This window comes from Amblyraja radiata, chromosome 9, assembly GCF_010909765.2.
Source record: "Amblyraja radiata isolate CabotCenter1 chromosome 9, sAmbRad1.1.pri, whole genome shotgun sequence".
Taxonomy (NCBI): Eukaryota; Metazoa; Chordata; class Chondrichthyes; order Rajiformes; family Rajidae; genus Amblyraja; species Amblyraja radiata.
The window spans coordinates 32,046,969-32,191,147 of NC_045964.1; the positions used below are offsets into that span (position 1 = coordinate 32,046,969).

General features: G+C 41.8%; 2 protein-coding genes across 11 annotated transcripts in view; both read right to left on the minus strand.

The window, feature by feature from the left end:
* Positions 1–472: 472 nt before the first annotated feature.
* Positions 473–85,661, minus strand: hectd1 (HECT domain E3 ubiquitin protein ligase 1). Of its 6 annotated transcripts, none has more exons than XM_033027003.1 (42): positions 85,479–85,661; positions 84,808–85,073; positions 59,916–60,150; positions 58,738–58,965; positions 57,927–58,211; positions 56,692–56,962; positions 56,524–56,600; positions 56,196–56,294; positions 52,931–53,045; positions 44,023–44,197; positions 41,027–41,165; positions 40,133–40,303; positions 37,704–37,926; positions 35,974–36,237; positions 35,776–35,852; positions 34,186–34,332; positions 32,601–32,747; positions 31,880–31,974; positions 31,698–31,803; positions 31,108–31,242; positions 30,855–30,994; positions 30,095–30,418; positions 26,862–27,028; positions 25,383–25,559; positions 21,736–22,578; positions 20,023–20,244; positions 19,019–19,152; positions 18,654–18,810; positions 17,764–17,986; positions 15,492–15,549; positions 15,086–15,268; positions 14,562–14,775; positions 14,375–14,460; positions 13,875–14,002; positions 13,309–13,510; positions 11,080–11,217; positions 9,786–10,399; positions 8,886–8,964; positions 8,581–8,674; positions 7,235–7,385; positions 4,410–4,554; positions 473–1,537 (listed from the first exon to the last, which is right to left on the minus strand). In XM_033027003.1, exons 2-42 carry the CDS (start codon positions 84,945–84,947, stop codon positions 1,400–1,402), a joined length of 7,746 nt encoding a protein of 2,581 aa, XP_032882894.1. In that variant the 5' UTR covers positions 84,948–85,073; positions 85,479–85,661; the 3' UTR covers positions 473–1,399. The 6 variants fall into 6 exon arrangements, with proteins under 6 accessions (XP_032882894.1, XP_032882898.1, XP_032882897.1 ...); XM_033027007.1 differs by having other exon boundaries at positions 21,736–22,437; positions 34,186–34,320; positions 85,479–85,660; XM_033027006.1 differs by having other exon boundaries at positions 21,736–22,437; positions 85,479–85,660.
* A 13,267-nt stretch (positions 85,662–98,928) lies between these two features.
* The window catches only part of heatr5a (HEAT repeat containing 5A), a 79,547-nt gene continuing 34,296 nt past the window's right edge, over positions 98,929–144,179 (minus strand). For 4 of the 5 annotated variants that reach the window (XM_033027010.1, XM_033027013.1, XM_033027012.1 and 1 more), the window contains exons 12-37: positions 144,176–144,179; positions 141,793–141,892; positions 140,791–140,900; positions 139,355–139,518; positions 138,291–138,466; positions 137,599–137,695; positions 135,969–136,159; positions 134,937–135,096; positions 131,952–132,141; positions 129,796–129,965; positions 128,205–128,231; positions 125,351–125,492; positions 123,861–124,040; positions 122,539–122,778; positions 121,187–121,368; positions 119,451–119,519; positions 118,378–118,557; positions 114,138–114,372; positions 113,067–113,315; positions 111,162–111,289; positions 110,495–110,642; positions 108,986–109,252; positions 107,205–107,429; positions 104,516–104,667; positions 101,552–101,765; positions 98,929–100,212 (exon numbers count right to left, since the gene is read on the minus strand). The exon at positions 144,176–144,179 is cut by the window's right edge and continues 149 nt beyond it. In XM_033027010.1, coding sequence (XP_032882901.1) covers positions 99,890–100,212; positions 101,552–101,765; positions 104,516–104,667; positions 107,205–107,429; positions 108,986–109,252; positions 110,495–110,642; positions 111,162–111,289; positions 113,067–113,315; positions 114,138–114,372; positions 118,378–118,557; positions 119,451–119,519; positions 121,187–121,368; positions 122,539–122,778; positions 123,861–124,040; positions 125,351–125,492; positions 128,205–128,231; positions 129,796–129,965; positions 131,952–132,141; positions 134,937–135,096; positions 135,969–136,159; positions 137,599–137,695; positions 138,291–138,466; positions 139,355–139,518; positions 140,791–140,900; positions 141,793–141,892; positions 144,176–144,179 — 4,323 coding nt within the window. In that variant the 3' untranslated portion in view covers positions 98,929–99,889. The remainder of the gene's footprint in view (positions 100,213–101,551; positions 101,766–104,515; positions 104,668–107,204; positions 107,430–108,985; positions 109,253–110,494; positions 110,643–111,161; positions 111,290–113,066; positions 113,316–114,137; positions 114,373–118,377; positions 118,558–119,450; positions 119,520–121,186; positions 121,369–122,538; positions 122,779–123,860; positions 124,041–125,350; positions 125,493–128,204; positions 128,232–129,795; positions 129,966–131,951; positions 132,142–134,936; positions 135,097–135,968; positions 136,160–137,598; positions 137,696–138,290; positions 138,467–139,354; positions 139,519–140,790; positions 140,901–141,792; positions 141,893–144,175) is intronic. The other variant, XM_033027014.1, reaches the window with a different exon arrangement.

The window sequence follows — 144,179 nt, forward strand, 5'->3', positions numbered from 1 at the left end:
CCTCCCTTCCATTGACTCCATCAACACATCACGCTGCCTCAGCAAGGCCACTGGCATAGTCAGGGACCAGTTTCACCCGTCACTCCCTCTTCTCCCCTCTCTCATCAGGCAAGAGATACAGAAGTATGAAAACACACACTTACCAGATTCAGGGATAGTTTCTTCACAGCTGTCATCAGTGAACGGAACTCTCAACAGCGAGAGAGCGGTTTCGGCCTTCCAGCTACCTCACTGGAGACCTTTGAACTGTCCTTAATTGAACTTTATCTTGCACTAAATGTAACTATCCTTTATGTTTAAGAAGGAACTGCAGATGCTGGAAAATCGAAGGTGTCTGTGCACTGTGGATGGGTTGATTGTAATCATGTATGGTGTAATCATGTATAGTCTTTTCGCTGACTGGATAGCATGCAATGAAAGGTTTTCACTGTACCTCAGTATACATAACAATAATAAACTAAACTATCCAAAGTATTTCTCCACCTCCAAGTTTAATTAAGATTGTCGCAAAAAGATTATTCACTTAAATACTTTGCAAACATTTTAATGATTATTTGAGCATACACATTTGAAAATAGTTTGTATGACTTGAAACTGCAACTCAAGTTAAATAAATGTGTATAATATACAAAGAAATACAGAGAAAAGCTTAGCTTGCTTCAACGTGTGCCTTGCACCTAGAACCAGTGTTTCTAGCTTTACTGTAAAATTGCACAAACGCATTCAAGGATTTAATCTTCAGAGCAGGGCATTCAAGAATGAAAACATACACCGAAGAAAAAGGGGGGTTGGGAGGGGGAGGGGGGGAAAAGAAAGCTTATTCATGATTGTATTACAAAACTGAGGGAAAATAAAACTTTAATACTCCAATGAACAGTGCAGGCACTAGTAAACAGGAAATGTTGTTGGGAGCAGTGCCCATTCACTCTCTACATTACAATTCTACTCAAGCATTTTGCTCACCAAGAGCTTTCAGCCAGCAAAGGGGATCAAAATGTGGCATTCTTAGTGAACCCAGGTACCAATTGCTATGAGTATTGAAAGAAAATATGACACAATGCATTGTCAAAAATTAAACACTGAAAACATGACAAAAGAAAACTGCCCTTGGGAACATAGAGAAACTGTTCCACCTTCAGCCTCTTAAGCCCTTGAGGCAGCACACAGTGCCCTGTGCCATTTTATCTGCTGGCTTTGTAATTATTAACAGGAGAATTTTGTTCCTGCCAAAACATTAGCAGCTAACAGTTACTCGTTATGCTTTTTATTTCTCTAAAGCCTCAAAAAGGCAGACTGCATCAGAGCACAGCTGGAGGTCAACATTTTTTTTCACACAAACACAAGAGGCTTTTTTTTAGTTTCAGATTTAGTGTCTGTTCACTATCCACCAATAATCAGCTCAATTAAGATGGAATCCTTTTTCCATGGTAGCAGCTAGCAAACGTTCTCTCATGATTTCTTCAGAGGAATATTCAGGCAATTTAAGGTAGTGCACGCATGTGTTCACCGATGGATAACTTGCATCTGTTGCATCAACCTAATAGGAAAGAATATGTTCAAATGAATTATTTAGGTTTAGAGTTGAGAGATACAGCATGCAAACAGGATCTTTGGCCCACCGACTCCACACTGACCATCGATCACCCGTTCACACTATTTCTATGTTATCCCACTTCCTACTCACGTAGGGGCAATTTTACAGAGGCCGCTTAACCTACAAACCTGCACTTATTTGGGATGTCGGAGAAAGCCAGAGCACCACGGACAGTACCAGAGATCAGGATTGAACCCGGGTCTCTGGCGCTGAGAAGCAGCAACTTCACAGGCAGCGTCATTGTGCAGCCCAGTAATTTAGTGTGGATCATTATTTTTAACTAGACCAAGTGGGACCTGTTGGGCCCCGTTCCCACAACGCAATATTCCACCTCTCACCCGTTTCCTCCAACGCAACCTGTTTTCCCAACGCAATATTCCACCACTCACCCACAGCCCCCAACTGGGCAGGTGCGGCTCATTTCCCTTCATCCCCAGCACTCTCCCCCCCTCCTCTTCACCCTCCCTCTTCTTTTCCTTCTCCTCCTACCCTCACCCACTCCCTCCCTCACCTCTCCCCCACTCTCCTATCCCCTACCAAAAATTGTATAGCGCTATCGTGTACCGTTTTGGCATAATTCAGGGCATGAATCGCAGGCACGCAAGCATGCACACACAAACACACAGACAAGATGAGAGTTATAGTAATATACTAGACCAAGTGGGGCCCGTTGGATCCCGGTTACACGGGAGGCCTGGTCCCCCGATGCAACCGTTCCCTCAACACAATATTCCACCATTCACCCATAGCCCCCAACTGTGCAGGCGCGGCTCCTTTCTCCTCATCCCCCAACACTCCCTCCCCCTCCTCTTCTCCCTGCCTCTTCTCTCCCCTCCCCTCCCGGGTGGAGGAGGAGGGAGAGATGGGGGGGAGGGGAGAATGGAGAGATGGGGGGGGGGGGGGGGGGGCGGGGTGACGTCACTCGCAGCGAGAGAAAGACGGCAGCAAGCAGACCCATTGTGACGTCATCAGCGAAAGACAGACGTTTTTATTTCAAAGTTTTGTCCGATTTTTGAACATTTTCAGTAATAACTCGAGAGATAAAGCATGACATTTTCAGAAAAGGCGATTTCGGACTCCACGGGAAAATCTCTACCAGAATATGTAAAAATTGTACCGTTAGCGCGTCGTTTTTTCACGAAGATATGATTATGCACAAACTAACACATCCAAGATCAGACTTTTAATAAGTACTGGACCAAGTGGGACCCGTTGGGTCCTGTCCCCGCAACGCGCAGTTGCAGGGAGAGGGGTCGGCCTGCGGCGTCACACACACACACTAACCAACCCCCCACACACACTAACCACCCCCATTGATATTATTCATTCACTCCTTTTACCCCATCCCTTGCCCTATTCACTCACGCATAGCCCCCAACTCGCAGGCGTGGCTAGAGAGGGAGGGGGGGTAGAGAGAGAGGGACACAGAGGTACAGAGAGAGGGACACAGAGGCACAGAGAGGGATGCAGAGGCACAGAGGCACAGAGTGGGACACAGAGGCACAGAGAGGGACACGGAGGGACAGAGAGGGACACGGAGGGACAGAGAGGGACACGGAGGGACAGAGAGGGACACATAAGCACAGAGAGGGACACAAAGGCACAGAGAGGGACACAAAGGCACAGAGAGGGACACAGAGAGCGAGAGAGGAGGAGGGGTGTGGGGAGCGGGCAGCGGGGTGAGCGTCAATCAAAGGACTGCGTGTTCAGCGGCTTCAATCCAGTGCCGGGGGGGGGGGGGGGGTGTCGTCACAGAGCAGGGCTTGTTTCCGAACGCAATACTCCGTTGCTCCAGGCTCCAGGGACAGGACAGAGACAGTGAGAGGGGAGTTTCCTGTCTTTTGCAGCCGGGGTTTCCAATTTGCAGCGTGTTTTTGAGACAGGGAGAGGGCAGAGACAGGGAGAGGGATGCGGGCGGACATGGACTCGAGGGAAGCCGCGGGCGGTCATGGATCCGAGGACCCCGAGCGAGGGGGGCGCTCGAGGGCAGAGACAGAGAGAGGGCTGCGGGCGGACATGGACTCGAGGGAGGCCATGGGCGGGCGTACGTGGACCCGAGGGAGGCCGCAGGCGGTCATGGACTCGAGGAACCCGAGCGCGGGGCGGGTGGCCGGCCGAGCGGGGCCGACTGTGAGCGGGCGGGGCCACGGCGTGCATGCGGGCCCACGGCGAGCATGGGCGGGCCCACGGCAAGCGTGCGGCGATAAAAGGACTGCGAGTCTAGGGGGGAGGTGACGTCACTCGCAACACGTGGAAAACAGTGCGGAGCAGGCCGCGCATGGAAAACAGCGCGGAGCAGACCCATTGTGATGTCATTAGCTCATTTATTTTCAAAGACATTTCAGATTTGTGAACATTTTCATAGTTAACTCAAAGAATAAAGCACAACATTTTCAGGTAAGCCGATTTCTGAATCCACGGGATAAAACTCTACAGGAATATGTAAAAATGTTACCATTAGAGCATCGTTTTTTTCGAGTAGATATGATTATACACACACACACATCCAAGATCAGAGTTTTAAGTATATAGGATATGATGATAGATAGATACAGATGTGACAGATTACATGTCAAATTCTATAGATCCAACAAGATCCATGGTGGCAAGCCAAAACTATTTGATGAGCACCTGGTGAATATTTTACAGACAAATACACACACTTGTGCACCATTAAAATTGATTTTCTTGTGTGGAGCAACCTTGCATCTTCCCATGCCAAATCAGATGCAATCATTTCCACTAAAGTTTCCCTAAATATTTCGGGCTTTCTGACGATTCATTCAGGTGACACTCTGAAGGCTATATTACATACCTTGCGTACAATAGTGAGGCGTGGGTGAAGATTGGCAAGTCCACCTGGTGGGAGAGTGGAACACCCTGTAGTAAATTGCAAAAATGCTTTCCTTTCATCAGATGACATCCCACAGAGCACCCTCACAAATCGGATAAATCCCGGACTGAGGGGAAAAATAGAAAGAGCACTTGAGTGTCACTGAAGTTGGTTCATTTACGATCATTTTGTTGTAACACTTACACTCAGTCCGCCTTGGCCTACGCGATCTCCCAATTGCCAAACATTTCCAACTCCCCTTCCCATACTGACCTTTCTGTCCTGGACCTCCTCCACTGTCAGAGTGAGGTCACATGCAAATTGGAGGAACATTTGCTTGGGCAGCTTACAACCCAGCAGTATGAACGTTGAATTCCATAATTTCATGTAACTCCCTCCCCTCTCTCCCTCCACACCCCTCCCTCCACCTGCCAGCCTAGTCATTCTACCAGTTCCACTGTTTGCATTGTATCCCTTGTATCCCTCTCGTTATTGCACCTTCCCCAGCCAATGATGGGCCATTATGGGCTCCTCTGTTGCAGGCCTTATTTGTTCTGGCCATTCCTCGCCTCCAGTTTGTTTTCCCTCAATACCCCTCCCCCTCCCTCACCACCACTACCATCCCCACCTCTTTCAGTCTGAAGAAAGGTACCGACCCGAAACTTCACCAATTATTTTTCTACAAAGATGTTGCCTGACCCGCTGAGTTACTCCAGCATTTTGTGTCTATTTTCTGGTTCATGTGCAACATATTTATAGATTGTAATATTATGTAAATATCAATATTTAAAACTATAGAATGCTGCAACCTTAAAAATAAGAAATTAAACTATTATTAACCAAGTGAACAACATTTTGTAAAACAGTCTTCAAGATATCTTGGAATCATAAACATGTCGTTGAAAATGGGAGTCCATTTTAGACCCATGGTATCCAATGGACACACTGTAGGAATTTTCAAGGGAGGAAATATTTATGGATTGTTTTCCAAAGCAGTCTCAGATTCCTCATGCATTGAGAGCAGCAGCAACAGAATTCTCAAATATATTACTTTTCAATTCCCACATAAGATTCATTGCAGAACATGCAAAGTTTCAGGGAAGGAAAGGAAATATTTAAATTTGCTTCACAGGTCACATTGTTTAACCAATCATGACACGTATCTGAAATGTCATTCCTGTTCATCTTGTATGTTTAGCTACAGCCCTTGAAAGTATATTCCACAGAAAATCCCACAAGTTAGGGTCATCGGCTGTATTGCCAACAGACAGTTCACACTTCCAAATGAAACCATCCATTTCACAATTAATTTGACCACTTTTGTTACCAGAAATGGCATGCAAATGTTGATGGAATGTTCTCGTCAAAATGCATCCGTTTGCTTCAACTATTCTGATGGATGGGGCAGCATCTTCCAATGTTTAATTTCTTAAGTCATTTTATACTGACAGCAGAGACAGAAGACAAAGAGACATATGCTGGAAACATGAGCAAAACACCGTGCTGAAGGAACTCAGGTGGTCAGGACTTATTATGATTCTGTCTTAAGCCAAATCTATAGTTTTCTTGGAAACAGAAAATTGCAATGTGCCTGTTTGTAAGTAATTGTAAGTAATATGCCTATTAAGAACAAATCAATTTTGGACTTTAATACCTTTTGAAAAATCAATCACAATTGGCATTGTCTATTAATCTTCAAAACGTTTCCTAACCAAAGGGTTGCTCCCAAAGTGCAAACAGTGAAAGGTTAACAGTGACTATTTTGCACACATGGGAAACAAACAAGGACGATTAAGTGGAACCAAGTACTTGGTTAGCTCATTATATTTTAGCATTAATAGCATACTCATTCAAACGGAAGGGTTAGATCCTTTACATATGTATTCGGCTATCTGAGTCATAGTGTCATGGGACAGTAAAGAATCTAATTACTGGTTGTCAGAAGGCTTGATCTTTTGTGCATTTCATCAGTGCCTGGAACATTTAGGTAGAGATTTGCTATAGGAATCTTCAAACAGGAACTAAATATGACCACCGCCAAAAATTACAATGTAAACTGTACTTTAATAAATCTATCTGAAGACTACTGGTCTCCTGAAACCTGTTTTAATTACCTTCAATGATAGGCAAAGTATTTCCTTTATCTTTTCTCTCCATAGCCTCTCCTATTGGTGATTGGGGGAACAACAGATCATGGTGCTCAACAAACTTCATGCAGGTGTGGATAGATGATGTTTTAGGTGCAGACCCGTCTTCAGACTTATTGAGGTGGGGTGCGGGGAGAAAGCTGGAAGAGAGGTGGGGCAGGACAAAGTCTGGCCTCGTATGCCCCTCCTCTCTTTCCACCTATTCACCAGGATTTGTCGGCCCTCATCTCTTCCAGCATTCTCTGCCCCCACCTCAAAACCATATTCAGTCTGAAGAAGGGTCCTGACCGGAAAGGTCACCTGTCCATATTCTATAGAGATGCTGCTTGACCACAGAGTTACTCCAGCACTTTGTCTTTATCTATAAACCAGCATCTGCAGTTCATCATATCTAAACTTCATTATATAGTCAATAAACCAACTGATCCAACCAATTTTAAGGTAGTGCCGTTAAAAGATTGGGTATTCATTCACAAAAAAAAAGGAAATATCCAGGTCACCCAAAATTACCCTTCGGAACAGGTTATTCTTTACCTCCCGTCACATATACTCAGTACAAATAAAACATACTTCTCACAATAATAAAAAGTTAATGGTGCTAAAATGAAAAGATCCACTGATTGTTAATTATTATTTGTGAACAAAACTGTTTATAAATACCTATCACGGGTGTAGCCCAACTTAGGTTCAGTATAGTTAATGATGTCCTCTGAAGCCCAAGATGGTGACTGGTTTCCACAAAGAATCATTTGAACTTCTTCATGGCTGAAAGAACTCAGCTTTTCCATAGGAAAGACACGGTTGAACCCATCTGGATAGGAAGAACAATTCTCAGTCATAGTCAGAGCGTGGAAACGTGCCCTTTGCCCCAACTTACCCACGCCGACCAACATACTCATCTACACTAAGTCTCACCTGCCCGCGTTCAGCTCATATCCCTCCAAACCTATCCTATCCATGTACCTGTCTATATGTTTATTAAATGTTGCATCAAATGTTTATATTTTCTAATTCCATCCTTTAATTTATACTGCTCATTTAACTTTGACAAAGTTTTTGTTTAAAAAGAGCTTTGCTTAGAGTTGACAAGACACTGTATCAAAATGCTAATATATCACCATTCATTTATTAAAATGTAAATACTTGAGTTTCTACTGTCCTCCAAAGTTCTGCCTTTACATAAAACTACATATAGCTTGTGTAACATTCAGAGAGCATGTTTTTTGTCACTTCTCCCAGTATTATTAACTACATTACAGAAGTTCACTGCATCTAGCAAAATGATAATTTCTCACGAGTATTCGAATGTTCACAGTCCAACGTTAACAACCATCTTTCCTTGGAATGCAACAAGACCCAGCCAGATCATTTCCCCAATGTAGCACACTTTACAGCTTGGATTAAAAAGAATCAAGAGCAGGAATTCTAACAAATCTACTGCATGGATTCCTTCTTTTCAGTCTTGTAGCATTAATTCAAAGGACGATAGTCGCCCAGCTGAGGTTAACTAACAGTGCAGAAGACAATCCTCATATCTTTGTACCATGTGGGGTAGTACATATCGGGGAAGTCGAAGTGTTCAATTATTCCAATTAGAAAATTATATTGAAATAGACTGATCAAATTGGACAACCAACTGGGCATTTTCATAGCAAGTAAGAAAAGGAAACTATTACAGCTAAATTACATAACGATATTATACAAGACTTTGCTGATGAAGCGTATGTGTGTTAACAGCGCACTCTGGTTATTAATGTGAAAACGTGCCAGCAAGTCTGGGGTATTAACAAAGATACCATGAGCTGCAAATTTGGATCAATTAATACAGCAACAAAACTTTTTATCCACAAAGGCAGTCTTCCCACATTGCATTTACTACACTTCTGTCAGCTAACAGGTAGGAAATTATGGCCGAGACATACTTAGAACGTTAAATAGAGCTTGTGCAAGATATCTTGCTCCACAGCAAAATGAGGGCCATTAAATTTACAAAGAAAATAAGATACCTCTGAAAGCATCCATCTGTTTTTGTATTCCGGTATGCATGCAGAAGTCAAACATCAATTCAACATACTCTTCAGCATTGTCTATCGTTACCATCTAAAACAAAATATTCATTTGATGAACTTGAAGTAATAGCAAAAATTAGACAAACAGTAACATTCTGACCACTTTGATAAACAGCATAAATCAGTGAAGAATCAAAGGGGTGCTGATACAAAGGAGAGCTGGGGGTGGGGGGAGGGGGTAAAGACCACATGGTAGTAAATAAAATCTAACCTCAATCCTTTCTGAAAATGTTACCACTCACCTCATCATCCCCATTAGGTTTTAGATCAACAGATGTAAATCCATGCACTTTGGATGAAGGACAAAACTGGAAGTTCAGCCTGCAAGATTTAAAATATATATTTAGGGCAGCAATTAAAAGTAGATTGTCAATTACCTTGTTTCTAAAGGACAACTGCTAGAAATATTTACAATATGCTCAGAATCACTGATATATCCTTGTGATTTTCCTCAAACATTTGCTTATCTACATTACTGAGTAGATGCAGCCATTGGCAAAGGCAACCAAAGCAATTTTCTGGCATGATTCAATCAACAGGAGATCATTTTGGTAGCAGTCAACAGACCTAACTTTTCAGAAGAGTGAATTATGATCCTAATCAGACATAACTTATGGGGAATAAAAAGACACAACAAGTTCTAGTAACTCAACAAGTCAGGCAGCATTTCTTGGAGATTATGGATAGGTGACGTTTCAGTTCAGAACTCTTACGGAGTTTGAAGAAGACCCTCACCCAAAAAAAATCACATTTTCATGTTCTCCAGAGATGCTGCCTGACATGTCTGTGGGATGTGGGCGGAAACCCACACACAGTCACAGAATGTGTAAACTTCAACACAGCACCCAAAGACAGACACGAACACTGGTGTCTGGAGCTCTGTTCTGGCAGCACTAACTGCTGCGCCACTTCCCACAAGTGTAATCCTCAGGTACACCGAGAGATTCCCCTACTTCCCGCATCCTGCTGGGTGAGCATACCAGTACCTTCATTGCCATCCCAATTGCATTAAGACCATGGACGAGTTACACCAAAACATCTTTATCATTTGACCACTCCATCCTTTACAAAATAATAACGCGAAACAAAAAGTGTACAGATAATAACCTCACGGTTATAATATATGATAACAAAATCCATACCCCAAATCCTCTATACCAAGCGGTGGTCCTGATCCCGATCGATTCTTCAGTGTAAGCTCCTGGAGCTGTGTGTTTTTCTCATCTTCTGAAAGCGCCCTGTTACTAAGTATTTGCCGTCTTTTCACAGAAAGCTCTTTTATTTCCTTCAAGAACCTAGCTCTATGTGGATTGACTAATTCAAAATCGTCCCAGGTTAAGATTCCATGGAACCATCCAGGAGGCTTGGGTTTGGGGGGATCAAGAATAAATTCTGATTTGGAGTCCTCATCAAAACTTCCAACAGATATAGAATCGTGACCCTCCTCCGTTGAAGCTTCAGATAGGCTTTCAGTATAACGTAATTCACCATCTACCCGGGTGCCGTATTCATGTAACAGTTTACTCATATTGCTTTTGATATCTCCCATACACATGAGTTTAAAGAAAGGCTTAGAAATCGGAATGTCCACCAATCTGTTGTCCTGAACACATTTGGCTAAGAAGATTCCAAGGAAATGGAAAAGTTTGGTTATTCTGTCCATTTCTTCACTGTCCTGTGGGAATGCTGCAGAAAAAAGACCACAGGATCGCTGTACATAGTATCCTGGCGGCTTAAGTCCTCCTCCCAAATCGACCTATTTCAAATAAGAAAAGTTACATGTAAAACAAAGTTAGATAAAACTTTTACTTTTAACTCTTTGCCTCATAAAAACAATGCATTCATGAAGTTGTTTTATAGAGTATTGTGTTCATTCTGGGCACCATGTTACAGATAAGATGTTGTTCAGCTGGAAAGGGTGCAGAGAAGATGTACAAGGATGTTGCCAGGACTCAAGGGCCTGAGCTATAGGGAGAGGTTGAGCAGGCTAGGACTTTATTCCTTGGAGCACAGGAGCATGAGGGGCGATCTTATAGAGGTGTACAAAATCATAAGGGGAATAGATCAGTTAGGCGCAAATAATATCTTGCCCAGAACAGGGGAAATGAGAACCAAAGGACATGGGTTTAAGATGAGGGGGGAGGATTAAAGAGGAATCTGAGGTATTTTATACAAAGGGTGGTGGGTGTATGGAACAAGTTGCTAGAGGAGATAGTTGACGCAAGTGTTATCACAAAGTTTAAGAAACATTTAGACAGGTACGTGGATAGGGTAGGTTTAGAAGGATGTGGGCCAAATACAGGCAGGTGGGATGATGCAGATGAGACAGGTTAGTCGGTGTGGGCAAGAAAGTGCCCTTTCTCCATGCTGAATAAATCTATGATAAAAATCATCACTGCTGCATAGCCAAGTTCTTTTCTATTTAAAATTAATTACCTGTCGTGACTCGTCATCGGGAAAATCATCATCGCACAGCCAAATTCCAAGTTCTTTCTTTTGAAACTCTGCCGCTACGAGTGCATAAAACTCTAAAGTGGGACCAAGACCAGTCCCTTCTTCACCTAAAAATTCAACCTAAAAACACCAGTAACAGATAGATCAGTGGAAAAATATCAGATTGACAACATGTAGAGGAGTCGTTAATATTAATCAGAAATAGTAAATATACCAAGATATACAGGACAAAAAAATATTGTAAATGTTTTATTTAATTACAAGCCGTTTCTGCCAAATCTCTCCTGAAAAAAATCTGGAAGGAGATAACAGTACACATGCACGAGCAGGGAGGCCAAAACCGGCCAAGGTCTGCAAAGTCAGCAGAAACCATGAATTGTGAGCGTGAAAGACTGAATCTTTTAGGTTACATACAATTCGATTAGTTTATTGTCATATGTACAAGGTTGTAATGAAATTCCTTGTTGACATGAAGCTCCCAGAGTAAACAGTATACCTACAATAATGATAAAGTACAAATCAGCAGAATGGTAGAAGACTGTAGTGCAACCCAAAGCAAAGCAAAAAATATTGAAGTACAATAACAGAATAACCAAATGAGGAATGTTAAGAGTAAAAGTGCATGGTAGCACCTCTGAGAAGGGAGTGTGAAAGAGCCGACTTGTTCCAGATTCTCACTGCAGTGAGGAAGCCGCAGTTAAGTCTGGACATCAGAGTTTCCAAGCTCCTCCACCTTCTCCCAGAAGATGGGAGAGAGAAAATGGAATTCCCAACGTGGCAGGAATCCTTGATACTTCCAGCCACCTTGATGCACGCACCACGAAGATGGTTGAATGGAAGGAAATGACGAGCTTGTGATGAACTGGGCTGTGTTCACCATTCTCTGCAAGTTTGTATGGTCAAGAGCAGAGTACTTGCTATATCGACCGGGCTGAGATGCAACCTGTCAGAATACTTTCTCTAGCGCACCTATAGCAGTTCAAGAGAATCCTCATAGACATGCCAAATAATTTCAAATGCCTAAGAAAAGAAATATACTGATACACTTTTTTGATCACTGCATTAGTGTGAGGGGCCCACATTAGGTGTAGTGGCCATTTGGTTTATTTTGTGTGTCATTAATTAGTGTTATTAATTATGGCATGTGTCTTTAAATTTTAGACTGCCCGTTATTATGTGGGGGGGATTTATGATGTATTCTAGGGCGTGTTTGGAGCTACGTTTCTTGCACAGAAGCTTAGCTTTGGACTTACATGAGGGAGGCATACCCTTCGACCATGTGAAGTGTAACGGAGACACAAGGAGTTTTTCTAACGTTTAAAAGGATATGCTGGAGTTTGACGAAGATTATAGTGTACGAGTCACAAGAAGGTCGGATGTATACCTTATTGTTTTTCTTCAACAATAAAGAATCTATTCATCAAAAGATTGTGTTATGAAGATTTATCTGTGAAGAAGCTCTGAAGGTCTCACGGAGAGCTCACATGCGTATTACGACATTCTCCTTAATCATGTAGTCTACTTTAGGCTAGAGGGAGTAATCTCTTGAACGATATAAAAATCTGCCGCTACATTAGGTTCCTGTAATAAGAATTTGAAGTTGTTGACCATCTCTACAGCAACTACAATGATGAGTACAGATATTTTGTTCACTCCTGTTTGAGCTAAATTGCTATCCTGACACAAGGTTCTCAATCTCTTTCCAATACTTCATCTAATTGCTGTGTTACTCCAGCCTACATCAGTAATATCAAGGACAAATATTGAGATTAGTTTGGAGATACAGCGTGGAAACAGGCCCTTAGAGACACCGAGTCCACGATGACCAGCGATCACTTCATACACTAGTTCTATCCTACATGCTAGGGACAATTTAGAGAAGCCTTAGAAACCTGCATGTCTTTGGCATGTGGCAGGAAACAGGAGCACCCAGAAAAAACCTATGCGATCACAGGAGGAACGGACAAACTCCATAGGCAGCACCCGTGGTCAGGATCGAATCTAGGTCTCTGATGCTGTAAGGCAGCAACTCTACGTGCCTAGTCACTGTGCTGTCGTCGAGTTGACGTTGTAGTTGGCCACAGTCTAAATTGTTCACCTTTGGCAATTTCAAGAATTACATATCTGCTCATTTAAAATTTTCTCTTGAATGTAATAATCCAGATATTATTCCAACTGAAATTATAACCATGTTTTTTTTCCATCACTTACCTCCAGAACCGATTTCCTGTCAGCATGAATTTGCATGACATTCTCTGCCCATTCCATTAATGTATCACCTCGAGGAACCTTAACCCGCTCATGTTTTAATCTTCCAACTCTAAACTCTCCAGGGTCATCACGTCTCACTGCAGTGGTTGTCCGGGTTCGTTCCATGGTGGCCTCGCGCCTATTCTGTAGCCAGACTATTGCTCTAAAACAAGTGGGAGTATGGAAATACAGATATCAAGCAAAGGTTGCAAATAACTATCTTCAGCAAAGCAGAGGTGAGAGTTAAGAGAAACAGAAAAAACAAACAACAGGCTTATGCAGCAACATTTTAAGCATTGTCATCTTTGCTATTGACTAGACTTTAGATACAGCCTCGTGCACTAGCACTATCCTACACCCTAAGGACAATTTACAATTCTTTTTTATCAAAGCCAATTAACCTACAATCCTGTACGTCTTTGGATTGTGGGAGGAAACCGGAATACCCAGAGAAAAACCATGTGGTCACAGGGAGAACGTACAAACTCCATACAGACAGCACCCGTAGTCAAGATCGAAAATTATACCTTGATGCACCAAATGCTGTGCATGTGAAGTATAGTTGTCTGGTTTCAAAGGGGATTAAGAATGGGCACTTGCTGGTCAGCTGCTCACACCAGTCTGGCAATGCACTACTAGCCAAAGCCAGAGGTTCCTGTAATAACAAACAGCAGAAGTAGAATAAATGAATAAGCAACTTATAAGTTTAAATGCCACCCCAAAAAAAATCAAATCTCATTTCCCTTACAAATAAATTCATATAACAATGCAAAACAATTTTACACTAGATAAAGGAAACAAAGGCTACACATACAGACAGTGCTAACACGGAAAAGGCTTATAATGCCTTAAAATGATAAAACAAGTTAAAAAAACACCCAACAAAAATCTTAAAAATTGCAAAATTATCGTTTCAATATTTGCCAAACAAACTAAACACAAATATGCATCATTGTATTGCTTCAGTATTAAATAATATTGGGGTGAAAATGTGCTTGAATTGTACATTGTATTAATTTAACATTACCTCAATTTGCTGCAAGATTTTTGTGGTAACTTTTTTGCTTGTGAATTCCTCTGCTGAAACATTGAACTCAAGTTGACCATCACCTTCTATCGGGGAACAAAAACATTGTCAACATTAAAGTTTGCAAAAACATCCCCTATTTTAATGTATTCATCTTTTGTTGTCTAGTGAGAAAAATTAGTCTAACCTTCCTGACTTCTCCACGTAGAGTATGGGTCACTGGCGACAATGTAGAGAATTCGAAGTAATTGTAGAACATCTTCCATACCACAAGCATTCTGCCCACTTCCAGCTTTTGCTTGCGGCTGTTCCCGTGTTCCACTAAGAATCTCGCAACTGTGCAAAGATGATATAGACCCATGGCTTAATCCAGAAGATTTTGTTCCATGCTCACAAAATTCCTGTAAAAAGGTCATTTAAACAGAAACACCTATTAACCCATTAAAATTATCATCTGTATGTATTTTCTGTTAAAAATCGCAACCACGTAAAATGTATATATATACACACATATGAAGGCGTAGAAATATTAAAATGTATATATACACATATGAAGGTGTAAAAATAGAATATTTCTACTATGAATGCATTTAGGTGCAAACTTACATTAAGCTCATTTCAAGCATTTACTTTTATAACGCAAGCATTGTTTTTGCTTATACAGATGCAGACACACATTATCCAGAAGAAACATGTTGCACAGTAATATACCTTGTATGCAGCTATGAGCTGAGAACAATTTCTGTTTTTCCTAATACTTTTATTAGTGCCGGTTAATTTCCAGTGCCGCAGGAAAGCTGAGTCTGCATTCTTCTGCAGGTAGGTTATCAAGTCATTCTTTGGTAATTCATCAGTGCCAAGGTATTGTTCCACATGCTCTACAGACCAGCAGCCCTACAACAGGAAGAACCATAGGTTGGTCTTTCCTGATTGTAAAGTCTTACAGGTTGTACATGCATTACACATATGAAATTTTTATTCATGCTTTTCAGTTTTGTCAGAATTATGTTAGTTAATCAGTTTAAAACAGTAAACACATCTTAGTTTAGCCTGTTATTCTTTGCAGCAAAACAAAATCTACTGACAATAGTGGAACACGAATAGAAACACAACTTACCATCTTTCCACTTTCCACTCTCTCTTTATCAGAATCTTTCATCTCTCTGTACATAATCCTGGAAATAATCACACAATCATTCATCATAGTGTTACAAACACAAAAAGATAGTAAGAGGTTATTTTCACCATTATGTATGTATAAAAGATCTACTCGGTCAAATGCCATCTTTCACCATGAACTCGGTATCTCTGCCAACCACAGCTCTTCAAATATACACCTAAGTAACAACTTTAAAACATCAGGGCTTCTGCCTCAATCAATCCCTCATGAGAGAGCCAGATCCTTACCACACTCAGGTTATAATTTATCTATCTCTGATCTTTCTATCCATTTAAAGCCGTACACACTGGGTTTTGACCCTCCGCCAAGTAAAAAAGATCCTTCTTATTTAAGGGCAGAGCTGCCAAATTTTGTCAGAGCATATCAGTATTCTAGTACCTGAAAATCAGTATTTTGCTGAGGAAATCAGTATTTTTACCGTGCCATAAGAGTACAAGAATGCATAACTTTGTTCCCAATTGGCATGTCTTCTACGCACCTTACTTGACAGTGCATTCATTGCCATCTCTTTGTATGCTTCTGTTTGAATAGCTGCTTCCTGCTTTTAGCACCAGATGATGATGTCGAAGGCATTTTGGAAGCCTCCCTCTCTCTCCCTCCTTCTTCTCTCTCTCTCCCTCTCTCCACCTTTCCCTCCCACCTCCCTCTCTTCCTCCCTCCTTTTTTTCTCCCTACCTCTCTTATTTCCATCCTCCCTCTCTCCCTCCTCTCCCTCTCTCCATCCTCTCCCTCTCTCCACCCCTCCCTCTCCCCACCCTTCCCTCTCTCCCCCTTGAGCCCACCCACCATTCTGTAAAATCAAGGTCAATCCCAATGTAACTGCAATCCCATTGGTAACCTTTCACCACTAGGCTTATCCATAATTCTACCACTGCCTGAAAAATAATCAAAGGCTCAACTACCACTGAGAAAGAGAATTGCAAAGACTCATTGTTATATGAGAATTTTCCTGAACAGTCTGTGACCCATAGCGCATATCTGTAAAGCCCATAGCGCTCCAGCTGGTAGAGCTATTTTTAGAACCCGTAGCGCTGTAGCCGACAGGCTCTTCATTTAAATTCCCATGCGATAAACTAACAGCGCTCTGTTTAAACCTGGAGCGGGACAGGCAGCGACTCTGGAGAGAAGGAATGGGTGACGTTTCTGGTCGAGACCCTTCTTGAGACTGAACTGAACTCCGTATTTAAAATCCATATTTAACAACACAAAATCGTACATCCATATTCTAATTGCATTTCCGTACAAAAAACGGAAAATCCGTACTACTTTGCAGCTCTGTAAGGGCCATCATTGCAAACAGGTCCCGTTTTCACAGACATCTATAACTCACAAAATACACAAAAACATCCCCCCACGGTATTGCAATGTATGGCATTAAAAGCACATGAGGTGACAAGACAGACAAATTATCAACTATGGAGGGGTGTGTGTGTGTGTGTGTGCGCGTGCGTGCGTGCGTGCGTGTGTGCGCGCGTGCATGTGTGCGTGTGTGCGTGTGTGGCCGGAGGGCCCTCCCCTGCAACTGCGCGTTGAGGGGACGGGACCCAACAGGTCCCCCTTGGTCTAGTAAGAATTAATGTATTATGTACATTGGATTTTTTAATATCCATAATATTGTGGGAGCTCGTTAATATATACGATGCCCATAAACCAGGAGTGGTAACTCAGGGATGGCCTGTACTCCATCCATGCCCTTCTTGCAATCAGATCTTCCCTCAATCTCTGCTGTTGCAAAGGAAACAAAGCTTGTTTATTCGATCTATCCATTTTTTTAAATTAAAGAGATGAACATTTTATGTAATTTTCATAGTTGACAATAACAAAATACAGCAACATATTCATGTCCAACTGAGAAGTTTAGGAAAACTAACACACCAAGCCAAACTTGTGGAAACCACCATTATTCATTTCACACTCAAACACCACTCGAAAAGTTATTAGAATTTAATAAGCATAGGGCTGCAAAGAGCATCCCAAAGAACCCACTTGCAGGTTTACATAGAGGCCTTGCTTGCACTGACTGTACTGCCATCAAACTTTTAGAGATCAATTATTGCTTTGTCCTAAAACAATTCTAAAATGGTAGCAAGAATTTTGAATATAAAATTCAAGAGCAAATAACACATTTTAGATAAACTCATAATTAATCATTTTAGGACTTCCAATGAAACAAGTTTGAGAAATAAAACATCATGACACGTTCACTTACGTGTACGTTGGTTCCCAAATGCGCCTAAGTTTATCGGATTTTATATTTCCATTGCAGGAGAACTGCAAAAGTTTCTGTACATAACAGAAAATGGTTGCTCTGTAGTTTGAGAGTGGCAACTCCACTTCACGAGAGGTTCCCAACCCTGCTACCTTAAGAGTGAGTGCCAATCGTGGCGAAGGAGCACACTCCACTTCCTCCAGAAGCTCAGATCGTGGAGTTCCTATATGTTTAAAAAAAATCAAATTCAATTCCCTAGGTTTTTGGTGAAAGACAGATCCAGAATGATTATGCAAAATCAATACACTGCTTGCTTTGAGAAAAATATTGCAGGAAAACCAAATTGTCATCTTTGTCTTTATAGCAACATTTCATGTCTCATTATGTTTAGTTTTGGTGACACAGCATGGAAACAAGCCCTTTGGCCCACTGAGCTCACGCTGACCATAGATCACCCATTCACACCAGTTCCTAGCCAATCCTCTACAAACTCGAGGCCGATTAACCCGAAAACATGCACATCTCTGAGATGTGGGAGGAAAGCAGAGCACCCGGAGGAAACCCACGTGGTCACAGGTCGAGACCCTTCTTCAGAGTGAGAGTCAGGGGAGAGGAACCGAGAGATGAAAAGATACGTAAAACAAATGAATGAAAGATATGCAAAAAGACAGATCAAAGCCACTCAGGTTGAAGAAGGACCTCGATCCGAAACGCCACCCATTCCTTCGTTCCTGAGATGCTGCCTGTCCCGCTGAGTTACTCTAACATTTTGTGTCTATCTTCTTCAAAATAAGTCTCAATTGGTTTGACATATGGGAGAATGCATCATTAACACAAATGAAAGATCTTCAAATTCCACCAGTTTATTTTTATTTGTTGAATAAATGTACCTGGGGGTGGGATCTCCAGGTCAGTTGTTTGCTGTACATTTGTACGGCCAGGGCGTGGATCGAAAGCAGGTACTAAGGCAGAGAACTGCCTTTTTAGAACAAAATCATCATCCCATGTTCTACGACGCCCTCCTTTAGTTTCATATTCCTCTTCTTCCTGCATTCCAGGGATAAAATCAAGGAAATCAAGGTGATTTTATTCTTAAAAGCACAATAAACTCTAAACTTAATAGAATACAAGACATCAAGCAAAGGCAATAACCAGCACTATGATTTCAATTAGTTAAAAAATATTTTTGGTCTTAATATGAACACACTGCAAGAAATAAAAGACACTCAATTTAAATATCATCTGCAAAACATACCATTACTTCTTCATATTCTTGATCTTCTTGATTGTCATCCTCATTTTCATCATCTTCCTCATCTGGTTCAGGCAAATCTTCATCATCTTCCAGTTCTGCTAGTAAAGTACTAGCTCGGCAGCTGTCCAGAAAATCTATACCACATCATAAAAATCATTGGTTTGAAATAGTCTACAATCAGTCCAAAATTAATCTTATGTAGAAAACAAAATCAATATCCCCAATAAATATGAAACATATTCACATGACAATTGCTGAATAATTTAGGTTAAGATTGTGGAGAACTAAATATTTTTAACTTCAAGCTACAAACATGAGTCAAATTGGTACAGCTTTATGAATCATCTGATTTACTGAGTTATAAAAACTCAATTCTCTCTATACACTGTCAAAGTTGGCAGATAAACTTATGAGATGGTGGGTGTGTGAAGGGACACATGGAAAAATAGCATTCATGATGCTATCAAAATGACAAATAAGACATCCAAATTTGACCAAAAGGAGAAATTGCAGTTTACTTTCACGTTTGACATATTGTTCAGTGGGACCACACTGATACCATTCTGACATGAAGAAAGAGTTTAAAGTCTTGGACAGGAGGATGAGGAATTTCAAAGCAGTGTTGGATCAAAGGGGAAGAAGATGCAATTAGAACCATAATGGCCAATGGAGTTGTATCTTAAACGTATGCTTTGTCAGCTACAAGGATACTGTGGTCAAGGGAGGGTGATCTAGTGGAGTAACCAGGTTTTATTCCCCACAGGTGGACCCCCCAATACAGAGGCTGCATGCAGGGAAGGCGACCAGGTCTGCGTGCTTCATGTGCTGATATATTAGTACTAATGGAACAATCATATCAATGAACACGATTAATGATAGATTATTTAATGATAATGCCTGCACAAATGGAAAGATTGAAAATAAATTTGATTATATACAGATCATGTTCAACAAAATGAACACTGAAATATAACAATCATTCTCTCAATCAGAAAATAACTCACCATATAAAGAAAATTCTGCCTCTTGACCAGTATCACTTTCGCTGGAAGTGGATGTCAGGCTGGTTGTCAAAGTATTACTAAGTGACTGACCAACAGTCAAACCTGTGGTTGCTGTGGCTACATTGTTGCTGCTGGTGACGCTGGAAGTAGACATGGTGACAGTCGATGTGGTACCGGTAGTTGTAAGATTTGGGAAACTTTGGGCACCCATAAGAGGAGATGCTGTAACATTCAGGAAGTAAAATACTGGATCACTGGCATCTCACAAAAATACAAATTCCTATCCATGAAAATCAACAGCTATATAAAAACAAATCAGTATTAATAAAACTCTAATATATGTTTGCAAAGTACTGGAAATCAAGATGAAAGTAAATTGTCTGAAGGATCCCGACCCGAAACATCACCTATTCATGTTCTCCAGAAAAGCTGCTGACTTACTCCAGCACTATGTGTCCCTTTGTGCTTGAAGTTTGTGCCATCTAACAAATCAAGGATTAGCTGATACGTAAAAAATAAGCAAACCATAAAATGAGTATTCAGTGCTTTTAACCTAATTATTTACAATTTTACTTACCTGATGCATCGAGTATTGTTAATACTATTGCTGGATATTAAAAAGTAATCTCAAAAAAGGCGATGTAATTGCAAAGGGAAGCACGGTGAAAGTGAACTACAGCCATTTCTAGTTGCTAGCACATCTCATTAAAATTATTTTAAAGTGGCTTTTTAAACAGGAATGTTCAAGGAAGAAAGTAGATAACGGGATGATAACTTTCTACAGTACAGAAACAGGACCTGCAGTTCAAGTCTTCACCAATCATCACTAAGCTCTTGTTTTCACTAATCCTACACTAAATCCCCCTTTACTCTCCCCACATTCTTTTATGGCGTTTCCCCTCCTCAAGATTCTACCATCGATCTATATACACAGGGCTACTTAAAGTGGTTAATAACGCAACCAACAAGCAGCTTTATAGGACTTTGGTGAGGCTGCATTTGGAGTATTGTGTGCAATTCTGGTCGCCTCAATACAGGAAGGATGTGGAGGATTTGAAAAGGGTGCAAACAAGGTTTACCAGAATGCTCTGAATACCAGAATAGGGAGTATTAGCTAAAGGGAGAGGTTGGAAAGACTTGGATTGTTTTCTCTAGAATGCCAAAGGTTGTGGGGAGACAATAAAATTATATAAAATTATGAGGGGCATAGATAGGGTAGACAATCAAATTCCCAGGATGAAAAAAATAAAATACTAGAGGGCATAACCTTAAAGTGAGAGGGGCAAAGATTAAAGGAGATCTGCAGGATTATTCTCTTTAAAACACAGAGGGTGGCGAGTGCCTGGAACACACTACTGGGGTTGGTGGTTGAAGGTGGTTGTAAGTGGCATTTAAAAACTTTTCGATGGGTGTATATATCACTAAAGCAGTGATGCATTCAATAAATCGCACAACTATGCTGCCCATGGATTCAGTTAAGAAATCAGTTTCCAAGGTCGGGAGTTCTCAAAACTTAAACCCAAACTCTCAATGAGATGATGCCAACAGGTTAGGAAGGACGTTGGCATAAAACTGTGTATCAATGAAACAAAATCATAACTGTGAAAATTCCTCAAGGTAGAAAACATTGAAAAATTAGCAGTTTCTCAATGCATTATTTTGCAGCATATTAAATTCTACGTCAATGCAAAAATAGAAAAATAAATGACTTACTTGCAGTACTCATTACGTTTCGTCCCAAGGTGTTAGTGTTGTTATCACTGCTACTGCGGCTTAAATTCATGTTGTTGGTGGCATTGGTGCGTGCAATGTTTGCAACCCGCCGTACAAAGGACTCCATAAGACTGGAGGCTTCCCGCGAGGATAGATTAGGTACACTGGCACTTGAGCTCATGGGCGCTCCAGCAGCCAACAGGGAGCTCACTGAAAGTCTATTACTGGCTGAAGAGCTCAGAGGCCGTTGCGATGCTACTTCTTTGTTTGACGACTCGGCTACCAAACTCACATCGGGGGAGCTCACACTAACAATACCCATTGATATTGCTCCCGATTCTCCAGAGTTACGCATTGAAGCCTCGGGACCAGACTTCCTGTCTGCATTTTCACTCGCTGTGTCTGCAGTCAAGGTGCTGGTACTGGCACTCGATGTCGATCCTGCTCCACCCTGGGGCAAAATATCAGAAGCAGAAATCACAACAATGGGTTCATGACTGTCTGTACCAGTCCCTGTAGTCTGTTCCAATACGCTTTCAGATCTGCGATCCATTTTAGATGAACTCAAGCTTATATCGCTGCTACTAGCCACGCTACACACAGAACTGCTGCTTCCTTTTCGACTGGAGGAGCCCGGTGCAGTGGCCACCATCTTGTCTGGGCAGTTGTTTTTCACCAAGCTGCTCCATGCCTGCGCGGTGCCTGAAACAGTGGATGAAACAGGTTTGGGTGATGGCGCTGAATCAGGGTCGTACCCTGGTGCAAGCTTGAGGTCAAACTTTCCTTCTGCGCCCATACGGTAAGAGTTAGAGCCACCAGCATCCCAGGTGACATCAATCCAGCCTGGAAAGGGACAGGAGTTTATCAGACCCAGCAGAAAGCAGACAGCAGCAATATGGACAGCAGCTTCACCCAGTGGGACCAGACTATTACATACATAGAGAGCAGTTTACCATTACTTCATTTGAAATAGCCACATCATTTTAAATAGAATAACTATGTTTAATAGTAAACCACACTTACTCTCCAATGTATGAAGTTGAGATAAATTACATGAAGATTTCTTGCCAAGGGCATATCATTATATTCAACTAGTAGCCTCATTAAGCACAAAATGTTCTGTGCATTTTACGCAACTATGATTTACAGTTTATCAGATTACAGATGTCACTGCAGTTTAATGTACATATTGGAATTTATAATAAAACTGCAGTCTGGTCCCAGTGATGTAACATGAGGAGGAAAATTGAGGAACAGAGAGATAAAGAAATGTTTTGCAAATGCCAAGCCAAAAGCAACATAGAAAAGTGTAGTACCCGGCAGAAAATCTAACTTTATGCATACAATGAATCTTGATGCACCGTTAAACAGTTACACTGTTGAATTATAACTTAGTTAAATAAAGTAATTCTTAAAGAACTGTTATGTTTTGAGACAATAATTTAACGCACATCCAAATGGTAGCATCGCACCTGGTAACTAGCGCATGTCTGTTAGTTTCAACTCAACAAGTACAAATTAAAACTGTTTTCTGTTGGCTATGGAATAGGTTTAAGTAGCCTTCATTCCGTTTCTATTGGACATCAGGCTGAAACATTGAACTGAACCTAATTCAGTAGCATTTAGCGTTCCTTTGAGATAGATTGCAGAATTACTTATTTGGCCTGGGGCCAAAGTACAATGCTGAGAAAGAACTGAGGCATCTTCATACTATACCTGAACTGTGTGTGTTCTTGTGTTTGATGCTTACATGCTAAAAGCATGCACATGGAGATGTCCTGCTCCCTGGTATCAACATGTTTTACATTCAGAATCACAGAATTGCAAGCAGAGACCAACCTAATCCCCTTTCTCATATCACTTGCTGTGTTAGCTCGAATAATGATGTACATGCGTGATTTTCCAAACAATTCCATTGAAAAATCTCAATTCACGTCTTTGTTGTTCATTTTGAAGATACACCCTTACCATTTAGCCAAAAAATTCAATTAAGTTGGTCAATCATTACCCATCCGATAGATTTATCCTGACTGGCATAAATAGCACGTTTTAATGTTGGCCAAGAACCCCAACTCTGGCCAAGAACCCCAACTGTCTGAAAAGATGAGAAATTTCTGACAAAACCCTTTCCACAATGACAACATAAGCAAATTAAAATTATAACTGGTGTCTCTGAAACTTAAACACTTCTTGAAAACGTGGTCGTATTCCAGTTATGGTTTATGCACGTCTTCCTCATTGCTCCTGCAATTCACCCCCACTTTATTAACCAAAATGGAAACTTTTATCATCCTAAATATTTTCTCTCTCTCTCAGCAACAAATTCAATTACCCAAAACCAGCCTATTAATTCCAAAAGGTCACGAAGCTGAACAAAACAGATCCATGACACTGGAAATCTTGGCATCAAATGACAACCCCCAAAAAAATGCAGTCAGAAAGCCTCTAATAAATAAACTAGCCAAATGGGTTTAATATTACTGGCTGGACTATGGTGCCTTCCTCACCTTGGTGCCATTGTGTTATGTTGTGTCGTGGACTTCTGTGTTTGTGCTTTTTTTTTAAATTCTATTTTATTTTTAATATGGTTTATTATTTATTATTTACTTATTTTTATGATACTGACTGTAAAGGGAAATTCATTTCGTTGTCTCTAATTGAGACAATGACAATAAATTTGAATACAATACAATACAATACAATACAATATTAGTTTTGATACTTGCTTTTCAACAAGCCAGCTGACAGGGTCCGTATACAGTGGAGAATGAAAGAATAATAACTTAATGCATAACAAGGAACTGCAGTTGCTGGTTTATACTGGAGAAAGATACAAAATGCTGGAGTAACTCGAGGGACATCACCTATTCCTTTTGTACAGAAATACTGCGCCTGACCTGCTCAGTTACTCCAGCACTGTGTGTTTATCTTGAGTAATAACCTAATACCAGTAGGCTAAAAGAAATGAACTCTAGACATTAAAAAAACTGTAATAAAATAGAAAATATTGGAAATATTCTGCAGGTAATGTAGCATCTGTGGAGAGGGATGTTTCAATTCAAAATTAATTGACCATCAAATGAAATGCTACATAACCTGCCCATTATAACCACAATTTCTGTTCTGGTTTCTTAATGTTAATGATCCCAGATGTTAATGAACACAGATAATTTGTTTTCAGCAGGCTTGTATTGTGATTTGAGGCATACATTAATTAAAGTTGCATCTAAATATTTAGTTTGTATTCAATTAATCGATCAAAATGAAATCAGTCAAAAAGGCAGCACAATTTTTCTTCTATATAATGCATGACATTTATGACACTTTTCATGTATATCGCAAATGTTATAATTGCATATTAATAAAGCTATTAATAATTCAGGTGGGAATGAATATTGCAACTAGTAATATCAATTTAATTACAAAAGAGCAAGATCATGAAATCTCATGTTAGAGTAGATACAAGTCAGACCAAGAGCACTGGATTTACATTTTACATCAACCTGTTCTTGCTTTACTCAAACAACAATAACTCCAAAAATGGTGAAGCCATGTTTTTAAATTAGCATTCGCTGTACATGAGTTAGCACTCCTTTTTAACACCACATTCAGTGCTGCAAGGATAGAAACAAATCTTACTAGTTTACCATTATGCAGTTCTCCTGTGATAGTGCCCTCGCCTGGTGGGTTGCCATCCTGATCTCTCCATTTCCAATCAATGCCTCTCACTACACGTGCTCCTGGGACCATATACTTCAGAACCTGGGAACGCACTAGGCGCCTCTGCCTCCTTAGGTTGGCTTCCGCTTCCTTAGCTGCTTTACCTAATATGAAAACAAACTTAAAATTGCAGTACTCCTCCTTTGGAGATGGAGATACAGAGAAAGAGATAGAGAGGGATACAGAGAGAGAGAGAGAGAGAGAGAGAGAACGAGATAGAGAGGGATACAGAGAGAGAGGGGGAGAGGGAGAGGGAGAGAGGGAGAGAGAGACTCACAGAGAGAGACAGAGAGAGAGAGATGGAGAGAGAGAGAGAGACAGAGAGAGAGAGAGACAGAGAGAGAGACAGAGACAGAGAGAGAGAGACAGAGAGACAGAGAGAGAGACACAGAGAGAGAGAGAGAGAGAGAGAGAGAGAGAGAGAGAGAGAGAGAGAGAGAGAGAGAGAGAGAGAGAGAGAGACAGACAGACAGAGAGAGAGACAGACAGACAGAGACAGACAGACAGACAGACAGACAGACAGAGAGAGACAGACAGACAGAGAGAGAGAGAGGGACACAGGGAGAGAGGGACAGGGAGAGAGGGACAGAGAGAGGGACAGAGAGAGAGAGGGACAGAGAGATAGAGGGACAGAGAGATAGAGGGACAGAGAGAGAGAGAGAGAGAGACAAAGAGAGAGATAGAGAGAGGGACAGAGAGAGGGACAGAGAGAGGGACAGAGAGATGGATAGAGAGAGGGACAGAGAGGCACAGAGACAGAGAGAGAAACAGAGAGAGAGAGACAGACAGAGAGAGACAGAGAAGGAGAGAGGGACGGAGAGAGAGAGCGAGGCAGAGGGAGAGAATCATAGTCATATAGCATGGAAACAGACCCTTTTGGCCCAACTTGCCCACACCAACCAACATGCCCCATCTACACTAGCCCCACCAGCCTGTGTTTTGCCCATATCCCTCTAAACCTATTTTATCCATGTACCTGTCCAAATGTTTTTTAATTGTTGTACCTGCCTCCTCTGACAGCTCATTCCATAAACCTAACACCCTTTGTGTAAAAAGGTTAGAGAAATAGAGAGAGCGTGAGAAATATGGACAGAGAGAAAGAGATACAGACAGAGAAAGGAGAGAGAGAGAGAGAGAGAGACAAAGAAGGGGAGAGAGAATTCAATTAATAATACATTTTCTCTAAATTATATACAGCATTTGGATTATGATCACTTAAGAGCAAAGACATTGAGTTATGATTTTTTTTAACGTTTAATTGTCTATTAATCTTTAGGATTCTGTCCCAGTTTTGATTAAGTGAATTAGAGGAGAAAATGAGTTTGAAAATACCAGTGTTAATTTAGCAAATTTAAACCAGTATCTAAAACCATTATTTTCTTTTTCTTTTTTAATTACTTTCTTACCAAGTTGGTCTTCACACACACCGGACACTGTCCCGTATAATTCAAAACCAGACAGGGAAAGGTAATGGGTCTGTCCACTAGCATTTTTACCCATCTGCTTGATGCGAATATGTCGCCACCCTTGTTTCTCATCCTTTGGAAGATCTAGCGGCCACGTTGCTGTGGAACTAAAGAATAATTTTTAGTGTGCATTCAAACTTATTCAACCAGCCGAAACCTTAACGACAACTCTTTACAAATAATAATCTTTCAATCACATTTTGAATCTAAATGTCCACTGCAAATTCACATCAGTCATCCAACCAGTGCTTCCACACCTCAAAAAAAATTCCCTTCAATAGAATCCCAAATTTCCTGGAATTGAATGGTATTTCCTGAAATTCCCCGACTGTGCATATGTGACTGCCGGCCCACTGTGCATTTGTGACTGCCGGCCCACTGTGCATGTGTGACTGCCGGCCCACTGTGCATGTGTGACTGCCGGCCCACTGCGCACGCATGCGTGGGGAGACTGCGTCATTTTGCATCCCTACCGCGCCACCGCTGACATTTTCAATTGTGACGCGGCTGACGGGCCTCCCCCAACTGCACAGGTGCAGAGGGCTCTAAATATACTTTTATTTCCCCCAAATCACCCCGCGGGCTGGATTGGGCCCCTTCGCGGGCCGGATGCGGACATTTCCCGAAATTATTTCATTTCTGTAAAATTACCCGAAGACAACCAAAATGTCCTGAATTTCGGGTAATTTCTTTCAAAGTGGAAACACTGCATCCAAGTGGCAAAAATAAAGTCAAAGTGACCTTCTCTCCCACCTACTTGTCCTTCACTTTGTTCTCTCCCCACTCTTCCAGGCCTCACACCCCACTCCTCCAGCCTTCTTCCCCCCCCCCCCGACTAAGGCTTCTCAATTAAGGGAATTATATAACATACGTTTGTAAATTATAATATGGAAACTTGAGAAAATAGATGTACTTTGATTTCATGCTGGAAATCAATTGGGACAGATTGCTATTAGAAAATGTCAGTCTCCAGCTTGCTGAAATCACAAACAAATTACATTGTATTGTAAATGGTAGGAAGCTAGGGATATTAAGAAAATCATAAACTACCAGTAAGACAGTTTGCCAAAATAATTGTCAAGTTGCAGGAATTAAAAACTTGAGAATTGTGGTTATAAAGCACAAATGGAAACAATGGAAGTTAGAGTGGAAGCAATGATTGTAGGTTTTGCAATAAAGGCCCACAAACAGAAGACACTTATTTAATAAATAAGTTATTTAATACCCAGGAAGGTGGAGAATAGTGGAGTGCACCAACATAATCAATGAAGCAAAGTCAAGATTCAACAATAGATAGGTAAAAGGAAAATAGACAATAGACAATAGGTGCAGGAGTAGGCCATTCGGCCCCTCGAGCCAGCACCGCCATTCAATGTGATCATGGCTGATTATCCACAATCAGTACCCCATTTCTGCCTTCTCCCCATATCCCTTGACCGCTATCTTTAAGAGATCTGTCTAGCAGGTTCTCTCATCCTTCTAAATTCCAGTGTATACAAGCCCAGCCGCTCCATTCTATCAACATATGACAGTCCCGCCATCCCGGGAATTAACCTGGTGAACCTACGCTGCACTCACTGAATAGCAAGAATGTCCTTCCACAAATTGCGAGACCAAAACTGCACACAATACTCCAGGTGTGGTCTCACTAGGGCCCTATACAACTGCAGAAGGACCTCTTTGCTCCTAAATTCAACTCCTCTTGTTATTAAGGCCAACATGCCATTTGCTTTCTTCACTGCCTGCTGTACCTGCATGCTTACTTTCAGTGACTGATGAACAAGGACCCCCCAGATCCCGTTGTACTTCCCCTTTTCCCCAACTTGACTCCATTTAGATAATAATCTGCCTTCCTGTTTTTGCCACCAAATCGGATCTCACATTTATCCTCATTAAACTGCATCTGCCCACTCACCCAACCTGTCCAAGTCACCCTGCATTCTCATAGCATCCTCTTCATCGTTCACACTGCCACCCAGCTTTGTGTCACCTGCAAATTTGCTAATGTTACTTTTAATCCCTTCATCTAAATCATTAATGTATATTGTTAATGTATATTGTAAATAGTCTGAAGAAAGGTCTCGACCCGAAACGTCACCTATTCCTTCACCTATAGATACTGCCTCACCCACTGAGTTTCTCCAGCATTTTTGTCTACACGTAAATCGCTACGGTGCCCCACCAGTCACTGCCAGCCATTCTGAAAGGGACCCGTTAATCCCTACTTTTGTTTCCTGTCTGCCAACCAATTTTCTATCCATGTCAGCACCCTACCCCCAATACCAAGTGCTCTAATTTTTGCCCACTAATCTCCTATGTGGGACCTTATCAAATGCTTTCTGAAAGTCCAGGTACACTACATCCATTGGCTCTCCCTTATCCATTTTCCTAGTTACATCTTAAAAAAATTCCAGAAGATTAGTCAAGCATGATTCCCCTTCGTAAATCCATGCTGACTCGGACCGATCCTGTTACTGCTATCCAAATGTGCCGCTATTTCATCTTTTATAATTTACTCCAGCATCTTCCCCAACACCGATGTCAGGCTAACTGGTCTATAATTCAGTTTTCTCTCTCCCGCCTTTCTTAAAAAGTGGGATAACATTAACTACTCTCCAATCCACAGGAACAGACCCTGAATCTATAGAACTTTGGGAAATGGTCACCAATGCGTCTACAATTTCCGGACCCACTTCCTTAAGTACTCTGGGATCCAGACCATCTAAATCATTGGTGATTTATCTGCCTTCAGTCCCATCAGTCAACCCAACACCATTTCCTGTCCAAAGTGAATTTTCTTCAGTTCCTCCGTCACCCTAGATCCTCTGGCCACTAGTACATCGGGGAGATTGTTTGTGTCCTCCTTAGTGAAGATGGATCCAAAGTACCTGTTCAACTTGTCTGCCATTTCCTTGTTCCCCATAATAAATTCACCTTTTTCAGTCTTCAATGATCCAACTTTGGTCCTAACTAATTTTTTTCCTGATTGTAGCCCTGATAAGATATATCAGGACTACAATTAGCATGGAAAACAAATAATATTGAAAGTTGAGATGATTCACTTCTCTATTTTTATTTTAATGTCATTCCTTAAAATTTGTAAATGGAAATGTCACAATGCACATGACTTATATATTGCTATTGGTTACTTGCCCCCAATTTTGGTGACTCACCCTGGCTCATTCAAGCTGCAGTCATCCACATGGGTATACAGGGTTGTCCAGTTTTGTCCATCTTTGGATACTTGAAAAACCCAATTCCTCAGAGCAGACCGACCATAACCACGTGCATGTCGCAAAGTGTAGGCTGAAGGTATCACCCAAAGCCCAAGGTCAATGGCAAACCAAGCATTCTTATCATCATTCGTGTGACAATTAAGGGCTGAGCTGTCACGGCTTAAAATGTCTTCCAATCGCCCGTATGGCAAATTCCTGCCTTCTGAGGATGTCACAACTACCAAGCCATAAGCTGCAGGATTCACCCACTCGTACGCTGTTCTGAAATGCAATATTGGATATAATGATGAAGAAACAAGGAATGGCAGATGCTGGTTTACAAAAAATGGACACAAAGTGCTGGAGTAACGCAGCACATCAAGCAGCATCTCTGGAGAACATGGATAGGGACTTTTCTTCAGACTCAACCAAAACATTACGATTCCACATTCTCCAGAAATGCTGCCTGTCCCGCTGATAACACAAATATGAAGGAAGTCTTAGACTTCGGTAGGTATCAGTTAACTTTAAACCCTGGTGCAAATCATGTGGAAGACCTCAAGGAGTTCCAAGATGACTCAAATCAGAAATGACTACTGCACACAAGAATATTCACTTGTTCAACTTTGGTACAACCATCATAAATAACCACCAACCTTTACCAAAATATATCTACAACTCATCATCAAAATATTTAAATAGTAGTTTTGAATCTTACTTTGCATTTGTCCCAATCCAGTATATTATTCCATTTTCATCAAAATTATGTTGGTGTCGGAAAAAGAATGTCTGTCCTTCACGCAATTTACGTACAAATACAAAAGTCGATCTGTCAAAGTCGTACCACTGTTTTGCCACCTGAACCAAAAAAAGCTACAATTTGTAACATGCACTTAAATATCACTCAATCTTCCATAAATGTATGAAATTTAAACTGTTCATTGTTGGAAATGTTTCATCACTTTGTTTACCATTTTAAGAAGATACTGCTCTAAGGATTCGACTGTAGCCAAAGGTTCCATTTTGAGCATTCTTCCAGTTCTATCTATCAAAGATGTTTCCCCAGGAGCTCGTTCTAACCTAAACCTTAGCCTTCTTGTAAGTATCTTGAAAGGAGGAAAAACAGTCTGTAAATAGATTGGTAGAATTTCATCTGAATCTCAGTTATCTACAATAACTTTTAAAAATATATTTAAAGTACATGATTTATTTTAACAACAATCACCAAGACAAATGTGAGATGGCAGACAATTGGGAAAAGTGCTGAGTGGGGAAATCAATTTTTTAATGGTTACATGCTGCTTTAACTTCTTCATTATGTTTTTATCAAGCTACTTTACATTAAGAACATGTCCTGCAACATAGGACAGGTTTGCACAGAATAAAGCTAACAAAATAATTTCTCAGTATTACAAATAGAGCTGAACAATGTCACTATATATAAAGTAAAAATATACAGAGCAATAGATAGCAAATTATTACATCTACCAACTAACTAAATGAACTCATAACCACAGGAAAAGAAGATCAAACCATGAACATCAAGCAATAGCCTTCATACCTGCAAATTGTACGAGGAACCAGGGGTATCATACAAATGAAGAGGAAGCCTCTCAATTGATTCCAACACTGCTATCAGCTTTCGAACCAGAGCAACAGCTGGACGACTATGAAGAAATACATCTGTTAAAAAGCTGAAAATGTTAAAAAATAAATTTAAAAATGCAAGATAACACGACATACCTTTCTTCATCTTCATTTTCACTGAATGCAGTTTTGAAGACATTTATTCGTTCAATTAGTTGGCTACAATCTTGTTTCACATCCAAGTCCATATTCTACATCACAGGAGAAAATTAGTTAATACTAGACCAAGGGAGGGGGGTGTGGGGGCGGGAGGAAGGGATAACTTTATGGCTTTGCAATTTTGGTCCTTCTCTTGCTCAGAGCATATTTCAGAACTATGTGCATTGAAGTCTCGGTGGTTTCTGAGCTGTTGTCAGGAATGTGAAGTTGGAGAAGGACCTTGAATAACTTTATCAGCAGCTGGTCTGTAAGTGGGATTTAATTCCTTTACCACGGTGTTGAGAGTTGGCCATATTACTTTTAAAGCATATTTGGTTCGCGATGGGAAGTGGGATGGAGGGAGGAGCGGTGAGGAGGGAGCACCGCACTGCGGGAGGGAGGGATGGCCGTTGAGGAGGGGGAGGAGGGGAGAGGGGAAATAAAGCACAAATTTTGCAGGTAAGCCGATTTCGGACTCCAGGGGGTAAATCTCTACCGGAATATGTAAAAATGTTACCGTTACCGCGTCGTTTTTTCGAGAACACATAAACAAATAAATACACAAATACACACACACATCCAAGATCAGAGTTTTATAATTATAATAAGGATATATATAGATTCCAAACGACACAGGTCAGAAAAGAAACAAGTATTCTTTTGCAAAAATCATACTAACATTATTGAGGACAGTAAGTAGTGCTTGCACCAAACCACTGCTGCACATCTCATAAGGTGAAATTGTGTTTTCATCCTTCAATAGTACAATCAAATTCTCCAGAGCTGTTTTCATCAAATCTCTCCATGTCGCCTCTCCATCCACACCCTGCAACATAAAACAGAACTTATTTGAAAGAGTAAGCAATGCAACACAACAATTGGAACATCCAATTCTGTAATCTTCACTAAATGAGTACCATTTTGGAAATATCATCTCGAGTATTAATGACTTCCAAGATTTCGATTGAATCAATCTCCCCACAATTATAAAAGATACAGCAAATTCCTGTGAAAAACTTACAAATGGAGCTTGAGAGCGGAAATTAACTTCAAAATTCACAGAAACATCTGATGTTTGTGACAATGATCACTGGTTGATTGTCAGAGAGAGGTATGTGTACGCATGCACTCTCCTTTATATGTACCCATGTGTGAGGAGTGCAAAAGCCTGCATGCTGCTCCAGCAACTGAATATTGCGGCAGCTTAGTTCACTATATAAGTAGCAACTCTGTAAACGTATTTACTGAAAGAAGGACGAGGCACAGAACACATGGGTGCAATGAAGTTGGCCAAAAGAGAAATATCGCATGCACTTGCTGCGCTGTTGCAGAAGCAGACCTATACAGCAGTGAGCAGGTAACCATTACTCACTTACTCTGCAGTCGAGTTCTATTTGAGTTCTGATCAACGGTCTCCGACTTGAAACATTGGCTCTGTTTCTCCTCTCACAAATGTGGCCTAACCTGCTGAGCATTTCCAGCATTTTCTGTTTCAGCAGTTAACTATGCCAAGGCAGTAACTTAACGTGGCCTAGCTATGCTTTCTAAATGGGCAACAATTCACAGAGCATCACCACCTCTATGGACTTCAGGCACCATAACTTCATTTTAAAATAAAGCTTCACAAACACCCTTGCAAGCCTTTGCTTTACTGTTTAAGTTCTCGCACAGTAACTAATCCAGCTGTTGCTACACATCAGTTTACCTCGTTGCAATCAGTGGTCAATCCCACATTCATCAAATGCGGTTTCATTCATCTCTGATGTAAATATCAAGCTTATTGTCCTTTACACACAGGTTTGGTGACATGCACGTACAATGAAAATACTGCTTGTAGTACGATCACAGTGCATATACTCAGGCAAGACAAAAAAATAAATTAAATGTAAGTTACACAAATTCTACAAGATAGTGAAAGGGAAGAAGAAAAAGACAAAGACATTAAAAAAAGAACAACGCAAAGCTAATTAAAAAACAAGTCTATGGTAGTGCAGAAAGCAATTAGTAGTGATCCCTTGCCAAGGTAGGATTAGGATAGTGCAGGTCGATTCAAGAACCTGATAGTTGCAAGTAGCTAATCCTGAATGTTGTAGTGCTTCAGAGAAAGGTGTCAATAACATGGATTGGAGGTGGAAAAGCCCACATCGTTAAATTCAGGTTCCTCATCCTATGACCTCCCACAACACCTCCTTTTGCATGGGACAGATAACATAGCTCCTCGATGTTCCTTTTCACAGATACACATGTTGTTTTTTTACACCTACCTGTCTGTTAGCATGAAGCTCCCAAGCCGACTCAAGCTGCGTAGCAATGTTTCGCAGTGTGACCACCACTCCTCGAGGCATACTTTCTACAGCCTTAAAATGATCATCATACAAGTCTCTGGCCATGGTTCGTACCTGCAAATAAAACTATTTTATGTTTTCAGAGAAAGTAATTGTGGTTCCCTGCTCTGAATAACTTTATCTCAATTGTTAGTGACTACAACATTTGTTAACCAACTGTGCTTTGGATACCCATTCTTGTTGGATCTGCTCTAAGTTTACCCATAGAAGTGAAGAATTTCTGTAGTGCACTATGACTAGACCTGGCACTTCATTATTATTTTTTTTAAACAGGTTCTGCCTCTCAAGTATAGGACATATGTTAGATTAGGAGAGAAAATCAGAAATAGTTTCAAAAATTTATAACTACGCAAAAGATTCTATTATCTAGTGCAGCAATTTTAATTGGATGGAGACAACATGTTGGAGAATCTATTTATCAAGCACCCAAAGGAAAAACTCATGAAATTTAATGATTCATTACTGAAAATATTTTGTAATGGGTACTATCTCTCATACCACTTATGCTGTATGAAATTGTAACGGTTTAGTTTTTTTCTTTCAACTGTGCCGCAAAATGCATTCGAAAAAAGCCAAGTAGCGCATATTGAACATAAGCTTCTTACAACATCCTGAAGAATTCAATAGTATTAAATATTTTGAGTTCAGTAACTCAACTCTCAAAATACAATGCATTGAAAAAATTCTCATGAGAAACGTATTAAGTAGACACCAGTGAAGAAAAGGTTTCATGGAGCTTTCATATTCTCCAATGATAAACTGCAAGTTCATGCGCAGATATGATAGTCAATGTAAGCAAATAGATTGGCTCACATTTGTCAACCTAGTGGGGGAAGGTGCCTTAAGGAATAATATAAAAATAAAAACAAATGGTTCTCCATTACTAGATTCTTCTAACCAATTTCATTATCCCACATGGTAAACCAGAGTCAATCTGCATAATTCTAAAAACGATTGGGGAAAAAAGGGCACAATAAAATGCTCGAGTAATTCAGCGGGTCAGGCAGCATCTCTGGAGAACATGAATAGGCGACGCTTCGGGTCGAGACACTTTTCAGACTCCTTAGAGAGGGGGAGCAGTGAGTTAGGGTCTCACAGAACTCCCGTTAGAGGAGGAAAACTCCTTCAAAGTAGGCATACCTTGAGGAGATTTCGCAGTTAAAATGTAGAAAATCCATCAATTGCGTTGCTGAATACGTACCCATTCATTCCACAATAAACTAGTTTTGACCTTACTGTGTGCTGCAATGCACTCATGTCAGGCACACTGCAGACATTCACCCCCAGTTTCTAATCCTCAATTACAGCAAGCGAACAGCCAAACCTTGTGATAATTCTACAATTCTAGTACATTGAAATATAATCTTCCCATCAACGACTCAACACTATTTGCTTTATTATCCAAGGCTTAACATCAAGAGGCTAAGAGCAAATTATAAACTTTGATGTTAACATGTATATAAAATCTATTTTACTAGAAAAGTATTTAACTCCCCGAGAATAACTCACTTTTTGCTTAGTTTTCTCTAGTTTTGATTTCAGCTTTCTTCCTCTTTTGCCAGTCCAGCCAGCAACAAATTCTGATCCTGCAATCCAAGAAACTAATTAAATCCAAAATATGCTTGCTTCAGGAAAAAATATTTTGTGAGCACAATGACTTGAAATAGTACCACAAAAAAAAAAGAAAGAGTTTAAGTGCACCCTTACCGAGTGATGTCTCTGCAGTAAATGAATGTTTTGTCCCTCGATTTGACTCGAACACAAATCCAGGCAGATCCTCTTTCAATATAGTGGCCTGTTGACCATCAGAATTGTGTATTGCAATTTCCCCTTCTTTCAAACAAGTAAGAGACCAGTTGCCTACTGTAAGCTTTGTTTGCCCCGGTGCAGTGAGAATTGGTTGGCTACTCGTAGCTGGTTTGACTTGACTTCGCGCTCGTTGCAACTTTTCCAGGAACTCACTTCTGCTTTCTATCAATATAGAGACAAAATTAATTTACATACCTATTGCAAGTTACAAAGAAAAAATTATTGTTTTAGAACAAGTCTGGTAATCAAAACCAAATATTATTCTATAGATTCTTCCAGCAAAGACAACCCAACATACAATGATATTTTCCACTGGCACTTGGCTCAAGGTGGGCAAATAAACCATTTGGTGCATTTTCAGGATTAAAAAAAAATCACTAAACAATCAATCAAGCCAAGTTAAAACGCGTCAAAGTTTTTAAAATACTCTTCGAAAGAGTGGAAAGACATCCTTACACCCAAAATTATATGCAATTGCAGGGGTTAGAGATCTATAAAATCACGAAGAGCAGAGGTAAGATAGATTGTCACAATCTTTTTTGCATGATAGTGTAGTCTAAAACTAGAGGACATAGGTTGAAGGTGAGAGGGGAAAGATTTATAGGAGACCCGATGGGCACCTTTTTCCACACAGTGGATGGTAGATTGATGGAATAAGCTGCTGGTGGAAATGATAGAGGCAAGTACAATTACAACATTTAAAACATTACAACATTTATGGGCAGCACAGTGGCGCAGCGGTACAGTTACTGCCTTACAGCGCCGGAGACCCGGGTTCGATCCTGACTATGGATGCTGTCTGTACGGAGTTTGTACGCTCTCCCTGTGACCGCATAGGTTTTCTCCGAGATCTTCGGTTTCCTCCCACACTCCAAAGACGCACAGGTTTGTAGATAAATTGGCTTGGTAAATGTAAAAATTGTCCCTAGTGGGTGTAGGATAGTGTTAATATGCGGGGATCTCTGGTCAGGGCGAACCTAGTGGGCTGAAGGGCCTGTTCCTCGCTGTATCTCTAAACTAAACTAAAAAGACATTAGGGTAGGTAGATGAATAGAAATATTTGGAAGGATATTGGCCAAATGCAGGCTTATGGGACTAGCTCAGGAAGACAGTGGTCGGCATGGGTGAGTTGGGCCGAAGGACTTGTCACGGTACTGCATAATATTATGACTTTCAAATTCAGGACTTCATCCAGACACTTTCCCACAGAAAGGGCAAGAAAAATAAAATTCACTTCTTGCTGCAAAGATTGAAGGCTTTTTGATTGCATATACACACACACACACAAACAGTGTCAATGTTTCTTAGGGAGTCAATGATATGCTAGGATACCCTTTGAATAACAATAATCCTTTCACATTTTACCACATTTAAACGTAAACATTTAGCATTTCTATGACATGAGCCTCAAGCAAGAATAATTCTATGCAAGTGCTTCTCCAACAGCTTTTTCTTTCTTCCCCAATCCTACAAACAGTTTGGTCAAAAAAAACCAACACACACTTCCAGTGCCAAAATCAACAGCAGAAACAAGGTCTGATTTATGGCTTACTTAACCTACATGGATCAGCACAATACCATTTGATGCACCTGCACATTTCAAAATGTATTGGTCAAACATACGTTACCTGAGCTGTCTGAACCACCTTCTGGGCTTCCACTTGAATACATAGTAGCTAATTTCCCATCCAAGATGAATCGAAACCATCCATTACTGCCATTCGACAACTCTAAGGCAGCTGCATCACTCCAGATGTATAAACAATCCCTTCCCCTGATGACAGACCAATCCCTCCAATGGTATGGCCTGCCCTGCTGCATTTCTTTGGCATCTTCTTGAGGCTCATCATCCTGAATAGAAAACATAGTTAGCTAAAAGAACACAACAGACCTCCTGCCCTGAGACCACTTCCACCATGGAACCAGGTGGAAAAATCCCACTGGAAGCCCAGATCTCAGCTCATTCGCAAAGTCCAACACGGCAGAATGCAATACTGAGCTTCTCCGTTCCCAAGTGTTCTGAGAGGAAGACTCATGAAGACTCGCGAGTACTAAAAGGTAGAAGTTTTAGACATTTGAACACGTACACCCAAAATTATCATTCAAGGTCTGGTTTTGAAAATTAAACGCTAGACCAAAAATAGTGCCTCACACACATAAACATGTATAATTAAAGACAATTAAACAAATCTAACTCAAATAGATAGGGTAGACAGTCAGAAACCTTTTCCTCCGGGGTGGAAATATTCAACACTAGGGGGCATAGGGGGACAAGATATTGGAGATATGCGGTGCAATCGTTTTACACAGACAGTGGTGGGGGACTGTAACACATTGCCAGTGATGGTAGTGGAGGCAGATATGATACTCGCAATTAAGAGGCTTTTAGATGGCACACGGAAAAGCAGGGAATAGAGGGATATGGTTCATGTACAGGCAGGTCTCCCATTCACTTGAATGGGATTGCTGTATTTACATTGATTGAACTTAATACATTCTCAAGCAGTTTGAGAAATCGGTAGATGCTGAATCAGTTCATTAGCACAGGTTTCCCTCAGCTGCCATCCTGTTAATGGCCACACTACACCTTCCTCTTGGGTAATGCCCTTAAACTGGTTTTATCTGCAGACCTCTGCAAATAAATAAATAGTCCTTTACAAAAATAGCAGCCCCACTGAATATTCATTTCATTGCATCCAGACATTTTGTTCTTTAAACAGCCCTTGATATTAAAAAAAACTGTCAAATTGCCCATTCAGTTACCACTTGCCACATTTTAAATACGTTTGTCTACTCTTTTTCTTTGGTCTAATACCAAGCTTCATTATATTGTCCTCGAGGTATGACATTGTTCACATCTTTACCATTCATTGCTGGGCTTTCAAGTACCCAATGTCAATGAAAGTAAGGCATGAAGGCACAAGAGACTGTAGATGTTGGAATCTGTTGCAAAAGAAGGGGAGCTGCCGGATGACCTCAGCACATCAGCCATCATCTGTTCAGGGAAATGGATAGTTTACCTTTCAGGTCAAGACCCTTCATCATGAAAAATAAGGCAAACCAACCTCCCTGTTATCACCAACTAAACAGTGGACCTGACCTCCCATCGAACTATCTTTAGTTGGACAATACCTTGCACTAAATCTTATACCCTTTATCCTGTATCTGTACACTGTGGACAGCTTGATTGTAATTATGTAGTCTTTCCGCTGACTGGATAGCACACAACAAAGCGCTTTTCACTGTACCTCGGTACGTGGGACAATAATGGTCAAAATGATATTACTTTTTAATATCAGGTCAAAAGGTTTGGTGAACAACTGTAGTTTCCTCATCTTGCTCAATATCAAAACTTGTCAATGGAGTTTTCAGTTATCCAATATTGTTTTTGAATTTCCAAATTAGAAAATAAGTCACCCCACTGAGGGATGCTGAGTGTAGGTTGAGCGGATTTTTCAAATCAACCGCTCGGCCAAATAATGAACACTACATTAAAAAAAACAGCCTCTTCATCTACAGCACTATTCCTACTCCAGATGGAAAGTGTCCCAGAATCCAAATGTATGGCAATATAAAAAGATGAGTGGTATAAAAAGATATTATTTATCTTATTATATTTACACATTATATGGTGGAGTGAATTCAAGGCTTCAATTCTGATTTCAATATGTACGGAGCTATGCGAGTTTATAACCTTAGCTCAGGAGGAGGATCATTTCATATGCAACATTTATGGAATTAAGCAACTTTCGATCAACCTCTAGCCAAATAATGAACACCCACAACAAATTTCATGGCCTTGAAAAGTTACCAGAAATTATATTCATGGTGTTCCAAGTCAGACATTACTTGCATGCAGAAACAAAGAACAGCAGATGCTGGTTTACACCAAAGATAGACACAAAATGCTAGTGCAACTCAGCAAGTCAGGCAGCATGATGCACTGTCTATCTTACATTACTTACATGCATTTTAACTGTTTGCTCGGAATTGTTAAACTGCAATTGTAAGCTGGTTTTCTGTATGAAAATCTATCAAATAAAATAAAGATGATCACCTTATCAGGCTTGCAATCCTCTTCATTTTCATCATCTGAAGATGGCCCTGCCAAGGTGGACACTTTATTGATTACACCAAGCCTCGCAAGTTGATCCAGAAATAGGTCACCTCCTTTGTCTACAAGATCTCTAATGATCTGCAGAGCTAGCAAATGGCCGTCATCATCATCCTAAAACACAAACATCACACTGCTGTATCATCAATGAAACTTTGTTGTTAAGAGATCAATTTATGTTTCGTATGTATATTTTTCATTGCGGACATGGCAAAAAAATCACCAACTATTCAGCTGGTGAAGATAAAGGCTCTACTTCAACAACCTAAAAGACTTAAAAACTGGAAGATTATCACAACAAAAGGAAGATTTTCATGCATTAAATTTCACCTACCCAGGGGGTAAATTTGTTGATTCTGGATTTGTACATATTTTTTCTCATTGACTGACTGTGTTTGGTTCTGGTTAAGAAGGAACTGCAGATGTTGGAGCAATCGAAGGTAGACAAAAATGCTGGATAAACTCAGCAGGTGAGGCAGCATCTATGGAGCGAAGGAATGGGTGACGTTTAGGGTCGAGACCCTTCTGTTGGGTTCTGGTATCTGTTCATCATCAGTTGTTCATAAATAAGTGAAATAACATTGTATGTGCTATCAAAGTTGCCAGGGGTAAACGGGCGAAAAAGATTGGGAACCCCTGGTTTAAGGGATCCGGGCCAAACGTGGGCAGATGGGACGAGCGTTTATAGGGCACTTAGGTCAGCATAGGCAAATTGGGCCGAAGGGCCTGTTTCCGTGCTGTATGATTGACTTTATGACTATGACAATCTCATGTTATCGAACCCCCAAATGTTCAATTTGGAGACAGCAATTTACTTATATTAGAAGGCAGTCTAACCTCTTGATCCAGGACTGTGGCTGTAATTTCTACCAGCACTGTCGGCAAATTATGGCCAGCGTCAGAATCACACACTTCCTTCAGAAGAGCCTCAGAACAATAATGTACCATCTTTCGAACAAGAGCAAGACTTGCTTTCCTAAAAATAGAAAGAGGACAATGAACATTGGTGATTAAAATATAAGTAATGAGCTAAATAATTGACAAAAGTCAACTAAAATTATGCATATTTCAAAGTACTGATGGCAATCATGAAAATGTTTCTCACAAATTAGAATGCATTGTTCAGTGAAGTCTCCTCTGATCAAACTTTCTATATATTAAAAAAAAGTGCTGAAGTAATGCAGTGGGTCAGGCAGATCTGTGGAGAACGTGGATTGGTGACATTTCATGTCGGGAAAAGTGTTGACCCGTGTTACCAACCCATGCTCTCCGGAGATGCTGCCTGACCCAATGCATTACTCCAACACTTTGTAACTTATTTTGTAAACTAGCATCCGCAGTACCTAGTTTCTAAATATATATGTATTCCTGTTTATCATACCAAACCCCATTGTCAATAGCTTTTCTTAAAAATTACAATATTTGTGAGCAGACAGCTGTTCTTCGCAAACGAGTTGCTTTTCTTCATGAAGAGAGAGATGTCATGTGAGAAATTGTCTTTCCCCCTAATGGAGCAGAGGCTGGATCTCACCACCCACCCACACTACTCTTCACAAGGAGAAGAATCCTGTTCAGAACATGCAAAGAGCTGACCTCAAGGAGTGAAATGGAGGCAGCAGGGAACCTGTAAGTCGAGGTTAGTCACCCAGCTGGATTGGAAAGCTGAAACATCGGCAGAACAGGATGTGCCAGCCTACAGCTGTGCTATTGTCAAACCAGTCCTTCGAGAGGTCACGCAAAATGCACATTCAGGCATCTCCTCTTACCTCATCCCTCACAAGGCACTTTATATCTCTCCTCACCAGATCTAGCTATTCTAAATGGCTCTTTCAATTTGTTTAGGCCAGCCTATTTAAGCCATGGGTGTCTCTTGGGTTATCGTGGATTTGTATAAATCAAAATAGAGCAGGCAGACTGCAACCAGAAGAGACATTGATACATCATATGAGTGGATCTAAACGTGCATTTAAAGTTCAGATCCAAACACAATAACATCCGAATATTGTAACAGTTGACATTTTTATCTTATCACAAGCAATTCTGAACATATTAGTTCTAATTACGTTGGAGAAACGGTATCATTTATTATGCAAAGACAAATAACAACAGTGTAGTATGTTTAAAAAGGAACTGCAGATGCTGGAAAATCAAAGGTAGACAGAAATGCTGGAGAAACTCAGTGGGTGAGACAGCATCTATGGAGCGATGGAAATAGGCGACGTTTCGGGTCGAGACCCTTCTTCAGACTGATGTGGGGGTGGGGGAAGATGAAAGGAGGAGGTGGAGACAGTGAGCTGTGGGAGAGCTGGGAAGGGGAGGGGAAAGAGGGAGAAAGCAGGGACTACCTGAAATTGGAGGTCAATGTTCATACCGCTGGGGTGTAAACTACCCAAGCGAAATATGAGGTGCTGCTCCTCCAATTTATGGTGGGCCTCGCTCTGGCCATGGAGGAGGCCCAGGACAGAAAAGTCGGATTCGGAATGGGAGGGGGAGTTGAAGTGCTGAGCCACCAGGAGATGAGGTTGGTTATTGCGACCCGAGCGGAGGTGTTGGGCGAAGCGATCGCCAAGCCTATGCTTGGTCTCACCGATGTAGAGTAGCTGACACCTAGAGCAGCGGATGCAATAGATGAGATTGGAGGAGGTGCAGGTGAACCTCTGCCGCACCTGGAAAGACTGCTTGGGTCCTTGAATGGAGTCAAGGGGGGAGGTAAACCGACAAGTGTAGCACTTCCTGCGGTTGCAAGAGAAAGTACCAGGAGAGGGGGTGGTTTGAGTGGGAAGAGACGAATTGACCAGGGAGTAACGGAGGGAGCGGCCTCTGCGGAAAGGAGAGGAGATGGGAAAATGTGGCCAGTGGTGGGATCCCGTTGGAGGTGGCAAAAATGTTGGAGTATGTTGTATGTGACGGCTGGTAGGGTGGAAGGTGAGGACAAGAGGGGTGTGGGGGGGAGATGGGGAGTGAGAGCAGAATTACAGGGTTTAGAAGAGGCATCGGAGATGTCCTCATTCTTTAGGGAATGGGGGTTCCCCTCTTCAACCTATAGATTAGGCTCTCACCAGGGTCTCTTCTATACCCCGTAACTCTGCTCTCACTCCCCATCCCCCCCAACACTTCAACTCCCCCTTCCATTCCAAATCAGATCTCTCAGCCTTGGGCCTCCTACATGGCCGGAGTGAGGCCCACCGTAAATTGGAGGAGCAGCACCTCATATTTCGCTTGAGTGGTTTACACCCCAACGGTATGAGCATTGACTTCTCCAATTTCAGGTAGTCCCTGCTTTCTCCCTCTTTCCTCTCCCCTTTCCTGCTCTCCCACTGCCCACTGTCTCCGCCTCTTCCTTTCTTCTTCCCGCCCACCCCATCAGTCTGAAGAAGGGTCTCGACCCGAAACGCCACCTGTTTCCTTCGCTCCAAAGATGCTGCCCCACCTGCTGAGTTTCTCCAGCATTTTTGTCTACAGTGTGGTAGATATTGGCTTTGATGCAAACCTTGTCCCTCAGAAAGCATGTTAGTGGAGTGGTCCCAACAATGATACCACTTAGGTACCCATTTAAAGAATGTCATCTTCTAAATCCTGAAGAAATCACCCTGTTAGTTTTAGCGCACACTATGAACTTTGGAAAATTTCAGAGAACCCTCAATTCGGAGGCTGTCCAGGCAAAATTCATGACATCAACAGTGGGTTCCTTAAACTTCAACAAAAGCTATACTTGTATGCTCCTAATTAATATGTATATTAAAAACACTTTTCATTATTGCTGTTTTTTCTTAGTTTTTTCCCCCTAATATAAGCCCTATTTTAAGAAACATATCCAATCTGAAAATATACACCTGATGGATGGTAGCATAGTTTGTTGAAATGTCTGTGCAAAAACTGGCAACAATCTCTTCAAGTATTGTGGGGCCATTTCAGGGTCTCCTTTTGGTTCATTTCCATCTTCATCTTCTCTGTTAGCATCTTTCTTCTTCTTATCCTCTCCTTTATTTACAGGACACATCCAATCTCCTAAAACCAAAACAATTAAAATACATTTTATGCACATTTCTTTCTATTACGAATGTTTGTAGATGTTTAATGGGTGAAACATTAATGTCTGCAAAAGAGAATGACATACAAGCAGCTCGTATCAACCACAATTTGCTATAGAAATTAAGTGTCTGAAGTCGTATCTAGACTCGAAATGTAACCTATAACCTTTCTCCAGAGATGCTACCTGACCCGCTGAGTTATTCCAGCATTTTGACAGCCTCTCTTGTCAATCCCTCATTCCTCTAAATTCCAATAACTACAACTCCTATGGTAATATAGAGATCAAGTTGCTGAACTAACAGCTAGAATTCTAGGACATTGAATCACAAGATCAAATCCCACTACTGCAGCTATGGAATTTAAAATCAAGTAATTAGGTAAATCTGGAATTTTAAAATAAGCTAGTCTCAGTATTTTTAACCACGAAAGGAAGTTCTTCAATGCTCTAGAGAAAGATATGTGTCATTGGTGTATATAAATAAAAAGGTCAATTTGAAACCAACATTCCAGATTACTAAGGAGTTTCAGTGTCTAAGATTCCATCCCAAATATTGGCCTGAAGATTCCCACTTTCACACCTTACTTCTAGGAATGACAACAAAACGACAACACTGACATTCACAGAAATAAAAGCTGAATATATAGTTACATGTTGCTATTAGATAGCATCTGCAATGGCTTTCTCTCCCTTTGACTGCCCTACTAACCCCGATGTTCTCCTCAACCCCAACAGATCTATTGTTGATCTCCTCCTACTTCTCAACATCCGCATCCATGCTTCTGACATCAGATTCTACCTCTCCACCTTTCATGCCCCTTCATTTTACCTGTCGGATTACTTGCCCAACATCCTGTACCAGATAAGCAGACATTGCTTTCAATTAAATCATAACTAAATCCATTTCATCTCCTCTGCTCCAAAATAATCACCCATGCGTTTGTTATCTGAAGGCACAAGTACTTTAGGCCAGCCTCCATAGAAATATGGTCATCCAAACCACTGGTGCCCATCATCAAATGCAGCGTCAGGTTTAGCATTCTGATGAAGGGACTTCAACCCGAAAAGTTAACTGGTTTCTCTTTCCACTGATGCTGCTTAACTGCCTGAGTTTTTCCAGTATTTCCGTTTACGTATACATCCATCTTGTGCTAAAGTATGTATATTGGCATCAATTAAACATGGATGCAATTTTAAAATTCTCATCGCCTCCATGGCCTCACCCCTGTTCATTTTTCTAATCTCTTCCAACTCAACAACTCCCAATCATATTCATGATTTTTGCCTTAAACTAATCTCATCACAAGTGCAGAACACATATTTGAACCCACCCCAAGCTCCTGAAATTTCGACATAAATATCTCCTCCTTCATTTAAGATGTTCCTTAAAAGCTTTACATGTACGTTTCTTGATATTGCTCCGTGTCATATTTTGCACGACAATATTCCTTTGAAACATTCTCGCAAGTGTTACTACTTTAAGCTGCTACACCACGTTCATTATTTAGTTGAAGTAGTTGGAAAGAATAGGCTTATGTTCTTTGTAATATTTTTCAAATAAGTTGTCAAACATTTGTTGGGTTGATTCTGATGGTCCGTTTCTTCTGCCTGATAAACTGCACAATGAGTCATTATCTCAAGATAAAAGAGTTGGCCCCTTAGGACAAATGGGAAGCAAAATATTTTATATTCATGGAACTATAAATCTTAAGAATTCTCTTCCCCAGATGGCTGTTGATACACAATGAGCACATTTGAGAATTTGTTCCAGTTTTGGACTGAAGAGATGAAAGTTAAAAGAAAGAAAATAGACTGAAGCAAAAGATCAGCCATGACATTGGTGAAGGTCGGATATTATGGGTTGCATGGCTATTTCATCTTTGTGATGCAAAGAAATAGTTTAATCTCCAAATGAACTCACATTTTTACACATCCAGAAACAGGGTCTTCAAGCACATTTTGTTTTCAATGCACTGATAAGGCCGATTAGACACCCAACCATCATTCCGATCTCGTACAGACATTAAAATCACACTCAACATATTACAGCTCTTGCAGTGTAACTGCTGCTGGTGCCATCGATGGCTGCCAGGGTGTACTGCTCCTTGCTGTTTTGTATGTGTTTGCTCGTTTGTGTCGTCTGTGTAAACCCTACAAAGATTACTTTCACGAGAGAGGTACTCATTAACATCGGATATACAGTACCTCCAAACATCGTTCTGGATTTCTCTCACTCGCTGGATTATTTGGATATACTTGTCAGCGGGGCTGTGGCTGTGTTCAAGGTCTTGACAATAGACAATAGGTGCAGGAATAGGCCATTCGGCCCTTCAAGCCATTCAATGTGATCATGGCTGATCATCCCCAATCAGTACGCCGTTCCTGCCCTCTCCCCATATCCCGCGACTCCGCTATTTTTAGGAGCCCTATCTAGCTCTCTCTTGAAAGCATCCAGAGAACCTGCCTCCACCACCCTCTGAGGCAGAGAATTCCACAGACTCACCACTCTCAGTGAGAAAAAGTGTTTCCTCGTCTCCGTTCTAAATGGCTTACTCCTTATTCTTAAACTGTGGCCCCTGGTTCTGGAATCCCCGAACATCGGGAACATGTTTCCTGCCTCTAGCGTGTCCAAACCCTTAACAATCTTATATGTTTCAATGAGATCCCCTCTCATCATTCTAAACTCCAGAGTTTACAAGCCCAGCTGCTCCATTCCCTCAGAGTATGACAGTCCCGCCATCCCGGGAATTAACCTTGTAAACCTACGCCGCACTCCCTCAATAGCAAGAATGTCCTTCCTCAAATTAGGGGACCAAAATTGCACACAATACTCCAGGTGTGGTCTCACTAGGGCTCTGAACAACTGCAGAAGGACAGGTATTTTACCTGGTGAGATGCAGGAGGAGCCGGGCCCGGAATCACCCCATAGAGCCCGAAGCCTCCAAGTGGCGCAACTAGTCCCTCGGAACAGTTCTCCGGAGAAGGTTCGAGTCAAATGACCTCAGGCCTGCAAGACGGCAGTCTGGCATCAGTTCGACGAGGACGTCGACAAGATGCTATAAGCAACTGCGAAGGGAGACGTGGACCGAAGGCTGCGGACGATGACGACAATCATCATCAGCCTAGCAGTGGAAAGGTTTGGAGAAGTGGAGAAGAAGCCGGCCAGAACACCTTTCACCATGAACCAACGAGCAACGAAGATCCACAAGATCCGGCAGGAGCTGAAGTCCCTCAAGAAGCAATATAAAGAGGCCAGGGAAGAGCAACGTCCCCCCTTGGCTGAGCTGAGAACCATCCTGAGGAAGAAGCTGATGACCCTCCGTAGAGCTGAGTGGCACCGAAGACGCCGGAAGGAAAGAGCCAGGAAGCGAGCATCCGTCATAGCCAACCCCTTCGGCTTCACCAAACAACTACTCGGGCAGAAGCGCAGTGGGAGTTTGGCTTGCTCTAAGGAGGAGATCGACCGGCACATCCAGACGACCTACAGTGACCCCGTCAGGCAGCAGGAGCTGGGCCAGTGCAACATCCTGATAAAACCACCTCCACCTATCAAGGAGTTTGATAGTAGAGAGCCACTCCTGAAAGAGGTCCAGGACGTTGTGAAGAGAGCAAGAGCTGGCTCAGCCCCTGGCCCGAGCGGAGTCCCATACAGGGTCTACAAGAACTGCCCCTTGTTACTGATCCTGAAAGTCATCTGGAGGAGAGGAAAAGTGGCGCAGCAGTGGCGATTCGCTGAAGGAGTCTGGATCCCAAAGGAGGAAGATTCCAAGAAGATCGATCAGTTCAGAATCATCTCCTTGCTAAGCGTTGAAGGCAAGATTTTCTTCAGCATAGTGGCGAGGCGGCTGACCAACTTCCTCTCCAGCAATGGTTACATCGACAGCTCAATGCAAAAGGGAGGCTTATCTGGAGTGCCGGGGTGTCTAGAGCACACAGGAGTGGTGACCCAGCTCATCAGAGAAGCCAGGGTGAACAAGGGTGACCTGACAGTGCTCTGGCTTGACCTGGCCAACGCCTACGGCTCCATCACGCACAAGCTGATCCAGACAGTCATGGCCAAGCATCATGTGCCGGGCCAAATGGCAGATCTCATCCTGGACTATTACAACCAGTTCAGCATGAGAGTCTCATCAGGGTCAGTAACATCAGAGTGGCACAGACTGGAGGTTGGGATCATCACAGGTTGTACCATCTCTGTGATCCTTTTTGCCTTGGCGATGAACATGATCGTCAAGTCTGCTGAGCCAGAGTGCCGGGGCCCTCGGACCAAGTAAGGAATGCGCCAACCACCAATCAGAGCCTTCATGGACGACCTGACTGTCACCACTGAGTCAGTGCCAGGAGGCAGGTGGATCCTGCAGGGGTTGGCAAAACTGATTGGATGGGCAAGGATGAGGTTTATGCCAGGAAAATCAAGGTCACTGGTGCTGAAGAAGGGCAAAGTCATGGACAGGTTCCGCTTCAGCATCGAAGGGACACCAATCCCAACTGTCTCCATAAGGCCAGTGAAGAGTCTTGGCAAGGTGTTTAACAGCAGCCTGAAGGATACAGCATCTGTCCAGGCAACCTGTCAGGAGATGGAGAGCTGGTTGAGAGCAGTGGACCGGTCGGGGCTTCCCGGCAAGTTCAAGGCATGGATTTACCAGCATGGTATCCTGCCAAGGATACTCTGGCCACTGCTTGTCTACGAAGTCCCAATATCCATCGTAGAGAGATTGGAGAGGAAAGTCAGCAGTTTTCTCAGAAGGTGGCTGGGACTGCCCAGGAGCCTTAGCAGCATTGCCCTTTACGGAAATAATATCAAGCTCCAGTTGCCCCTGAAGTCCCTGGAGGAGGAGTTCAAGGTGACTCGGGCCAGAGAGGTGATGATGTACTGGGACTCCAGCGACCCCAAGGTGGCTCAAGCAGGGGTGGAGGTGAAAACTGGGAGGAAATGGAGAGCCGGCGAAGCCGTGCTGCAAGCAGAGTCCCGGATATGCCACAGAGTCCTGGTGGGAGCAGTGACTCGAGGAAGAGCAGGCCTGGGAATCTTCCCATCTCCCCAGCTTGACAAGGCCAAGGGGAAGGAGAGGCGCAGGCTGGTCCAGGAGGAAGTGAGGGCAGTGGTGGAGGAGGAGAGGTGTACCAGAGCAGTTGGACTGAGGCAGCAGGGAGCCTGGACAAGGTGGGAGCAGGCCATGGACCGAAAAGTCACATGGACTAAGCTCTGGCAGGCTGAACCACAGCGCATCAAGTTCCTGGTCCAGGCTGTGTATAATGTCCTGCCCAGCCCATCGAACCTCTTCATCTGGGGCAAAGCGGAATCTCCAGATTACCCGCAATGCTCAGGCAAGGGGACGTTGGAACACATCCTGAGCTGTTGCCCAAAGGCTCTTGGCGTTGCGACCAGGTTCTCAAACCCATTGCAGCAGCCATCAGCATGGGAATCAGCAGCTGCAGACGAGAACGCCCCACCACCCAGATGATCACCTTCGTGAAGGCCGGAGTGCAGCTGCCAAGAACCACAGCAGCCAGGAATCCATCAGGAATCCTGGCGACTGCGGAGGACTGGCAGCTTTCCGTAGACCTGGTGAAACAGCTGAAGTTCCCACAGCATATTGCCACGACCACCCTGAGGCCAGATATCCTCCTGGTCTCAGATACGACCAAAAACATCGTCTTGTTGGAACTGACAGTGCCATGGGAGGACCGTCTGGAGGAGGCCCATGAGAGGAAGATGGCCAAATATGAAGAACTGGTCATAGACTGCCGCAAGCAGGGCTGGAAGGCAAGGTGTATGCCCATCGAGGTTGGCTGCAGAGGTTTTGCAGGGCAATCGCTGTACAAAGCCTAGAGTGCACTGGGCATCAACGGAGTGGCGAGGGGAAAGGCCATCAAGAACACCACAGAGGCAGCGGAGAAGGCCTCGAGATGGCTCTGGATCAGGAGAGGAGGTCCATGGGGAGGAGCGAATGCCACCTGAACACAAGTCGTGGTCTGATCAACCACGGCTGGGTCGCCTGGGTGAGGGTGTCTGATGTTGAAAGACCCGAAACACCCAATGACCCCAGGTTACATCACTGATGATGTGTTCAGGAGCATCTTTCGATGTATTTGTATCAAATTTGCTCCTATATTCGATTCCTCTTGTTATAAAGGCCAATATGCATTCACTTTCTTCACTGCCTGCTGTACCTGCATGCTTACTTTCATAGACTGATGAACAAGGACCCCCCAGATCCCGTTGCACTTCCTCTTTTCCCAACTTGACGCCATTTAGATAATAAACCGCCTTCCTGTTTTTGCTACCAAAGAGGATAACCTCACATTTATCCGCATTAAACTTCATCTGCCATGCATCTGCCCACTCCCCCAACCTGTCCAAGTCGCCCTGCATTCTCATAGCATCCTCCTCATAGTTCACACTGCCACCCAGCTTTGTGTCATCTGCAAATTTGCTAATGTTACTTTGTATCCCTTCATCCAAATCATTGATGTATATTCTAAATAGCTGCGGTCCCAGCACCGAGCCTTGCGGTACCCCACTAGTCACTGCCTGCCATTCTGAAAGGGGCCCGCTAATACCTACTCTTTGTTTCCTGTCTGCCAACCACTTCTCTATCCATGTCAGCACTCTACCCCCAATACCATGTGCCTTAAGGTATACAAAAAAGCTGGAGAAACTCAGCGGGTGCAGCAGCATCTAAGGAGTGAAAGAAATAGGCAACGTTTCGGGCCGAAGCCCTTCTTTCGGCCCGAAACGTTGCCTATTTCCTTCGCTCCATAGATGCTGCAGCACCCGCTGAGTTTCTCCAGCTTTTTTGTGTACCTTCGATTTTCCAGCGTCTGCAGTTCCTTCTTAAACACCATGTGCCTTAATTTTGCCCACTAATCACCTATGTGGGACCTTATCAAATGCTTTCTGAAAGTCCAGGTAAACTACATCCACTGGCTCTCCCATGTCCATTTTCCTAGTTACATCTTCAAAAAATTCCAGAAAATTAGTCAAGCATGATTTCCCCTTCGTAAATCCATGCTGACTCGGATCGATCATGTTACTGCTATCCAAATGTTCGGCTATGTCAGGCTAACTGGTCTATAATTCTCTGTTTTCTCTCTCCCGCCTTTCTTAAAAAGTAAGCTGCTTCTCCAGTGCCCCAACACGGTCCTATAGGAGCTGAAGCTGGACGCACTTGCCAGTTGTAGCAGCCAGAGGCTCCATCTGTGTCCCTGGGCTCCCACATTCTGCAAGCCTCACACTGTCTCATCTGCCACGACATGTGTTCACCGCGCTCCTTCCTCTCGAGCTTTACGAGTAGCCTCCTCTCCTCAGTCTCCTCGCCGAAGACTCTCGAGCCAAAGACTCTCGAGCCAAAGACTCTCGAGCCAAAGACTCTCGAGCCAAAGACTCACACTTTTCTCACAAGGCTGCTCCCTCATTGCCGCTCCCTAAGAGCCGTCTTGCTTATATTGACTAATAAATTGCCTAATTTAACAATTTACAAATTTACAAACCAAATTCCTCAGTCTTAAACTGTTTTCCCCCTCTGACACTTCGAACTCTCCTCCCACTCGGGCTAGAGCCAATCACTGCTTTTTCCTGCTTCTCTTTGCTGCTGTTTCTTCAAAATCCACGGGAGCTCTGAGACGGAGGCGGAGGAGGACCCGTGGGGAGCTCTCTGGGGCACTCACTCGACTCCGGCGACGAGGATCACACACACCACTCCCGAGCAAATTCCTGGCAAACGTACGTTCTCTCAATAACAAAGTGGATGAACTGCAACTCCTTCGCTGGACAAACAAGGATTTCTCTCGAGCTGCTGCCCTGTGCTTCACCGAGACCTGGCTGTGTGAGTCGACCCCGGACAGCGCGCTGCAACTGGCTGGCTTCCAACTTCACAGAGCGGACTGCGAAGTGGAGGCAGCGGGGAAATCAAGAGACGGTGGAATATGCTTCTATACCAACCAGGACTGGTGCAGCGACATTACGGTACTGTCAAACATCTGCTCTCCCAACCTAGAATCCCTCTTTATAAACTGCAAACACTTCTACTCTCCGAGGGAATTTAACTCCTTTATTCTCGCTGGAGTTTACATCCCCCCCCCATGCCAGCGTACATGAGGCGCAAACGCGACTCGCTCTGTGCCGAACAACTGCCACCGGTCTACACAGACATTTGCAACCAGTTCCTGCAAAGCTGTACTGTTCCTGCCTGCTTCAAAGTCTCCATTATTGTCCCTGTACCCAAAAAGGCAAGGATTACTGGTCTTAATGACTACAGGCCTGTCGCACTGTCCACTGTAGTCATGAGGACCCTTGAAAGGCTTGTGCTGGCCAAGCTGAAAAATATAAAACCCCCGGCTGGACCCTCTGCAGTTTGCATATCGGGCCAGGATGACGCAGTCAACCTGGGCCTGTACTTCATCCTCCAGCATCTAGACCACCAGGGGACCTATGCGAGGATTTTGTTTGTTGATTTTAGCTCTGCATTCAACACTATTCATTCATTGATTCATTGATTCATTCAACTCTTAGAACAACTATGTATCCAATTCTATAAATATATCAGCCACTATATTTCCATATAATCTCTTCAAAATGCAGCTGAAGACTTAGGCGTAGTAGTTCAATTAAATCAAAAACGCAAACATTGTATTATCTTAAACATATTAAATTAAAATCATCAATAAATTTATATTTTGATTTTGATCTGCTGAATAAAAATTCAAACCTGGAGACTGTAATATGGCCACAACCTCACTGTGACCTCTCTCTCTTGCTTTATCCAGAGGTGTTTTACCATCTTCGTCACGGAGATCTGGATTTGCTCCATGCCTTAACAAAGTCTAGGAAAAACAAAGAACAAGCTTTTAACTTAAAGATATCATTAGTGAAAATCAGGTAATATGCAAATCATATCTTTGTTTAAATATTAATAATCATAAAAACATAATAGTTGGTCTGGTATACTTGAATGAACACACCATTTGAGAGCCCCATTAACAATTTTAAATATTCTCTTCATTTTTCAATAAAAAAAGCTCTTCATTTTTTATAATGTACTATCTTTCACCATTCGCCTACATTATACTGAGCAAGGACAAGTTTCCAGTTGAATTATTTCTCGATTCTAACTCCCAGGTGGCAATGCCGCAGTAAATTTCACCTTCCACTGCGTGGCAAATCCCTCACCACATCAAAACACAATGGCTTTTAACTATCCATTGAATTATCATTTCAAAATATGATCGTCATTCTCAGCAAGGGAACAAATAAATGTCAGGTACCTCTGATTAACCTTCCATTTTTAATAACAGATTTTTTTTGAAAAGGTTGTCAACAAATTGGTCCACAGTTCCTCAAATTATTTGAGCCCTTCATCAGAGTCATGCTACGAAATGGGCACAACAATCAGTCAAATCTCAATTAAATCTCGAAATATAAATGAATACGATGAGGCAATCTTCAATAATTGCCACATATAACTTCAGTTTTTTTTCTCCCAACTGCCCCCAATTTCTTTTGCTGGGAATCATATGTCTTGGAAGCCAGCAATGTTTAAGAAGCTCATCTAAGCTATTGCCCTGCTTGTGTGCAATTGTTAGTGTGATGTTGCAGCCATTTAATTGAACTCAACCATTGCACACACAAATATAACTCCAACGAGACACTACAAACAGCAATCAAGACAAGCTATGTTTAATTTTGACCATAAGCCAAGCCCTTCTTTGCTCAACTATTATCCTTCATAAGAACATACAGTGCCCTCCATAATGTTTGGGACAAAGACCCATCATTTATTTATTTGTCTCTATACTCAATTTTGGTCCCATAATTGGAGGAAGGACATTCTTGCTATTGAGGGAGTGCAGCATAGGTTTACAAGGTTAATTCCCAGGATGGCGGGACTGTCATACGCTGAGAGAATGGAGCGGCTGGGCTTGTATACTCTGGAGTTTAGAAGGATGAGAGGGCATCTAATTGAAACATATAAGATTATTAAGGGTTTGGACACGCTAGAGGCAGGAAACATGTTCCCGATGTTGGGGGAGTCCAGAACCAGGGGCCACAGTTTAACAATAAGGGGTACGCCATTTAGAACGGAGACTAGGAAACACTTTTTCTCACAGAGAGTTGTGAGTGTGGAATTCTCTGCCTCAAGGGCCGTGGAGGCCAGTTCTCTGGATACTTTCAAGAGAGAGCTAGATAGGGCTCTTAAAGATGGCGGAGTCAGGGGATATGGGGGGAAGGCAGGAACGGGCTACTGCTTGGGGATGATCAGCCATGATAACATTGAATGGTGGTGCTGGCTCGAAGGGCCGAATGGCCTACTCCTGCACCTATTGTCTATTGTCTACTCCACAATTTGAGATTGGTAATAGAAAAAAAATCACATGTCATTAAAGTGCATTGTCATATTTTAATAAAGGCCATTTTTGGTTTCACCATGTAGAAATTACAGCAGTGTTTATACATAGTCCCCCCATTTCAGAGCACCATAATGAATGGGACACAGCAATGTCATGTAAATTAAAGTAGTCATGTTAAGTATTTTGTTGCAAATCCTTTGCATGCAATGACTGCTTGAATGTCTGTGATTCATAGACATCACCAGTTGCTCTGCCAGGCCTGTATTACAGCCATCTTTAGCTTATGCTTGTTTTGGGGGCTAGTCCCCTTCCGTTTTCTCTTCAGCATATAAAAGGCATGCTCAATTGGGTTCAGATCGGGTGATTGACTTGACAAGACATCATTTTTTTGGTTTGAAAAACTCCTTTGGTGCTATGTTTGGGATCATTGTCTTGCTGTAGAATGAACTGCCGGCCAATGAGTTTTGAGGCATTTGTTTGAACTTGAGCAGATAGGATGTGTCTATACACTTCAGAATTCATTATGCTACTATCATCAGCAGTTGTGTCATCAATGAAGATAAGCGAGCCAGTACATTCGGAAGCCATACACGCCCAGGCCATAACACCCCCACCATCGTGTTTCACAGATAACATGGTATGCTTTGGATCTTGGGCAGTTCCTTCTCTCCTCCATACTTTGCTCTTGCCATCACCCTGATACAAGTTAATCTTCGTCTCATCTGTCCACAAAACCCTTTTCCAGAACTGTGGTTGCTCTTTTAAGTACTTCTTGGCAAACTGTAACCTGGCCATCTATTTTTGCAGCTCACCAGTGGTTTCCATCTTGCAGTGTAGCCTCTGTATATCTGTTCTGCGGACAGTGGTCATTGACAAATCCACACCTGACTTCTGAAGTGTTTTTGATCTGTCAGATAGGTGTTTGGGAATCTTTCTTTATTATTGAGAGAATTCTTCTGTCATCAGTGGTGGAGGTCTTCCTTGGCTGGCCTTTGCGATTGGTAAGCTCTTTCTTCTTAATGATGTTCCAAACAGTTGATTTTGGAAAGCCTAAGGTTTGGCTGGTGTCTCTAACAGTTTTATTCATGTTTCTCAGTCTCATAAGGCTTCTTTGACTTTCATTGGCACAACTTTGGTCCGCATGTTGATAAACAACAATAAAAGTATCCAGAGGTGACGGAAAGACTGGAGGAACGACTAGGTGCTGAGAACTCTTATACCTGCATTAAAGAGGCATTTAAACACACCTGAGCAATTACAAAGACCTGTGAACCCATGTGTCCCAAACATTATGGTGCCCTGAAATGGTGGGACTATGTAAAAAGACAGATGTAATTTTTACATGGTGAATCCAAAATGTATAAAATGGCCTTTATTAAAATCTGACAATGTGCACTTTAACCACATGTGATTTTTTTTTCTATTACAAATCTCAAGTTGTGGAGTACAGAGGCAAATAAATAAATGATGGGTCTTTGTCCCAAATATTATGGAGGGCACTGTGTGAACCAACAAATCAATAAATATATCCAGATTGGCTGCAATAACTTTGTATCACATTGCCCGTTACCTAGTAATTAAACTCTTTTCCGCAATAGTTAATTCAAAGAGAAGAATCGATCAAACCTTTGCAACTTGTGGTCTTCCAAAACAAGCTGCATAATGCAACGATGAGGATCTCTGACCTCTGTTGACATCAGCACCCCTCTCACATAGAAATTCCACCTGAAAAGATCGTTTGATGAGATATTTCTGTTTTAAGTAACCATTAAATTTTCCAATCTATACTCGGTGCAAATTTTAATTTTTTTGTTCTTAACATTACTAATTTGACACCTGACTGAAAAGAATGGCAGGTGGCTTCTACTCTACTGGAGATTATTATTTTACGGCTCGCATCAATATTTAAGCTTGAACAATGGACCAGCTCAAAAAAGTGGAAGGATTTGCTTACCATTTCCTGAGTTCCAAAAGCTGAAGCCCAATTCAAAAGGGTTTGGCCCACATCATCCATGAAGTTCACTTCAAAAGCTAATGCAACAAAATTTTAAAAAATCAGACTGAGGGAAGACACAGTTTAAGAAAATAGATGTAGTTTTTCCACATGCAGACATTAACCTACCTCCAGTATCAATGGCATCAATCAGTGCGTCGGTGTCTTTACTACGAATGCAATCAATAAGCTGACGATGAGAACGCTCTCCAGAACTGTCCAGCCTCCTAAGGCCAGGGATCCTGCCCGTGGAGCCAGCACTAGACTTTGGTAAAGCTTTACGTCCTTCAAAAAGTAATACCAGAAGTAGATCCACCAGCCGCATAGTGTCAAGCACACACCTTTCATCACCCTGCAGTGCACTTTCTATCGAGTCAGGTAGTGCGGATCTTAATAAATCCTAAGGGGAAAACATCTATTAACAATACAATGATGAAATCAAACAACAAATGTTAGAACGGGACAAAAAGCATGATAACCTCATTATCTATGGATTTCTGTAGTCAATGAATAGAGCCAACTGCTTTAATTTGAACTACAAAAAACAAAATTGTACAAAACTAGAGTACTTTAATGAGTTTGCTTGCAGATATCCAATTCACTGAATTGGATATCTAAAAAACTAGTCAAAGATTTTTCTAGTTCTCATTTTAGTAAATTTATAACAAAGTGACCCAAAGTTGAATATGAATTGTGCTATCAGGAGAGTATAGAGATAATGCATAGTTTAAATACAAATATAAAGGCCAAAATATTTAAAATTATAACATATGAAAATCTTCACAGGAATTAAGTATTGACATCGGGGGTCGGCAACCTAAGGCCCCCGGGCCGAATGCGGCCCGCAACCCAAAATCATCCGAGCACGGCCGAGCTCTGGCTGTACCGCATCCTGCGCAAAGCCGCCGGCAGGGCCGCGCACCTTCTGTGAACACGTTTAAGAAAGAGCTGCAGATGCTGGAAAAATCTAAGGCAGACAAAAATGCTGGAGAAACTCAGCAGGTGAGACATTCAAGGATTGCATGAAGCTGCCTCACACGCTGAGTTTCTCCAGCATTTTTGTCTACCTTCTGTGAACGCATGATTTGATGCGTGATTTGATGCATCCGGGGCGGGAACCATGTGTACACGTGATAGATGTGGCCCACCATCCGCTCACAGACATGCGTCTCAGCCCCTATGCCGAACAAGGTTGCCAATCCCTGGTTTACATTTTTCATATCTACTATCTATAACATTCTTCAATTAAAATAATAATTGTTTTCCCCAAAAAAGTCATATTCAAATCTTGAACCACCCTTTGTTTTTCCTTTGCTACTGTAGAATCATGCCCAAGTAGGGAGTTAAAAGAGTTGAATCCTTACATGTGTCACAACAGGTGAGCCTCTGCAAAGTGTGGAAAGTAGACTAACAATTGTTGAGACTTGGTTACTAAGTTTAGAATCAGCTGCATTGGGAGTTGCTCCTGTGGACGTACGGCCAGGTTTGCAAGCAGATGAAGACCCTCCTGCCACCAAACCACCCGCTGCTGCCATACGAGAAAGCAGTTCTTCAGTCAATCCATGTTTTGCCAAAGGAGCAGGATCAACTCCACGACGGGTGAATCTATCCGCTAATGAAGCAAAACAACGCAGAGCTCCATCCGATACCTGAAATAAGAAAAGACGCATCCAATATCTGAATTAAATCTATGCCGTGCAGAAGTGAAAATAGTTTATCTCATGCGAGGTGCAGTGAAAAGCTATTTTGTTGCGTGCTATCTAGTCAGCGGAAAGATTATAGATGATTACAATTAACCACAGTGTACAGATATAGCTTAAACGGAATAACGTTTAGTGCAAGATAAAGTGCAATAAAGTCTGTTAAAGATAGCAATCAAAAGATAATTCAGTTTTCTTTTGCTGTTGAACATTTGAAACAACTATTGTTGAAGTGAACTGAAGGCTAAATTAATGTAATGTTAGTTTAAAAATGACCCTCCTTCCTCCCAATAATAAAATTTAAATATATTAATTTCAGGCCAACTCATATCTTTGGAAGATGTGAAAAGAACTTTGACATCGCAAAAGCATATTTGCAAAGGAAAATAAGGTAATAACTTAAGTTGTTAAAATAATTCCAGATAAGAAAATATTATCAACTAGCCACTTGCGGTTGGTTCCTAGTTGTACTTACTTGTGGATCTTCGTGTTTCAATAAACTGGACAAGGACTCCACACATGTTTCAAGAGATGAATCCTGAGGCTCCATTTTCCCACAAAGTCTGGAAACTACAGCCATTGCAGAATGTAATGTGTCTTTATGCACAAGGTGACCACTATCTCGTATAAAGGTTAACACACAATTCAAGCCTCCTGCTTCAAATACTGCTCCTGATTCTCGAGTACAGATAAGTTCAAGTACCTGTAAAATTAGATCATATTCATTGTCATTTAACAGTTTTCTGAGATTAATGACAAACATAGAATAGAATAGAATAGAATAGCCTTTTATTGTCATCCAGACCGAAGTCTGAACGAAATTTAGAATGTAAACTCAGAGGGCCAAAGGGCCTGTTTTCAAAGGGTACCTCTACCTAAACAGCGCAGGGAAAAGAAAAATTGTTTACAATATTGCAAACTCATTGGTTTTCCACAGTTTCTTCCCACATTCCAAAGGTGCGCATGTTCGAAGGTTAAGTAGCTTCTGTACAAAGTGTCCATGTGTAGGATAGCACTAATGTATGGGCGATCGCTGGTCAGCAGGGACTCAGAGGGCCAAAGGGCCTGTTTTCAAAGGGTACCTCTACCTAAACTATATTCTGAACTAGTTCTATCCCAAATTGTGATTTGCAAATAGCACCAAGGTAGATAAGTCCTTAGGGTCTGGTAGATCTATTCCATGTTATTGAGTGAGGCCAGGGACGAGCTAGCTGGGGCCTTGACAAAGATCTTTGTATCCTTTCTAGCCACAGGCGAGGTCCCGAGAGACTGGCGCGTAGTCAATATTGTTCCTTTAAGACGGGAAATAGATATAATCCAGGAAATTATAGGGTGGCAAACCTCACATCAGTGATAGGGAAGCTGTGGGAGATTTACACACATTTGAAAGAGAATGAGTTAATTAGGGACAGTCTGCATGGCATTGTCCAGGGTATGTCATGCCTTACGAAGAAGGGTCCCAACCCAAAATGTCACCTATCCATTTTCTCCAGTGGTGCTGCCTGACCCGCTGAGTTACTCCAGCATTTTTGTGTTTATCTTCAGATCTAAAGCTATACCACATTTCACAAAATCAGTTCCTTATAAATAATAGCAAAGACAAAACAGTCTTTATTAAAATATTAGATTAATTGCAGAAAAGATGGTCATTACCTTAACACACTGTTCAGCAAGATCTCTACTAGTCCTATTATTGAGCTCAACTACAACCAAACGATTACAAAGTGCTTTGATTGCTCCATCCACTCCAACTATCCTTCGTGTACATTCAGCAGACACATCCAAGTAGTATGTGATGGCACGGGCCGTCACTTCCAATACATTATCGGGCGCACTTTCATCCAGAAAAATTTTGCATAGAGCTGGAAGAAAAGTACGAGGAGGGCACCTACAAAGGGCAAACAAAATATACAATTAAAAGTACGGTATTTATAGAAACGTATTGCATAAATATAACCACTTTATATTTTATTAATTATATTTATTATTATATTTATACTGATTATATTATATATGTATTTAATGGGCAAAATTCATTTGTCAATAAGATAATATACATAAGAAAATATCACATTAGTTTATGTTAAGGAACAATCACATTTTTTGCACTTTGAGTGAAAATTAACAGAAGGCTGATGGTACGCTGCACACACCACTCTACAAAGCAAGACTTTACAATGCATCTTTTTAAAGATTAACATATTAAAAATTATTCATTTCATCAACAACATAGATTCATACAGATTCATGGGCGAATTTCAAGGTCGAGACCCTTCTTTCGTCTGAGAGTCAGGGGAGTGGAAGACTAGAGATATGGACAGGCAAGGTGTGAAAATGACAGATCAAAGCAGACGTTGATCAAGGAAACGTAGAATGGTTCATTGTTAGCTGAGGGGAAGGTGACAATAAGGCAGACAATCAGTAAAATTAATCAGGAGGACAGTAAAATTAGTTGGAGAACTAGTGTGGGGGAATGACAGAGAGGGAAAGCAAAGGGTTACTTGAAGTTAGAGAAATCAATATTCATACCGATGGGTTGTAACCTGCCCAAACAAAATACGAGGTGCTGTTCCTCCAAGTTGTGAAATAGATAGATTTGCACAAAGATTTAGGTGGGCTAATTAATCAGTTTGCAGACAATACAATATTTCAAGTCAAGAGTGCTTGATTGTCAAATGTCCCATATAGAACAATGAGATTCTTACATGCAGCAGCACAACTGAATGTATAATAAACAAGAGAAAAAAGGTCACACACACACACACACACACACACACACACACACACACACACACACACTTATAGATCATGGGGTAAGCCATGTAGAACGGAGATTAGGAGACACGTTTTCACACAGTGTCTGTGGAATTCTCTGCCTCGGAGGGCAGTGGAGACAGGTTCTCTGGATATTTTCAAGAGAGAGCTAGATAGGGCTCCTAAAGATAGAGGAGTCAGGGGATATGGGGAGAAGGCAGGAACGGGGTACCGATTGGGGATGATCAGTCATGATCACATTGAATGGCAGTGCTGGCTCAAAGGGCCTACTCCTGCGCCTATTGTCTATTTTATATATATATAATATATATATATATTAGGCCAAATGCAGACCTGTTGGGTCTGCTCCCCCAAAGCACCCGTTCCCTACCCCCACGTAGCCCCCACGGGAGGCATGATCCTCCAACTCAAGCCGTTACTGAACGTAAGATTCCAGCACTCCCCTTGCCTACCTCAGCAGTGATCTTTAAAAAAAATGTCAATTGCAATTGCCCTGCGTGTAGCAATTACAATTCACTCTTCCCCCTCTAGTCGAGCTATCGTGACATCATCGTTTGAAGCTGGTTAGTTTGAAAATCAAAGAAGTCATAATTTGAAGCTGGTGGTTTTAATTTCAAAGTCTTTTTCACTTTTTTAGACTTTAATCAGTAATAAGTTGAGAAATAAAGCATGAAATGTTCAGATAAGGTGTCCTGGCCTCAACGGGAAAAAATGTCAACCGGAATATATAAAATGTTATCGTTACCGCGTAGTTTTTTCGCAAAGATGTAAAGACAACCACATATACACACACGCGCGCACACAAAACAAAACTCCAATAATAGTGCAATAATAGTCTATGTAGTTCAGAGCTTATTTGAGGTTGTAGTGTTTAATAGCTGAATGGCTACAGGGAAGAAGCTGTTCCTGGACCCGGACGTTAATTTTCAGGCTCCTGTACCTTCTTCTTGATGGCAGGGGTGAAATGAGTGTGTCCAGGATGATGTAGGTCTAAAATTATGCTGGCTGCCTTTTAGAGGCAGCGATTCCGGTAAATCCCTTCAATGGTGTGGAGGTCAGAGCCAGTGATGAACTGGGCAGTGTTCACAATGATTTGCAATCTTCTTCGCTCCTGGACATTCAAGTTGCCGAACCAGGCTGTGATGCATTCAGTCAATATGCTCTCTAATGTACACCTGCAGTTCAAGAGAATCCTCTCTGATATACCAAATCTCCGTAATCTTCTCAGGAAGTCTGATGTGCCTTCTTTATAATTGCGTCAGTGTGCTGGGTCCAGGAAAGATCTTCGGAAATATGCACGCCCAGGAATTAGAAGTTTTTGACTCTTGATATAAAGATTGTGGGTCCTCTTCCTTACTCTTCCAAAGTCCACAATCAGTTCATTAGTCTAAGTGATATTGAGCCAGATTGTTGAGCTGGCACCATTTGGTCAATCGATCAATCTCACTTGTAGATGGAGTTCACACCAACTTTGGTTCGCACTGTGTCCAGCTATACAGTCATGAGCAGAGCGAGTAGAGCAGGGAGCTGAGCACACAGCCTTGAGGTGCTCCTGTACTACTTGCTATTGAGTAAGAAGTGTGTCTGCCAATTCGAACAGACTGTGGTCTGTTGATGAGGAAGTCGACGATCCAATTGCAGAGAGATGTGCAGAGACCCAGTTCTGTGAGCTTGGTAACCAGCTTTTTTTGTATCAAAAACTATTTATTTAATTACTATCACGATACAAAACAAAACCGCGGTGACACACCCACCACCATATTACAAAATCACCAAATTATTCAGACACTAAATTTCCAAACAATTATGTTACAATCCTTACAAATATACTAAATAACTATTAAACAACTATGTCCCTCTCTAACACTACCCGGGCGCAGATGTAACCCCGGTAAAGGGGCAAGCATCTGACTCGGGCAAAGCCCTCTTCCGCCTGGTGCCGTGACTCAATAGACAATAGGTGCAGGAGTAGGCCATTCGGCCCTTCGAGCCAGCACCGCCATTCACTGTGTTCATGGCTGATCATCCACAACCACTATCCCGTTCCTGCCTTCTCCCCATATCCGTTGACTTTGCTATCTTTACGAACTCTATCTAACTCTCTCTTGAAAGCATCCAGAGAATTGGCCTCCACTGCCTTCTGAAGCAGAGAATTCCACAGATTCACAACTCTCTGGGTGAAAAAGTTTTTCCGCATCTCCGTTCTAAATGGCCTACCCCTTATTCTTAAACTGTGGCCCCTGGTTCTGGACTCCCCCAACACCGGGAACACGTTTCCTGCCTCTAGCGTGTCCAATCCCTTAATTATCTTATATGTTTCAATTAGATTCCCTCTCATCCTTCTAAATTCCAGTGTATACAAACCCAGTCGCTCCATTCTATCAACATATGACAGTCCCGCTATCCCGGAAATTAACCTTTTGAACCTACGCTGCACTCCCTCAATAGCAAGAATGTCCTTCCTCAAATTTGGAGACCAAACTGCACACAATACTCCAAGTGTGGTCTCACTAGGGTCCAACTACAGTAGGATCTCCTTGCTCCTAAACTCAACTCCTCTTGCTATGAAGGCCAACATGCCTTTAGTTTTCTTCGCTGCCTGCTGTGCCCGCATGCTTACTTTCAGTGACTGATGAACAAGGACCCCCAGATCTCATTGCACTTACTCTTTTCCCAACTTGACACCATTCAGATAACAATCTGCCTTCATGTTTTTGCCGCTAAGTGGATAACCTCACATTTATCCACATTAAACTGCATCTGCCATGCATCTGCCCACTCACCCAACCTGTACAAGTCACCCTTCATCCTCATGGCATTCTCTTCACAGTTCACACTGACACCCAGCTTTGTGTCATCTGCAAATTTGCTAATGTTACTTTTAATCCCTTCATCTAAATCATTAATGTATATTGTAAATAGCACCGAGCCTTGCGGTACCCCACTAGTCACTGCCTGTCATTCTGAAAGGGACCCGTCAATCCCTACTCTTTGTTACCTGTCTGCCAAGCAATTTTCTATCCATGTCAGTACCTATTCCCAATACCATGTGCTCTAATTTTGAGCACTAATCTCCTATGTGGGACCTTATCGAAGGCTTTCTGAAAGTCCAGGTACACTACATCCACTGGCTCTCCCTTGTCCATTTTCCTAGTTACATCCCCCTAGTTACATCCCCCAAAAATTCCAGAAGATTAGTCAAGCAAGATTTGGGCCGATGTTGGCTCCTTGGGTGGCCGTGACGAACTCGCGGATTTCCTCCGAATGAGTGGAGTGGCGTCGGGGGGGGACGGGGACGAGAACATCCATTGACTCATTGTCCGAGGAGTCCCCTTCCACCCTCTCACTGCAGATGGAGTCACCATCCCCATCCCTGGACACACCCTTAGTGCTCGATACTCCCGCCCCACTCTGTGCAGTGTTTGCCTCTGCCCCACCCGCTGGTCTCTCCTCCACCTCAGTCTCACCCCTGGGGCTAGTGGCAGAGGGGTCTTCCCCAGATGTCTCCGGGGAGTCAAGACCACCGACGGTAGGGGCGTCTATCCCTCCACCAGTTGGGCCCAGAGTGGTCTCTGGTGCACCAGACTCAGGGAGCCAGGTCCTGAGGGAGAGAAGGGTTGGTTTCCCCACCTACAGTCTCTACCTCCAGAGGCGTGCTCTGCGCCCCGTCCTGGGTGGGTTGCTCCTGGGCTTCCTCGGGTGCCTAATGCGGAACCCCCTCCCTAACAGGAAGCTCCCCCTGCTCCATATCACCCGAGTGGTCTCTATCGCCACCCTCCCCAGAAACCCCTCCAGAACATATGACCGGGGCCCGAACCAAAGGGCAGGAGTCTTCCCCACCACAGTACTCCTCTCTCCCATGGAGCATTCCTGTTCGTCCCCCTTCCGCTCCTCCCTAGAGAGATTCCTCCTTTTTTTCAAGGGGGAGGAACTCAGACGCTGGGGTCGCATGAGCAACCTTTGTCTGCGGCCCCCCACGCCTCGTGCACGATCCCCTCTGCCCTCGGTTGGAATATGGGGCTTGCGAACTCCCTAACGGGAGGTGACAGGTTGGGTGGAACGTTCTTGTCTCCGGAGGTTTTGTTCCACAGGTGTTTCATCTTCTTTGCAGCCTTGCCGCTCTTCTTTTGACCCTCCTCACCCCCACCCCCACTCTGCGCAACCCCAGGGTTCCCTGACTCAACTACAGGGGTTAGTGGCACCGGAGGCGGAGGCCTCTGCCCGGGATTTGGGCCAATTCCTCCGAATATGCCCCACTTCTTTACAGGCATGCCACCTTGGACACTCCGATGTCCAGAAGACGGTAAAATCACGCCCATCCTGCTGGACACAGAAGTTCCCGTCAACTACCTCTTCCAGCAACATCGTCAGCTGGTGCCGGAGAGAAAGAACGTGCCGCAGCTCCTTCCTGCCGAACCCCTGGGATATCAGGGTGATGTCCGTGAGTACCTTCCCCAGAGTGTGAAGGTAGGGAAGGAATGTCTCATTTGTGATGCAGCTGAAGTTCCTGTTGGCCTTGTTGATGGCGTTGTCAAGGTCATACCTGGACTTCTTATACACCTCTGCGAGTATTTCGTGGAGTTGTCGATAGTAAGGAAGATGGTCAAAGAATTGAACAAGCATTAGACCGGTTGGAAATATGGACATGGAAATGGCAGATGGAACTTAATCCAAATGTGAAATTTTTGACTTTGTTTAGGGGAGGAGTATGCTGTGAATGGCAGGAACCCCAGGAGCACTGATGTCCAGAGGGCTTTCCAGCACAAAGTCTAGCTCTTTGAATGTAACAACATAAATAGATAGTATGGTACAAGAGGCATACAGCATGATTGCCCTTCAGTCTTTGTTAAATTAGAGAGGCTTGCGATACAAGCCACTATAAATGGCTTTGTGCTATTTCAGTATCCAATCATTTGAGCACCTGACAAACTCAAATTGCCCAAGGTCCAATTCCTTACCTGCGTGCGGGGGTGTTTAGGAAAGGAGAAAGACATCAAATGCCACAAGTTGAAATGTTAACCAACACCCTCACAGAATCCCCATCAAGACTTGGGTTGAAAAGTGAAATAAATGCAAGGAATCTTATATTCCTGGATTACAATTTAAATTTTAACTGCTGGACTATACTTTGAAGCGCTTGCAATACCCAACGTTCTTTCAATATTCTCTTTTTGGGGGTGCTATAGAAATATTTGATTCTAACTCAGTTTATATGTCACTTTTTAATAGTGGTTGAGACTTTAAGAAGGGTGACCTTTAAGCCATAAAATCTAATTAGCTAGACCATAAGACATAGATGAGCCGAATAAAGCCATTCAGCTCATCGAGTTTGCTCCGCCATTTCATCATGGCTGATCTATTTTCCCCCTTAGCCCCATTGTCCTGCCTTCTCCCCGTAATCTTTGACACCCTTCCTAATCAAGAACCTATCAATCTCCACTTTAAAACCAAATAAATAACATGCCTTATCAGTAGATAGCTTAAACCTCATTTCTCTCATATACAAAAAGCAAAACTGACAACTTCTTGCAACTGTTCATTTTTATGTAAGCTAGTTTTGCACACAGTGGCTGAAAGGAAACCTAGGTACTGAACTTAATCTAATGCATTATTTCTAATACTATAAAAAATAAACAATTGGCAAAACTTCCAAGATCAGTATGGTTACCACAGAAATACTGGTCTTATTTAAACATATACATCATTGTATCGTGAAAAAATTGAGAGTATTTTTATAGTACACCCAAAACTGTTTGTGATATCAATACACCAGCAGTCAAAGGAAATCAGCTTTTTATTGCGTACATAATAGAGGAACCACCCTTCCCTTTGTGTCCAAATACTGCAGGCATAAATACTTGACATTGCTGAATTATTTTTAGCTTACGTGTCAAGTATAATTGAGAATTTCGGAAGGACATTATATCTCCAAACTCCTCTGTATACGACCCCTTTACACTCTTTGTAAATTGATTATCCTTCTAAAAATGTTTATTTGCTATTTCTCTAATGCCATTGCAATCATATGTATAAAATGCCACACCGTTTCTTCAATAGTTATGAGCAATAATATTCAACAACTGGGTCGCTGAATAGCATTTTCCTTCAAATGTGGATTACTACTGCATCTAATCAATCAAATCAAAAGTTTGGAATTAATAAGTACAATATCAGGATGAAAAATAAATCAACATGACGTGAAGACTGAACCACAGAGTGCCAATGCATAATAGCCAACACAGAAGGAAGTACTGGTAAAATCATGCGGGAATGCATCAGAATCATTTCACAACAACTTACAAATTGATTCCGACCACCTTGCTTCAACCAGGATAAGTGCAGATCATTACAGCAAAAAACTGTCACTAAAGCAAAAAAGCAGGGCAAATATCTATATGCATCAAAATAAAACTTAGAAAATTGGACATCCAATCTAAAATGCCAAATTAAATCACCATGAAGAGAATTTGGCAAAAGATGCATTCTTCAGACTTCAGAGATACAGCGTGAAAACAGGCCCTTCGGCCCATCGAGTCCGCGCTGACCAGCGATGACACTGTACATTAGCACTATCCTCCACACAAGGGACAAGTTACAATTTTACCACGCTAATTAACCTACACACCTGCATGTCTTTGGAGTGTGGGAGGAAACCGAAGCACCCAGATGAACACACATGGTCACAGGGAGAATATACAAACTCCGCACAGACAGAATCCGTAGTCAGGATCAAACGCAGGTTTCCGGCACTGTGAGGCAGCAATTCTACTGCTGCGCCACTATGCCGCCCTTAAGGCCACCTTGTTTCAACCAGGATAAATGCCAACCACCCAGTCAAAACAGTTTTAGATGCATTTACAAGAATACATTCATTGAATTAAAACTTAAAAAAAAGGAATTACAACTAAATCATCTCAGAAAAAAGAAATACTTCTGCTGGTAGACACAAAATGCTGGAGTAACTCAGCGGGATAGGCAGCATCTCTGGAGATAAGGAATGGGTGACGCTTCGGGTCGAGACCCTTCTTCAGACTGATGTCAGGGGAGTGGGCGGGACAAAGATAGAATGTAGTCGGAGACAGTAAGACTGGTGGGAGAACTGGGAAGGGGGAGGGGATAGAGAGGGAAAGCAAGGGCTATTTGAAGTTAGAGAAGTCAATGTTCATACTGCTGGGGTGTAAACTACCCAAGCAAAATACGAGGTGCTGTTCCTCCAATTTGCACTGGACCTCACTCTAACAATGGAGGAGGCCCAGGACAGGATTGTCAGATTGGGACTGGGAGCTGAAGTGCTGAGCAAGCGGGCGATCAGGTAGGTTAAGACGGACTGAGTGGAGGTGTTCAGCGAAACGATCACCGAGCCTGCGCTTGGTCTCGCCGATGTATAGAAGTTGACACCCGGAACAGCGGATACAGGAGATGAGATTTGAGGAGGTGCAAGTAAACCTCTGCCACACCTGGAAAGACTGTTTGGGTCCTTGGATGGAGTCGAGGGGGGAGGTAAAGGGACAGGTGTTGCATCTGATTCTGCTGCTTCTGAATACAATCAATGATTTTGGCTGATCAACTGGGAGGCACTACTCATTCACTACTCACAACCTGGTTAATCAGGATTGACCGCAGGATAATTGCTGGCCTACCCTAACTTAGGGAACCCATTTACTGACATTATCAGTTTCAGTATTCCTCCAAGTCAGTTCACCTTTTGCCATCTAAACAAATAATCATTCTTTAGGCAATTGAGCCACATGAAAAACCCCACATGACAGCAACATATTTGTAGGACTATTAATTATCCGATATATTTAACACATTCATGCAAAACTTTCAGGCACCTGTAAGGGTTATCAGTCCAATCTTAATTAAGCTTTTTTTATATTTTTTTTTATCACAAATGGTACTCATTTCTGTCTAATAAATTTCAGGGCATTTTAATGCACCATAACATTTCCCCATAATTTCCAATCTTGATATCAAGCCAATTTGTGCACTATGTCTTTGAGTGCTCCTGTATGATGACTCCCATGTACACAGTCAATTTGCATGATTTTTGTTTCCATGGTTGTTACTGGACAAACATAGTCATGTATTTAATTATTTGAATACGTCCATAATTATTTTGTATTGTGCAGCAAGTATCTGCACAGGCCATGGTTGTGCTAATGCAAATGCTATTAAACATTTTAATCCATCAAATTCACTACAACATTTTGATAACAGATCATTCTACAAACTTCACATGAACCAGAACCTATATTTGTCACCTGAAAAGTCAAGGAGATTTCTATCTGGATGCAACAAAGAAGAATAGATGTATTGGTATTTTCACACTAGTATGTTCTACTCTATTTATATGACAATGAATCCCATTATTTATGATTCATGCACATTTTAATTGAATAATTCTTTACTTACTTGCATTTTAATAAAAACTAGGCATCGTATATTAATAAACTTTAAACACGCTAACATAAATGAGGAAACAGAACAAACAGCATTAGTGATAATTTTTCAAAACTCTTTAGATTCTGGAGTAGTTCCTGAGGATTGGAGTGGTAGCTAATGTAACCCCACTTTTTAAAAAGGGGAGAGAGAAAACGGGGAATTACAGACCAGTTAGTCTAACATCGGTAGTGGGGAAACTGCTAGAATCAGTTATTAAAGATGGGATAGCAGCACATTTGGAAAGTGGTGAAATCATTGGACAAAGTCAGCATGGATTTATGAAAGGTAAATCATGTCTGACGAATCTTATAGAATTTTTCGAGGATGTAACTAGTAGAGTGGATAAGGGAGAACCAGTGGATGTGTTATAGGGGGCGCTGCTCTGGCAGCAGCCATGTCATGCAGCTCGTCAGTTTTTCAACTTTTTTTATTTTTTTAGTATGTTTTAAAGTCTGTATTTAATGTTTCTTTGTGTGCTTTGTGTGGGGGGTGGTGTGGGGGGGTAAGGGGGAAACCGCTTCGGTCGCCTCCTCCATGGAGAGGCGAGTTTTTCCAGGTCGCCTCCCCCGTGGCCTAACATCAAGGATCGACGCGGCCTTTCCCGGAGACGCGCCCGGGGCTTCAGCGGCGGGCGCAGCGTGGACTCTCGGCATGGAGCGGGTGAGCCCTCGCTGGAGGGGAGCGCTCCGTTTCGCTGACCCGGGGCAGCCAGCAGCCTGAAGCCGCGGTCTGCAGAGCTCCAGCTGGTGCGGCGTCTACAGCCCGGCATCCCTCGTGGGGGACCCGGGGGAAGAAGTAGCCATCACTGCCGGCCCGCGGCCGACTTCTACCGCGGGTCCGGCATGGACTTACCATCACCCCTGGAGGGGAGCTTCGACCGCCGGCCCTGCAGTCTACGGTGCTTCTGGCTGCGGCGGGGACTTTAAATCTTGACCGCCGGCCTGCGGCCTACAACAACTTAAAGCCGCGGTCTCCGGTGAGGAAGAGCCGATCCTGGACTGACTCTGGACTCTGGTCCTGACCACGGGGGGGAAATGGAGGAGGACTGGCCAAATTTTGTGCCTTCCACCACAGTGATGAATGCTGTGGTGGATGTTTGTGTTACAGTTTTATTGTGGTTGTGTGTTCTTTATTATTGTATCGCTGCAGACAACCCAAATTTCCACCAGCCTGGCTGTGTGGCAATAAATTATATCTATCTAATCTAATCTAATATCTGGACTTTCAGAAGGCTTTCGACAAGGTCCCACATAAGAGATTAGTATACAAACTTAAAGCACACGGTATTGGGGGTTCAATATTGATGTGGATAGAGAACTGGCTGGCAGACAGGAAGCAAAGAGTAGGAGTAAACGGGTCCTTTTCACAATGGCAGGCAGTGACTAGTGGGGTACCGCAAGGTTCAGTGCTGGGACCCCAGCTATTTACAATATATATTAATGATTTGGACAAGGGAATTGAATGCAACATCTCCAAGTTTGCGGATGACACGAAGCTGGGGGGCAGTGTTAGCTGTGAGGAGGATGCTAGGTGGCTGCAAGGTGACTTGGATAGGCTGGGTGAGTGGGCAAATGCATGGCAGATGCAGTATAATGTGGATAAATGTGAGGTTATCCACTTTGGCGGCAAAAACAGGAAAGTAGACTATTATCTGAATGGTGGCTGATTAGGAAAAGGGGAGATGCAACGAGACCTGGGTGTCATGGTACACCAGTCATTAAAAGTAGGCATGCAGGTGCAGCAGGCAGTGAAGAAAGCGAATGGTATGTTAGCATTCATAGCAAAAGGATTTGGGTATAGGAGCAGGGAGGTTCTACTGCAGTTGTACAGGGTCTTGGTGAGACCACACCTGGAGTATTGCGTACAGTTTTGGTCTCCTAATCTGAGGAAAGACATTCTTGCCATAGAGGGAGTACAGAGAAGGTTCACCAGACTGATTCCTGGGATGTCAGGACTTTCATATGAAGAAAGACTGGATAGACTCGGCTTGTACTCGCTAGAATTTAGAAGATTGAGGGGGGATCTTATAGAAACTTACAAAATTCTTAAGAGGTTGGACAGGCTAGATGCAGGAAGATTGTTCCCAATGTTGGGGAAGTCCAGAACAAGGGGTCACAGTTTAAGGATAAGGGAGAAATCTTTTAGGACCGAGATGAGGAAAACATTTTTAACACAGAGAGTGGTGAATCTCTGGAATTCTCTGCCACAGAAGGTAGTTGAGGCCAGTTCATTGGCTATATTTAAGAGGGAGTTAGATGTGGCCCTTGTGGCTAAAGGGATCAGGGGGTATGGAGAGAAGGCAGGTACAGGATACTGAGTTGGATGATCAGCCATGATTATATTGAATGGCGGTGCAGGCTCGAAGGGCCGAATGGCCTACTCCTGCACCTATTTTCTATGTTTCTAAAACAAATAAAAAATAGCAGGCACTTAATGCAAAATGTGTTCTTCCTTTGGTGCCCACAGGATTCTATTAACATGGATTTTCCAGTTCCTCAAACAGTATACATTTGAATCTACCAATTCTTGAAATTAAAATTAAAATGTAATGTCTGAATAATATTAGTGAACATCACAAACATGCTTTTTTCTGATAGAACTGTCACGAAATTAAAATAGGAAGTTGGAAACTGAAATGTGGGGTGGCAGAAGATCGAGTTTGTAGCTGATCGGAAGAGCATGGTGTGGAAACAAACAGTGTGCTAAACAATTTATTTATTCTTTCTATAATATATATATATATATACTAGACCAAGTGCAGGCCCGTTGGGTCTGTTCCTTCAACGCCCGGTTGCGGTGGGGTGGGGTGGGCGGCATGCGGCGTCACATGCACTAACCACCCCCACACACATGCTAACTACCCCCCCCCTTGATATTATATTAATATTATTAAGAGAGGGGGGGGGGGGTAGAGAGTGAGGGCAGAGAGAGAGTGGGGAGAGAGAGAATGGGGGGAGACAGAGAGAGAGGGGCAGAGACAGAAGGGCAAGACAGAGGAAGAGGGGGGTGGAGGGGAGGGTGGGGAGAGAGAGAGATGGGAGGAGAGAGGGGTGGAGGGAGCTGAGAGGGGGGGTTAGGGGAGGGGTGGGGGGTTTAGGGAGATGGGAGGAGAGAGGGGTGGAGGGAGAGAGAGGGGGAGAGAGGGGGAGATAGGTCCATGCCCTTATTAAATGAAGCACATTAAGCTTCTTCCTTTTTTGTTGTTGCTAAAATGACCAATTTCACATTCTCCCACATTATACTTGATTTGCTAAGTCTCTGTCCATTCATTTAAAGTACCTGTATCACTTTGTAGTCTCATGCCCTCCACAATCACTATACTACATTATCAATGAGAAAACAAATTCAATTTATAAAAGCCTTTCAGATCCTTTTCAGATCATCCCAAAGTACTTCACCACCAATGAATTTTTTAAAATGTAACTGCTAAAACAACAGCAAATGCTGACAGAGCAAACTCCACAATGAGCAATATGGTAATGGCCAGACAATCTCTTTTAGAAATGTGGAGCCAGGGAAAAATGCGAAGAAATTACAATAATTCAACTGCTCTACAGAACTATACCATGCAATTTTTTATATTTATCCAAGAAAGTAAACAGGGTGCCAAAGTTCAATATCTTTTGCAAAGTCTGCACTTCCAATAGTACTTGACACACTATGAACTGCAGTAAAGTCTTGACCCGATTCAAATCATGGGAAGGGAACTCAGAGGGAACTCTCTGACTCAGAATCAAGAGTGGTGTTGAGCTAAGTCAGAGATCTTTCCACTAAACAGTACAATATTGTGAGAGGCTGGTGAATCTGTGGAATTCACTGCAAGAGACGGCTGTGGAGGCCAAGTCATTGGGTATTTTTGAGGCGGAGATTGACAGATTCCTGATTAGTAAGGGTGTCAAGGATTATGGGGAGAAGGCAAAAGAATGGGGTTGAGAGGGAAAGATAGATCGGATTGACTGGCAGAGTAGAATCGATGGGCCGACTGGCCAAATTCTGCTCCTGTGGCTTATCAGCATATGATTGTGAACAATACAAAATCCTTCCAATGTCCAAAACAAGACCTGTTCTCAAGCAAAGGTCAGTCAGTATGACATTGGGTTATTTTCACAATCATATGTCGCAGGTGCTGCGACTGACGAGTCAACATGGGTCGGAAGGCAATTCAGACCTACGGGCAGATCCATTCCTGCCCCAGCAGGAAGTTGCTCAGTCAACAAGACCTGCCAACTTACACAATTGATGAACTAGGTCAAGCTTTTTTATAATTAGAAATTAGTTACCTTGCCCACTCGTAGCAACATACATAAAATAAGATTTCGAATGAAATACAAGCTGTGGAAAGAAAAATTAGACAGTAACCTATTAGATAAGTAGCCTGAAAACTAATGTCCAGATTCAAGGACATCTGCTTCCCAACAGCCATCAGGCTTATTAAACACTACAACCTCCAAATAAACTCTGAACAGTGTTTCCAATTTGAAGGAAATTACCCGAAATTCGGAAAATTATGATTGTCTTTGGGTAATTTTAGGGAAATTAAATAATTTCGGGAAATCTGGCCCGCGGGATGATTTGGGGGGAAATATATATTTGCGACCATCCGCGCCTGCGCAGTTGGGGAGGCCGGTGACGCGGTAGGGATGCAAAATGGCGCCGTCTCCCCGCGCGTGCGCAATGGGCCTGGGCGGGATCAGATCACCACCATTTTCACTACACACAATCATACATCGCCTCGACGCCTCGTTTGGGTGAGTGGAGCCGTAGAATATTGCGTTGGGGGAGGGGGAGTCTGTTTTTTAACAGGGGTATCTGCCCGCCCGGTCCATCACCTCTATCCGTGGCGTCGGAGCCTCGCCGCCGGTCAGCCTGGCGTCCAGGGAGCGGGTCCATCGGTAGAGGGGAGACCGTCCTCCCGTCGCCAGGCGGGAGTGGGAACGACCGACTCTGAACCTAGTCCTGGCAGCAGCCGTGACCAGACACCAGGCACCGCTCCGGCCGGGCCCTCGCCTCTCCCCCCCGCCACGGGCCCTCCAACGCTGCGAGGGAGGGAGGTGAGAGGAGGGGAAGGGGGGTGGGAGAGAGAGAGGGGGGAAGGGGGTGGGAGATAAAGAGGGGGAGGGGAGAGAGAGGGGGAGGGGAGAGAGGGGAAGAGAGAGGGGGACAGAGAGGGGGGAGAGAGAGGGGGAGGGGGGAGAGAGAGGGGGAGGGAGAGAGAGAGAGGGGAGGGGAGGTGGAGAGAGGGGCATAGGGGGGAGAGAGAGGGGGAGAGAGGGGAGAGAGGAGGGGGGAGAGTGGAGGGGAGGGGAGAGAGAGGGGGAGGGCAGGGGAGAGAGAGGGGGAGGGGAGGGGAGAGGGAGGGGAGAGAGAGGGGAGAGAGAGGGGGAGGGGAGGGGAGAGAGAGAGGGGGAGGAAAGAAGGAGGGGAGGGAGTGAGGGGTAGGGGAGGAGAGAGGGAACAGAGGGAGAGATGGTGGAGGGAGAGGGAGGGAGTGGGAAGGAGGATGTGGAAGAGGGAAAGAGCCGTCACAACCCAATAGTTTAGTTTGAGGCTGATTAGAGGCTGTATGGTAACTCACATTTCACTGTACCTTAATTGTTGCATGTGACAAATAAATAATTTGATTGATTGTTGTATTAAGTTCTTTGTGACACTGTTTTCCAGGCACACACTGCACTGAACACACAATATGCATACCATGCAGGCTAGGCTACATCATATATGCGTACAGTGCATAACGCCTTGCATAACATTGTACAAGTGAGTAACAGAAGCAGGTAGATGCGGTGTCGTTACATAGATCTGTTTTGCCCTGTTCTTCTTTGTGTAGTTAATGTGTGCCCGCGAAAGAAAAACAACAACAAATAGTACGCAGGAAGCATTTTTGAAAATTTCAGGAAATACCATCAAATTCCAGGAAATCTGGGATTCTATTTCAGGAAAAAAATTTTTTTAGGTGGAAGCACTAGCTCTGAACTACATCGGCTTGGGGGCATTGTGGGAGTGTGTGCGTGTACACTGGATTTTTGACGATTGTAAATAAAGCTATTTACATTGCAAATAAAGTTGCCATCCTGGTGTATTTTGTTTGCAGGTTCTTCTGGGAGCACCAGTGAGAAATTAGTAACTAAACTGATTACAAACAATGCTGAAAAATCAACAATTGGGCAAAAGACAAGAAGGCAAAGTTCAATTATAATAATCTCTGACCAAATGCTAAATAATCTATGTTTATTTAAAGTATGAGTGCAAGAAGATATCAGTGGAATCTGTTCTGGAATTGGCCAGGCAAGAACGTTACACCTGTGGGGTCAGGCACAGTAGGGCCTGTCACGTCGCCGGCAGTCGCCTGAAAGCAACGTTACTGGAACAGCGACTCTCCGAACGGACACAAACACAAATACACACACACACACCTTCCTTCACCAGGCCGTTATGCAGGCGGGGGACAGGGCAAGCAGGGGGAGCACTGTCCGAGTGAAATTCACACGGTGCAAAGCCAATGTGATACAGACACACACACTATGATGAACAGGAAGTTTGGCGCTGTAATTAAGACGGTGAACGGGAAGGGTCATGTATGTCCTTTAAAAGAGGCGGGAGAGAAGGAGTGGAGACAATTTTTAAGAAGCCAGAGATACATGGCTGTGAAGCTCGGCGGACATTAACATTACCGGTCGGTCCTTGGTTCTGAAAACTACTGCTTACGTTTTTTTTCCCCCCCAATGAGCCAATGAAATTCACCGGTCAGCACCAGCTACAACCTACGACAACCTTCGACCTTCTGGCGACCCACTACCACTGTACCTACAGCATGAGAATTCTCGCTGCTCTCCATGGCGACTTCATTCTGGTTGCCGCTAATTTTTCAACATGCTGAGAAATTTGCGGCGACCATAATGAGGCCGCGACTAGTTCCCAGAATGCGGAACTCCTCATGACCATGAAGACGACTACCCGGCAACCACCCCCGAACAGGTGGTGACTGCATAGTCTCCTGCAGTCGCCTAAAAAGTCACCTAAGTAGGACAGGCCCATAAGAATCCTCTGTCCAGGGGATAAGCCTGAGTTTGTTTGTTTGTTCTGGTTAAGGCGCTGTGCACACAGCAGCCAGCCAACAGACGCTTGTCTTTTTCTTTTTGTTTTCACATTTTCTATACCTTGTTGTGTGTAGCGACTGTTGTCAGACCAATTTACCAATTTACCTCCGGGGATGAATAGAGTTCTATAGTATCGTATTTATGCATACATTGAGGATTAACGAGTTGCATGTAATGTCTGTGATTTTCAACTTTGCTTTTTTCAGCAACAATGCAAGTTTCTTCTGATGCTCATATCTTTGATGTGAATTCTCAATTCCTATTGCACCTCTTCCAACCTCATCCACTGTATCTGCTGTTCCAGGTGTGGACTCCTATATATCGGTGAGACCAAGCTCAGGCACGGCGATCGATTCACTGAACACCTCCGCTCAGTCTGCCTAAATCAACCTGATCTCCCGGTTGCTAAACACTAACTCCCCCTCCCATTCCTACCTTTATGTACTGGGCCTCTTCCATTGTCAGAGTGAGGCCCAATGAAAATTGGAGGAACAACGCCTCATATTTCGCTTGGGCAGCTTACACCCCAGCAGTATGAACATTGACCTCTAACTTCAAGTAACCCTTGCTTTCCCTCCCTCTCCATCCCTCCCCCTTCCCAGTTTTCCGACCCGTCTTACTATAAGACTACATTTTATCTGTTTGCCTTGTTGTTACCTTCTCCCAACCAACAATGATCTTCTACATTTTCCTTGATCTGCATTCCTTTGGTCCTGTTTTCACACCCTTATCTGTGTACCACCCTCTCCCCTGACATCGGTCAGAAGGGTCTCGACCCGAAACATCACCCATACCTTCTCTCTAGAGATGCTGCCTGTCCTGCTGAGATACTCCAGCATTTTTTGTCTATTCTCAATTCCCATCCTATCTATAACTTTCTCCATTTGAATACAACTTACAATTCACACTTTTCCTTACAAAGTATTATTTTTATATTTCAGTTACTTCCACAACCATAGGATCCTTAATAGGCCCAACTTTTTAATTTGGCTAACCTCTTACAACTTGTTTAAAATATTTCCTGTGGTCATATCCTCCCTAACAATTAAAAATAAATGTTTTAAAAATTTATTCATAGTTCCATGCTATGCATTTTCAACATTATATAATTCTGCATTGCCATGAAATCGCAATAAACAAGTTAATGACATTTTGCTTTCTCAAAGAGGACGTAGATGGGATTTTAAATCAAGGTCCTATCTGTACTCTCAGGAGAATGTGAACAATCCCTCAGTGATTTCCAAAGAACAGGAATGCTTACAATGCTGTCTCTTGACAAGCAACTAAAAAACCTGGTTGATTAACATTATATTTTTCTCTTGTTGGAATTGCATGCTGCACTTTCCAGATGTTAACAGCGAAGTAATTTTTGGGCTAGAAAGCAGTTTTGAGGGATCTTAAGATCGTGAGAGGTGCTCTATAATGTGAATCTCCCCAAAATAAAAAAATGTACCCTTGAGCTCAGTCAGCCAAGCCCTGCTGGATATCCTGGTTGTCAATCATTTTAACTCCCATTTCCACACTGACCTTGTGTGCAGGAAGGAACTGCAGATAGACACAAAATGCTGGAATAACTCAGCGGGTCAGGCAGCATCTCTGGAGATGCTGCCTGACCCGCTGAGTTAATCCAGCATTTTGTGTCTACCCAGGCTGACCTCTCTGACCTGGGCCTCCTCCGCTACAAGCCCTTATCTCCTCTTGTTTTCTTCACATCTCTGACCTTTGTCCATCCTTTGCCAATCAAAACCCCACTCACCTCAACGCACCCATTACTTGTTTGCCTTTGTCCCCCGTTTCACCCCGTTTCACCCCCCCCTTCCAGCTTTCTCTCCCCCACTTCAATCAATCTAAAGGATCCCAATCTGAAAAGTCACTATCGATATTCTTCGATGCTGCCTAACCCACTGAGTTACTCCAGCATTTTGTGTCTTTATTTGTAAGCCAGCATCAGCAGTTCCTTGCGTTTTAAAAAGTACCCAAATTTGGAATTGTGATGTTCTACATAATAATTTGAATTTCAAAAAATCCAACAAAATTGAAGGGTAACATATACAGTGTTAATTATAATATGACTGTCTTCAACTTTTTTATCATTACTAGATTGTTAAATAAAATTCGAGCTATCACAACTGAATTAGATCCTTTTTTACAGCTGCATCTTTATTCTGCAATAACGAGTTATACCACCTCTGGAATCATCTTTTGTTTATCAAATTCCTTTGTCGTGAACTCATATTTGAATTATATTAATCACTATTGACCTCAATTTTTTTCACCTGGCTTTGTATTTGCTTTAAATTTGTTCCTCGTCACTACTTATCAGTTCAAAGGTTTTGTTCACATTTGTTTAGTTGTATCCAGTATTTTCAATTTAGTCTCAGATTTGCAATTCCCACAGCATTTTGATTGTGAGTATAAATTCTATTGTAAAATTGTGCGACTTGCCCAAGGAAATGTTCTACTACTCAAACATAATTGCCCTTCAAGTGTTAAACAGCAATTACCTTCAGAATACCCGTGTACCAAAATCCTTTTTGGGTAGTGCTAGTCTAGTTTGGAATGAGAAGTATTTTGCAATGGATTCTAAATCATTGTGCATAGCTTGCTACATTCCTGCCAACTCTAGAAATATTTATCTAGTTCTCGGGAAATAAGTTGCTCATCTATTTTTGAAGAGGCCAAACAAGGAGTCAAATGGAATAAGCAAATAGACCACTCCCTCAAGGCAACCAATGTAATAAACATGGTAATAATCTCCACTCGATTGTCATTGTTCTTTTAACGCTAAAAGTTAGAAAACGTTTTTAAAATGATTACCAACTCATTACAATTATTTTTATAGTCTTGAAGCCATTGGTGAAATGCTGAGCAAAAAAAAGTGATTAGTCAATACTGATTATTATTTGGAGATCTAAATGGATGAAACAATTCAGTAAAACTGTTGGCTCTCCAATGCAAAGACGTACTAATAGCATATTCAAATATGGAACAATACACTTCAGAGATATGGGGCCCAAGAAAGAAATTCCCAAAACTTTTCATAATAGTCTTAAAAAGGAGAGGTAGAGCAAAATACAGTGGAGATGGCAGGGGCAGCTCTGAATTAACAAAGCATGAACTATCTAGATGAAATTGTATACTTATGAGATTTCATCAATGTTTGTTTTATCAACAACCAATAGTCTGTATACTCCAACCCAAATCCTGGAGGATACAAAAGAATTTTCTAATTATCAGGCGAATTCCATCCGACATAAAAATACTAAAAGGAAAGAACAAATGCCTATTTATACAGTAGCTCTCGAGTCCTCAGGGCATTTAGGCCTCACCAAAAAGTTTAAATAAGAAACCAAAGCAGCCACCTCATAACAAGATATAATATTTAAAAAAAGTAAGAATTGAGTGAGTTTGTTTTTGTGGTTTTGGTAGAGGGAAAAGTACTCGAGTATCATACCATCTACATGTTATATCCACACCAGTACCAAAGAAGTCTGGGTTTCATTTACCCATCTGCAGAATGACATTTCAGAAGAACAGCTCTGCACTGTCATATTGGTATAGACATCCACTGTATGCTCAAGTCTCTGGAGCGAGGTACAAATTCAGAGTTCTTTTTAAGTTAATTACGTTTACTGCCAACTCTTCTTAATAACCATTTTCTCCAGAGATCCCTTCATACCATACGTCAGAAAAAAGTATATTCTGGGGAATGCTAAACAGTACAAATGACCCATTTCAGAAAAAAAAATGCATGAATGGTACAGAAGGCAACCATCATACACCAATTTTGCAGGGCTTTGAGATAGCACAGAAAAAAAAACCTTTAGATTCATGCTAACCAGTATGTACACATCTCTACTAATTACATTAATTAATGGTCCATAGCCATCAATACCTTGGAAATCATGTGCTTATATCAATGCTACTTAACTGTTGTGAGTGTACCTCCACCATCTGCTCAGGCAGAATATTTCAGATTCCAACCGCCATGAGGTGAAAATGTTCTTCCTCAGATCTCCTCTATAAATCTTCTTACCCCAAACCTATGCCCTCTCGTTTTAGGCACCTCTGCAATGGGATACAGCATTTTCTTCCTCTCATCTTCACCAGTCTCTTTATATGATAGATAGCTTGCTTACACTCCAGCAGGCACGTGCCGACCCTGACTAAAATTATAAAATGGTCATTATTTTATATATATAAAATATATATAAAATATATATAACATATATAAAATGGTCATAAATAGTAAAGGCACGGCAGAATTATGCTTCCGTAAGAGATCAATCTCTTAGGGAGGCATAATTCTCCCGTGCCTTTCATCCGCAGTACATTTAAAACGCGGAAGTATGCGCGGTTTTCAAGATTTTTAAAAGCCACTGCCTACCCTGACTAATTACTCACGGCACGTGCCTGCACTCCAGTTCTATGGTGGCTTATGAGGTCAACACAGGAACTGCAGACTCTTCCACGGATCAGGTGTTGGTGCCAATTCAATGGACAGGAGAGTTAAGGGCCTGTCCCACTTACATGTCCTTGGCACGCAAATTACGCGACCTCAGCGATGTCACGCACAACTACATCCCCTCCGCGCTTCTCAGTGGGACCGGCCCCGCGCGGCCGACCTGGCAACTGCAGCCATTCCCAGGGCACGCAGCCGACACCATACGATGCCCGTGCGCCTCAACGCGACCACGAGGTCGCGTAATTTGCGTGCCAAGGACACGTAAGTGGGACAGGGCCTTTAGTAACTGATGGAGGTGATGTTCTCTTTCCACCAATTTGCTGGACCTAATGCAACGATTGAAAATTTTTGCTGCTCTCCTGAATATTCCTCCTCCACTTGAGCAGTCATAGATTACGAAGTACCAGAAATCATTAGCGGTTTTGCCAATGTTTTAAATAAGCTTTGTGCACACCCTCCGGCGTTTTCTCCTGTCCTCCACTGTCTCACCATCCTTATTTCAGCCTAAAACGCATTGGTTAATATCCTGCGGCCGTTTCCCCTGGATATTGAAAACTCCTCCACCAAAATTGTAGGAAATATTCGTTCCATAACCAACCTGTCGTCCCATATCAATTTTGAAATAAAAAAAGACAATGCTGAAAACACTCAGCAGGTCAGACACCATATGTGGAAGAAAAATATTTACTCTTCCAGGTTGAAATCCATAAACAACTCAACAAAATCCTTGAATTCCACTGGAAGGCCAAAAGAACAAAAGAGATGAACAGGTTTGAGGAAGGATGTCAATGTCCGAACTACTTTTGTCTCCTTCCCAGTTCTGACAAAAGATCTTCAACCTAAATCATTAACTCAGTTTCTCTTTCCACAGATGCTGCTTGAACTGCTCAATATTTATTTTTTACTTTCAATACAGCACAGGAACAGGCCCTTTGGCCCCCAATATCTCTGTCGAACATGATACCAAGACCATCACTTATCTACCAGCACATAACCAATATCCCTCCATTACCTCCATAAATCTATCCAATAGTCTTTTAAATGTCACTAACGTATCTGCTTCAACCACCATCCCCAGAAGCACACTCCAGGCACTTGCTACTCTGCGTGCCACAGGACTAGCTGTAGCGCCCAGGTCGGCTCGCTTGTCCCAGGTCTGGCTGCAGTTCCCAGGTCGCCTGCGTGCCCAGGGAATGGCTGCAGTTGCCAGGTCGGCTCGCTTGCCCCAGGTCTGGCTGTTGCGCCCAGATTACCTCGCTTGCCCCAGGTCTGCTGCAGTTCCCAGGTCGCCTGCGTATATTTTTGGGGCTTATTTTAGGGGGAAAAATAGCGTCTTCATTGCCGGGAAATACGGTAAATCTAATTAGAATCACAACTCGAGATGTTGACCTCGAAGGGGACAGTGATCTTGGTTTGCTTAACTTACGATGGATTGGAGGATTGCCTTAATGTACCTAGTTTCAGTGGGATCATCCCCCCCTCCTCCCTCCCCTCCACCAACCCCTTCCCCCTTCCCCTCCACCAACCCCTTCCCCTTCCCCCCTCCTCCACCATGAAATTTGTGCCAGGCCCAAGATCTTGATCTCTAAGTTTGCTAGATGACACAAAGCTGTGAGGAGGATGCTATGAGGCTGCAGGGTGACTCGGATAGGTTGGGCGAGAGGGCATAAAGCATGGCAGATGCAGTATAATGTGGATAAATGTGAGATTATCCAATTTGGTGGCAAGAACAGGAAGGCAAATTATTATCTGAATAGTGTCAGATTAGGGGAAGGGGAGGTGCAACAAGACCTGGGTGTGCTTGTACACCGGCCACTAAAAGTAAGCATGCAGGTAGAGCAGGCAGTGAAGAATGCGAGAGGATTTGGGTTTAGGAGAAAGGAGGTCCTACTGCAGTTGTACTGGGCCCTGGTGAGACCGCACCTGGAGTATTGTGTGCAAATTTGGTCTCCTCATTTGAGGAAGGGCATTATTGCTATTGAGTGAGTGCAGCGTAGGTTCACCAGGTTAATTCCCGGTATGACGGGACTGACGTATGATGAAAGAATGGGTCGACTGGGCTTGTATTCGCTGGAATTTAGAAGGATGAGAGGATATCTTAAAGAAACATTTAAAATTCTTAGAGGATTGGACAGGGTAGATGCAGGAAAAACATTTCCGATGTTGGGGGGAGTCCACAACCAGGGGTCACAGTTTAAGAAAAGGGGATTGGCCATTTAGGACTGAGACGAGGAAAAACGTTTTCACCCAGATAGTTGTGAATCTGTGGAATTCTCTGCCACAAAAGGCAGTGGAGGCCAATTCACTGGATGTGTTCAAGAGTTAGATTTAGCTTAGGGCCAAGGGAATCAAGGGATATGGGGATAAGCCAGAACGGGATACTGATTTTGGATGATCAGTCATGATCATATTGAATGGCGGTGCTGGCTCGAAGGGCCGAATGGCCTACTCCTGCACCTATTTTCTATGTTTCGATGTTAAATATCCTTTTTCTCAATGGGCTAAAGGAAGTGGAGGCATACTTAAGGCAATGATAAAGTTCATGAAATTCAAAGCTTTTCAACTTTACGACTGGGTGCTGCTGCTCTCTGTATTTACATAATATATTCCTATAAATCTTAATTTAATAAAGATTTCCCAGACTACATGAACATGGTTCAACAGCAATGAAAACAATACCTGAAGCTACATTTTGTGAACATCTATACTGTTGAAAGTTGAATATCCCATGCAAGACTTGTTCAAAACAATGTGTAAGAAGGTTGTTTAAACTGATGACAGACCCAGCATCTCTGGGTCTTGACCCAAAACGTCACCCATTCCTTCTCTCCAGAGATGCTGCTTGTCCCACTGAATTTCTCCAGCTTTTTGTGTCTATCTTTTGTTTAAAACAATGCCATTTAACATTCAATTAGTTTTATTTTAATGTTTTTACACCAAAAAATTCACCAACTTCAAAATTTTAATGAGACCAGATAAATTCATAATTTCAGGCAATGCTGTGTTTTGGTTATTCTTACAGTGCTTTTAACATTCCCACACCAACCAAATCATGCACAACAAAGTATCAGTATTTTTTTAACATAAAAACATTAGGAAGACTTCCTTCGACACAGAATTCTGATAGCTTTAATCGTCTTGTTTTCTCTTCTTTGAGAGAATCATACAGCATGGAAACAGGCCTTTTGATCCATCAAGCCCACGTCAACCATCAAACATCCACTCGGTACTACTATATTAATCCTATATTTTTTATTTTCCAACCTTCCCAATAACTCCCACATAATGTTACTGCTCATGAACACATCAGGGGCATTTGAGCGACCCATCCATCTTTAGGATGTGGGAAGAAACTGGAACACACAGACGAAACCACATGGTCACAGGGAGAATATGTAAAACTCCACACATACAACACAACACTGGTGGTTAGGAAAGAAGCCAGGTCTCGGGAACACTGAGTCAGCAGCGCTACTGACCGCACCATGTTTCTCTGAACTTTTACTCTGGAAGAAAAGAGACTTTGGAACTCTGCTTCCATCAACCTTTGAGGGGAAAAAAGTATTTTAAAGCAAGGCTAAATAGATTTTTGATATTCCCAGGTGCAAAACTACCCTGAAATAACCTTCAAATACGATTTTAAAAAAATACTGAAATAAATGTTGAAGTTTGAGTGAATTATAAACAAAAACAACTTTGAAGTTTGGCGTATAGTAAAAGTGAATTATAAACAAAAACAAACAGCCAGTCAGATTTCACTTACGTTTCAAAACAACGGTCCACATTATCGGACATAAGAAGGAGCATACACAGCTGCTCCAAGGCTATCAGCTGCATGTCCCTCTCGTCGCCCTGGCCCATCTGCAGCCATTCCAACAACGTATCGGGATCCACATCGGCCATGCTGAGGCCGCTTCAATATGTAGTTATATTCCCCCTTCACACTGTTCTTCTCGAAGTTAAAAGTACTGGCGGAGATGTAGTATCACGGGAGAGATGGCCGACAACTCACGATTAGTCCATAAAAACCTTAATGGAAAGCAAAGCAAATGTTAGCATGGAGTGTTCAGCTGCTTCAAACACCCACAGCCCGATGTTCCTCTCCCACCCTCCTGGGTCGCGGCCGCCATTTAACCACCAGCCCGGGGCTCGGCTCGGCTCGGCTGTGTCTGCTGCCCCGGCCTCCCGCCCCGGCCTCCCGCTGACATTGGGCCCGGACTCAGGCTCCGGCGCTGGGCCGAAGGTCGTGACCGTGTGTCGGCTCCAAACGCCTGATGTACCGGGGCCCACGGGGTGGGCGGCCTCCCGTCGCCTCCGAGGCCGGACAGGAAGCCGGCTGAGGCCGAGGCCGCCGCCGCCGCGCTAGGCCCCTGGAGCCGCGGCCGAGTGGAGCGAGAGGCCTCGCGTTCGCCTCACATCCCCCACCGCACTCACCAGGCCTTGTCCCGGCTCGCCGCCTTCCCTTCGCCGGGATCAAGCGGAAGAGGCTGTGGCGGCGCCCGATCGGAGTAGCGGTCGCTCACGTCCCGTCCTCTCCCGTCCCGGCCCGGCCCGGCCCTCGGGCACGTAATGCGGCGCAAGGCGCAGCCTCGGCTCCTTCCTCTCCCTTCAGGGAGCGTCGCTAAAATGCCGCGGTCGACTTCAAGCGTTGAGCATCGGTCGCCTTCCTGGGGAGTTTAATTTCTGATACACTTAGTAACCTTGCCAGTCATTAACCTTTTGATAAACCTTGCAAGTTATTAACCTCAGATAAACATTGTAAGCCTTGCAATATATTAATTGGAAAATATCTAATTTATGAATTGCTGGAATTCCTGATTTACATCTTGGTGCAATCTACTATTCTTACACTCTTATGTATGATTGGGTCTAGTATAGTAAAATTCTTACTGAACTGTATGCAAAAAAGGAATTTCCAAAGTACATGTGACAATAAAGTGTAATTGAACCATTAATTGCTGCCAATTTCAGTGGTGTTTGATACATCGCACTCTTTCCTTTCTCAAGTTCTCGATCCCTCTTCAGGGATCAGTTTATTAGCCAGTCAAAACTATAAGCCCAATAATTATCATCACTGCAAGCCTGACCATACTCTTCCCCTCCTCCACTTTGACGTCAGCAAGAACACAGAGTCATCCAGCACTGAAACATGCCCTTTGGCAAAACATGTCTGTGCTGGCCAAGATGCCCTACCGCCACTAGTCCCACTTGTCTGTGTTTGGCGCACATCTCTCTAAACCTTTCCTATAATGGGCGGAAATCACTTTTAAAACATGGGGGGGTTGGACACAATGAGGCCTAACATCTAGGACAGGGGTCGGCAACCTACGGCCCACGGGCTGGATCTGGCCCTTGACCAAAAATCATCCGGCCCGCAGGCGTTTTTTTTTTTCAAATAGTTTTCGGGACCTGGGAACTGAAGCCAGTCCCGGGGCAGGTGAGCCCACCTGAGAGCCTCAGTCATTCCCGGAATCCCGGGCGGTTTTGCTGCAACATGTTTCACAAAACATGGGGGGGATGGGTCCCCCCCCCCCCCCCCCCAGGATTTCCACCCATTATCTGTCCATATGTCATTTAAATGTTGTTTATAGTACCTGCCTCAATTGCCTCCTCTGGCGGCTTGTTCCATGTACCCACCACCCAATGATTCTGTGATTCAGTTTCTGTTTGCCTTCCAACTACAATGGTTTATTTCTATTCCTCTATTCACACGAGTACTTCTGCAATGTTTCCCTTTTCCCTCAACCACAGTTCTCCTCTGGACAGTAGAGCACAGAACAGCATTTGCTACGTTTTACATGCTTCAACGTTTCAACTTCCACCATACAGAGAAATTTCTGTTCCAACTTCAAAGCTTCCACCCCAACAGTTTCTCCATTAAGCAATTTCCACCATATTCACTGTAATGCCTCTCCCCCACAAAGTGAAATACTGCAACTATCAAAAATACTAAATAATTTTAAAACAAAAAATGCTGGGCATATGTGGCCAGACTCAGAGCATAAGGAGAGAGGGACAGATTTTTAAACTTGATGACCTTTCAAAACCTTCCCTTCCTTTTCTTCTTCATATTCTAGTCCCCTCTTCCACCCTGACCAAATCCCCTTCTCACAGATTCTTCCCATACGCTATCACCCACTTTATCATTTCTGTCCTTAGGGCTTAAGATTTGGTCAATAGGATGACCACGTTGCGGGACATCTATTTTTTGTCCTTGAGTGTTATCCCGAGTATCCAGTTCCTGTAACTATTTCTCCATCCCACTTCCAATATGATCCCTCTGTCCATGGCCTCAAACAAAGTTAAAACATGTTCTAAGAACAGCACTTTATCTTCCAACTGAATAACCAGATGCCTAAGATAAACACAAAATGCTGGAGTAACTCAGCGGGACAGTCACCATCTCTGGAGAAAAGCAATGGGTGATGTTTCATGTCGAGACCCTTCTTCAGTAAAGATGGATGAGGATGTCGTGAATAAATATAGGGTTGGAGAGAGAGATCAGAAGGAAGGCTTTAGTTTTCTCAGATTTAGATATAGTTTCTGGGATCTGACAAGTCAAACAAGTTGCACCTTAACAAATATTGCCTCCTTGGTGCCAAAGTCAAAGATGTCTCTGAACACGCCACTTTCATGCAGCTGCAGTATGTACCTGTACTTCTAGATACCTCTGTTCTACAATACTCTCCAGGGTCTGACCATTCATTGTGAAGGTCCTGCCCTGTTTTGACTTCCCCAAGTGCAACACCTCACATTTATATTGCTGTAATACCAAATTTGTACATATAAAGATGCAGATTGGTTTCCAGGGAAGCATTAATACTGGAGAAATATTAAAAGCTAATAATAGGGCATTGCCCATACAATGGAAATCCTGAATAGATTTTAATTGTTTGCCATTCAATTTGACGAAGGCTAAAAAAAATACTTGTTGATCCATTAATAAGGATAAATGCTGGTTTCTTCCATACAAGAATGAGAAGGAAGCTCTCCCTCAGAAGGTCATAAATATTTGCCATTTTCTTCTGTAGCGAACAATGGAGACGGTATCATTGCTGAAGGAATAGAGTTAACATTTCAAGTTTTAGTTTTAAAGATATAGCGCGGAAACAGGTCCTTTGGCCCACCGAGTCTGTCATGACCAATCATCACCTGTACACTAGTTCCATGTTATCCCAGTTTCGCATCCTATACACTAAGGGCAATTTACAGAAGCCAATTAACTAACAAACCTGTACATCTTTGGAATGCGAGAGGGAATCAGAGCACCCAGAGAAAGCCCACACGGTCACAGGGGGAACATACAATCTCTGTACAGACAGCATCCTCGGTCAGGATTAAACCCGGGTCACTGGCGCTGTAAGGCAGCAGTTGTACCACAGCGCCGCCCTTTCGTCTGAAGTCTGCCAAGTCTGAAATTCAGGACTGAGAAAGGGAATACAAGTTCCTTTCCAGGTGCAGTAAAGGTGGGCGACGTATGGATAGAACAAAGGGAACATGCAAAAACCAAATGGGTTAATTGGGTAGTTTGAGACAGATTATGCCTCTGTACATTGCGCTAATAGCAGGGATGAGACACATAACCAGCAGATCAGACTATACTAATGGCAAGAGAATAAGAATCACACATAGATGAGAGGCACGAACGGCCAATTGAGATGCAGACAAAAAGTGCAAGTTACCTGCTGTTTGAGAATTTGATATGGAGTCCATAAAACTGCAGCATGTCCAGATGAAAGATGTAGTGCCATTCTCATGTTTGCTAGTTGAAACAGGGCAGATTACAGGAAGATCACAAATGGAACCAATCTAGTGCAATCTATGATGTTTCCCAATAACCAGATCCCTTGTGCGATATCTCATGCAGATATACGATCATCTACTTCAAACTAGTGATCATGAGCTCTCTCAGTACACACTAAATAGCATAAAACTTTGGTTTCACCAGTTCTGACAATCTGGCATGGTGTATTCCAACACTGAAATAAGGTTTCCGTCTTAATTTTCCATTGTCATCGTTTTCAGTCAATCTTTCATCATCTGAACTGTTCTTTCTGCTAAACTCTTTTGAGGCTGGGTGGTATACCATTGTACTCCATTCCTCCTAAGGAAATCAGCACCAGAAGTTCCTTTCATTGTACATTTTCCATCATAAGTAACTCCAAAGACCCATGTAACAAATATAATTCTCAATTTTGAAATTGTTGCTTAGGATGTAGATGTATCCACAGAAACTCTCAATTACTGAGAATGTACATCACTCTGATCATATGATCATAAAATAACATGCAAAATCTACAAGATTGTAGCGACCGCTTTATTGAATCATATCGTACAAGAGTCTACAAACTCAGCAGAAATTACTTCAATTCTTATTTGTACACTTCCATTTTGTCTTGTGATTCAACAATTTGTGCACTGATTCTTTGCTTAAAAACAGCAGAAAACAGCTATAGTAATTGAAATCCCAAGTAAGCATCAGCTCCATAGGTTAGTTGGACCAGCAATCTTGCCATCAACTGGCTTGAATCCTTCCATGTTTATCCTGTAACCATTTTAGCCAATGTAGGCTATTTGAGGGTGTCAAGTCGAGTGTTTTATTGTCATATGCACCAAAACAGAACAATAACTTAGATGCTGCTGCACCCGCTGAGTTTCTCCAGCAATTTTGTGTACCTTCGATTTTCCAGCATCTGCAGTTCCTTCTTAAACACAATAACTTTCCTATTTGCAGCAGCACAACAAAATGCAAAGACATTTGTCTTTACCCAATCCAAATTCCTTTGTAGAATCAAGGTCTTCTTCCAGGTTCTCCTTGTGTTTCTCTTCCGGCAGGCACTAAGATTTTAGCAGGCTTCTCTGGTTATTCCAAATAGAAATCTATTGTATTTCAACAGTCCAAGGCACATGTTGAATAATCTTGACATTTTATCAAACTGTCTTCCACTTACACATCATGAATTGCGGAGACCCATCAATCTTATCCAAGTAAATATAAAATATTGCTATTCACATCTTGCTATTGCATTATTTCCAAAGATGTTACTGCTGTGTCTTGTCTTCGTCAAATATTATTGGAACAGTTCTACCAGAAAACATAAATGGTCAATGAGTCCCATTATCCCATCCTTCAAAATACGAGGTGTGAAGTACAGAGTCTCACAAACAAAAAGCCCAGAAAATATTGGAATGCTCAACAAGTTCAAACTACATCTGTGGAGACAGAAACAAAGTTAATATTTCCGATCAATGATCTTTCAGAACTTGCATGTTAAAAATCAAATCTATTTTAATATTGCAGAGAAGACGGGTGGAGAACATTGGGACTGTCTGTGATAGGGTGGAGAACAAGAGAGACTGTATGAGTCAAATGTGGTTCTGCATCTAGCTTGTTAATGGAAAATGTTCAGATGGATGAGCTCAAGTGAGAAGAATGCTGGAGCTGAGTTATGTAATCGTTTCGCCATCACACATGATGTCCTCCCTTTGGTGAATCGTGTCTTTCATGCCTCAAATTATTTTAAGCAACATAATTTAACCTCGAGGTGAGGGGGGGAAAGATTTAATAGGAACCTGAGGGGTAACTTTTTTTTACACAAAAGGTGGTGGGTGTATGGAATGAGGTCCCAGAGGAGGTTGGTGAGGCAGATGCTATCACAATTTTGAAGAAACATTTAGATAGGTACAATACATGGCTAGGATAGGTTTAGAGAGATATGGGCGCAGGTGGGATTAGTGTAGACATGTTATTCAGCGTGGGCAAGTGGGGCCAAATGGCCCGTTTCCACACTGTATGATCCTATGACTCTATATTCTTGACCTCTTTCAATTTATCTTCACCTTTGGCAGCCAGATCCAGCCTTTCAAATTTTATTTCTATTCTGGAATAATCAAAAAAAGGAGTTTGGCTTCTCTTTCATCATTTCTCATTGTCTTACATCCTTTGATCCTTTTCCCAGTGTAGGTAGAATGGAAGGTGGATGATGACTCAAGCTTCATTGTACCATCTGGTCAATGCCACTTACATTCCTGCTCAAATACCAGAAACACAACACTCGTGGCAATGTCCATGGAAACCATTATTTGTTCTTGCTGTGCAAACTATTCATACAGAACCTTCAACAGATTGCTCTGTTGTAACCTTCCACAAGTGATGCCCACCCTTCAGGCAATTTTCATCTATTGTCCTCTAAAATGCCAGAGATCCAGACCGTAAAATGTTAGCACACTGACAAGGGGTTCCGACTCAAAACGTTACCCATCCTTTTTTCAGACTCCTATACTTCCTTCCCAAAGGCAGGAGTGAGATGTTACCAGTGGCGGACTGGCCAGGGTGTCAGCTTGCCCGATGGCAAGTGGGCCCCTGATGAAGTGGGGCCCCCTATATCAAGTGGGCCCCTGATGAAGTGGGCCCCCTTTGTCTCCTGGCAATCAATATTTTTAGACCCAGTCCACCACTGAATGTTACATGGTGTTGTAGGTTCCTGATATAGATCCCTTCGATGGTGGGGAGGTCAGTACCTGTGACGGACCTGGCAGTGTTCACCACTTTTGGCAATCTTCTTTCCTGACCATTCAATTTGCCGAACCAGGCCATAATGCAACCAATCAATATGCTCTCTATCGTACACCTGTAGAAGTTCATGTTCCCATTCCGGGTATCCTGTTGATTTGCTTCCTGACTTTCCACCATCTGTATGGCAGGATCCGCATGGTGAATTCCTAACTTAATGTACAATGTTTTCACCATTGGATGTAGGTGGCTGGATTTCTTCCTTTGTGAACCTTTAATGCTACTAGTTTAATATTCAATTATTTAATCAACTAAACAAATTCAGTAAGTAAAGCAACTCACTTTTTTTGTCATCATTAAACTTTGCTTTATCTCTTCTGGAGTTGATTCTATCTGATAGCACGGGCACTTCTCATGTGACTTTATGGGCCTGTCCCACCTAGGCAAATTTTCAGGTGACTGTCAAGTTGCCGTCAGTCGCCTAAAAAACCGGCAACTGGAACGGCGACTGTCAGAGTGGAAAACACACACATCGCCACGATGAACAGGAAGGTTGGCGCTGGAATTAAGACGGCTTAAGCACAATGTACGGTAGGTCCTTTAAAAGAGGGGAGGGGGGGGGGGGGGGGAGAAGAGGGGAGAAGGAGTGGAGACAACTTTTAAGAAGCCAGAGATACACGGCTCTGAAGCTTGGCGGACATTTAACATTACCGGTCGGTTATCCTTGGTTCTGAAAACTACTGCTTATGTTTTTTTCCCCCTATGAGTCAATGAAATTCACCGGTCAGCACCGGCGAGAACCTACGACCTCCTGGCGACCCACCTATGGCACGAGAATTATTTCTACTCTCCATGGCAGCTTCATTCTGGTCGCCGCTAATTTTTCAACATGTTGAAAAATTCCCGGCGACCATAATGAGGCCGCGACTAGTTCCCAGAATACAGGAACTCCTCACGACCATGAAAGCGACTCCCCGGCAACCCGCGAACATGTGGCGACCGCAGAGTCTCTTGCAGTCGCCTAAGTGGGACAGCCTCAAAGCTGTTCATTTATTCTGTAAATAAGTGTCATAAAACAACTTCTCTCATCTAATGATCAATTTTATTGCCCTCCGTCTGGTTTACAAACATCCAATGGTTACCTTTGCTCCAGTAACATCTATCTTGCGTATCTAAACATTTCCCTAAGCTATTTGCTATCTCTCGCCTGACACTTAAGTTACTTTGCTATATTGACCTCATTTCCAAACATGCTTCTCCAGTACACAAGGTTCTTGGGTTAACCAAATTACAAGCTTGCCCAACTTTCTTATAATTTCAAAAAATCCCTTCATCAACTCCCTGATGGCTCTTGGCTAGGTCCAAGGAAGATATATGAAATAACACCATTCAATACACCACTGGGAGTAATTACAACCTGTCTACCTGACAAACATCAGGGATTTCAACTTCTTATATTGCTTCCTATTATTACAAAATAAATAAATAAATAAAAATAAGTAACAAAAATAACAATTGCATTAATTAACTGTGCAACTACTACTCCATGTAATATAACTCTAATCCATGAGTTACATTAGCATTAAGTCCCCCAGTTCTAGGATCTTTCCCACTGTCCAGTTTTCCAGAATGTCCTCTACTTCTGTGCAATGCTTCCAAACATGCTTGGTGGCTCTTCAGGAACTATCAGCGACATGGTCGTGGAGGTAGCTACTGGAGCAAACCTGGTCACAATATATTACCCGGATGTCCCTTCCAAGTCATTTTGCAGCATAACAATGTTTATTGTTGTCATACGTTCATCCGATGATACCATCAATTACTTAACTCTGATGGTGACCAGACCCATGAAACGCTGAATTGTATCATTATGACTGGGTGGGGTATAATTCTGACCATTCCTATCATACCATTTAGCAGAGGTGACATAAACATTGATTGGAAAAATCACTGGCATCAAAGTAATTTCAAGATCCCAATGAAAAGGATTCCTTGTATAGAAGAACAATGAAACTTGCAATTCATATTTCTTCATGCCAGAGATGGACACAAAATGCTGGAGTATCTCAGCTGGTCAGGCAGCATCGTCCGCTGTTCCTTTTTATAACATTTCTTCATGCCACAATTCTGATAATGTATACAAACTAAAGTGTGGGTTTGGAGAATCATCAGCAACAGTAAAAATCCAAAACAAATGGACTCAGTATTATTCCAGTGCCCAATAAACGTTTTGAAGAACACAAGACAATAAGAGATGGACACAAAGTGCTGGAGTAACTCAGTGGGTCAGGTTGCATCTCTGGAGAAAAGGAATGGGTGACGTTTCGAGTCGAGACCCTTCTTCCTAAACAAGAAAACAGGAATAGGATTCAATTTACAAGGACTATTGGAACAATAAGTTCATGTGCTTTGCTGTAACACCATCCTCCCTGAAATCGATAGTCAATGGTAACTGCTTCTAATCTCCAGAAATAAATTAATTTAGGCTGGGAATCAATATATTGACATTCTTGACAATATACCCTCGCTAGAATCACTGGTTTTGGGAAAAAGAAAGGCTGTAGGGAGGATTGAAAATAAGTTCGGAAGAATCATTTTGTGGATGAAGTTTGATCTTCAGAAAAAGGAAAAGCTTAACACGAAATGACTCACTCGTTGACTCGCCAATGTAAACAACCAAAGGGTCTTCAACCTGAAATGTCAATTCTTTTTCTATTTCTACAGATGCTTCTTACCCAGTTTTCCCAGCACTTTCTACTTTTATTCTGATTTTGGGTATCTGCCATCTCATGATTTTCATTTATTTGCTAATCCTCATGAACTAAAGCTCTATCAATTACTGGAGGCTGTCCAGCATTTGTAGAACTATCCCAATAATTTACCTCAACTTCCCCCCACATCCATTTTCAGTTACAAAACCTTCTAACTTATTTAACTGTAATTAAGAACATTCTTCCTCTCTTATGTACCAAAGTTATTATTTAAACGTGATAGACACATAAACCTGGAGTAACTCAACGGGACAGGCAGCATCTCTGGAGAGAAGGAATAGGTGACGTTTCGGGTCGAGACCCTTCTTCAGACTGGTTAGGGATAAGGGAAACGAGAAATATAGACGATGATGTAGAGAAATATAATGAATGAAAGATATGCAAAAAAGTAACGATGATAAAGGAAATAGGCCATTGTTAGCTGTTGTTGGGTGAAAACGAGAGTGGGGGAGGGATAGAGAGGGAATTCCGGGGTTACGATGTTAGAGAAATCAATATTCATACCACTGGGCTGTAAGCTGCCCAAGCGAAATATGGGATGCTGTTCCTCCAATTTGCGTTTACCCTCACTCTGACAATGGAGGAGACCTACGACAGAAAGGTCTGGGAATGGGAAGGTGAATTAAAGTGTTTAGCAAGAGTCCACATCTTGAACAACGGATACAGTAGATGAGGTTGGAGAAGGTGCAACCTAACCTGAAAGGACTGTTGGGGTCCTTGGACAGAGTCAAGGGAGGAGGGTTAGGGCCAGGTGTTGCATTTCCTGCGTTTGCTGGGGAAGGTACCTGGGGAGGGGGTGGTTTGGCTGGGAAGGGATGAGTTAACCAGGGAGTTGTGGAAAGAGTAGCAATGTGACAAAACCTACCTTCAGCGGCGCTGCAGATCTGCCACTGGCTGTGTGTGCGACTCTGGAGCCTTTGGGGGTGGGGGGGGGATTAAAATGCAGGTTTGTAGTGCTTGTCGGAGAGGGATTTCCTCGGGCTGCTAGTCGATGAAGTAAAATCGATCGGACTTCCCTCCCCGGTTTTAAAAATAAGTAAATTAATTAATAAAAATAAATAAATTTTTAAAAAAGAAGAAAAATCGCTGGACAATTTAATCGCTGGATTAAAGTAAAAAGCAACTTCTAACACCCTCAACGTGACAGATCGCAATATCAGGACAAAACAAAAGGTAAGTTGTCTATTTCACATATAATCTTGCTTCTTGGGGTGGCTTTAGTCTAATTTTATGATGCGAAAATGTTATTTAGTCCCCATATGGATCGGCCGTGTCTTGCCTGCCTTCATGGGCTTAAAATTCACGGCAACGGCTACGTTCCAATTGATCGTATTCCATAAACTCGCAAGATGATTACAATTCTCATTTTTTTGGACAATGTCATAGGAGCGTCTAAATCGTCTATATTTTGTGTTATTGTCTATCCATAATCAATATTTTTATACTAAATATCCACAAGTTTTAGTCACATGTATTGTGCAAAAAATAATAATTTTGATTATATTGAGAGTGGATGTTTCTAGATTAATATATGGGAATTAAACATTCAATTCCTTCCATTTTTGCAAGTTCATGACAGTGAGATTTAAAAATCATGTTATATGGTGAATTCTGTGTGAATGGGATTTGTTTGTTATTTGGATACTTAGGCTATTTAAAAATGTTAGCCTTTTCTTAAGAAATGGATAGATGTTTAGATCTAGTAATTGAATTTAGATGAATTTAATTGATTAGATGAATTTAATTGATTTGGTGAATGATGAATATGAATTTTTTGTTGGGTATTTACTGTTTATTTTAGCGTTTAACTTTATCATTTCTACCTTTTTCTAAAACTGCAAATAATAACTTGCTTCTGTTAATGCTGTACGGTGTTTTTTTTCCTTTACATTTTAAACAGATGTCTCCGAAGAAGAAATGCAAAATTGTCCATCCAAATGCGCAGCAAAAGAGACTGATTTAGATAGCATTCGCTGAGAATATCCGAATTTGGACTACTCCAAATGTGATGATCTACAGGACATTCTTAATTGGAAAGCAGTGGGCAGAAAGGCATGTCATGCGTGGTTTGAAGAGCAAAAACCTGTAGTTTACAATGCCAAAATTGAAAAGTTGAGGAAAGACAAGGTGTACAGAGTTGCTTATTGGTTACAATCTGAGGAGTATGATGATGCTACTGATTATGATATGCCAATGTACCAGCTAGCAATTGATCTTCTCCATGAAGACTTGGTCTATTGCTAGAATAGTTTTTTTAGTATGTTTTAATGTATGTTTTTAATGTTTCTTTGTGTGTCGTGTGTGGGGGGTGTTGTGGGGGGGTAAGGGGGAAAACCGCTTCGGTCGCCTCCTCCATGGAGAGGCAACTTTTTCCATGTCGCCTCCCCGATGGCCTAACATCGAGGATCGGTGCAGCCTTTCCCGGATACGCGCCTGGGGCCTCAGCCGCGGGCGCAGCGCAGACTCTCGGCGTGGAGCGGGCGAGCCCTCGCCGGAGGGGAGCGCTCCGTTTTGCTGGCCCGCGGCAGCCTGAAGCCGGGGTCTGCAGAGCTCCAGTTGGCGCAGCGACGCAGCCTGGGATCCCTCGTTGGGGACCCAGGAGAAGAAGCCACCACCGCCGGCCCGCGGCCTACTTCTACCGCGGGCGCGGTGGCGACTTACCATCGGGAGCGGGGTCCCTCGCCGGGGACCCCTGGAGAGGAGCTCTGACCGCCGGCCCTGTGGTCTGCGGTGTTTCTGGCTGCGGCGCGGCGGGAACTTTAAATCTTTGAACGCCGGCCTGCGGCTTACACCAACCTGAAGCCGCGGTCTCCGGTGGGGGAGGCACCGTTTCAGGACTTACCTGGACTTTCACTCATATGGACGCCCGCAGCGGTGGCTGCAGAGGGTTGAGGTCCCGAACACGGGGGAAAATGGAGGAGGACTGGCCAAATTTTGTGCCTTCCACCACAGTGATGAATGTGTGGTGGATGTTTGTGTTACATTTTTTTATTGTGTTTTTGTGTGTTCTTTCTCATTGTACCGCTGCTGGCAAATTCATTTCACTTGCACTTTATGTGCAAGTGACGAATAAAACTGATTGTATTGATTGTATTGTATTGATATTGTAATTTATTTACCTATCTGTTATGGACTTACAGCATATAATACAATAATATTAAAGTTCTGATCTTGAGAATATCACATTTTTGAATTTTCAAGGCAGTCTGGGTGTTTATTACTATTTCTGTCACAACGGTCAATTTTGTAATTAGCTACAATTAGGTAACTAACTAATTATATGCTTTAATTTCAGGTCATCCTAGTAAGATGTTTTATATTTGTGTTAAAATGCTTCAATCTACAATAACTGAAAATGTCATTTAGCTCTCTTAATTTTTAAGAAAGTTATGGCCTTTGACTGTCCTCGATCACAGCTTTTGTGTTAAGTCAATGGAAAATCAATAGGGAACAAGATGCTAATTTCCGAGTATGAAAATGGCCATAACCTTTTTAATACCGAAGATATGAAAGTGAATTAGGTGTCAAATTAAATGCGACGGCTGATGTGGTGACCCCGGCATTCACTCTCCCCCCCACCACCCAAGTTGCACTAGCTCTCGTGTATGCATTTCCTTCCTACACATTTAAACCTGATAGGTTGCTACAGTGACTTATTTGAGTATTAGAAATATTTCTACAAATTATACTTCAAGTCACAGAAGTCGTCAGCAAAATGTAAATAGAAAGATGATCAAATTCATTAAACCCTTCAATACTGGATAGCCTGATAAAACGAAAGTAAAACTGCTCACAAGGAATACGAGATAAGAACTAAATGCACAATAGCTAAAAATCAACTATTCTAAAGGCAAACATTTCAGGTGCAAAATTAATTAGCACATAAAACACTGCCTCCAGTGACAAGAAAACACAGAAGAAACTTAGGTACAAAATAGTCTTCAATTATTGATTAATGCACCAGTGAACTCTTGCATATCTTTGAAAGGATTCATCTCAACAAAGATCGACACAATGTGCTGAAGGGCAGCATCTCTGAGGAAAGAGGATGGGTGATGTTTCGGGGCAGCACCCTTCTTCAGACTGAAAATAGAGGGGAGGGGACTGGAGGTAGGAAAAGGCCAGAACTAAGCAGTGCTGGCAACAGATTACCAAGGATATCCTGGACCTGAGCTCCGGTTTGTACTATTTGCTGACAGACTTGGAACATCTTTGTCTATATAATTGGTATGTTTTTCTGGACTGGAAAGAGAATAAATACTCATGACTCTGATGTTTAATTACTACCCGGTAACACCCTGCTGTAATTTAATTAAAACACCCTGTACTAGTGTTACAGTCACTTCTGAGGATCCTGTGAAAAAAATGTCTGCCAAAATTTAGCTTCACACAGAAAGAATGGCCGGCAATGCCTCCGGAATTGTATATTAAACGTTGGCGTCTTCAGCAAGAGGATGCAAATACAAAATAAAGCTGCTGGAGGATTGAAAAAGCGGACACCAAAGTCATTGCCCATTTTCATTTGGGAATGTAGAATGGTTAAGGCTCAGGGTAAAATGATAAGGTGGGAAGGAAATATTGTGAGCAATAACAGACCAAGTGAAGAAATTAGCTTTATTTAAAAATACAAAAGTGGTAATAACGCATATGTAGTTATTCTATATCATTTACATGTGTTATATACATAACTTGCAAGTCGTCTATTAATATAGTACTTCAGAGCTTCAGTTAAGCCAAAGCAAAAAATGTTAGCTAGTAAATTGCAATTTGGTTTTCTGTAAGAAAAGCTTGTGAAATTAGTCCATAAGTAAAAAGATTGTGACATTAGAAATACTTCACACTTTACAGTGTAATATTATTATCACTGGCAAACAAAATTGAGCGGCATTAACAGCCACATATAGAAAACAACTTGTGGTTAGAGATTTATTAAAGCTCACTTTAAAAAAATATAATTGATATTCTTTTTAAAGAAAGCGCCGAGCAATGTAACAATCTTGTTTGTTTAAAATAATACAGTTGTAGTGCATTTGTAGTTCATATAAGTTAGCTGGCTATAAATTTGCATGTTTTGAATCACACAAATAACAGTGTCTACCTATATCAGGAATTCTGTAAATTTCAGGCCAAAGGAGAGCAGCCTTTTAATGACAAAGATACTTGCATAAAATTCCCTTTAATATTACATCTCTGGATATATATAACTCGGGATGGATACCAGATCTTAGTTAATAGGCTATACGAATTCTTATTTAATTTCCATAATTGTGTACACGTGTTTTAAGACTTCACTTGGGTAAATCAAGAATTAAAATAACAGTAAAAGAAATGTTAGAAATGTATGGATGCTTTCTAATAAAAAATAAAATGCTAATTTCTAAAAATGGGATGTTCGTCAAGTTTTAAAATGTTAACCATACACAAGCTGCTCTACACTATCCTAAACATGTAACAAATCCTTAAATTATACCATTTACGATTTCTTCAACTTTAACTGAATAAATTCCCTTCACTTGCTCCAATTTGGTAAACCTATCGACATGAGTAGTTGTTAAATTATTTCACAGCTCTTGGAAATTAGAAAAATCAGTCTTGAGTTGAATACTTGGAGAATTTTTTCCAGAACATTTTGACTGTCCAGCCGTTTTCTTTGCTTCGAAGCTCTCTTGGTTACCTTTAACGGCTCCTTCAAGTCGAGCTTTCATAGCCGGTGACGTACCCATCAACTTTTGAAAAATAGCTGGATACTGTGGACCTATTCGCATCAGGTTCTGTAGGCCAAACTCATGTAAACTCTTCACCGGATTTGGTGCTGATATTCGAGCATTTTCATCCAAAAGGAAGGATATCAGAATTGGTAGAAGCAAAGCCACCAAATAGATGCCTGGAAATATAAGGAACCATGCAACAAATTAACAGGAAAACTGAATTGTTTTCAAGACAATCGAACTACACAAGTGCATAGAATATTCATTAAAAACCAGAAGTATTTTAGTATGGACATTAATAAACATCCATTTTTGAGCTGAAAGTAACAAATATATCTGACATTCTAAATTATTAAATGTTAGGATTCTTCAAGCTCCAATGTTATTCTACGCTGCATGAATGGTTTATTGACGGAGGCCTCTGGTGGCCTCAGGATCCTTAAGTTAAGCAACAAAAAAACTAGAATTTCCTCGTCTTCTCAAAAGCATGAATGGTCAGGTCATGATCAGACCGAGCTTTTCCAACGGCTCAACACTTACTTTGGGCCTCAAAGATTATTAATGTTTCCTCTAGAAGGTGCTGGAAGGCCAGCAGAATTCCTTAACTGTTGTAATTCGCAAAATCTTTGGGAAAGAAGAGACCAATTTAAAGCAAAGTGTCCATTCGCACCTGTTCACCTCGTCACTGATCCAATTTTATGAGACTTTATAAGGTGGCGGCACAGTGGTACAGCTGGTGGAGCTGCTGTCTCACAGTGCCAGCGAACCGGGTTTGATCCTGACCTCGGGCACTCTCTGTGGGGAATTTGTACATTCTCCCAACGACCCCATTGGCTACCTATGGGTGCTCCATTTTCCTCCCACATCCCAAAGACAAAAGACGTGCGGGGTTGGCCTCTGTAAATTGCCACTGGTGCGTAGGGAGTGGGAAAACATAGAAGTAGGATGGTAGACACAAAATGCTGGAGTAACTCAGCGGGACAGGCAGCATCTCTGGAGAGAAGGAATGGGTGACGTTTCTGGTCGAGACCCTACTTCAGACCCGAAACGTCACCCATTCCTTCTCTCCAGAGATGCTGCCTGTCCCGCTGAGTTACTCCAGCATTTTGTGTCTACCTTCGATTTAAACCAGCATCTGCAGTTCTTTCCTACACATAGAAATAGTATGAAGGGGTAATCGACAGTCAGCATGGACTCGGTGAGCCGAAGGGCCCATTTCCATGCTGTATCTCTAAACTAAACAAAACATTACGTCAAGTTTGCATCCTGGGTTCCTAGCAGGCAGGTGATGAGAGTATCACATAGAACTCACCCATCCACTGTTTCAGCAGAGAATTAATCAACCATAAACATTATTATATCATAAAAGGGAGCGACAGGTTAAGGTTCCTCTTATGAATTTTAAGGGGAAAATCCTCTGCTGTACGGAGACTCAGTGGGCCGATGTGCCCGTTTCCACGTGTACCTCGAAAAGCTGTTCATCCAGGTCCAAAGAAGAATTCAGAAGAAACTCACGGTTTTGTTCTTCAGCCAAGCTGACCAAAGTCTCCAGAGTCTTCACCCCTTCCAGCACGGCCTGCAACTCGGTGCCCGTGCTTGGTTTCTCTTTTTCCACCTCACGTAACCGATTCACAACCAAAATAGTCAGGGAGTGGATGTAGGGTGTGGACACTGCTTTATTAGGATGTTGGATTACTGACTGCAGCAATCTGCAGCAATGTGTCTGCATCTGAGATATTAAAAAAAGAGTATCTTACAAATAAAGCAAGGGTACGTTACAGCAGAGCATGGAAAATGAAAAACAAAATCTGATGTTCAGATTAAAAAAGTTAAATGATAAAAATATTTTGTACAATATGGAAGGGTACAAAGAGCATGTATGGTGTGAAAAGGACTGATCAAAGCAGACGATGTACCCGCTGTTCTAGGGGTGGACACCTATATATCGGCAAGACTAAGCGCTGACTGGGCGATCGTTTCGCTGAACACCTTCGCTCCGTCTTCTTTGATCTGTCTTTTTCACACCTTACATGCTCTTTGTGCCCTTCAATATCTCTAGTTTCCCTCTTCCCTGACTCTCTGTAGAAGGGTTTCGACCCAAAACTGCATCCATTTCTTCTCTCCAGAGTTGCTGTCTGTCTCGCTGAGTTACTCCAGCATTTTAAGTCTCTGTTCGGTGTAAACCAGCATCTGCAGTTCCTTCCTACAGATTCTAAAGATACCCGAGCGACTTTCATCCATTTATCATGTTTCGGATCATGGGTTACATTTTAGGAAGGTTGACAGTAAAGATCACTGCTGAGGGCACGATGAAACACTAAGTCAAATGGTTTGAAGAAGGGTCTCGACCCGAAACGTCACCCATTCCTTCTCTCACTGTCAGATTCTCTGCTGACAAAAGCTAGCCACTGACCCCTGCATCAATTTAGTAAATGTCAGCAGATTGTTTAAAAATGAATTAACTGCAGAAGCTGGAAATCTTAAATATGAAGCACAGAAACATCTGAAACAGATATCCCTAATTTCCAGCATTTTCCCTTTAAGTTGCACCAATAGCTCTGACCTGCTTTTCACAACTTTAACATATCCCTTTGGTTTTTTTTTTCCTTTCCGCTTTCAATAATCTATTAACCAAGCAGCTCTGAAACTGGACAATCACTTTTCCCTACAATAGATAATTCCCTTGATGCTATCCAATCATTCTCACCCTCTGTGCAACTTATACCCAATTTATTTTCTCGCTTTAGACAAAAAGCTGAATTAACTCAGCGGGACAGGCAGCATCTCTGGAGAGAAGGAATGGGTGGCATTTCGGGTCGAGACACTTCGAGGGTCTCGACCTGAAACGTCATCCATTCCTTCTCTCCCGAGATGCTGCCAGCCTTGAAGGGCCTCGACCCGATACATCACCCATTCCTTCTCTGCAGAGATGCTGCCTGTCCCGCTGGAGTTACTCCAGCTTTTTGTGTCTCTATCTTTGGTTTAAACCAGCATCTGCAGTTCCTACTATTTTACCGCTTTCCCAGTTCTGATGAATGTTCCTTGACCTGAAATGTTAACCCTTTCCACTCATGCTGCCTGACCCATTTGCAAGCTGCCATGACATATTTCCAACATACGCTGTTTCTTGATTCGAAGTTGCTTACCTGCCGTCAATTGAAACCGCCACCAGGGTCAGTGGCTGGATATGATAAGCAGGGAATCTGATTTTGTTTTTGCTCAACACAAAGCAGATCCAAACAGAAACAAACCATTTCTTTATCTCCAGAGATGCTGTCTGACCCGCTGAGTTACTCCAGCACTTTGTGTCTATCATTCTTTTCCTTTGCCTAGAGTAATAGATTCATACCGCACAGAAACAGGCGCTTTGGCCAAACTCGTCCACGCTGACCAATTTACCTCATCTAAGCCCGTCCCATTTGCCTGCGTTTTGCCCATATCCCGTTAAACCTTTCCTTATCCCTCCACTTGCCCAAATGTCTTTTAAATGCTGTTATACTACCTGACTCAACTACCCATTCTGGCAGCTTGTTCCGTGCATCCACCACTCAGAGTGAAAAGGGGACGAATATGGGCAGATCAAAAACCCTCTTTCCCACTGTATATATACCTTAATAAATCTTACAGTGCTTAGACAAAAGGAGTCACTAATATAGTTTGTAGAAACAAGAAACTGCAGATGCTGGTTTTCACAAAAGGACACAAAGCACTGGAGTAACTCAGCAGGTCAGGCAGTACTTGTATGGAAACCATGGATAGGTGACCCTTTTCGGACTGATGATTAATGATTAACAAAGTATTAATATGATGTAGCAAACTCAATGGGCATAATGGCCTGATTCTGCTCCTATGTTTTATGATCTTCTGATAAGTCACAAATAATTCAGACAGGACAAATAACCGAGCAAAAGCCAAATTAAAAATGTATATATTACTTTTCTATGCAGCCCCCAAACCCCATGAGCTCCTGCATAAGTTTAAGCCTGGATGTTTTTGGACTTCACCAGCAGTTCTGAAAAGACTATCAATAGAGTTAGCATAAATTCATCTAAACAAATGTTGGGCCTTGATTGACCTCATGAAGTGATGCAGCGGCCCTAGGAATTCCTGAGCTCTATGTTTACCTTGTGCCAAGTGTCAAAGAATGTCACTGCTTCTGAAAGCCTATCTTGCTTTTTGACAAGGCCAGTTCAGTGGTGGAGTGCAGCTAGGAAATGGCTGGAGGTACTTATGCCAGCCAGCTTGTGACCTTCATAATTAACAGAAATCCCAAAATCTACACGCACTTGTTGCCAGAAAGTTGTCAGCATCATTCCAAAATGCTGACAAGACTTCAAAGTCCAGGACTTTGTTTCTATGCAGCTAAAATGTGTAATTGGAACTTGGTTTACACATTGAAGAGATTTGATAAAAACTTTACCGCAGAGGAATTGTCTCTCAACACTACTGAACTGAAGTAAATCTGCCAGAAATACTTACTACTGGATTTTTACAACTGAGGATTACTTTAAACCGGTTGATACATTCCTTTTCAAGGCACTGCACACATGTAACGTCTGGGTTTGCTGACATCAGGAAAATACTAATGGCAGTTAGCATGCTCACTTCATCCAGATCTGAGTGGTTCAGCTCTATGGAAACAAGAACAAAATAAATCTTAAATGAGCAACAAAGTAGTTTAATTTACTTTAGTTAATATTAAAGGAAGATAAGAAGACATGGTAGACACAAAATGCTGGTGTAACTCAGCGGGACAGGCAGCATCTCTGGAGAGAAGGAATGGGTGACGTTTCGGGTCGAGACCAACGTCACCCATTCCTTCTCTCCAGAGATGCTGCCTGTCCCGCTGCCTTACTCCAGCATTTTGGGTCTATCTTCGATTTAAACCAGCATCTGCAGTTCTTTCCTACACATAAGAAGACATGATGCAGGTAATAAGGAGTGAAAGTACTTTCAATTATCAGCATAGCTAAGAATCTTTATCTCTGCATATCCTGTATATATTAGTTATTTCCTTTATCGTGTATCTATACACTGCAGATGGCTCGATTGTAATATGTAGATTTGTCTTTCGCTGACTAGTTAGCGCACGAAAACAGCTTTTAACTGTACCTCGGTGCACATGACAATAAACTAAACTTAAACTCCTGAAGAAAACTCAAATTATTGGAAAAGTCCCAGAATTCAAAAGTGTCCAGAAGGCTATAATGTGCTCAGATGGAAGATGAGGTGATGTTCCTTAGCTTGCATTGGGCCTCAATGTAACAGTGCAGACAGCCACAAACTGATAGACCAGAGTGGGAGATGGATAGGGAATTGAAATGGCAGGCAATAGGTGACTCTCCTGGACCAAACACAAAGCAGTCATGCAATCTGCTTTTAGTTTCTCCTACGTAGTGGAGACTACATTGTGAGTGCATTAGATGGGATAAAGCACTTGTGAATCACTGCGTGACCTGAAAAGATTGTCAAGAGTGCAGGTGGTGAAAGGACAAGTGTTTCATCGACTGCAGTTGCAAGGTGCATTAGGTGGTCTGTATCTGGTGGGATTAGAGGAGTGGACCAGGGGGGCGTGAAGGGAAGGGTCACTGCAAAATGCTGAGATATATGGGCCAATTTCATGGATTTGTCCTCATTCTCGTGCAGAACGGGAAGGAACGGTGATGCAACCCTTCTGTATCTCACCATCTCAGGGGACATGCTGGCTCCAAATATTCGTCACGTCCAGAGACTCCCACACTTCTCTGCACACTTCTTCCACTTTACCTACAAGGCTCCTGTTCCATTCTCCTAGTTCCTCCATTTTGTTTGTTTTTTTTCCAAATCAGGAGATCAATGTGCTTCTGAAATGACCTCCTGAAACAAGGATCTCCTTCTATCATAGTGGTCAGAGCCCCTTGATCACAGCTCGTTCACTTCCCAACCTCGGTTCTTATCCCTTATCAAGAACAGAGCTACTGTACTTTGCTCCTCATCTTCCACCCCACATCAGCTACATTCAATTGATCATCCTTTGCGATTTCTGCCAGCTCCAACATTATCCCAACACCAGATACACATTTCCCTCCCATCCCTTTTCAACATTTTGAAGGGTCTCTCTCTCTGGTCTACTCTTACATCCCCATCAGACTAATTCCAACCTCAAGGCCTGGAGAAGATCGTTCATAATCATATTAAGTGTTGGGAGTGGCTTAAGGGGACAAGTGGTCAACTCCCAGTCCTCTTACGTTCTTACTATGTCAGAGCTGATCACGGGGTGAGTCTGCAACCAGATATCTGCTTCCACCAACTTTTACTTCCGTGACTTTTACTTCTATCCAATTGCACAACCGTTAGGAATCACCCACTACTCAGGCCTTCATCTGACCCTAGGTTTGACTTCACAAGTACTCTCTGCGGTCTCCCATGTTTTACGGTTTAAGAAGGAGCTCATCCAATGCTCTACTGCCATATTCTAAGTCCCAATAAATCTTGCCAACTCAGAATTCCTGTGCCCGTTAGTCTACACTGGGTCTTAGGTAATCAAGGACTTAATTTTAAAATTCTCATCCTTTTTTTCCCAAAGATGTTGCTCCATCCTATACTCATTATTTCTTCCAACCTAAAGACCTTTCTGTGCATTGCTGAACATCCTAGATTTCATTGCTTCTCCTATACTGCACAAACCTTGGATGTCTAGTTCTCAATGTATGCAATTCTTTCCCAAAACCTCTCAATGCTCTTTGAATCTTTACAAAGCTCCTCAAATCCTAATTTTTTAACCAATCTTCTGATCATTGTCCAATAATATTTATTATAATATTGGCGCAGCGGTAGAGTTGCTGTCTTACAGTGCCAGAGACCCAGGTTCGATTCTGACAATGGGTGCTGTCTGTATGGAGTTTGTACATTCTCCCTGTGACCACGTGGGTTTTCTCCGGTTTCCTCCCACACTAAAAAGACGTACATGTTTGTAGGTTAATTGGCTTCGGTAAAGATTGTAAATGGTCCCGAGTGTGTAGGATAGTGTACGGGGAGATCGTTGGTCTGCATGGACTTGGTGGGCCCAAGGGTCTGTTTCTGTGCTATATCTCTAAACTAAACTTAACATTATCCTGTGAAGTGACTTTGGACATTTTTACTCCTGAATATAATCTTGATCATATAGGAGAGTTAGGAGCTCTGTTACCTGGATTCCAATATTCCAAAATAGTTGCAAGAGCACTGCGGAGAAGCCTAGTCCACGCGACTTGGCTCTTCTCTGCCCTAGCCATGGGAGAGGATACAACCACCTTCAGTGCCTGCAGTGCGGCATTGACTGTTGAAGATATACAGCCATCAAGCCTCCTTACTGCAGTTTCTTTTAAGACTCCTGTGATAAGGTAAAGGACAGTAGGAAGAATAGACACACTCCCTAGAAAAGAAAGAAAGATAAGTCAATATTTCTAAGGAACTGAAAAATTCTCAATGAATTTTCACATAAATCTGTAAAAAACACACTGTTTCTGCATTTTAGAGAACAATGTTGGGGCAGCACACAGTGGCCCAGCTGATAGAGCTTCTGCCTCACGGTGCCAGGTACCCGGGTTCAATCCTGACCTCAGCTGTTTGGCTGCAGATTGTTCATTCTCCCTATGACCCCATGGGTTTCCTCTGGGTGCTATGGTTTCCTTCCACATTGTAAAGATGTGCGGGTTTGTAGGTTAATTGGCCTTTGTAAATTGCCCCGAGTGTGCATTGGGTGGATGAGAAATTGGGATAACATAGAACTAGTGCGAACGAGTGATCGACGGTCAGTGGGCCGATGGGCCTGTTTCCAGTCAATACTTCTTCAATGTAGACACAAAATGCTAGAGTAACTCAGCGGGTCAGGAAGCATCTCTGGAGAGGTGGAATGGGTGACGTTTCGGGTCGAGACCCTTCTTCAGACTCTTCAATATTTCTTCAATATCGTTTGATTCTTTTCCCCTTTATTTAGGTTTGTACGTAACATCTGACTCCAAGGACAAACATCAATTACCATTAACAGGATACTACAATTGCTCTAATGATGGATGCATTGAGAGTAATACTTCCTCATTTATGTTTCTTTTCCCCATCATTTAGGCCTTCATAGCACTTACCACACCCATCTGCCAATTATCTGTATCCACCTTCACTTGCCCTGCTTTGCCCCACCCTCACCCATTTCTCGAGCTCCCTCCCTCCCCCCTATTCCAAAGATGGGTCCTGGCATGAAACATCATCTGTCCATTCCCTCCACAAATGCTGCCTAACCTACTAAGTTCCTACAGCACTTTGGTTTTTGTTCATCAATGATTTCCCTTGAATTAAGAATAGAATGGCTGACTCAAGAACTATTATTTTAATGGGTTCACTTACAATTGCAAAATGTTTAATTTTAATTAAACAGGCAAGAAATAAACTTGAACAAGACTTAAATAATTATAGAGATACAAGGAACTACAGATGCTAGAATCTTGAGTGAAAGAAAAAGTGCTGGAATAACTCAGGTCAGACAGCATCTTTAGAGGGAATGCACAGGGACTTTTCAGGTCTGGGCACTCCTTCAGACAGATGGGAGGAGGGGGGAGAAAGTTGGAAAAGACTAGGTGACAGAACAAAGCCTGGCAAGTGATAGGTGGATAGAGGTGAGGAGGGTTTGATTGGGAGATGGGTGGGCAGAGGCTGGAGATTAACAGGGTGCCAGATAAGTGAAAAGTAAAGCCAGAGGGAGAGATATATGTGGAAGAGGACAGGGTGGGGGGGGAGTGTGTGTCGGGAGAAGAAATAGTTCGAGATCTCGGACGAACTGGCAACCCTGCAAAAATAAGAGAAGATATGAACGGCAATACAAAAGCAAATTATCAATGGCTGAAATGTAGTGGTGAGAAATAAGGGAAGAAATTTAAATTCTGTGAAACAAAATTATTGGAATTAAAACAGCAAATTTCATTTTGCTCCACTTACCTGTTGGAGAACAAACTGTAGTGAGTTCAGAGAGAATTCGCAAGGCAGCTACTACTAACTTTGACCCATCCTCGGACAACACCTGAGGTTTTCCAGAACTGCCAAGAGGGGAATCCACGAGTTTAAGGTTTAATTGTGGAATCTGACGAACAAGGATGGAGAGGGTCAACTCCAGTGTTGCAAAGACGAGGGACTTTCCTGGCACAAGCCCATCTTCGCCCTCGCCAAATTCTGGTAGTGTCTCTTTCTCAGCCGCACCATCATCAACTGTACAGAATAGTAAACAAAACCAAAAATTTAATTTATTTCATTCAGCACCATCGTCAACTGTACAGAATAGTAAACAAACCAAAAATTTAACCTATTTCATTCATAAATTTGACATGCACAAGTAGAAAGTTTCTCCCGAATCCTCAAGTGGCAAGTGGGTTTAATCATTTATAGTACATAAGTTCTGTGGTCAGTGCAAAGCTCGCTGAAAAGAGTTTCCAACGTAAAAAAAATAGAAGATTCTGGAGATTAGAAGACACAAAGTGCTGGACTAACTCAGCGGGCCAGACAGCAATCCCTGGAGAACATGGATCGGTGACGTTTCAGATTGGGGCCCACCCAGTCTGAAGAAGGTTTCAAGGTCAGTTTATTGTCATATGTACCAATTAAGGTACGGTGAAATACAGTCATACTAAAAAAAGCAACAAGACACACAACCACATAAATGTTAACATAAACATCCACCACAGCGGATCCCCCAAGTTCCTCACTGTGATGGAAGGCAATAAACTCCAATATCCTTCCTCTTTCGAACAGTCGAACCATCCGCAGCCGGCGGTCGAAGCCCCCATCGGGGCAATCGAAACTTTCGCGTCGGGGCGGTCGAAACTTTCGCGTCGGGGCGGTCGAAACTCCCGCATTGGGGCGGTCGAAACTCGTGCGGCTTGGAGTCCCCGATGTCGGTCTCTACCAGAGATCGTGGGCTCTGCGATGTTAAAGTCTCGCAGGTTCCCACGGTTGGTGCCCCAAAGATGACCCCTTGACAGGGATCGCAAGCTCCGTGATGGTAAGTCCCGCAGGCTCCTACGATGGAGCTCCCGGTCGATCTTCAGCAAATGCCGCCAACTCCACAATGTTAGGCAACAGTACGGATGGATATACGATACGGAAAAAATCGCATCTCCGTCGAGATAAGAGATTAGAAAAAGTTCCATTCAACTACCCCCCACCCCCACACAAAACAATCTATAGAACACTAAAAAAAACATACATTTAACACATACAAAACAGACACAAAGAAGGAAGGGACTGACAGACTGTTGGAAAAGCAGCCATTGCTGGTGCCACCCGGCAGTTTCTCAATTTGTCCTTTCTTCTCTCATTATCTCACACATTTTGAATTTTAATCTCTGGCCTATGTCCAACTATCTGCCTGATAGTGCTGTGAACGACTTTCATGCGAGGGTTAAAAATAATTTAATATCTTTATTTTTTTCCACCAATTCCATGAACACCCACCTGCTGCACTTCTCCGTTTCTCCTTTACATGCTCTTGGGCTGCCCTTATAATCTGTTCCACAACATCAATTGCAGCCAGTTGGATTAACGGGGACTCGCGCGTCACAATCAAGCGATGCAAAACGTTCAGTAATTCTACTCCAAGTTCCTACAATAAAGCATGAAAGGGAATTTATACTGATGTCACTTTAAGAAATAAACTGAAAAAAGGCCCCTTCATTACACTACTTGATGGATAACTTACAAGAAAACTTGCATAGACTGTCAAACTATAAACGTACTCATGTGAAACAAAAATCTTCGATTTCACAAAATACAATTAAAAGGAAGCAGGGGCAAAATATTTATTCATGCCTGGGTTTCCGTTATACAGGTAACCAAAGAGGTGATGAAAGCCACAAGCCAAATGTTCATTTAAAAGAAATCCAATGATTCACCTCAAGACTTTACTTAGTAAACATTACGTATTTACATCTTAAATTGAAATTTTCCTCATTTTCACAGGAATTAGAAAAGCATATTCACTGTGCCTCAGTTATTGTGCTGAGATGTGAATGCATGCTATCATTATGTCAAACTAAAAAAACGTAAAAGATTCCTCATAAAGTCCAGCTCTAAAAAAATGATTGCAATATGGTAACTGAAAACATTGTAAACTCTGCAATACCTGATCACTTCCAATTTCATAGCGTGGCCAGATCACATCCAGTAGGGAATGCAGTGCTCGCAGGCAGGCTATAATGCTTTCCATCGATGCATCTGGCCTTGGTGAACATAGAAATTCGACACTGATTCCTGCAATTGCAACGGAATAATTAATTTTCTCCCATTCTTATTGTCAACTGTGACATTCTTAGAGTCATACAGCATGGAAACAGGCCCTTTGGGCCAACTTGCCCACATCAACCAACATATCCCATCTATACTAGTCCCACCATTTGGCCCATATCCCTTTGAACGTGTCCTATCCATGTACCTGCCTAAATGTTTCTTAAACGCTACGATAGTAATTGCCTCAACCACCTCCTCCGGCAGCTCACTCCATACACCCACCACCCTTTGTGTGAAAAAGTTACCCCTCAGGTTCCTATTAAATATCTCCCCCTCACCTTGAACCTATGTCCTCAGATTCTCGATTCCCCTACTCTAGGCAAGAGACTGTGCATCTACCAATCTATCCCTTTCGCAATTTTGTACACCTCTATAAGATCCCTCATCCAGCTGCGCTTCGAGGAATAGAGTCCTAGCCTGCTCAACCTTTCCCCTCAGGCCCTAGAGTCCTGGCAACATCCTCGTACATTTTCTTTGCACCCTTTCCAGCTTTAAGATATTTCCACAGCGTTGTTAGGTTGGGAATTCCAGAATTTTACCAACAATGCAACAATGGTCTGATCATCCATAGAGGGGGGACACTGATATTCTCAGGCTGCTCTGTGTCTCCAGATGGTAGAGATTTGGACTTCATGTGCTAGTCCTGTGGAATATCTATATAATGATACAGACTGCCATCATGTTATGCTGTGGAAGGCCCAAATATTTAGGTGGAAGATTTGGTGCCAATTAAGCTTATTGCTTTGTTGAGCTTGTCAGGTTTTGATGAAAGTGCTTCAAGGAATCAGAGGTGAACAGTTTTTCATTGAGTCCCTTGTAAACACAATTTTCATACAATTAATCCAGTTAAATGTCCGGTTGATGATGCCTTTCAGGAAACCGAGTAGGGTATTTGCCAATGATAAAGCTCAAGTTAATCAAGGGGAGATATCTGAATTCTCCCTTACTGGAGGTACTCATTGTGTGGCACAAACGTCAATGGCATTTATTATTAGCCCAAGACCAAATGGTGTACAGATCAACCTGCATGTGGGCAAGGATGTCCTCATGAAAAACTAAGTAAAATTGAACTTTGTCTATTACAGTGAAAACCTTTATCTGCTGAAATTACCAAGGAACTCGCAAATGAATAATGACTACTTGGATGGGATGCTTATGTCCAGCAACCATCACCCTGCGAGTTGCAGTGATGCAACAATACTAAAATGGGCCCTTTGAACTGAACTCACATGATACAGCAATGGCATTTACCTCTAAAGTCTGTAAAGCAACTCTTTTGGCTGATTCAGGAATTGATATTTTTTAAAGGAAGTAGATCTTGCAATTGGTGCACAACTTTTTTTTCTCTCCACAGAGGACAGGGCCAACAATAAGGGAAGAAATACCACCAAGGTATATATTTGTCTAATATTCGTCATCATGTGTTCATTTCTGATCCTGACTACGGGTGCTGTCTGTACAGAGTTTGTACGTTCTCCCTGTGACCACGTGGTTTTTTTTGCTGGTGCTCCCGTTTCCTACCACACTCCAAAGACGTACAGGGTTGTAGGTTATTTGGCTTGGGTAAAATTGTAAATTATCCCTAGTGTGTAGGATAGTACTCTGTACGGGGTGATCACTGGTCAGCGTGGACAAGGTGGGCCAAAGGGCCCGTTTCTGCACTGTATCTCGAAAGAAAGGAAAATGCTTGTTTTACATATATATATCAATTCCACTTAAAGAGAAAAATTGATTGACTGACCTAGAATAAGGTGGAATCTATCCGAGTTGACATCCTCTGGAGACTTGACCGCATTTGTTAAAGTGGATTCGTGGCCTAGCATTGTTGGAGTTACAGGTCGAGATAGAGAAGAAGTGTCCTCATCTGGATCAATCAGTACAAAGTCTGTACTGTTCAGCCACAACGCAGTGGCTTGTAGGATAGGAGCCCAAGAATTACAATAATGAGGCCTTGCACTCTCAATGGTTTCTGAAGTATAGAAGGAACCACCTAGTCATAGAAATAAAAAAATAATGTTTGATTAATACTCGAGTCTCAGAATTACTAGCTTAACGAAAAAAACTTATTGGAAATGACATTCGATTAGATATGTCCCAATTATATTGGCAAGAATTCATAGTTCAACAAGATTAATGCTCTTAAGAAGATTTTTTTCAACTTTTGTAATGACTCAATCATTATGTCCAACATGAGCCACCACAATCAGACTGGATTGGTGAGTTAATTGAGTGGAGAACTTAGTTATCTCTGGAGTATGTGGTGAGACAAAGCTTCATCGACTGTGTACTCTCACAGCACCATTAAAGCCAGACAGAAGTCAAATTCATGAAGCACTGATGCAATTGGTAAACTGGCAAAATAGATTTCAAGAGATAGTTCTGTTTGGCATACCTTAAGAGTTGAGTGCATCTCATTTAGTTGACATGCTGATATCACATGATATTGCATGTTGATATCATATCTGTCTTTGTAGACAGAAGGAACCACAGAAGCTGGTTTACAAAAAAGAAACATAGTGTTGGAGTAGCTCAGTGAATCAGGCATCTTTGGACCCGACAATCTAAAAAAAAATCACTTCACCTGTATCCACCCCTCACCTGTCAATTTTTGTCCTGCCGCAACATTTTTTCCAGCTTTCTCCCTCCCCAACCTTGACTACAATCAAGCTGAAGAATCCCTACCCAAAACGTCACCTATCTATGTTCTCCAGAGATACTGCCTGACCCGCTGAGTTACTCCAGCAATTTGCAACCTTTTAAATTTACATCGATGGTGAAGTATAAACAAAATTATGAATGTCAACATTTTTACCTCCAGCTGGAAGTTGACTGTTGTATTCTGGAGACAAGGTGAGAAGGGCATGGTCTTGCAGTACAGACAGCCAAAGTTTACTCAGTGTTCCTAGTTCAGCCTGGACTAAAGTGAGAAGACCATCCACAGCGGTAACTGCATCCTGAGAGACCTCAGCTGCAGAACTTTCAATCTTCAAGAACTGCTTTTGCTTTGGCATGTCCATTTTTTGCCTTTCAACTGTTACAATATAAACCTGGCAGGAAATATATAAATGCTAAGTAAGCAAATACGCTTAGTGGAATATAATCTTCTTGAAGCCATACTTAACCATCAGAAAGCTTAAATGTCTCATTACAGAATAAACTATTATCAGAATACTTAAAGATATTTTGTCAAAGAGTCATACATCGTGGAAACAGGCCCAGCAGCTCAACTTGCCCACACCGACCAACATGTCCCAACGACACTAGTCCCATCTGCCTGCATTTGGCCCATATCACTCTAACCCTATCCTGTCCCAGTACCTGTCTAAATGTTTCATAAACATTGCAATAGTAGCTGCCTCAACTACCTCCTCGGGCAACTTGTTCCAAATTACCACCACCCTTTGTGTAAAAAGGTTAGCCCTCAGGTTCCTATTAAATCTTCCCCCCCTCACCTTAAACCTATGTCCTCTGGTTCTAGATTCCCTTATTCTGTGCATTTACCCAATCTTTTCATCTCAAGATTTTGTACTCATTCTTGTATCCTATCCTATCCGTGTACCTGTCCTAAGCTATCCATGTACCAGTCCTATGCTATCAATGTACCCGCCCTATCCTAGCCGTGTACCTGTTCTCAACTGCCCTGTTGCAGTTTCTCCACCCTTCCTCCTCGACAGTTGATTATGTTTAAATATTAATGCCCATTTCCAGAATTAAGCTGAATTTACATTTCCAAAGCCAATTACTATGTTCAGTCTCGATTCCAGTGCCATTTTACCGTTATTAACACTATTAATAGATATTTTTATTACTTTATAGCAAATCGCTACCTAAAACTGATGATTTTTTCCTAGCTAAATACTGTTCTAATTATATTATTTGCCCAGTTCTTTAATTATTCCTATACCACCACCCAAATCATTCTAAAACCTTGATACTGAAACCAGGTCTTCTCACTTCTTTTGATCGCTTGTCATTTCTAACTCTTCATAAAGATCCACTTCCAAGATTTATGAGTAATGTTATGAAAGATCCTCTACAATAAGCTAAAAAGAGTGTTTTGTAAAACATGCTAACAACTGAAGCAGCTCTTGTATATGCATGAACTAATCAGATTAAGGCATAACATTGTAAGTAGGCTAATACATTTGCAAAATCCGTTCAACAAATCAAAGCAAATTTCAAATTTAATTATTCACAAATTCCACCAATTTCATATGGTTAAAATTCCACTCATGCATTGGGTTTCTTTTATACATTTATACAATGTTCACCCATTTATGTAATGAAAATGTACACGATTCAGGCGGCATTGATGAACCAGAACAGGACATCTTTCGTAATATCTAATGCATATTGTTGTCTGGAGTCCAAAAATACAATATTGTATCATTTCAGAGCAGAAAAAAAATAACTTTATTATTAGGCTAGTTAAGTTTTTCAAATATTGATGACAAACTTGCAATTAAAATTAAACAAATTTATCAATTTTAATAACACTAATAACAGATTACCAATAATTTACATATCATTTAAGGCAATGATACTAATTGTGTTCTAATTTTTTTAAATAATTTTAATGGCGGAGAAAGGGCCGATGGAGTTTAATCTAAGTAAGGTTACGTGTTGCACTTTGGGAGGTCAAATTTAGGGGGAAAATATACAATTAATTTCATGATCCGTTACAATCGTGATGTACAGAAATATTTTGGGATCCAAGTCCTGAAAATAGCAACACAACTAAACAGAGTGGAAAAGGTGGCATACGGTATGCTTGTTTTCATAGGTTGGTGCATTGAGTACTGAGTCACAAGGTGCTGTCTGCATGAAGTTTGTATGTTCTCCCTTTGGCCGCATAGGTTTTCTTCGGGTGCTCCAGCTTTCTCCCACTCCCAAAGATGTGCAGTTTCGTAGGTTAATTGGCTTCTTAAATTGTAAATAGTCCCTAGTGTGTAGGATAATGTTAGTGTATGGGGTGATCTCTGTTCAGCGCAGACTTGGTAGGCCGAAGGGCCTGCTTCCACGCTGTGTTTTAAAAGACTGAACACCAAATGGCTTAATTCTACTCCTAGGAATTATGAACATAAGGATATGCAGGGAATGGGAGAATATGGATTACGTGCAGGGAGACAAGAGTTGGTCTTGGCATCATGTTTGGCACAAACATTGTGGGCCGAAGGACCTGTTCTTGATTCTTGTTCTAATTTCAGGTTCATTATTTTTGAATTTTTTTTAACATACTTCAATGCTTCTGAATTTACAGACATTCAAAACATTCTTTCTGTTGAAAGTACATGAGTGCCCTCCATAAAGACCCATCATTTATTTATTTGCCTCTGTACTCCACAATTTGAGATTTGTAATAGAAAAAAAATCACCTGTGGTTAAAGTGCACATTGACAGATTTTATTAAAGGCCATTTTTATACATTTTGGTTTCACCATGTAGAAATTACAGCTGTGTTTATACATGGTCAAAATCAACATCATTAACAAGAAAGAGAGCACTGGTGAGCTTACTAATCGCAAAGGGACTGGCAGGTCAAGGAAGACCTCCACAGCTGATGACAGAAGAATTCACTCGATAATAAAGAAAAATCCCCAAACACCTCTCTGAAAGATCAGAAACACTCTTCAGGAGTCGGGTGTGGATTTGTCAATGACCTCTGTCCGCAGAAGACTTCATGAACAGAAATACAGAGGCTACACTGCAAGATGCAAACCACTGGTTAGCCGCAAAAATAGGATGGCCAGGTTACAGTTTGCCAAGAAGTACTTAAAAGAGCTACTGCAGTTCTGGAAAAAGGTCTTGTGGACAGATATGAAGATTAACTTATATCAGAGTGATGGCAAGAGTAAAGTATGGAGGAGAGAAGGAACTGCCCAAGATCCAAAGCATACCGCCTCACCTGTGAAACACGGTGGTGAGGGTGTTATGGCCTGGGCATGTATGGCTGCTGAAGGTACTGGCTCACTTATTTTCATTGATGATACAACTGCTGATGGTAGTAGCATAATGAATTCTGAAGTGTATAGACACATCCTTCTGCTCAGTTCAAACAAATGCCTCAAAACCCATTGGTCGGCGGTTCATTCTACAGCAAGACAATGATCCCAAACATACTGTTAAAGCACCAAAGTTCTTCAAGGCAAAAAAAAGGTCAATTCTTGAGTGGCCAAGTCAATCACTCGATCTGAACCCAATTGAGCATGCCTTTTATATGCTGAAGAGAAAACTGAAGGGGACTAGCCCCCAAAACAAGCATAAGCTAAAGATGGCTACAATACCGGTCTGGCAGAGCATCACCAGAGAAGACACCATGCAAATGGTGATGTCCATGAATCGCAGACTTCTAGCAGTCATTGCATGCAAAGGATATGCAACAAAATACTAAACATGACTACATTCATTTATATGACATTGCTGTGTCACAAACATTATGGTGCCCTGAAATGGGGGGCTATATAGAAACACTGCTGTAATTTCTACATGGTGGAACCAAAATTTATAAAAATGGCCTTTATTAAAATCTGACAATGTGCACTTTAACCACATGGGATTTTTCAATTACAAATGTCAAATTGTGGAGTACAAGCAAATAAATAAATAATGGGTCTTTGTCCCAAACATTATGAAGGGCACTGCAATAGTGAACCAAGATTGGCTCGACTTATCCCTACATCAAAATGATTTTTGTCTCTGTACTGTACACTGACAATGTCAATTAAAGTTGAATCTGAATCTGAATTTATACTGATTGTATTGGCGGGACCTATTCTGTAACTTTCCCACACATCGCTTACCTTGCCCTCATTTCCCACCCTACCATCTCCCTCAAAAAATGAGATTGACATCAATACAACATTATTCATGGTTTGGAGTGGCTTTAGGAAGGAAGTATTAACTTGGACACCCTGATAAGGACAGATCATTCAGTACCAAGCTGTCTAGGTCATCTTGAACTTCACCGTGAGTTTTTAGTAACATATATAATTGATAAGTTTTTCCATAACCAGGCTAAATTAAAGTGCTTCTTGGTACTAAATGACGCATACCTCTGCCCACGCTTTAAGAACAGCTACAATCTCCATGGTTGAGGTACTTTCATTGTAGAGCTGATTCAGTGCTTCCTTGCCAGCTTGTACTTTAGTCAAGGATGTTGCTAGCAGCTGATGAACTCTTCGAAGATCATTTAGGTCACTCACAACTCCACTTCCAATCCAGGCGCTGCAAACCTAATGGAGAATTTAAGAGAAAAAGTCTTAAATTTAAACAAATTGTTTCACTTTTTAAAACAAATTCAATAGACCACACATTGAATACCAATTTGTTAATCATTCGTGGCTGAAAAGAGGCACTGTCTGACAGCGATTTATTTCAAAACATCCCACATTTACACATTATATCAGCCAAGTGCTGCTGACTTACTCCAGCATATTGTGTCTATCTTATGCATGTTCCCGTGCTCAGTTCAATTTTATTTTTGAATTTTTGATCTATGGATAAATGTGGTTCAACAATTACTTCTCAATTTAACTTGGGACTATGCTGAATCTATTCACATACATAGGTATTTGACAGGTGTGGGTCTATAATCAGCAATTGAATAGGGTCTCTCTATATTGCCAGATCATAAGGGCAGTGAGGCAAAATGCAGAAACTGTTGAGGATTACGTAGCACAGCACAGATCTGGAAGATACAAGAACCTCCAAGTCTAAAAATATGACGGTACACAAAAATGCTGGATAAACTCAGCGGGTGCAGCAGCATCTATGGAGCGAAGGAGATAAGCAACGTTTCGGGCCGAAACCCTTCTTCCTGAGGGATTAAAAATATGACGGTTTGACCACCTGACCATTTGAGAGACATACCAAAATAATTTAAGCAGCTTTCCCAACAATGGCCAAATAATACATCGAGATGACAAGTCATGCCCTGTTGAAATTTAATCGCAGCAGGAAATATATGAAGTACACCACAATGATAAGATTACATGATGCACTAAGATCAAGTTTTCCCCTGGACTATATAAAGATTTTAGAAAGATGATATGACATAACCATTACATACAAGTCACTTGATCAGAGGTGAGGAGATGACTTAACAGTAAACAAGTGAAGCACTTACTTGGCATGCCTTGGCAGTAACATCAGGCGGTGTGTCAGGGGTGAAAGCAGGCCTCAGTGCTGCTCCAACCTGCAAGCCAAATTAGAAGGGCATGACCATATTTCCTTTCTATTGAAAAGCAATAAAATTAATTACAACTCAAATACATTTGAAGGGAGAAGCCAGCCCCTGCTTGTCACCCAAGGACCAGAGAATGGAGGAAGCCGGCAACGGCAGATGCAAGAGCCGGTGACAGTGAACCGGGGTCTTATCTTCCGTGCCCACAAGGTCGGCTGCGGGAGGCGCCCCTAGGGCACAAAGGCTGAAGGTGACTGGGCAAAGAGAGGGACAACGGTTTGCTGGACGATCCGGATGGAGATGACGGCTGGATCCCCTGCAGCAGCCTGGGGCTCGTCTGGATTGGGCAATGCTCCAGAACACAGACTGGACTTTGAAAATCTGGCAACTCTTGTATGCACCAGGTGGTGTACATGGCAGCTTTGCCAACAGTCGGTCTCGTCTTGTTCTTATTTTTGCTGTTTTGATCAGTGTTTACTTGTATGTTTTTTGTGTACGTTTAGTTCTTGTATTATGTGGGTGTGTGGGGGGGGGGGGGGGGGGGAACATCTCCGTCTGCACTGCAGCTTTAATATCGTGGAGCTGGTGCTTTGGTCGCCCCGACTGCGGAAGTTTCAATTGCCCCAACCGCAGGAGAAAAGGAGGAAAGAAGGCATAAATGATTTGCCTTCCGTCACGGTGGGGAATGTGAGGTCGCAGAAAAAACAAGATGGACGTGCTGCCTGCACCGTGAGGACTCTGTGGGAGTGCCGTGAGTGCAGTGATCTCGGTGTTTTGCGGGGACATGGCTCCATGAGGACATCCCGGAGTCTAGTGTGTGTGTGGACGGCTTTCTGACTGTTCGGGCGGACAGGGACTGCAGAGTGACAGCGGTCGGAACAACTCTGGTCACATCACTGTGAAAGAGTGTGCCTGTGGCCCAGACATTGAACTGATGGCTATGGGTCTTTGCTTATGCTGTGTGCCCTGGGGATTCTCACACGCCATAGTGGTGGCTGTTTAAGTCTATGTTTAATTTGTATGTGGTTATGTTGCTTTTTTGTATGACTGTTGGCAAATCAAATTCCTTGCATGTTTACATACTTGGCTAATAAATTAATTCCAATGCTATAATCAGTAGACTATTTTTATGCTTTTTCTACTAATCAAGGATTATGCTTAGCTATGGTAATACTTTACTGAACTGTTTGCAAAAAAAGAATTACATTGTACATATGTACATGTGACAATAAAGAACCATTGACCAGGCAAATTAATTCCAATGTTTACACCGCTGTGATCGCACAAAGAATCAATGGATTATCTTCTCAAGACGATCAGATGAACAGATGGCACAATATGGGTGGCACAGTGGCACAGCAGTAGAGTTGCTGCCTTACAGTGCCATGGTTCAATCTTGACTATGGGTGCTGTTTGTATGGAGCTTGTACATTCTCCCTGTGACCGAGTGGGTTTTCTCCAGGTGCTCCGGCTTCCTCCCACACTTCAAAGATGTGCAGTTTTGTACGTTAATTGGCTTCTGCAAAATTGTAAATTATCCTAGTGTGTAGGATAATGCTAGTGTATGGGGTGATCGTTGGTTGGTACAGACCTGGTGAGCCAAAGGGCCTGCTTCAGCGCTGTCTCTAAAGTCTAAAGTAAAGTAGGTGCAATTTATGGTGAAGTACTTTCTTACTTACATTTGCTTGATATTGTTCGAGGATCACATGACCAGGAAACTCTGGCTCAGGGACATGCGCAAACTTCCTGATGATGATCAGTAACATTTCAAGGCCAGACAATCGCAATGCATTACTGTGATCCGTGGCAGCCATGAAAGCCACGCGAATTAAATCCGCAAGATGCACCACTAAGAAATCACCTGCAAAATAAACGTTAAAAACTGTGAGCTTTTTAAGACCTGTCCAGGTGAACCCTATCTACTTTCATGTTAAAATAACGATAGGCACTATATCCCAGAATAAGCTTTGAGTATAGATGTTGGGAGGTCACGTTGCAGTTATATAAGATGTTAGTGAGGCCACATTTAGAGTTGTGTTCAGTTTTGAGCACCATATTATAGAAAAGATGTTGCCAAGCTGGAAAGGGTGCAGAGAAGATTTACGAGGATGTTGTCAGGACTTGAGGGCCTGAGCTATAGGGAGAGGTTGAGAAGGCTAGGACTCTATTCTTTGGAGCGCAGCAGGGTGAGGAATGATCTCGTAGAGGTGTACAAAATCATGAGAGGAATAGATCGGGTAAACGCAGTCTCTTGCCCAGTGGAGGGGAATCGAGAACCAGAGGATGTAGGCTCAAGGTGAGGGGGGGGAGATTTAATAGGAACCCGAGGAGCAACCTTTTTGTTTACACAAAGGCTGATGGGTGTATGGACCAAGCAACCGGAGGTGGTAGTTAAAGCAGGTACCATCAAAGATCCTATAGTGGAGCAAGATAGACCACTCCTTCTAAATTCAATGGGCTGACGTGTTGTACGCAACGGAGCGGAACGTGGGCCTTTTTTTCATCCATTTCTGTAACCCGACCCGACCCGACTCGCAGTGTAATCAACGTTGCGGGGGAACAGTTTGTGTTAATAAATTATAATTCTGAAAATGAGGAGAAGATTTTTACCAAATAACATTTATTTTTACGAGGATGTTTCCGTAACCGGCTTCCGTCTCCGCACTAGTATCTTTGCTCCGCTATGGGATCTTTGGTGCGGAGACGGAAGCCGGTTACGGAAATGGGGCCGAAAATTACCCATGAATCTGCCCATGACCGTACTACGTCTTTTTCGTCGAGTGATCTATCTTGCTTGCTATAGGATCTTTGGGTACCATCACGACGTTTAGGAAACATTTAGACAGGTACATGGATAGGACAGGTTTAGAGGGATTTGCACCAAATGCAGGCAGGTGAGACAAGTATAGATGGGGCATGTTGGTTGGTATGGGCAAGTTGGGCTGAAGGGTCTATTTCATGCCTTATGACTGCGCTGCACCTTCTTTCCACCCATCAGAGACTGAATGTTTCAGCTCCCTCAGTCACTTACTCAGAGTGCGCTTTATCTTCCTTTCCTGAGTTACAGCCATATCTAAAGGAGTAGCATCAATCTTCTCGCACTGGGTGATAATTCGACATACACATTCTGCTGCAAATACCCTGGTCGGCCAGCGTGGTGGAATCGCTGGTCGGAACTGGTCATCTTTGTTGGTAGTGAATATAGTTTCATCATCTCCCCTTTCATCCTCCTCTTCCTGAGTCGTGTCTACTGGACGGTTGGTGGTGAAGTCTGAGAGAGAGATGAACAGATTTTAGAAACGTTTTAAAGAAATACTTTATCATTAATTGATAAGTAAAAATAAATTATTGCAGCAAATAAGAGAAAAGATAGTTAACAGTTAAATCTGAAGTGATTTACATATCATCATTTGAAATATTTTAACACAAATGTTGATGTTACAGACAAAGTTAACTTTCAAATGGAGCTCTCAAATTCAAATGACCCGAGAGCTGAAAATTGAGATCAGATACCTTCACCATGAGAAAGCAAAATTTGGAAAATCATTCATGCTTTTCCTAATCTTAACTGGTTGGTGCAAATCTGCATGGCATGACATTGAGAGGCATGGTCTAGTGTAAAATTAAATCAAATAGATGACAGTGGCCAATATAAACTCGATGCAAGCCCAAATACCCATGTTTATTCTGACTTTTTAAAGAACATCACAAATTAAAACATACTAGTGAATCATTAAAAACAAATCATCCTGATGTGGATGTACTAAGCTTGGCCAACATGACAAGGCACGACTTGAAGCTAGATCCTTTGACAGTATATGTGTATCTAAGCAAATTCCAAGCAGCCTTGCAGGGCCCTGTGGGCCTTGGGTTGTGTAGCCAGGCCAGGCAGCCAATGCACTGCGGTAAGTACCAATTTCTCCTCATCTAAGCAAATGTAGCAGAAATGAAGGAATATAAAATACCATTTTCAAGTATTTAGACCTTACTTTAAAGAAACAGCGCAGAAGCAGGCCCTCAGCACACAGAGTCCGTGCCGACCAGCGATCACCCCGTGCACTTACACCATCCTACACGCTAGGGCCAGTTTACATTTTTTTTTACCAAAGCCAATTAACCTATAATCCTGCACGTCTTTGGAGTGTGGACGGAAACTGGAACACCCACGTGGTCACAGGGAGTACGTAAAAACTCCATATAGGCAGCACCCAGTCAGGATCGAACCTAGGCCTCTGGCGCTGTAAGACAGCAACTCTACCACTGCGCTACTGTGTTGCCCAAAGGAAAATGATTCAAAGGTCCAATATTTGACGAAGAACAATGAAATTTCACATATTTAAAAGTTGAACTCACCAGCTGAGGCAGATAAAACATCTTTGCACAACTTTAACCAATGACTAAGCTTTTCAACTGCCGTGGATGATAGGATATGACTTAAAGTTTCACGAATATCTAGACGAAGTTGTTGGTCCGATTCCCTATCCAGTAAGCTGAAGAGGGCTCCTTCCAGGCCAATTTCACTTATATTTACATCTGAAAGTAAAGTTGAATTTTAGTTTTCCAAAGATCAACATTAAAATAAGTGGATCTTCCTGATGGCTTATTTTCATGCTTTCTTTGCTAAAATATCACTACATTTAAAAGGCTAACCAGGGTTATCTGGCTTATGCAAAAAAAGAGGAATTACGTTTCTTTGATAATCTAACAAAATACTAAAATAATTAATTCTGTCAATTTATTGCCACCCAAATTTTGATACAAAATTGTTACATTTCAATCAGAAACTTCCAGTAATGCCAAGACAGAATATGCTGTGACTGAAGTACCATTGCACCGCTTGGAATTTAGATTGTAAACAAAATGGAAAAGATCGATTTAGTAGAACATTACCTCAATTATATATTACAATACAAATTCTTAGCATTACCAATTTTCTCTCCTGCAACAACTACTCAAAACATTTATCAAAATTCCTTTCCAACAAGAACAGATGATAAAGAACGTTGATGTACAGAGGGATCTTGGGGTCCAAGTTCACAACTCCCTGACAATGGCACCGCAAGTAGATAGTGTGGTGAAAGCGGCATATGGTATGCTTGCTTTCATAGATCAGGGTATCGAGTACAAGAGTCAGCAAGTCATGATTCAGTTTTATAAGGCTTTGGTTAGATCGTGTTTGGAATATTGTGTGCAGTTCTAGTCGCTCCATTACAGGAAGGCTTTGGATAGGGTGCAAAGGAGGTTTATCCGAATGATGCCGGGATTAAGTGGATAAACTACACGGAACGGTTGCAAAGACTTGGATTGTGTTCCCTGAAACGCTGAAGATTGCAGGGAGACGTGATAGAAGTATATAAAATTATGAGATGCATAAATAGGGTAGACAGTTAGAACCTTTTACCCGGGATGGAAATATCAAATACTAGAGGGCAAGAGGGGAACATTTTAAAAGAAATGTGAGGGGCACAAAGGGTAGTGTGTGCCTGGAACATGCTGCCAGGGTGGCGGGGAAGGCAGATGCAATAATGATATTTAAGAGACTTTTAAATAGGAACATGGATATGCAGGGAATAGAGAGATAAGGATTATGTGCAGGCAGATAAGAGTTATTCTTGGTATTATGTCTGGCACAGACATTGTGGGTCGAAGAGCTGTTGTACTGGTCTACATTTAAAACAAGCTTTATTGCTTCCAGTGCTAAAATTAACTCATGATTATCCCAGGTACTTAAAAAAAGATTTGATTCGTGCAAGTCACTTACAAAATTAATTTTAAACGATTCTTGTGTGCTTGACTGCACATTGGGAGCATAATGTATGTTGAGACCAGATTAAATAACTTACCAAGCTTACAACCTCCTTTATTGGGTTCTTTGTCAAGAACCATGGCATATTCCAGCACCTCAGCGGCTTCCTTCTGTACAAGCTGCCGTAGGCACGCAATCACAGCACGTCTTAACAACAGGTGTGAACTGCAAAGATTTACCTAAAAGAGAAAAAAGTCCTCCGCCATATGAACTGTCAGACATGGGCACGAATAATTGCAATCTCTGACACACAAGAAATAAAATGCAGCACTGCATTTGGATACATTTGTTTAAGACTTGTCATGACCATCACCACTAATATAACATCCTATCCACATGCGGGTAACATTAAGACACCTACCCATAATATGAAAACGGATCTATCATACTGAAGTAAAATCAGAACTCCTGATAAGAACACTTCATTGAGATCTATTCATAATTCTGACCAGACTGAAAACATTTTTTTTTCCTACATCAGACTTACCACAAATCCTCCTATCTATTATGATTTTGGCTACAAGTCATTCATAATGCCACTGAAATTTCCTCACGTGTTTGAAATTAAATCAGATTTAATTTCAGAAATATGTTGCAGCATTCTTTCACTGTTTAGTTTTAATTATTCAACTTGAAAGTCTTCTTAAATACAAGGCATACGTAAAAGTAATTGTCTTCAGCTGTAGGAAGAGATTGTTACACAAATGAATGCAATAATTTTATTTATTGGAGGAGTCCTTTGGATACCATCAGCAAGAGCCCTCAGAAGTTGGATGGGGTTATGTGTGTTTATAAATTAAGTAACTGCTAATGCATTTTCAGTCAGCCCATCGTGTCACAATGCTGGTTCGCCAAATGCCATATACCCAGGACACCAAGCTGTTGTATGGCTCACCTTCCTAAAGTAGGAAGAGTTTTACAAAATCTCACATTTGCTGAAAACATGGATTGTTATATTATGCTTGTACTTTGAGTATAAACATCTAGGCATACTGTTGTATGTGCATTCACTGATATGGAAGTGCAGGGTGAATTTGCAAAGAGGAGCAAAACAAGGTCAGACATCTATAGAAGACAAAATGCTGGAATATTTTCAGTCCAGACAGCATATCTGGAGAACAAGGATTGAAAATGTTTTGGGTCGGGATCCTTCTTCAAACTCAATCTATGGAACTGCATCTTAGTATCAACTGAGAATCTACCCTCAACAATAACCAGTGCAAAACCATTGCACTATGGTTTTCCAGCTCAAGATCATTTAGCAGTACATTCCTAACTTTATTTCGAGTTAATAGGATTATTCCATAGCACTGTTATGGATGGAAGCCGGCAATTTTCAGAAATCATCCCAAAATATTTTCTAACCTGTCACAAATATGTAATGTGAACAATTTTTAACTTACCCTATTCACAAAATAGGTATGGGTGTGGGAGTGGAAAGGATGCCCCTCAATTTTAATAATTGTGAACTTACCAACTATCTACAGACGACCAAAAATTAGACCAGCAAAAAAAAAAAACCGTAAGTTCAGTCAACATGAAAACAATTTTGATAAACAAAAGATTCACAAAAGCTAAATTACATTGAGTGGCGAAAAAGGTGGAAGTCTCCACAGACTTTTCACCCGACAAGTATAAAGATGAAGACTCTGAAATCTACACCGATGCCAAGGTGGAGAACACCACCACTTTGAAAAGCTATGTTCTAATTATTCAATGCATTGTGTTCTAATTGTTCACATCTACAGATTCCAACTTCACCCTCCTGCAGTCATTACAAATGATGTAGGACATGCTGAAACAAATCAAATTTAATCATTTGGACCAAAGTAATGAGGGAATGTCGCAAACAGCTTGCAGGCACTGTGGACGAATAGAGAAACGGCGTAATATTTTAAGCCAAAGTCCTCAGAACTGGTAAAACAGGTTTGAGGTTGAGAGTTTATATGCATGCTTTGGGAGATGGGGATAAGTGATGGGAAGTTTTTACAGGTTTTATTTCAAGTACCGTATTTAACACTGTTAAAAGAGTACTTTCATTCATCCTAGGCTATACAAAAGGACACCCAGTTAGGTCCACAAAACAATTGAAGTGCTACAATGAATGAATGAACTGATTGGGAACGTGCATTAACATGCAAGTAGTCCAATTTACATGCTACAAGTTAAAACCTTATCATTTCAATGAGCAGTCATTCATTTTGAGATTGTTAAATAATACAATTTTGTAAACTTAAACAGCTAAATTAAAATCATTTTTTTGACAAACAGGTTAATGCATACAAGTTTGACTTTGTACTTACCTACAATGAGAAATAAATGCTGACAGTTAACTACCAAGCACAAACAAACAGGCAAATGTTAACAGTGGTGAATTGTAGGCATGTGTTGCCATTCATTGCCTTCAGCCTAACTATTACCCACTGTGGAAGCCAGCAGTACACATTACAAGATGACAGTATCTAAACCAATGAGAGCATGAGGAAAACCTGTGAAAAGCTTTGTCATCACAAATAAAGGGTTTTGAGGAACTTTTTGCACAATCAAGCAAATAATTTTAAAAAAGCCAAACCATTTGCAGCATTAATCTGCAGTGATTATTGCCATCTTTACACAGACTACGAGTGTAAATAACACTGGTCAAAATGAAGTACGTTAGAAAAGTCAAATATAGCAAGAGCCAAGGGTTTAAAATCAGTAGGCAGGTTATGTCACACAAGTGTATTTGTATCGGGTTTGCATGCCTAGCAAAGTTATTGTTAGATTAATTAAAGGCAGAGCTCAAAACAAACCAATATTAAAAGGTATTCAAACATATCAAACTGACATTTGCTTGTGGGGGTGGTGGTGACGGGACATGGCAAGTGGGTGTAATGAGGGAGGCAACCTACCCAAACAGATTTATCCAATAAGATTTCCTGCACAAAAGAAACGACAGACCCGTCACAACAATACTGGTTATATTTGCTCAAGAAATGGAAACAATGATACAATTCGTTATAATTCTAGCAACAATTAACATGTTATGCTCCACTAGTCACGGGCTGCATGTTATCATCATGAAAAAATCCCAAATTAGATCTGAATGAGGAATTCTTCATGCCCAGATTTCTTGATATATCCTTGCAACTTAATCCATTTAAACACAAACCAGCATTTCATTTAAATTCATTTTACAGGGCATAAAATGAATGCCCATCTTAGGGTGGTGATGAACCTTCTTCCTGAACTGCTAGTAACGCTCCTCCCACTATGTTTTTGAAACCCAGTGACAATGAAGGATTGGCAACATATTTCCGAGACAGAATGCAGACAAAAGTGCTGGAGAAACTCAGCGGGTGCAGCAGCTTCTATGGAGCGAAGGAAATAGGCAACGTTTCGGGCCAAAACCCTGAGCAGGTGGAGGCAAGCCTGCATATGATGGCATTCCAAGTATATTTGCAACCCTTCTTGATCCAAGAGATCATGGGTTTATGAAGTATGTGTAGGAAGGAATTGCAGAAGGTTGTTTTATACTGAAGACAGACACAAAATGCTGGAGTAATCAGTGGGTCAGGCAGCATCTCTGGAGTAAAGGACTTGGTCACCTATTGCTGCCTGACCCACTGAGTTTCTCCAGTATTTTGTGTCTATCAATGGCTCTATGAGGGGCTATTCCAGTGGCCTCGGCATGCATTTTGTGGGTGGAAGAAATGCCAGCCACAGTGCGCTAGAGGTAGAAGTAATGTCAAACAAATGTTTAGTCCTGGATGGTATCAAATTACTCGAGTCATGCTACATACAACAAAACTTCTGAGTTTTACTCTGATCTACTGGTAATAGAAGCGTCAATCTCTCGATTACTCGCTAATTTATTATTCGGCATTTATATTGCCAGGAATTGCAACTTGGCCAGCTAGCACTTCAATTTTTAATACACCATGCTGATCCCAACAGGTGTCTATGTATTGCTAAATGAACCAACATTGATTCTGTGGCATGACAGTAATGGTCAGGCAAGAGTAATGTTGGGCCATGAGTTTTTAGATTGCAATTGAAAACTATTCTTCCGCAGTTGCTGGTAGACCAGTCTGTTTAATGGATACCCAGTTCTGTTTGGAATCTATCATGGTGCTGTGAAGTACCATGGTGAAGATGGGATTTTGTGGTTGGTGTGTCCTTGTGCATATGGTAAAATTCACAAAATAGATCTTAAAAATGTTTACAAAATACTATCACATCATGCTTTGAATAAATACCATCAGTTATCCATAGTTTATTTGCATTCTGCAGACTTTAATCAGGGACCCCATATCTGGTTAGTCCACATTGAAACTGAAATGTAAATGTTCTGCATTATTTTTGTAGCAAGCTCTTTTGATATAAATGATTGCAGGAAAGAGTACAATAGAGTTTTGATTTATGGCTAGCATATTTTCACATACTGTAGCTTGCAGCCACCCAAATTTAAATTAAACTACAATATCAACATGGCATACTTACACACAGACTGGGGACAAGGCTGGAAAGGTTGACGTGACGTGGAGCAAACATATGCAACTGCTGGAGGCAGGAGATGGCTTGTGTCTGTACAAGACAGTCAGGGTTGTCCTGCATCACCGCACAGCCAACTAGGCAGCAGGTTCTTAACAAGGGGACAGCTTTGCTGTTGCCTAGGAATTAAATAGGCAAACATTTTAATTTCAAACTACGTTTACATTAAAAAAAGAACAGTAGAACACAAGCACAGCCCATAATGCCCGTGCCGAACATGTCAAAACCATCACTTATCTACCTGCATATAACCCATATCTCTCCATTCCCTACCTCCAGTTTTTTTTTAGTAATTAATGTAGTGAACAAAAATATAATACTCAGTTTACAATGCCAATATTTATTTTACAGTATTGACTCTCAACATCATCTCTTTTGATTTTAGTGCCACTTCAGTTTTGAAATTGCTTGTCTAAAAACCAGTTCAGATAAGCAGCAACTTTCTCCAGTTAAATACTGTCCAGACAAAGTGTAAAACCAAGGAACTACAGATGCTGGTTTACAAAGAAAGACACAAAGGGCTGGAGTAACTCAGCAGGTCAAGCAGTATTCCTGGAGAACATGGATAGATGATGTTTCGGGTCCTGAATTACTCCAGTACTAATGTGATTATTTCAGGTATCCATCAGAAAGTTTATTTTCTCACCATTGATTCCATACCTCGCTCTGAGACTGTCCAAAACTAAATTAGATTGCTTGCAACCTTGGTGCTATTTCTGACCACTTTTCTGTGCCATGACTAAGACCACACTTTTCCCCTCCCATGGCATCTTCCAACTCTTCACCTGCACCAGATCATCCAATGCCAAAATCTTCATCCATGTCTTTATTAATTCTGGTTCCTTACCTCATCAGCTTCCGATCTTCTCTCAAATACAAAATTATGCTCTTCTTAAATTCAGTTACCAACATTTAGTTAACTTGTTCACAAGTATGTCAGGTCTTGCTGACCAACAATGGTTCCTGTATGCACTGTAAATATATTTATTTATTGCTCATATTCTATGTCGCTCTTCTAGGGAGATGCTAACTGCATTTTGTTGTCTCTGTACTGTACACTGCACAATGACAATAAAGTTTGAATCTGAATCTGAAACTGAATCCTGTTCAAAGAACGCCTGAGATTTTAAATCGTAACACTTGATGAAAATTTTCTTTTTGACCATGCCATTGCAATCTCTTCCTTTTCTACAACTCTGCAACCTACTAATTGTGGTCTCTGGCATATCTTCAAATTTAATAGCTCTAACAATAGCCTCAATGTTTTCATTTGCCTAGGCCTATCCTCAGGACTTATTTTCTTCAGCCTCATGCCCTCTCTACCCATTTCCTCATTTGAGATGCACCTTAACACCTACCTTTTTGACCAAGTTTTTGATGAAGTGTGATGATTCTTCTTGTGGCTTGGTATCAGATTCTTTCAACTTTTGTGTTTGATAAGCAGCATCAGAAGCCACAATATATTACAGCAATGATGTGAATGTACATTATGATGCATTTTTAGGGGCAAGACAATTAGCCAACAACCGAGCAAAATTTGTATTGTTTAATAAGCAAAACCTTTGGTTGGAACAGCTTTGCATTTACTACACTATGCTATGTTGTACACAATGATAAATTTTGGTCGACCAGACTGATATTCAAACTAAAAGTCAACTAATATTTTGTATTCACAGGGCATTATGTTGAAGGCCTCAAGGTCAACATTGATGAAAGACACAATAGCAAGGTAGACCAGACGTCGCGCTCATCTCAGGACCTCTTAATCCCCTAATAACTAAATCCACCATGAAAAATATTTGTTCAACTTACCTTTAGCTCCTTATGTAGGAAGACTTCTAACCTGATCTCCATTCAACACTATAACCTCATAGTTTAAAAATGCAGAAATGGTAATTTCCTAATTCCCTAAACTGACAATTGAAAATATATTCTTCTTAGGAAATAATAATCACAAAAAAACATGAAATAAAAATACAAAATTAATATTTCAAATGACAAAATCTCAAATCATCATAATATTTCACCACCAGTAAGTATATTTCTAGTATTTTTTTCTGAACCAGCTGATTGGGGTTAATTTTTACTTTCTAGAAACACATTACCTTGTAATTCTGGTCCCAGTGTGGTAATAAGTGCATTCAAACAGCGGCCCAAACTTTGATGAACCTCTGAATGAGCTGGAGGTACACTCAGAAGCAGCAATGAGACAAGAGATAGACTTGATTCCACATGGGTGTTATACATTTGACCACTGGAATCTATTAACAATGACAAAGAGTGCAATGCCCAGGTCTGCAAAAGAGGACAAAACAAAATTACAACTCTCAGCATTGTTTCTTTGAATAATACGTTTTATTCCCATAGCTAAATGCATTAATAAAATGAATGAATTAAATAAAATTGTTTTTTCTAATAAACTTGCTTCAAAAAAAACCTGACCTCCCATCTACCTCATTGGAGACCTTTGAACTATCTTTAATCAGACTTTATCTTGCACTAAATGTTATACCGTTTATCCGTGCACTGTGAATGGCATGATTGTATTCATGTATACATTTTGTATTCACTTTCTTCGACCAGATAGCATGCAAACAAAAGCATTTCACTGTAACTCAGTACATGTGCCAGTAATAAACTAAACTATTTACATGGAATTAACAAGTGACGAATGGATGGAGCTTCTTGCATCAGACGCGGAAGCCAATATTATTTACCTTTCCTGACACGTGTAGGAATATTTATTTTCAATACAATTTAATGCCATTAGACCGCGCACCCGCATTATCTGCATTGAAGGGTAGGCCCGAAATGTCACCTATTCCCTTTTCTCCAGAGATGCTGTTTGACCCGCTGAGTTACTCCAGCTTTGTGTCCTTCCTCTGCATTATCCTTTTTGTATAACAGCCCAATCAATATCTACATTAGTTCTTCCTTAATTAGATCTGAATGATGCATCTTTTACCCTTTCTAGCTGAAATCCATGCCTGCTGACATTTATGAAATGAAATATCTCCTTAAATGTCTGTCACAGCTCATCGGCCACCTTATCCTTCCATCTATTTCCCCAGTCCATGTTAGCCAACTCCTGCACCTATACCAGTGCAACTGGCTTAATTTAAGTTCAGGACACCGGTTTCAGACCCATTTTCTCACCAAACAAAATGTGAAATTCTACCATGTCAGGATCACTCTTTCTGAGGTGATTGTTTAAGATGTGATTATTGATAAACCTGTCAATCGCACAAAACCTGATCTAAAATAGTTTAATCATTGGTTGATTTTTCAATGTTTTGTTCCAAGAAACCATCCCTGATACACTATCAACTCATCCTCATGGGTACCTTTGCTAATTTGATTTATCCAAACGACATGATGATTAAAATCACTGTGATTACTGCAGTATGTTTCATACATCGACAACAATCTTAATCTTGTATTGTCTTTCCACTGACTGGTGAGCACACAACAAAAGCTTTTCACTGTACAGGGTATTGGTGAGACCACACCTGGAGTATTGCGTACAGTTTTGGTCTCCAAATCTGAGGAAAGACATTCTTGCCTTAGAGGGAGTACAGAGAAGGTTCACCAGACTGATTCCTGGGATGTCAGGACTTTCATATGAAGAAAGACTGGATAGACTCGGCTTGTACTCGCTAGAATTTAGAAGATTGAGGGGGGATCTTATAGAAACTTACAAAATTCTTAGGGGGTTGGACAGGCTAGATGCAGGAAGATTGTTCCCGATGTTGGGGAAATCCAGGACAAGGGGTCACAGTTTAAGGATAAAGGGGAAATCCTTTAGGACCGAGATGAGAAAAACATTTTTCATGAGTCTCTGGAACTCTCTGCCACAGAAGGTAGTTGAGGCCAGTTAATTGGCTATATTTAAGATGGAGTTAGATGTGGCCCTTGTGGCTAAAGGGATCAGGGGGTATGGAGAGAAGGCAGGTACAAGATACTGAGTTGGATGATCAGCCATGATCATATTGAATGGCGGTGCAGGCTCGAAGGGCCGAATGGCCTACTCCTGCACCTATTTTCTATGTCTATGTTTCTATGTACCTCGGTACATGTGATAATAAACTAAACTAAAAGGCTTCATTATAGCACTCTGTATTTTCTCCCTTCATTTGTTGATGGGGAACGTGCCTGAGTTTACTCCATTTAGACTGGTACCCAACTGCACCATGAATTGAAATCACATTTCACTTAAATCGTGAAAACTTTTACATTAATGATTTGACATTCGTGAAATATAATTCTGTTACAAGCAGTAAAGCAATTATTCTCGTGTGCCAGTTTTAGTTAAACTTGGTTTAATCTAATCTTGGTGAACCAATAAATAAAACAGCAAATAAAGGTAAAGTATTTGGACAGCACAGTGGTACAGCGGTAGAGTTGCAGACTCACGGCACCATAGACCCGGGTTTGATCTGATCTCAGGTGCTGTCTGCACAGAGTTTGTACAATCTCCCTGTGACCGTGTGGGTTTTCTCCGGGTGTTCCGGTCTCCTCCCAGACTCTAAAGATATACAGGCTTGTAGGTTAATTCGATTCAGTAAATTGTCCCTTGTATGTAGGATAGTGCTAGTGTATGTGGTGATTGCTGGTTGGCGCAGACTCGGTGGGACATTGAGTCTGTTTCCATGCTGTAACACTAAAGTCTAAAGTAAAGTCTTAAGTATTTAGAATCTGGCAATTGTGCAAGGAAAAATCTGTTCAGACAGTTTGTGCTGTTGAAATCCATCTCGACAACAATGTTAAAAATATTGTTCAATTTCAAGCTGGTTCAAAGTAACAAATTAGAAATCACGACAATTAAATTTTTTTAACAGTAACATCATAACCTGGTAACACTATTCCACAGTAGTAATTTTCTCTTTGCACTACCACCTGTTATACTTATGTATAGTATGATTTAACTGGATAGCATGCAAACAAATCCTGGTACACGTGACAATAAACCAATACCAATACTAAGACTTGAGCATTAAAGCTTCTCCAGTCAAACATTAGAATAAAAAGGAGGATATTTAAACAATATAATGCTCATGACATTTGACTTCATATCCCAAAAAATATACTACCTGAACTTCAGGGGAGGTGCTATCTTGAGACAAAGTATGAAGGATATTGACACAGGCATTGAGATGTTGGCATGAACCAATTCCTCCTAAATATCTGTAAAGAGAACCTAGGGCCATCGAGTGTCCCGTGCGTGAAATCACATCCCTTGCAGATTTCAACCTGAGGTTAAAATAAAAAGTAATACAAACTAAGCTTCTTTTCACAAATTCTCCACCGAAAGTGACATTTGATGTTACCTGTAAGGTAACAGCCACCTAAAAAAATATACAAAAAACTGACATCAAATGCTGGTTATTAACAGGTCAGCAATTGAACTACACAACAATAAATTAAATTAAAGTAAACTATATTACTCAGGACATTAGTTAGAGAAATCCCAATTCCAATGGGTTATAAAAACTGATCTAGCATGCATAAATGGGGATTAAAGTTCAACAGGAAAAAAATTGTATTGAACAATTGCAGGCTTTCAAAATGGAGATGCTGCTTATGATGGGACTTGGAAAGGAACATTTAATTGAGATTCTGGCCAAACAAAAAATTGATAGAAATACCATTTGGAGTAAAATATTGTTAAGCTGGAAAAGTGAAGAGAAGATTTACGAGGATGTTGCCAGGATTTGAGGGCCTGAGCTCTAGGGCTCTAGAGGTTGGGCAGGCTAGGATTTTATTCCTTTAGGATTCCTTTAGGATTTCACATCTATAGTTGGTCAGAGGCTAATATCCTGTAATAATGTAGCACAGTGGCGCAGCAGTAGAGCAGGAGACCAGAGTTCGATCCTGACCTCCATTGCTGACTGTGTGGAGTTTGCAGGGTTTTCTCCGAGTGCTCCGTTTCCTCTCACATCCCAGAGACGCGAGGGTTTGTAGGTTAATTGGCCTCTGTAAATTGCCCCTCGTGTGTATTGAGATATCTAGTGTGAACGGGCGATCAATGATGGGCGTGGACTCGATGGGCCAAATGGCCGGTTTCCATGCTGTATCTCTAAATTAAACTAAAACGGAAGATTAATTTATTTCAATGTACTTACTTTTCAAAGCTCATCTGTGACAGTCTGGCAGTGAAGGCACTGTCTGCTGCCACCTGTGCCAGTCTGGCCAGGGTCTCTGCAGCAGCACATCTCAAAAGAATATTAGCACTTTCCAAGGAATGCATGACAAGAGTCAGAGCAGGTCTTCTTACCTCTTCTGGGCCCAAGCTGCCTTTCATACATGCTAACCTCTGGAAAATAAAATCATAGAATATATTTACATAAACTCTTCATCATGAACATTCAAATTGACCGAAACAAAAGCATTTAATTGACACCTTTCACAACCAATGGATGTGCATTAGTTCACACTAATGTGCCTCAGTGATCACCCCTACAGTAGTTCTATCCAACACACTAGAGACAATTTAAGCAGCTAATTAACCTGCACATCCTTGGAGTGTGGGAGCAAACCAAAGCGCCCGGGGGAAACCCACGCAGTCACAGGGAGAAGGTACAAACTCCATACAGAAAGCACCCTTGGTCAGGATCAAACCTGGATCTCTGGCACTGTAAGACTGTAACTCTATCGCTGCACCACTGTGCTGCCCCAGAAACCAAACCACTTTAAAGTCAATAAAGTTATCAAGAGTAGTTACCGATGCAATCATGTAAGCAGGATCAGCAACCGCCTGTGTGCACTAAGGTCACACAAGTTGACATGTAGCAATTGCCACTTTGACTTAATTTTGTTGATACTTGTTAATGGATAAATCTCAAATTGAACACCAGAGAACTTTGTGAATACAGGCACGATATTTTGCACATCCATCTGATTTAGCAGGTGTATTTTCATTGCCAATCACTCATTATGCACATAAATGGCAATTAAGAGGCATGCTGGTCTTTGGAGAATAACCCAAATTCACAAAGGTACAGTTGATGCCCAAACAAACAAATAATTAAAGAACTAATATCAGTCAACGAAAGAAATGTGTTGTAAAAGAAGTTGGCATTATTTATACGCTGCCTTGAATAGTAACTTAAAGAAAATGATTTAGATTAATTTTTCAATGTTTCAGTTGTATGGATCTTTTAGAAAGCCCAGTCTGATAGAGTATTTAACTGACAAATAGCTGTAAATTGTTGCCTGGAGAGAGAGAGAATCATTGCTTGAAATAGAAATAAAACTTAATGCTAAGAATTACTTTCTCGAAGTAGTTCCAATTCATTTAAATGAAAGTCAATAAAAATGCCTCATATTGAAAACTCAAAAGTACAACAGTGCGCTAACTCAATGTCAACTGTACATTTTTTGCATTCTACATTGTTTTGTTTCATTATGACAAAGATGTAAAGTGAAATACCTTTTCCACGTCTCTACTGAGCATTGCCTGCAGTAACGTAGATTTAGTGCCTCATTTTAGGTCAATCCAGATTAGAAGACCACTTAACATTTATCAGTTTAATGATGATTCCTAATTACACACTAATTTTAACAATTCTTGCCAAAGACAGAGTACTTTGGGTCGGTTACATATCTGTGGTAATATATATTCTCTGCATGTAAAACAAGGGATTTTATTCCATCACCTTGAATTTGATTCAACACAAACTTTCATCATTCCACATTTGTTAACAACTAACTGTTCATTATCTGAAATGAACATTATGAAAACAGTCCATTTACCTTCAATCCGTAGCAGAACGCAGCAAAAACATTGATCTGTTGCTTTGATCCTTTAGCATGCTTTAAGGATTCTGTAAATTGCTCCAAAAGCTGTGCTCTTAAGGGAAGAGAAATGGTTAAAAGTTTTATTCAATTCTGGAACTATTGCCTGTAGATTGTAGAAAAGGCACAACCCAAATAAAAATCCTTACTTGTAAAATTATATTTTGTGCTATGAATATGTCATTTATATTCTTGACTGTTATAGAAAGATAAAATATTTTACAAAGAAACATTTTAAAGATTGTTAAAAATGAATGGACAAACAAAAAATTCTAATTAAGTACAACACATTAACTATTAAGATAGTTATGCAAAATTATGTACAAACAAATTTAAGCTGAAATGCACAAATGAGAAAATGTTGTTCAAAACTTCCTTTCTATTCACTGCAACTCTACACTTTTCACACACAAAATTCTGAAAACCCCAAATACTGTATACGTTTGTAACATTTATCACTATGCATTTACCATTCAATATCAACAGGGCCAGTTAAATGAGAACTCTTTTGCAAACTGACATGCAGAAGCAGCTAAATTAAGGAAATAACAATATAAGCCAATGATTTTACTAGTGAATATTAAAAACAATATACCCGACCCTACACCTGCAACAAGTAAAGCCAAAATGTAAATGCTGGAAATCATCACCTGTGATTAACATCCAGATAAGGGAATATCACCCCAAAAAGTTCTCCTGCAGCTCTGACCACCGACAAGACTGGAGGAAGAGGAGCAGGAACAAATTCCCCATCTGCTAATCTTTCATAGATGCTAAACGGATCATGTTCAAGGCTTCCACCTCCCAAAATGCCACCCAGCTTTAACTGTTAAAAACATAATGGATAATTTTAATCAAATCCACAATGCACGACAACTAAATACAACTTTAACTGAAGGAGTCACAAAGTGCTGGAGTTGTTTTTACTCGTGATTGAATATCCAAAATTAATGTTAACTTGAAATTCAGCTTAAGTAGGTCCATGGTGCACCAAACCTTTCCACATTAGGGCCACAAATTTGGATTAAAAAAAAAGGGATTTCCATTCTACATTAATTCAACTAATTTCTGATGTGAACAAAGCAACTTAATCCCCACTGATTACACTGAGAATATCTGTTCAATCATCATGTAAAATGTTAGTCAAATATAACAGCATAGAGAAAACATTTGTTACAAAGGCAAGGCTCTTCTCAAAGAATCACAGTGGGTTTTAGCTTAAAAGCTAAAATGCCTACAGGGTCCCAATCTTGTCTTATTAATTCTATTTCATAGAAACAATTCAAATATGAACATGGATTATGGGATTGACTTCAAGTGTGCTCTTGTAATTTTATCTAAATTAAAGGAGGTGCTAGTCCCCCAGTTGTCGAAAATAAAAATAATTGGTGATGGACTTGTATAACGTATTGTTCTCATCAGAAAATAGGGATATTAATACGATAGCCACATGGCTAAATCGCATATTCACATGGCATGATGTAGGCTGCATAGTTAATTGAAACTGATTATTGGTTTTAGGAATATCAAAGCTTTATTAAACATCTAATAAATCTCAGATGTCTTTGGCTTTTTCCACACTAAATTTACCCAAATAAATTCCAAGAAAACCAAAATATTTAAAGTAACCTTTCCAAATAGTTTGTGCATATTCATGATCAAAGAATTCAAAACCTGACTGAAATATTTTAAGGTTTGCATGTTTATACAATACCTGCTCCTCGATGAATCGATGATCAGTTTCCTGTAACCAGGCTCCAAGTAATAGAGCATCGTCCTGGTGACAGAGCGATGGAAGCAAGAAAGTAGCAGGAACTGACTGATTATCAGCCAGAGTCAGGTCAGCAATTAGTTCTTTCAGAACAGAATTAAAACACCCTGTAGGTATTAAAAAAAACAAACATCTTTAAGTCAGTTCATTTGCAGTTGCAAACATAATTTGATACATAAACTACACTCACAATTTCACTATTAATATGTCATATATTTCAAACTTTTGCACATTGAAATAATTGAATCAAGATATCATGATCTTTTGCACAAAAGTAGATTGCAAATTACCAATAATTGAGGCAGGAGAGACTACAGATGTTGGCAACTAAAGCGTGATTAATAATTTCAAATAACATGACTATGGGACATGCCCGCAGATCACGCTGGAATCACGGTAAGACAGAAACTTCACCAATATCACCGAAGGATACTTAAGAGCAGAAATAGTCAGTTCTGAAGGAGATGTACAATTAACTTAAAAGTATGTGCATAGCAATCTGTGGTGTGAATTTGTGGAATGGTCTGGAACAGGAGATAAAACCTAGCACAAACATAATTCAGTTAAAAAAGATGTACAAAAACACTTTTTTAAAAGGATATTGGGATGAGGATAGGTGATTGTGAGTGGGATATTTGTTATACTGATTGTATTGGGAAGGGTGATTATAGGGTGATGGGTTGTATATATGACTAAGATACTGTATAGTATATGAGGGTTTTTTTTTCCTTTTTTTTTTTTTCTCTCTCTTTTTTGTATGGCTTTGTAAATATTTGATTAGTGTATAAATGTAAATAATTTGGTGTACATATAGCTGCTGGTGTACATATGGTGTACATATAGCTGCAAAATTTGTATAAGATAATTATGTTGAATAACGGGTGGGAATTAATAAGCTTTGGCTTCTTCCTGCTCCTTTTCGGACACATATGATTTCATTTATTTATAGATATTGTTTATGACACTTTATAAATATTCTTGTTTTGTTTTTTGTATGCTGTTTCACACTTGCTTTTTATTCTTTTATTCTGTTCGAAATAAAGAATTAATAAATAAATAAATAAATAAACATGGCAAGCTACAGGAAGGTCACGGTCACCCCTATAGACTGAACACAGGCAATGCACAAAGTCGTCACCCGATCTGCATTTTGTTTCATCATTGTAGAGGAGATCAAATTGTGAATGCTGAATATTTTAACCTGGACAGAGCAGAAGCAATTGTATTGCTGCTTTACTTGTATGAACAGTTTAGGTCTCTGGATCGTGGGGAGGGAAAGCATCTCCTCCTCTCCCGCGCATGCCACTTAAGAGTCACTTAATCCCATTGAAAGCATGAATGTACAGCAGCTGAGACAGCATTTATTTCTTTGCACCTACCTTCATAAGTCTTGGGTGGCAGCAAAGCCAAAATCTCATACAACCGTTGTTTATATAGAGTTGATGCAGTTTTCAATGGAGCTCCATAGGATTTGTTAAGTGAAGGCAGCCTAAAATGCAAAAAATAAATAAATCATTTTGCCTCTGGACATGAGAAACCAACAATATACTAGTATTTCTTTCAATTTATTGTGCTTCAGTTGTTGTTCACAATATTTTGTCCACTGTGGTTGAGAAATCAAATCCAGATTATGTCAAGATTTTGCAGTGTCCCTATTTTATCCTGAACTAGTTTCCAGTTTCCTTCCCACTCTAACCTCTCATGTTTCAATGAAATCTTAATTAAGCTCAAGGAACAACACATTATCCTCCAATTAGACACGTTAAAATCGTGTGTTGCAGCTGTATTTTATATTACTCTGCTGAATCATGACATTTTGAATTCCACGAATAAGTGATTTCCTCCTCTGAAAAATGTAAACCCTTCTGTCAATGCAAAAAGCATTTAATCAGATATGGTATCCAGGTGGTGGGAAGGAACTTTATTGCAGATAATGCAAATATCCACATTGGGGAGGCACAGTGGTAGAATTGCAGCCTTACAGTGCCATTGACCCGGTTTTGATCCTGACTACGGTTGCTGTCTGTACAGAGTTTGAACATTCTCCCTGATTTTACGGGTTTTCTCCAGGTGCTCCGGTTTCCTCCCACACTCCGAAGACGTACAGGTTTGTAGGTTAATTGGTTTCGGCAAATTGTAAATTGTCCCTAGTGTGTAGGACAGTTCTGGTGTATGGGGTGATCGTTGGTCGGTGGGCCAAGGGGCCTGTTCCCCCGCTGTGTGTCTAAAGTGTTGTCACTTCATTATTTATAATAACACATTTGATGAATTATTTCACCAGTTACCTCAACCTTAATTTTACAACCAAAACATTGCAACTTAATATTTAAGCAATGCAAATACCTTGATCAATGGTTAGTTAAACAGATAATACAACTTACTCTGTTGATAAAGCCACAGCAGACTTAAGTGGTGGAAGAAGTCTCTCAATTACATCATCAGAAAACAGATCTCCACAGTGTAAAACAAAACTTTTCATTGCTTGAAGGGAAAAGAGAACAGAAAAATCAATACAAAGCCAATTTAAAAGCCTTGAAATAACTATTTTTAATACATTTATTGCAAATAGAAAACCTACAAAGATAAACAAATATTTTTTATTATCCAATAGAACAGGTATGATCAATTCCAACTTTAGTAATTGAAGGGTCTCAACCCGAAACATCACCTATCCACATTCTCCAGGGATGCTGCCTGACCCGTTGAGTTACTCTAGCACTTTAGATCTCATTGTTTTTGTAAACCAACATCTATAGTTTCTTGTTTCTACTTATAAAATGCCACTTTATTTCCCCTCAAAAAAAGTAGCACGCAAATGAATTGTCCTTAAATTTTTAATTAAAAACCTTTACATATCTGACAGCATAATCAATTGTTGAGATTTAAGAAGAGGCCAAAGATGGGAGGGGGAAGGATGACTGGATGGGAGAAATAGGTGTGAGTTCAGATGAGGCACAGAGGAGGGAAGGGAGGAGGGGAAGGAAGAGAGGGGAAGGGTTTGAGAGCGAAAGGGCGGGGGGGAAGTCGAGGTTGTTTTGAGAGGTTACCTAGAATTAGAGAATTCAATGTTTATACCGTTGAGTTGTAAGCTACACAAGCGGAATATGAGGTGCTGTTACTCCAGTTAGCGTGTGGCCTCACTCTAGGAATGGTGGTGGCCCAGGACAGAAGGATTAGTGTGGGAATGGGAATTTAAAAGGTTAGCAACTGGGAGATGCACTGGGCCTTAGTTCGTGTTCAACGAAACAGTCACCAAGCCTAAGTTTGGTCTTGCCGATGTACACATCAGGAACATCAGATGCAGTAGATGAAGTTATTGGGGATGCACGTGAACCTCTGTCTCATCTTTAAGGACTGCTGGGGTCCGTGTATGGATGTGAGGGAGGAGGTGGAGGGACAGGAGTTAGATCTCCTGCGGTTGCAGGGGAAAGTAGCTGGGGAGGGGGTGATTTGAGAAAGGATGAGTGAACCAAGGAATTGTGGAGGGAGCAGGAAGATTGTTCCCGTCGTTGGGGAATTTATACCTCCAACCCACAATTATCCATAAGTGTGTGGTTGTCCGTCACACTTGCACATCTATCTTATCCATAAGACCATAAGAAGTGGTGAGACCACACCTGGAGTATTGGTCTCCTAATCTGAGGAAAGACATTCTTGCTATAGAGGGAGTACAGAGAAGGTTCACCTGACGGATTCCTGGGATGTCAGGACTTTCATATGAAGAAAGACTGGATAGACTCGGTTTGTACTCGCTAGAATTTAGAAGATTGAGGGGGGATCTTATAGAAACTTACAAAATTCTTAAGGGGTTGGACAGGCTAGATGCAGGAAGATTGTTCCCGATGTTGGGGAAGTCCAGAACAAGGGGTCACAGTTTAAGGATAATGATGGATGATGGATGGGATTTATATAGCGCCTTTCTAATACTCAAGGCGCTTTACATCGCATTATTCATTCACTCATCAGTCACACTCGGTGGTGGTAAGCTACTTCTGTAGCCACAGCTGCCCTGGGGCAGACTGACGGAAGCGTGGCTGCCATTCTGCGCCTACGGCCCCTCCGACCACCACCAATCACTCACACACATTCACACACAGGCAAAGGTGGGTGAAGTGTCTTGCCCAAGGATACAACGACAGTATGCACTCCAAGCGGGATTCGAACCGGCTACCTTCCGGTTGCCAGCCGAACACTTAGCCCATTGTGCCATCTGTCGTCCCATCGAAGGATAAGGGGGAAATCTTTTAGGACCGAGATGAGAAAAACATTTTTCACACAGAGAGTGGTGAATCTGTGGAATTCTCTGCCACAGAAGGTAGTTGAGGCCAGTTCATTTGGCTATATTTAAGAGGGAGTTAGATGTAGCCCTTGTGGCTAAAGGGATCAGGGGGTATGGAGAGAAGGCAGATACAGGATACTGAGTTGGATGATCAGCCATGATCATATTGAATGGCGGTGCAGGCTCGAAGGGCCGAATGGCCTACTCCTGCACCTAATTTCTATGTTTCTATGTCTCTGCAGAAGGCGGAAAGGAGTTGAGATGGGAAGATGTGTCTAGTGGAGGGATCATGTTCAAGGTGACGGAAATGGCAGAAGATGATGTGTTGGATGCGGAGGGCTGATGGGGAGAGAGGTGAGGACCAAGGGAACTATGTCCTTTTTGCATCTGGGGTGAGGGGGAGCGAGAGCAGAACTACAGCACACAGGAGTCAATTACACGTCCCATCTATGACAGAAGGGGAGAAACCACTTTCACTGTCTTACCACA

Bases quoted from the DNA above. Each gene is read 5' to 3' on its own strand.
- hectd1 (XM_033027003.1), bottom strand. From the start codon at position 84,947: ATGGCCGATGTGGATCCCGATACGTTGTTGGAATGGCTGCAGATGGGC. The intron at 18,811-19,018 runs GTATGTTTTGCA...CCTGGAATGCAG, and splicing joins AAGAATATGAAGAAGTAATG to GAAGAAGAGGAATATGAAAC. The intron at 15,269-15,491 runs GTAAGTTGTGTT...TTCCTGTTGTAG, and splicing joins GAGTGGAAAGTGGAAAGATG to GGCTGCTGGTCTGTAGAGCA.